Here is a 114970-nt window from a genome sequence, read left to right as displayed (position 1 = left end):
GACTGTCAAGGAGGAGCTTGAGGTGTTAAAGTGTATAAAAGGTCGCAAAATCCTTGTTTCAGTGGGGTGTTTATGCAGGAGCTATCCCGACACTACCCCGACGGCATGGCTTAACAGCATCATGCTAAATTTGATTTCTTTGAATCACCGGCCTCGATCTCCCCCATCCCGGTGCCCCCCCGGTCCCTTGGACCCCTCAATCCCGCCCGGGTGTCCCGGTCCCCCCTCACCGGCCCCGAGCGTTCCCCGGCCCCGATGCTCCCTCGGCCCGCTCCCCCCGGCCCCTCGGTCCCCCCGCTCCCCCTCACGGGCCGCAGCGATCCCGCCCAGCGCGGGAGCAGCCGCCGCGCCGCCGCCATGTCCGACCGCGATCACGTGACCGCGCCCGCCCCCCGCACGTGACACGGGCGGTCACGTGGCCGAGCCGCCCACGTGGAGCCCGAACCGGAGCCGGGGCTCGGCCCCTCCGTGTCGTTCGTCCCTCATCCCCTCCATCCTCTCATCCCCTCCGTCCCCAGCCCCTACCTGTGCCCAGGCGCCGTCCCTGGGCGCTCCCGTCGTGTCGTACTGCGGCATGTTTCGCTCTGGCCCCGGCACTGCCCGGCCCCGCGCCCGCCGCGCACTTATAGGATGGGTTTATCCGGTGGCCCGGGCGCTGAGTAAACACGGCGCTGTTTGTTTTGGACGGGCCCCCGCGCTGCGACAGAGGTTACCGGCGTGATGGGGTTGAGAGGCAAAGCGGCCGTGGCTCTCTTGTCCCTTTTCGGTGTCTAACGGCGTCATCGCGGGGCCGGGTGATGCTCCTGTGAGGGACTCCTGGCAGGCGGTCAGGATGTTTGTCCATTGAGAAACAGCCCAGGGGCTCTGTTCTGGCAGCTTTTGCTTGTGCTGGGTGGGACAGTAACAAAACAAAGCCTGTTTGCAGCGTTGTGGGTCCTCCACATCCACCCGGGCTGCTCTGGTGAGGAGTTTCATCACTCGGAAAGTTCAGCCCTCTGTGGAGAGGTTCAACATCCACGCTGGAAATCTGCTCTCAATCAAACAGCAGAAGTTCAGCTCAGAACAGTGGCTTTTCTTCAATTCACTAAGAACAAAACCTCTTCTCCTTGTAGCTGTCCCCACAGGATATAAATAAAAGTTTGTGGATGGATTTGTATTAGATTGTGTTTTTTGTGTAGATCTCTTCCAACAAGCTTCTGTTGCATTTATTTGTGATGAAAGAGGTGATCACAACTGTTCCAATCAACACCAAGGGAATACAAGGCAGAAGGGATTAGAGGAGACCTTCTCTTAAGTGAAACATTATTTATTCAACAATAAATGAAAAATCCTCCTGGATTCAGTCAAAAAGAAAGGCACTGGGAGATGCTGTGCCCATCCCACAGCTGTCACAACACACCCTCGAGCTTCACGGCCCAGCCAGACTGAGGGGGGAGAGGAGATGGGAGCATGTAGGGCAGGGTGATGAGCAGCCCTTTCCCTGGGGTTTTTTCCTGCCACTTCAGAGTCCCTGCATATCCCAGCATGGTCACCTGCAGAGGAGGGCAGGGGACAATCAGCTGGAGCTCACACAGGCCCCCTTTGCACACCCCAGAGCATCTCCCATTCATCCCCACCCGCCATTCACAGGGCACAGGAGGTGACACTCGGGATGTTCTGAGGCCAAACATTTGATGTTTGTTGGTTGTTTGTGGGTTTGTTTGTTACTGAGGCTTCGCCTCTGTTTGTTTAGAGCAAAGGGCACTGGAGCATTTGCGTCAGGGTGACACTTGCCATGAGCAGGTCAGTGCCCCTGAGCACGGGCTGAGGTGCAGGAACAGCCATCCCTGCCCTGGTGAGGCTGGATATGTATTTACTTCCCCTCCCTGCATCAGCAGGACCGGAAGATTCCAGGGGAGAAGAATCTGCCTATTCCATGGCAGCTATGAGCCTGTCCTGGCAACTCCTGTCCAATGTTCCATGTTCAGTGAACCAAGGAATAGCCCGGGATGCTGCAAGGATCTGGAGGGAGGCCAGAGCACACAACTCCCCTGCTCTCCCCAGTTCCCAGATGAAGCCAGATTGGCCCTTCCCAGCCTATAAACACCCAAAATATGCTCTCAGTGTGTGTTATCTGTTTTTCAGGTTCCTTACTTGTGTGGCTGGGCATGGAATGGGCGAGCAGAGCTTCAAAACGCTGTCCCGAGGCCAGAGCAGGAAGATGGCATAGACGACCTGTCCCTTGGAGGTGTACCTGTGGGACAGTGAGTCCAGCAGGGTCAGGAGCCCCATGGCAGCACCAGGCACGAGAACACCAGCTCACCTGTCACCACACAGGGGTCACCTACTTTCCCCTCTTCCAAACCCTGTCACTTTGGACCCACCATCAGCGCTGGCTGATGAAACCCAAACAAAGTCCATGTGTGCAAATGTCATCTGTGTCCTGGGCTCAGCGTCATCCCCACCACTGCTCTGCATTTCCACACTGAACACACTTGAGGAAACAAAAACAACTCCAGTTTGTGGAGATTTCTGGCCAGAACCACTACCTAAAGCAGTCCTGACATTTTTTTTAAAGGAAGGGTTGTTTTTTAACAATTCAAGCAAGATGGGTGACGTCCTAATTTGTATTCTCTTCTTTCAAGCAAGATATTCCTTAGGTAACAGCCTGGGGCAATAACTGAATGTTCCAACTGTAGGATATTACCTAAACACCATCTGCACCTGATGGCAACGGTTCAGTGTGCCAAATTTAAGAACAAATAAGAAATAAATGTCAGCTGTGGAAGTCCCAGCCCAGATGGTGCTGAGCAGCAGAATCCTTACCAGACTGTGTCTGTGCTGTTCTCCATCTGCACCCTCCAAGGCCGGGATTCATAAATTGCCTCCCCATTGATGTCCAGCCACCTCCCAAGGGCCAGGAGTCTTTCTTGGAAGATGGGGACAATCACCCCTTCTTTGGTAGGTCCCACGTTGAGAAGGTAGTTGCCTCCCAAGCTCACAGTCTGCACCAGCTCCTGTGGCAGATAAACCAAGGTAACAAGCTGCATCATCTTCACGTCTGAGGACACAGAAACACCTTTTGTTTTGGTGTTTCTTTTCTCCTGCCCCATGCTGCTTCTTTCTCACAGCAATTAAATCATCTATGACACTTGAGCTAATGGCTCACTAGATTAAATGAAGGGCAGTATTTACACAGCCCAGTCTGTTCAAGGCATAATCAGCTCTGGAAATTGGTTTGAATAAAGTATGATTGCCTTCAGATCATGAAATAATGTTACAAGTTGGAATAAAAACATCTAGCATATCTGAAAATGTGTCAATATTTCCCATGAAATATATTATTTTCCCACTATAGACCAGGTCTTATTTAGAACATCACTGTATCTAAATATGAATGATGGCACTCATCAACTGCTCCTTAACTCCAGCCTGAGTGTATGGAACACACGACAACTCCTTTGGCAAGTAGGGGGATGAAGGAAACCTCTAGTTCTCAGTTTTTCCCCCATAGCTGTTATGCTTTCAGCTCCCTCACCTCAATGATACTTGCTTCATCCATGACCTCAGCGATGCTCATGTTGCTCCGGTAGCCCCAGGACAGCCTGTCAATGGAGGAGCACATCTCCCACTTGTGATCTGGCAGAGTGCCTGGCTTGTATTTGTCAGCACAGTTGTAGAACCCTCCGTGCCGGCAGGAGCAGCGGTTACACCAGCGGTCGTTAACGACGACGGCGTCCTGAGGGGACACACTCAGCTCAGGGCAGAGAACGTTTTGTCTTGGATTGTTCCACCTGCAATCACCCCCCGAAGCCAGCAAAGGCGTCCAAGTGAGGAGGTAAACACCTAAAATTAAAATTCCCTGTGTGTTGAAAGAGAGAATCCTCCTGAGAAGGCTGAGTCGGTCTCTGAGAGAGCCCCTCCCTGTTCTCTCAGGCAGTGCTGCAAAGGACAGTGGAGCTTCTCACAGGAGCACTGTGGGGCCTTCTTGGTTTTTGTGGAAGAATAAAACACATTTGGCATCTGCCAGGCAGGTTTTTGGTGTTATCACACATTTCTCTGCTGCCAGACCTCCCACACCCACACGAGGAGGGACAGCAGACACTGGTACCTTGACGGGACTGTCGTTATAGAGCCAGGCAAGGAAAGAGGTGGAATTCCAGTACGAATCTGGAGCTTCCCAGTCTCCATCCGACCAAATCAAGTCTGGTTTGTATCTAAGAGAGATAAATGTTATCTCAAAATGGATCATTTTCTCCTGCCACAGTGTTTCCTGTATCTGACATAATTTTACTTCCCCTTCCCACTGCCTGTGTCACCAGGAGGTTTTGCTTCACTTTCTGCTTCACACAAAGCTCTAAGTGAGGTTGTTGCAGCAGGAAAGAACGATGTGTTGATCCACAGCTCAAGAGAGGATGCAGTTCTTCCAAAAAAACAGAATTTGGCATCTCAAAGGCAATTCTGAGGCACATTCTTGAGCTGGGACAACAGCCTTTCTGTCCATGTGCCCAAGCCTGGTATTTTTGTCAGAAAGGGGAAGCAAGGCAAGGATGTAAATCCACAGTGAAATCACTCTTCTACTCTACAAATACCAGGCAGGTTGCCCCACTTCCAGCCACCCTGCACAAAGGCAGGATTAAAGGGAACTGTTTTTCCACGAAAAATTTGTCCCTACCTTATTCTACAGATTAGACTGTTCACAGGACAAATGTGAACCTGTTTTCTAATGGTTAGTAATGGGATTTGCCTTGGCAAAAATTAACACTCTCTTCTCTGGAACCGGGAAGTGCTCACGGTTCTGAACTGGCTGTAGCTCTTACTTTAACACGAGATCATAAAGTTCTGGCATCATCTTCTTTGCGACAAAGTTCTGGGTCTTGAAGCCATTTTTTTTGTCAGCAAGATAGAGTGGGTTAAACCACTCCATGAGGGAGTGATAGAGCCCATAGCGTAGGTTCCTGAAGGACAGAAAGGGAGGGAAGAGTTAGGCTCCAGTGGGGATTAAGAACTGCTGGCATTATTATTTCATTATTTGCAAGCACTAGGTTTTTCACACTAAACTCATCATTTTCTGCTGTTTGTCAGCACAGCCAGGAGGATTCACTGCAATATTATGCAAAAAAAAAAAAACAACCCCAAACAACTGATTCAGCTGACAGAGCAGCAGTTTGGCAGTGCCATACCTCTCCCTGAGGGCTTCTCCCAGCTCTCCTACGAGGTCTCGGTGGGGCCCTACATCCACAGAATTCCAGTTCCAGGACCTGGGCGACCCCCAGTTGGTGAAGCCTTCATGGTGCTTTGTGGTCAGGACCACGTACCTGAGGGGAAAAAGGTTTTGATCGGGATGGCAAGGGGACAGCTGAGATATTCCACAGTCACTAAAACAGCCAGGGACTGGATAACCACACTGCGAGGAGCCCTCTGCCACTACCCTTCAAATTTAGAAGCAACTACAAGAATAACAGAGGTTTTAAGTGGATTTTCATGCCGGAGAAGAATGAACAATCGAGACTTGGGAAGCAGCAAGACCAGTCATCTCCTCAGCACTCTGGGCATTGACCCATCCCCTCAGGGACCCCTGCAGCCTCTTGGGGACCCCAGGCACAGTGCCCCCATCCTCTCTGGGCCTCTCCAGGGACTCAGGGACCCCTAGCCATGGGTCCCCTCTCTGCTCCATCACCACGGACCTCCAACCCTCAGACATTCCCAGAAATGGTTCCTCTATACCCCTAGGGATGCCCAGACCCTCCCATCCCCTCAGGGACTCATGGCCATGGTACTTATTCCCTCAGGGACCCCCTCATCACCTCAGAGACCCCCAGACCCTCCCCGTCCCCTCAGGGACCCTCAGACCCCATCCTTGTTCCCTCAGGGACCCCCTGTTCTCTCAGGGACCTCCAGATCCACCACCCATCCCCTCAGGGACCCCCTTTCCCCTCAGGGACCCTCAGACCCTCCCCAGCCCCTCAGGAACCCATGGCCAGGCACCCATTCCCTCAGGGACTCCTCCATCCCCTCAGGAACTCCTCCATCCCCTCAGGGACCCCCAGATCCAGCCCCTATCCCCTCAGGAACCCCTGGCCACGGCACCCATTCCCTCAGGGACCCCCTGTCCCCTCATGGACCCTCAGACCCTCCCCAGCCCCTCAGGGACCCCACCACAGCCAGCCCCAGGTGCCGACCTGGCCCCTGCCCTCCAGAAGAGCTCTGCCCACTGCCGGGGCTGGAAGTCGTAGGCAGTGAAATGGGGGGCGAACTCGGCGTAAGAGGTGCCGGGCGGGAACCGGGTCCGCACGAAGCGCTCGTAGGCGGCATTGCGCTGGCCCTGCCAGTGCCACCAGAACCACTCGGAGCCCCAGGCGGGCACCGAGAACACCCCCCAGTGCACGAACACGCCGACCTTGGCGCGGTCGAACCAGGCCGGCAGCGGGCGCGCGTCCAGGCTGCCCCAGTCCGGGCGGTACGGCGGGGCCGCCAGGCACGGCCCGAGCGCGGCCGCCACGCACAGCACCGCGCCCGCCGCCATGGCCCCGTGACGTCACGGCCGACGCCGTGGGGACCGGGGCAACGGCGGGACCGCGGGGCCGCGGGTTCGAGGCTGCGGTCCGCGACATTCCCGCGGGGATCGCCGATCCAACCCTTAGCCCCGCGCAGGAACATCCCCGAGGGTCACGCCAAGTGCTCCTTGAGCTCTGGCAGCCTTGGTGCTGCAACCGCGTCCCCCTTGGTTAGCTCCGTGCCCCCTGCTCCTGTCTTGCCAGGCCGCCTCTGAGTTCCCACGTTTCCCCAGTTTTGTCACGGAGCACTTCTCTGGTTTATTCTAACTAGCTAAACCTGCCTGTGTTAAATCTGAGTCAACTGGAGGTGTTTATGCACCAGGGAAGAAACAGAAATAAAACATGAGAAGTGGCTGTAATGTTTAATCACGTAACATCCACCAAACACTGCGTGGTTAGGTCAGCTCTCCTGGAATTTGCTGGAAGAAACGTGGTACCTGCAGGGTCCTGTCTGCCCCAGCTATGGCTGAGTCCATAAACCACAGGGAGAACATTCTAGTTTTTCATGACTGGATGCTAAAATCAACATGGTCCCAAATGCTGTGAGACACAATTGGCCAAGACTGTCTGCGAGTCCAGAGGAACCATCTGCACCTTTCCTAGGAAGAGCCAAGGTACCTCCTGCTGCTGCCATCCTGCTCCTGTGGGATCCAGCCAGGCATTCCCTGCCAGTGGGAGCTCATCATGACTTTGTGTTGTTCTCTGTCACCTTTGCCAGGACATGAGGACTTTTTTTGTCACTGTGCTGCACATACACAACCCCCAGAGTCTGGTATAAATAGATGCACCTCTGCCTCATGTGCTCTCAGCACTCTGCTGATGGTGCTGGCACAGCTCTGCCTGTACCCAGTGAAGGGGTTTAGAGAGATTATGTGATCCCTGGAGATTTCTGGAGAACTTGAAGGTCTGTGGAGGGTTTTACTTGATGTTACCTCTGTGTTAAGGAGTGTAAGGAAGACACCACTGAATGTGATAAAAACACATTGGGGGTTATTGGTGGACAGGCAGGGGGAATTGTCATAAAATATTAGGATCTGCTGTTCTGGGATATGGTTTTATCCACTGTCCCGTGGCTGGCACTGGTAACTCTGCAGCCTGGGGACTGGCTGCCTGTGTAAGCTATAGAATCACAGAATCATTTAGATGGGAAAAGACTTCCAAGATCACTGAGTCCAATCTTTGACCAATCCCCACCTTGTCATCCAGCCCAGAGCACTGAGTGCCACGTCCAGGGATGGGCAGCCCCTTCCATTGTTTAACCCTTCCAGTGAAGAAATTCCTCCTGATGTCCAACCTGAATCTCCCCTGGCAGGAGGTGGTAGAATCACAGAATCATAGAATATTCTGGGTTGGAAGGGACCAACAAGGATCATCAAGTCCAGCTCCTGCACAGGACACCCCAACAATCCCACCATGTGCCTGAGGGCAAAGTCCGTGCACTTCATGTCCCAGCACTGAAGGACAATATCAGCAGGAGCTGTCTCCATGGCAGGCAGCTGATCCTCATCTCCCAGGTCCTCCATCAGAAGAGAGAAGAAACAGGAAAGTGATCCAGACTGTTTCTGCCAGCCTGAGTTCACGGGTCTCCCATGGATGCCTCCTTACGTCACGTGCGCGTCCTCGCAGACGGTCTCTACCACGGAGGACCTGTGGGTGCTCTCGGCCTCCGGGCTCTCCTCAGGGCCCTTCAGCTGCCTCCTGAAGTGAGAAAACACCCTCCTCAGGGAGGAATTCAGCTCCTTGCTCCGCAGGGCGTAAATGATGGGGTTCACCATGGAGTTGAGCAGGCAGAGGGTGCTGCAGAAGGCGAACACCTTGCGCAGGCGGTCGCTCAGCCTGGAGAAGACGCTGTAGATCATGAGCACGAGGACGGGGGACCAGCAGAGCACGAGGACAGCCAGCACCATGACCAGGGTCTTGGCCAGCCTCACGTCCATCCTCATGCGGGTGTTCTGCTTCCCGGCCTGTGCCTGGTGCTGCTCCATGTAGGCCACGTGCTGGCGGGCCCTCCACAGCACGTGGGCGTAGGCGTAGACGATGCAGCCCAGCAGGAGCAGGGTGAGGCACACCCAGCCCGACAGGTAGTTGTCGTCCACGAAGGGGAACAGCTCGGAGCAGGAGGAGTCCAGCGTGCAGCAGTTCCAGCCCAGGAGGGGCAGGGAAGCCTCGGCGGCGCAGGTGGCCCAGAGCACTCCCAGGGCTATCCAGGCTCTTCTCCTCGTCATCAGGAGCTTGTACTCGGAGGGCCGGCTGATGGAGACGTAGCGGTCCAGGGCTGTGAGCAGCAGGCTGCTGAGGGAGGCGGAGAAGGAGGTGTTCACCCCTCCCAGCTGCAGCAGGAACGCCTCCTTGGAGAAACCAGTTCCGTTGAACACGTGGAAGTTCACAAAGCTGCAGACAAAGATGATGCTGGCCAGGATGTCAGCGAGGGCCAGGCTGCTGATGAAGATGTAGGAAGGCTTTTTTCTGGTCCTGGGGGAAGAGAAGATCAAGTAGAGCACCAAGGAGTTCTCGAAAACACACAGTGTCCCAAAGAGGCAGCACAGGGTGGCAATGCTTATCTTCTGTGCCTGTGTGCTGAGCACCATGAAGCACTCCATGGTGCTCCCACTGCACTTGGAGGCGTTTTCAGGTATCTTACAAATATCCATGGTTGTTAACTGGAGCTAGGAGCTCACAGACAGCCTTCCTGCTTCCTCCTGCTCTTCCTCAGATGCTCTGAAAAAGATAGAGGGGAAGAGGACTTACACAACAGGCAGTAAATTCAACCCAGACACATTCCCCCCTTTAGAGGGAAGCAAGCAAAAGGAAAATAGCCCATGGGGACCTATTTTCAGGTCCCAGCAGAGATCCAGGCTTTGTCTGGTGATGTAGCTGAGCCCCATCTGTCACAGCCCACGGGTACCACGTCTGCACCACGTCCATTCCCGGGCCGGTTCCTCACCACAAGAGGGAAGCAGCAACACTGGGAATTGCACAGATCCTGGGCCAGTTCTCACCAGTCCTCCAGGATTCACTGCTCAGGGCACCCTGTGGCAGCAGAGTTGGGTTTTTCTCTCCACTTCTGCAGCTCAATGCATTTAACCCCTTTCATCTTTGTCACACTGAGGGGCTTGTCCTTCAGGTTGTTTTCTCCCATCCTTGCTGTGCATTACACTGGTGTTTAAACCAAGTGCACTTCCACTGAGGGCTCAGTTGTGCTGCCCCAGGTTACAGGGAACAAAGGCTACAGAGAGCAGGTGAAGAGGCAGCTCTGGGATACACTAAACCTGCCTGATTTACAGCAAGATACTATGTTCCAAGTGCCAAGCATCTGCTGGAAAATCCCACAGAACAGGACCCCATTCTAGAAAGCATCTGCCTGGCTTTGAGTGTCCAGGATCCTTTATCCAGGCAACGGGACCATGAGTTCCCACTGCTGGAGGAGAGCACTGACCTGACAGCATTACCTTTTCCCCAGAACAAACAAATCACTATCTCTCCTTCCCCTCAGCTCTTTTTTGAAAGGGGAAATGTGCCAAACACGTGAGGCACAGCCAGGACTGTGACAGCCACAGCTCCCTGGGGAGCAGGGCAGGGGCTGGGCTGCTGGGCTGGGGGCTCCAGCCACCTATAATCCACCACCTGTGGTTTCTCTGCCTGTTTTGGGAAATCCAGCAAAGGCAGCAGCTGTTTGTAGAGGTGGGAACAGCCAGCACTGACCAACAAACCTCCATCTACAACATCTGACACGTGTTTTATACCTGACCCCGTGACTTCCTTCCCCACTGATTTCCCTGACACTCATCCCCGGTTCTGTTGTTTGCAGCAGTTGCAAAATACCCTCGAGCTTCTCAGTACTTGACATGCTGCCCAGGAGGTCTTGGAGAAGAGCCTGAGCCCCACACTTCACTCCTGCTGCCTGTGGGGCTGGAATATTGGCGGCTCCAGGACGTTTGGTGCGTGTTACAGGCAGAGCAGGTCTATCCTGAACTGGATTTCTTGGCATGTCAGGCTGGAGGAGTCCTGGACTTCGGCTGACATGTGGGCTCAGCGTTGCAGCAAGTCTCTCTCCTCTTACATCAGGCCCTGGCTTGGGGTAACAGGACTGGGGATGTTGCACTCACATCTCAGAGCTCTCGTTTCCTGCAGCTCTTCACAGGAACACGACACGGGCAGAGGGAATTACCAACTGCTGTTATTAAACCTGACAACATCCCTCCCTCCAGAGAGAGGTGGATTTTAGCAGACAGATGGACTTTTCATATCACAGGGCTCACCAGGGACCACCAGGGTAACAACTGCCTCGAGTATCCAAACCTCCCCAGCCAAACTCCAGCTTCCAGACCAAGACATCCCTTAATTGAGCAGACTCCAGCATCACCTTGGCATCCCTTACCTGCAGCCAGCATTCCCAGAGCCATCATAAATCCTCTAATCTGAGTTGTGCAATATCCAGCTAACTTTCTTAGGAGTTTGGAAACTGCTGAACGCTGGGCAAGAGACTGAAGGCAGCAAAATGCCATCCCTGACATTACATTGCTTGGGGAGAGAATTTGGTTGTAATGGTAAATAACTCCTGCACTGCCTGTCCCCCTTTTTTGTTTGTTTGTTTTTTTTTTTGGACATAAAGCTGCTTTTTCATGCCCAGGGGACATTTCCCTCTCACCAGATGAGCTCCTGGATTGGTTTGTTCGTGCCCCCTGCCCCCTGCACAGCTCAGCTCCTGGGAAACACGCCAGCCCCTCTCTGGGGGAGAGCTGATCTGCAGCATCCTCCACAGGGAAAATCCCACATCCAGGGTGGAAAACCCCTTTCCAGGAGCAGCATCTCCACCTCCCTGGGAACTCTAGCCCTGCAACCAGCCCAAGGAGCCCAGGGAGTCCCAGCTGACAGCTCAGCTCAGCAATAAAGAGCAAAGTGGCTTCTCGCCCTCCTTTCGCTCCAGGAGCTGTGGCACAGAGGGACTGGTGCCCTGGAAGGAGCCAAGCGTGGATTCCCTGGGCTTCTGCACAGGAATAACTCTGTCTGGCACAGTGTCTCCTGCCAGCAGGATCTCCCGGGGGGGAATATTTTGCCAAAACAAAGCACCCTTGCAACGGAGAACCCCCCCAGACAGTGCCAGCACCAACAGCAGAGCCCCAGAATAAACAGCCCGAATAAATGAGGAGCCCAGTTATTAGAAACAGAATCCAGGAATGACATTTGGGAATGCAACATATTCCTGATACAGCCCCAGTGACTGCAAACTCTGCCCAGAGCAGCAAAGGAACCTCCCCATCCATTAGATCTGCTGTGAGCCCACTCACTCCAGCCTAATAACTCCACTGGCTTTGGGGGAAATTAAATTTACAAATGAAAAAGTCCTTTTCCTTCTAAGTGCATTGCTGGGATTGATTCCAGCTGTCAGACCTGCAACACTTCTCATGCAGCAGCACGATTCCTGCTTCCACTCCTGCATTTACAGAGCCATCACAGCATCCTGGTGATTAATAAGTTACATACCAGTTGCTTAGATAATGTAAAATGAAGTTTTCCTGCTGCAATCAGCCAGTGCATTGTGCCTGCAGCACTCTGAAAGTCTTGAATATTTCATGTTCAGAATTTCTGAGAGATGTATCGTTATGATAAAATAAAATGTCTTAAATGATCACCTGATATGATCTATGCAAAAATTGTCATTAATGCTTGGATATTTCACTTGCTGAAAAAGCAAAATACCTTCTGCTTTACAAATATCTTGGTTTATCTGTGAGTTCTTGTTCTAGTCGCAGAAGTTTTTCCATTATTTTGGAAATTCATCCCAGCCTGTCCCTCTGACCACATCAAATACTGGGGAGTGGAATTCCCTCCCTGCTGTAGGACCTGTCTGGCACAAATGTCACACTGAAGATTATTTGCTTATTTCTTTCCAGAGTCCAGCTCTGCCCACGTGTGACTGCCTGGGGGGGACAGTGTTTGAAGCCCAGGAGTGGGTGCAGAGCAGCTGTGAGGGCCAGTTTGGGTACAAAACAGGGCAAAACAGAGCTGCCCTCACTCCACCAAAACCACCACCCACAGAGTCAGAGTAAACACTGAGCTCAGCATCACACTCCTCCCTGTGAGGCTTTTGGAAATATCTGTGACACACAGAATCATGGAATGGCTGGGTTGGAAGGGACCTTGAAGCTCATCCAGTCCCACCCCCTGCCATGGGCAGGGACACCTTCCACTAGCCCAGGTTGCTCCAAGCCTCATCCAACCTGGCCTTGGACACTTCCAGGGATGGGGCAGCCACAGCTTCTCTGGGTAACCTGTGCCAGGGCCTCCCCATCCTCCCAGGGAAGGATTTCTTCCCAATATCCTGTCTAATCCTGTCAGCGTGAAGCCATTCCCCATTGTCCCGTCCCCATAGTTCCTGATGAACTGATCCAGTGTTAATATTTCCAAAAATCAGCTGTAAAGACTTACCCCACAGCCTGCTATTAAGCACTTACCTTTCATCCTCTCCTTAAGAAAGAATTCGTCCTAAAACCCAATTTCCCCCCCTTCGCCACACGCCGCAGCTCATCCCGAGCAGCACCAGGAATCTCTCTGTGCAGCGGAGCCTCCCCAGCCCGCCCCGTGCGTGGGCTCTGGGGGATGATGTGAGAAAAAGGACCCTGCCGGATGCTGTGGGGCAGCAAAGGCAAACCACTCACCTCCCTGCGGCTGCTCGGGGGCTTCCCATCCCTCCGGCTCCCAGGGCAGCCCGTGCAGCTGCGAGCGGCGGCTGCTTCCCTCTCCTCTCACGCACTTCTGCTTTCATCTGGCTTTCTTGTACCACTCTGGTTTATTCCCCTGGGCTGGAAAACCATCAGTGCGAGTCCTCCCTCCGCTTTCTTGCTCTTTCTGTGAATGTGTGTTGGGTTTTCTTTCCTTCCCCACTTCCCCTCTCGGGTGTTGTGTTCTTCTGCCTGCTACAGCCACATCTCACAACCGCTCGAGCGCTCCTGGCTTGCTGAAATAATTCTCTCACTCCATCTGATTCTTCCATGTACCTGCAGCGTTTGAGGCAAGGGACAGTCAAGGGGCTCTTCTGATTTCTCTGGGGAAGTGGAAGAGGAGGGAGAGGAAAAGGCCTAGGAGGCAGACACGGAAAAGTCTGCATATACCCGGCTGTTTCAGGGCAGGTTTAAGGGCAAGCTCAGAAATGTAGTGTCTTTCAGCAGAATTAACAGCACAAACCTCACCCCTCTGTGCCCCCCAAGGTGGGGAAGGCCCTGCTTTGTGCACACGCTCAGCTAATGCCAGAGGAATGAGGTGATTTTCTCTCTTGCAAGAGGAAGGGAAGGTCTTCAGTGACACAATCCTGTGGTGAGGACGGACCCAGGGCTGCAGAGCCTGCAGTCACTGCTCTACCTGCTCTCAGCCATCCTTCCTCCCATAACCACTTCCCCCCCTTGGCTGGGCAGCAGCTGCCTGGAGCTGGGTGTGGGCAGGTTGTGCTGGTGCTGCTGGAAAGCAGGGACAGCTGCTGGGTGACAGCAGGGACAGTGTCGCTGTGTTGGTGGGTAAAGGCAAGTTTGCCCCAAATCCCAGAGGAACTGGCCACATATGGTTGTGTACAGACCATCCAAGCTGCAGTGGGGAGCACACACAGTGCTGGATGTGAAGCAAAGACGTGATCCTTGGCCCCTGGATGCACCTTACCCTGCTCTGCCACCCCACAGAGCCATCCCACAGCCCCATCCCAGCACCAGCAACCTGCCTTCTCCAGGCGGGAGCTCAACCTTCCCTCCTGCTTGGATCCCAGTTCCCCCATTCTGGGATGGTTTTGAACAGCAGTTACATCTCGTGCTCTCCGAATCCTGCTTTGCCTCTTTCCCCTCTGCCGTTATTTGTGGCCCAGGGGGGTTCCCGGCAGCCGGAGCTCGGGCGATCAGCGATGCTCGGCTGCCCTCTCCAGGGAAACCTGCAGCACTCGCGGGGCATCGGCTTGTGAAGGCTTGAGAAGAGGCAGAATTGGGAACCCAGCGCTTCCCCTCGGCCCCTGGCCGGGAAAAGGGGATTCCCAGCTCACCAGGGCGCTTGGACACTGCAGGGACCTGCCTGACCCTTTAGATGCTGCTCAGAGCTGGGCGGGTTTGGAAGCCCCTCTCTGGATCTCGTGTGTGGAAACCACAATAACAGTGAAAGGCCTCTCGTGCTGTTGTGTAAGCGGAGCAGAAGAGGTGGGTTATCAGCTCGGTCTCAAAAAATAAGGGCTTCCATTTCAGTTCCCACGAACTGACAAATTTCCTTTGCAGGAAAAGCTACGAGACTGTAAAGAATAGGTGAGAAACAGGAAGATGCTTTATACTGTTTCTGAGTACAAAAAGCAGCTCTCAGCCCCAAACAGTTCCCTGCTCTGACACAGCTTCACATCCAGCAGGATTCTGTGAAATATGGACCCAAGTTTCCTCTGTCTGCAGGCAGAACTGTTGTGACACAGGAGGCTGCGTTACAGGAAAGAAACATTATTATGGCAGCATAGTTAAAAGTTTGTATTTTGACTCTCATTTATGGCAAAAATTGTCCTCCCAGGGTAAAGGAAAATCCTTAAAGATGACTTGTAATGTAAGGGCTTTTTGTTTAGCTTGGATTTTTCCCCTTGGCATCGGCTGCAGCTAAATCCAGCTGGGAATAGCCCTGCTTTGGGAACACTCAGGGTCAACATCTGGGGTCAGGGATCAGCTTTACCCTCCCATTAAGGTCACATTCTGTTTTTGCCTTTTTCGTCTGCTGGCCCCAAGCAGAAGCACAGCCAAACCATAACTGCTGGGAACTGAAGGAACACCAGAATTTAGTGGGGGGTGGCTTTCAGTGGCCTCTGGCTCAGCTGGGTGACGTTACCTGAATTCAGTGTACCTGATTTTATGGCATTTAAGCCAGAAGTACATTCAGGTGTGACTGAGCCGTCACACAGACAGTGGTGCAGGGGTTTGCTGAGCTCTTTGGGGCAGCCTTGGCAGCACTTTGCACTCCTGGCCTTGCTGCCAGAAGCTGAACTGGATCCTCCCAAGGCTGAGCAGAACTGGCAAGTGGGCAGACGGCCCTGGGAAGGGATGCTTTCCTTGTGGCCCTCACACAAGTAGTAGCCCTGGCTGCAGAGGTGTCTGGCTGTTGGGTGCCCATCTTACTGGGGTGCAGGAGGGGCTGGGGCTGTGTCTGGTGAGCTGCCAGCTCTGGTCCTGCAGCGTGTTGGGGGAAAGGGTCAAGGAAATGCTGTGCAGGCCCTGGGGAAAAGGGACTGTGAGCTTGGTGTTGCTCAGTAGTGGTGTGTCTGTCTGCAGAGCAGAGGGAACACCCCGGGGCTGTGTTGGGACACAGCTCATGTGATGGGACACTCAGACACCAGCCCTGGCAGGAAGGGTGTCTGTGCCTTGTGGGAGGACTTGCTTGTATTTCTCTGACTGTTGTGTTTGCTGAAGCTGAATTTGAAAACTGGGTGGCCCAGACAGGGCAGGGAGTGGAGGCACTGCTCACCTTGATAAGGTGAGTGACTTTATATTGCACTCTTAGAGGAAATACTCAGAAAAAATAACCCCAGATTTATTCTCTTGTCTAGCACAGCTCCTGAGAGCAAACAGGGCCTGTCCAAGGGGTCTTCCTGTGCCCCAGGAGAGCTGTTCCTGCTGCAGAAATTCCTCTGCTGTCCTGTAGGAGGAGGTTGAGGGTGGCAATGTTTTCCCTGCTGATAGGACGTGAACCAGGCGTATTGATTTGAACGGGCTGAAGGGTCCTGCAGGGTTCTGTGACTCAGGGTTGGTGGAGTTTGAATGAGGAGCTGTTGAGACAGAAAACATGCAGGGTGTGACTTGGGAGTTGTGCCTGGAGGTGCTTTTATTTATGGAGTTCAGAAGTCCTGTTCTGGAGCTGATGTACCTCAGGTACTGGTGGACACTGACTTAATTCATATCTACAGCTTACATAGAAAATATCATTAAGTCTCCTGCTTTTGTTTTATTTAATGTTCTTATGAGGAGCTTTAATCAATTAAAGTATGTATGTTTATTGCATTGTTGGGGTTCTTGTTCCTCTTCTCTATTTACTCTGCAGAGATTCAAATATCCACCCAGTTCCTGTAGATCATTGCTGTGGATTTCCTGAGCTTTATTTGACAGAGGAAAAGGAGTCCTCTGCCAGACAGAATAAAGGATATTCTAAACATGACTGTATACTCAATACTCTAGTGCAGATTTTTAAGAAAATACAAACTCAACACATTTCTAACATGAGGAGACTTGGATAGATTGATACTCTGTTTAGTGTTTGACTCAGATGGAAATGTCTGTCTAGTTTCAAGTGTGTCATGGGGCTCTGAGAGCTGTAAAAAGTAAACATCTTGGGCTTACTAAAAGTCACGTAATACCGGAAACTTGTCACTGTAAAACAGAACTGGGGCAACGGTTCACTGTTAACTTAACAAATGATTCATCCCTGCTGCTGACTTCCTGCAGGATCCACCACGGGTAATTCCACTGAAACCCTCCAGCGGGAGTTTTGGCATTCCATAAACACATGAACGTGTAGATACTCCAGCGTGGTGAGACCCATCCCAGCCACAGCTGGAAGCAGCTCAGTTTGGGGCTAATGAAGCTCCAGGGACTTTGTCTTCACTGGAACTTCGGTTCAAAGTACTGGCTGTGGCAGTGCCAGCACAGATGGAGCTGCTTCCCTGGGCTGGATTAACATTTGCTGTGAGAGGGAACAGAGGTGCTGAGTGAAAAATAGCAGTGTCCAGGGAAAACTCTGAATTGTTGTCGCTGCAGCAGCAAAAATACGGTGGGGAGATGAGGAGGATTTGGGTAATGCAGAAACTGGCTCCCTGGGAACATGAAGAAAGTCTGTATTCGTTGCAGCAAGCCTTGGATTACATGAGGAAGCAGAATAATCCTGACAGAGCAGACACTTGCACAATAGAAAAACCATGTACATGTTGTGAGAGGATGTAGTGGAGCTGAGGTCACTGAGTGCATGGCAGTGAGGTCACTGTGTGTGGCACAGCACAGTCGGGTTTGGAAGCACTGCCCTGGCTCTGGAGCTTGGTCTGTGGCAGCTGGAGGGCTGTGTGGGTATGAAGGGTGGGCACAACATGGTCCTGGAGGCAGCTAAAATACCTCAGACTACCTGTGAGTACCTGAGGGGAATGTAGTGCCACAAGCTTTGGAGCAAGAAGTCTTATGTTGAGGCCTTTGAAAAAAATAGAGGGGTTGAAAATAGTTGTTTGAAGGAGCGAAGTAGCTTCTCTTGAAGGAATCTCAGATTTTGATGATAAGGGGGACTGAACCCTGGATTCAGTCTGTGCTGTGTCTTCAGGACACGGCAGGAATTTGAAAGTTTCTGTCCCTGCCAAGGTTACCATGGCTTTGGGAATATCTCCTTTTCTTCCATTGCAAGATTGAAAACCAGCCCAAGTTTTCAACAGCTGAAGTGTAAAAAATGGGTAACTTTGCAATTTGGGCATTGTGGTGTTTGGGGTATTCTGGACTGCCCGTCCTTTTGATTTAAAAAATACCCCTTTGTGTATTTTTGAACTCTGAACAACACAATTTACTGCAGTCACCGGGTTCCCAGTGTGCTTCAGCAGAACAGTCCCTGCACAAGTACAGCATTGGTTTATCCCTGACATTTCCTGCTCCTGTCAGGCTAAATGTGTCAGCCTGACCCCGAAACCAGTTCTGAAAGACAAGATGTTTTTTGAATTCTCAAAGATAGTGAGGAAAAACTGCCAGACCTTGTGTCATCCTTGATCTGAATTGAAAAGCACACGGATGTTCTGCTCCCCGGACAAGGGAGCACGTTTGCAGCCTGTAAAATACTGTTTCTTAATCCCAGTGACATGTCCTGACTTGAAAACTGAGATGAGATTGTTTCAGCAGAAATAAACTAAAGATAGAACCAAAGCAAAAAATCTGCTGATGTGCATTATAGGAGAGTTGCTTGAGATAATCAGTGGAATTTCAAGGCTTAAGGGTTTGGTTACAACAGATATTGTTGTCTTCTATCTAAAATGAAAGCTGCTACAAGGATCTCAGCCATAACATTATGCCAAAAAATCCAAAGCAAAGGGAGGAAAACAAAGTAATTTCAGCTTGGTTTGTGCAAATGTACGATAAAGAATAGGAACAAAGGTCAGGGCTTGGGTATGTCAACACATCTCACGTATTTAAACATCTGATGGGGTTTTTTAATAACTGCGTAACAAATACAAACAACTTTATGTTATCCTGGTAGTGCCTGAAGCCCCTGGGGTGGGTCACAGCCCCGTAACACCAGGTGCTGGTCAGTAAGGAAACACTTTTGGTTTAGATGTTTTAGGGATAAAAGAGGAAAGAGTAGTTTTTTCCATTCTGTAGCTAAAAATGCAGGGTAACTCAAGGAACCCAAGGGGTCTGTCTGTACCTCAAAATAAAAAAATCTGAATGTTCATGTGTTGGTTTTAAGTACTGCTTTGATCTGGTGGTGTTGGAACTGAGTTAGTTCTTTTCCATTTTCTTTGCAAATTCCTTTTTTTTGGCCCTTAATGTGGTGTACAGTGCTCAACTGGCTCCTCAGCAGCGGGCAGGGAGCACTCTTAAACCTGCAAATTTTTAACATATATTTAATTTTCATTCACCCTATAATTGTAAAGGTCAGATCTTGTGGGTTTTGGTGTAAAATTATACTTTGAGGTTAAGTAAGAGGATGTGAATATAAACACGAACTGCAGCCACTGCCAGGGCTTTGCGTTCCCACAGCAGCAGTTTAAACCCGCAGAAGCTTTTCCCTGTATTTTGACACGAAATAAAAAATCCCTCTACGCTATTTTTAATATTTTAAATTTAAACATTAAATAGTTTAACTAAGCGCAGGTGTGTGGAATTGGCTCAGTGAACCCTCTGACACCAGAGCGCTGCGGGATCTCTGAGGGGCCGCATTTTACTCTTTGTTCGCTGAATCCCCTCGCACAGCCGCGGGTTGTGTGTTTTTGTGCGTTTTTCCTTTTTTTTTTTTTTTTTTTGTGTGCGTGAATTATTTTACATCATTGAAGCCCCAAGCGGCAGCTGGCGCGGGCGTCCCACAACCTTTTGTTGTGCTAATTCCCGAGCGGGGCTGAGCGGAGGGGGTTGCGGGCAGCGTGTCCCGGGGCCGTGGAGTGAAACCCGGGGGCTGTGGAGGGGAGCCTGGGGACCCTCGGGCGGTACCCGGCGGAGGGGCTGAGCCGGGCGGGACAAAGCCCCACAGCCGCTCCCGCGCTGCCCTTCGTGAGGGGATTCAAATGGCGGCCCCGCCCGCCCGCGCGCCGCGGCCGCTCTGCCCCGGCCCCGCCTAGCAACAGGCGGAGCTTGGCGCCCATTGGCGGAGCGAGAGAGCGGCGCGCTCCTATTGGCTGAAGGCGCGGGGAGCAGCGAGGGGGGAGGAGGGTGAAGGTGTTAAACCGCGCAGGACGCGGCCGCCATTTTGTGAAGGAGCGAGAGGGGCAGCGCAGGGTGGAGGGAGCTTTGAGGGTGGGGGGGTTGGAGATTGACGGCGGAGCAGCAAGGGGTCGGTTCCGAGTGGCCCGTGTGTGTTGTCTCTGCTTGCGGGCGAACGGAGCGGACTGAAGTCGGTAAGGGCGGAGCGGTGCGGGAAGGGCCGGGCGCGGCCGCCGCCATGTTGTGCTCCGTTGTGGGGCGGTGGGGACGGGGGGTCCCGGCTCCCCGCGGGGCTCGGGGAGAGGAGAAAGTTCCGAGGCGAAGAAGCGCCGGTTCGTGGGAGCAGCAGCAGCTGGGCTGAGACTGGTTCTATTCCCTTGGTTTGAGTCCAAACAAGGCGAAAGAAATGGAGATGGGCGGCTCCTCTAGAGTTGAGAGAGGGATGGGCTGGGGGGTGATGAGTTCGGAGATTTACAGGAGGTGAACAGATTGGAGTGACTCGAGATTAAAATCTTAGAGATTACAGGAAAGTACAAGCCATGGGCTAAACAGGAAGTGAGTGTAAGAGTTAATAAGGAATTACTTGGCTAACGAAGGTGAAAAAAAAACCAGCTGACAGATGAGAAATGGAGCTCTGTGATGCTTGGGGAGTGCAGGGGGTGTCACGGGAAGTGTTGGGACAATTGGGGGCAGTTCCTATACTGGTCCCAGTTAGGTGGGTGCGTTCTCCAGGGGCAGTTTACAGGGAGGGGTTTCTTTGTGCTCAAGTGATCCGTTGAGCTTTCCCTAAAGTTAATCCCAAAGTATTTTACTTTTTCCATATTAAAAAAAAAAAAAAAAAAAAGATGAGGTTCTTCATTGCCTGTTGAAATGCTTTTTAAGACACAGAGAGTGAGAGAGCGTAATAAAAAGGCTGTTACTGGTGAAATGCGAAGTATGATGCTGAAGTTTGTATAAGGAGAGTAAGACAAATACTGCCTTGTGTTTTTGGGTGGGGGGTTGTTTGTAGCATGTTGTCATTTTTAGCAAGAGACTGTGAATTTGCTGCTTCCCCCTCCCAAATCGAAACAATTGTTTCCTTACTCTGACGTCAAATGTCCTTCTCTTTTCTGCAGCGGGACTTCTCCCTTGGAGCTTCTGTGCCGAGAATCCGATGTTGGGCTCGGCTCCCTGGCTGAAGACAGCACATCAGCCCATGAAAACTTCTATTCCCAGCCAAAGGAAGGAGTCCAGCACAAGGCAGCACCTGTTCTTTCAGGCTTGGAAGCAAGAAAGGGGGCAAGAGTTGGAGGGTGTGGAATCTGAGAAGACAACTGAGAGGTAAATGGGGGTGGGAGAGGGGAAATTACTGCAGGAATGTCAGCAGAAAGGTGCCAAGCACCATGTGATGGTGTCTGGCAGTTCAATTACAGTCTGTTTGGAGGTGGTTTTCAGTTCACTTTGGGTTTATCAGAGTAATTCTTGCACTTATCAGGAAGCCTGGAGGGAGTGGCTTTATCAGTGCAAACTTTGCTCTATCTTTAGGTGTAACAAGCTTGGTTTAAATCTCTCCAGCACTCAGTAGTAACACCTTTTATTACTCAAGTGGTATCCAGTAAAGAAGTAAAAACCACTACTCAGAATTGATACAAGTTTTGGTTAGACTGATTTGTGTCCCCTTGCTTAGAATTTAAACATTCTCTGAAATATCTTCTGCTTAAAAAAAAATGAGTGATGAAAACTCACCCGACTTTTCTCCCTGTTTTTACAGGTGACATTTAAGTTGAAGATGGGTGGTGGAGAAAGATACAACATTCCAGTTCCCCAGTCTAGAAATACCACCAAGAACCATCAACAACTTAAAACCAGGCAGAAGAACAAAGAGCAGAACTCGCAGATGAAGACCTACATGAAGAAGGAAAGAGGACGTGGAGGCAGCTCATCCCCTGGGGCATGGCAGGCCATGCAGAAAGGGGGCAAGAGCAACGTTCCCTTCCCCAGCAATCCCAACAATCACAACCTGTTGTTCACCCCCCAGAGCAACCAGAACTATGCTGGAGCCAAGTTCAGCGAGCCACCCTCCCCAAGTGTTCTTCCTAAGCCTCCGAGCCACTGGGTACCTGTTTCTTTTAAACCTTCTGACAAAGAAATTATGACATTTCAGCTGAAAACATTACTAAAAGTCCAGGCTTGAGATGTAACTTTTCCTTATTTTTCAGAAGTGATTTAAATTGACAGGGTTTCAAATCTGAGCATTGTTATTCCTAACTCCAGCTGCACAGGTGTGCGGAGCCAGGTGTTCTTGCTGCATGTAGTTAGTCACTTGGAAGAGGGGTGGAAGTTTACATTCCCCTCATGTTTTACCTCAAAAGTTCAGTGCTGTGTTCACGTCACTGTGAAATAGGTATTTTTCTCTAAAATCAGTCAAATCAAATCCTGAACAGTCACCGTTTATTGTATTTATTGTAAGAGTAAATGGGACTGTCTCCCAGAATTGGAAAATTGTGATTTGAATCGTTAGAAAACCAGCTCTTACCTAACTTAATGCAGCATGAACTGGAAAAAAAAAAAAACTGCACTGAAAGCTTTAGTCAGGTTATTTGCTGCTTTTCAGACTGGTGTAAAATTGTGCTAAACAAACATTCTGTGGATTTGCTGAGCAGAAACCTCCCCCTGGGCACAAGGTGAAGCACAGACCATTCTCTTACCTGTACCTGTGAGCTTTGGTGGCACTCCTGGAGTGGGGGATGAGCATTTCAAGCCCGTGACTCTGATCTAGAACGTCCTGAAGGGATGGAAGAAGTCCAGGCAGATCCGTAATGCCTCTCTCCAGCTCCAGCAGTGCTTCCCGAGAATCTCCACGAGTCAGAGTGCCAACTAAAGACTTTGCATTGCCAGGTGACTGCCAAAAAACTCCCCAAAAATCCCTTGGATGCCCACTGCACTGAGGAGTTCTAAACCACATTTTTCTATCAGTTTTTATAATGATAAAAGGTGAGGTAGTTCCTTAAGACTGGTCTTAAATTGGTTCCCTTCTAATAATTAACAGTAGTTTGGGGCAGGTATTCAGTGTTTTCACAGGGAAGACAGAGCCATGTAAATACATGTAAAACATTGTAGCATATGTAAATTTATGCTGGGCTTTCCTGCACAGAAGTATTTTTAGTACAAAACTGCTGAATGTAAGATGACCATGTTGAGTACGTGGCCTAGTTTAAAAAAAATGTTATTTTGTTTAAAAAAAAAAAAAAAAAGACATTTGTGGCTGTGCCCTTGCACTTCACATGCAGTGAATATGCACGTTGTACTTCGTTGTGAGCTCATTTTTTAAGGTTAAATCAGTGCAAAAGAGGCTTATTTAGATTTTTTAAATAAAATAAAAAAAACTTCAAAAAAAAAAAAATAGAGCTGATGAAGTTTCAGCTCCTCCTGTTGAGAATGTGGAGGAGAGGTGTGTGTTCAGTGATGAAAAAATACTGATATGTTCCAAATCAAGCATTCAGTAAGAAATGCAAATGCCTGGGTTTGGGTGCTTGATAAAACCGAAGGATTGTAACCATTCTGTGTTTTGGAAATGCATCAATGCTCTGCAAGACATCAATTTCTCCCAGTATTTGCTCAAATCCTTCAGCAACAGCTGCTGTGCTGTCACATTCCAGCTGATCCTGCAGCAGGAACAGCTGAACTGTGAGAACAGGATCATCCAGGGTTCTTTCAAAATACAGGAATTACCAAAAAAAGTGCTTTAATTTGAAAGGGACTTTTGCAGATTGTGAAATGTTCTGAGGTGTCTTTCTGTACATTCCAAACACAGTGGCAGCTGAATGTTTACAAATTATTGCTCCCAATCAGATGGAATTGGCAGTCTCTAAACCTGTGTTGTGACCTGGACCATCACCAGAGTCTGAGCTGTATCCCAGTTAATTATCTGTTCTTCATTTCAAATTGTCAATTACCGATGGTGTTTGTACAAATTGGAAACAAAAAAATTTAAATAAACTTTTTTTTTTACCCCCTAAAAGCATCTATTTGTTTTCAGATGGAAATGGGAAAGTGGGATGACATCATTTTGGCAGCTCCCTTCACAAAGAAGGTTTAACTGCAGCCTTTTCCTTCATGCCCTTCCAGAGGTTTGGGAACACAGGGCTTGAAAATTAACACTAATTAACATTCCTCACAGAACCAGAACCTGGCGACACTGGGGCTCCGTCTCCCACAGACTAATTAATTAAGTCAGAAGGTGCTCTCAAGTTATAGTCAAAACTTGTACATTTTATTCCCAATTCACAGGGTTATTTGCACAGATGGAACACAAAACTCAAGAAGAAAGGATGTGGATGAATAAAACATCAGCATCTTTGATCAAACACACTACAGGGTACAGAGTCTTCCCTTCCTACAATAGTCTCATCAGCAAGAGCATCTTTAGACAAATATTATAGCAATGGACTACAGACTTTTTAAGCAAGTTACAAGATAAATGGAGAAAACCAGCAATTCTCAATGGGTGATTATGTCCTAAAAATGTGTCAATTTATCCCTCTGTATTTCAGAATGTTCGTCTGCACCATCCCTGGCAAACCCGGCAGCAGCTCCGACTGCCCTTCTCCGAGCACGCTCCGGGCTGTGCCCCCAGACTGAACAGTCAGGAAAAAAGCTCTGTCCGAGCAGAGAGCTCAAAATAACATTGAAACGGAAAAATTCCACTTCCAATAAAACCATGATACTGTACATTAAACATCTTGAAAAGACATAGAAAGGATAACATTGAGCTTTCAGAGACCAGTCTATCAGAGTCCCTAATTAAACACCCAGCTACTTAAACCACTAAATTGAAGAGTTTTAATTACCAGTTGGGTGCATGGACTTTAGGTGAAAAAGAAGTTCCAATAGAGCCTTCTATGACTGCTGCCACCCATCGATTTGCTGCAGATACTTTAGAGCACAGCCATTATTTCAGCAGAATATTAATTTTTTTTTTACACACTACTTCAATTCTACAAATTTCGCAGGAATGACAAAAATCTAGTTTACCACAGGAAAAAAAAACGCAATTCCCACCGTTCTTGAGACTCCAAAAGAAAGATGCCTAGACATGATCTTTTGTAGCCTGCAATGTTCTTGCATTCCAGCTGTGCATAACCTGCAGGAAGCTTGCACAAGACAGGCTCCTGCTTTTTTTAGGGCAGGACTGGGATACCTGCATCAAGGAAGGGAGATGTTATCTAGATGGGCTGTGGCTTGACTTGCATGAATGCATAAACATTCCCTGCCCTTTTGGCCACATCCTGCTAACTCGTCCCCAACTGAAAGGCCCACAGAACAGCTTCTTCACAATTTTTCCATGGGAGCAAGAACTAGGACAACATCTTTATTCATGCACTCTTGAAACATCGTGGGTTTGTGTTCGGCTTTTCTGGCTTGTTCATATACACAAGTCAAGTCAAAGTTTAGTCCTACCTCTGGGAGAGAAAGAAAGAACCATCAGAACTGGCAGACACTACATTATACTTGCAATGAACTGGATTTTCAAAACAAAAAAAAAAATTAAACTGTGCTATACATAAATGTTGAGGCACACAATATAAGGACATGCTGACACAATAGTAAAGGAATAGTTACTGTTACTCTGCAGTCTCAAATCACTCAGCCTGGGCTCGGAGATGTTCTCCGCCCTCCTCCCACTGATCCAGCTCTAATCCCAGCTGGACTAAGGTGACCATTAACGACCTTGCAGGTCCCTGACAGAAACAAACCCTGCCTTCCCCACCAGTCATGAAGACCCCTTTTAAGCAGGATTTAGTCATGAAGACCACACAGATGAAGCTGAAAAGGGTGGGGGGTTCTGCTGTTAGAAGCAGAAAGCTGCAGGATAATTCACAGCTCAGCTTACACAGTGTAAGAGTGTATCAAACTAATTAAGTGCTTTACAGAGCGTTTTTTTCTTTGAGTGTAGAACCTCCTCCAGTGCCAGGAGGCAGCTCCATCTCTGAATGTCACCAGCAAAGCTTTGTCACCTCCCACAGAACCACTGCTGGCGCCAGTTTTGATATGGCACCTATAAATTGATAAGGTGACACTATAAATTTGATTCTATTAGCACCTTCAGTTGTTGCTTTTATGTAGTTCATAACCCCGCTAATAAAATCTGAATTATAACCATAGGACAAGTTCATCCAGCAATAATGAAAGTTAATGGTAAATAAAATTCAATATATTAGACTAAAACTTATGCTTATCATTCTCATTTTGTCTTGTACCCCTTTAAAACTGTGAAAAGACATTTATTCAGATATTAAATGAAAAATTCCTGCCTTTACTGAAATACCATAGGAAGGATTTTACTCCATAAGGGGTGCATAGCTCTATTCCTAACCATGCTTTGGAGTCAAATTCTAAAGCTACAATAATTCCAGTGGATCAGTATTTCCTTCATTTTTTTATTACAGCATGTTTGCTAAATTTACAGCAAGCAGAAAATAAGCTGGGTCTGTAGTTATTTTGATCAAAACATCGATGTTTTAAAGGTAGTACACAATATTTGTTAAAAAGAACATATAAAAATACCTTTTTAGAAGCCTCTATAAGAAAGGAAATACAAAGTTTAATCCCACAACTTTCCTCTGCTAGAGCTGCACGCTACTGCTACAGTTTTAAATAGACTTTTTGCTGTTTTTTTAAACTATACATCCAGGAAAGTCTACAAAATTAAAGGAACGTGCATATAAATGATTGCATAGCAGAACATGAACATTAACTGCAAACAGTAAAGAAAAAGTTAGAAATACTATCAAACGTACAAAGATTCTACGATCAAAGCCCTAAAGCACGTTCCAACACTCCAAAGCCATCTGCACTTCTTTAAAGGCCCTGCTGAAACACTAAAGCCAAACCCTAAAACATTTCTCTAAAAAGGAACTTTTGGAAATCAATGTCTTTATATGCTAGGACATCAGACAGCGAGGAACACTAAATGTTTGATGCTGGCTTTTGAAAGTAAATAGAAAAAAAAAAAAAAACCAACACCAAAAGCCATTTCCATAACAAAGGATGTTGCCTTCTAGAGAAATACTGGTGAGATTACACACTGGGTTTGTTATTTTTCACATTCATTTTTCTAAAGATACTGTATTAGTGATAAACTACATAGCTAGAGATGCAGCTCTTGTTCATATCCAACTCCAAAGGTTTGTTCTGAAGTAAACCAAAATCTTGTAACCAAACCACTATCAATTCTGAGGAAGGAGTGATTCAGACTTGCTTGACCAACTGCTTTTTGCTGTGTAAAAGCAAGCCTGGTTACCCAGGAAGAGAGATGGCTACGGTTTGATACCTATGAATACACCAACTAACCACAGGAGTCATTGGCATAAAAGTTTAGTTCTTATATACTGTACACACACAACTCGAAACAATCTACTTGTATCTAACAGCAGGAAAACTAAGCAATTTTATGGTTAACTGCTCACTAAAATTTAAAATAGATACAAAAACTGCATAAAATGTACATACAACCTAATAATTCAGTTGCTCTGCCGTTTGCTGAAATCTGAATTTGATTTTCCATTTCAAGGTGGGTTTTTTCCCCCCCCTCACACCTTTAGTAGCAGCCGGGCCAAAGGCAGTGAAGCCTCTGTCCCGACACGTCACGACACTGCACAGCCCAACTCTCTGCCCGTGTTGTACATGCAGTGTCAGTACCATCTCTCCAGGGTTAAAGAGAAATCTCCAAAATAGCTCTCCAAAGGGCTCCAATTACCACCCTACTGGTGCTGCTGGTGGGCACGGAGAACACCGAAACCTGCCCCGGAGCCATGGGAACAAACTGCCAGGCTGATTTCCCAGCAGCCAGTGTTGCACTACAACTGTCCAGTTTTCTGTTCTCTCACAAAGTTTAGCGTCAAAAGAACCAGTTAAACAGTTGGTTTAACTGCTCAGCACAAACTGGTACCAATTTCTCTATGGGTGTGACATTTGTAAAAGGACAATGTTGCAAGTTACGATCAATCGACTCATCACCAATATCTAAGCATTAAAAATGCAAATCTTTACAAAAATATACATAGAGACACCACAACCAAATCAGTAGCTGCCCATGACATGTAACCAAGTGGACATTCTCTCTCCCTCTCTCTCTGTCTCTCTCTCTCATTCTGTGGCTTCTCAACACTGTTTTAATTTTAACCATTGTGGGCTACAGGGAAAACTGACAAAGAAAATATTTTTTAGCACTGTTGCAACATCATATTCCTGATAATTTAAGTAAACTGAACTGTGTGTAAATGAATCTTACATGCCTAAACCAACATGGAAACACTGTTAGTGGCCACTGGACTTGGGACTAGTCCAAGACCTCGATCTGGATTTTGACCTAGATCTAGAATGTGATCTTGACTGTGATTTGGATCTAGCTGGTTCTTTTTTTCTCGACTCCTTCTCATATCTTGAGCTGGACTTATAGTGTGTTTTAGAATCTGTTTTAGAGGTGCCTCTAGATTTGGTGTGAGATGCAGACCTAGACCGTGATTTAGCCTTCATTTCTTTCTTGGGCTGTGACTTGGATCGTGATCTTGAATTGGACTTAGATCTTGAAAAAGATCGATTGCGGTGTTTGAACCTATCAGAATAAAGGGGAGAGAGGAGATTTGAATGTAAAAACACTATTCTTACACATCTAGTACATCAAAAATTGTTTACCGTTTTTGCAGGAGAAACTTTTTTTTTTTTTTTAAACCTATAGTTAAAGGAATACAGTGATCTAGCTTTCAATTCAAAGGGTGTAAAAAGTGTTTTACCTATCATTGTCCGAATGGCTTCTGCTACGACGAGGTCTTCCCGTAGGTCTACTGCTAAAAAGGTACATCAGAAAAAGTAAACGGTGACAAATACCTATGCAGATACACAAATGCTTCAAAAATTAATTTTCAAGCTGCGCACTTTTAAATTATTCTCCAATGAAGCACAGAGCCATTTTCATTCACTGTCTCTGATCTGATGCAGCATGCAAGATATGCAACTCCCACAGGTTACTCCCACGACAGAAAAGGATTATTCACAATTTTATAACAATTAAACAGTCAATGTGGTGTTTCTCCTCCAGCAGGCTGCTGTGCAGCTGAGGCCAAACACACACTACACACTTACTTTCTGGGACTATAGGATCTTCTATAGCTGTAATCAAAGGAACGACTCCTAGACCGTCTCCTCTCGTAACTCCGACTCCGGGATCGCCTGTATCTGTCGTAGTCATCGTAACGAGAGGAACTGTACAGGTTTCTCCCTTCCTTGGCTTTCATTTGATTTGGTGCTGTAAAAAATAGCAATACATAAGTTGAAAAAGCTGCCCTACTTTCCCCCTTAGTGACTAATCCATATATCTGGTGTTTAGCAAACGCTCGTTTGTGATTCTATCAGAGATGCTTACGAAAGGACACGAGAGGCCACTTTATGCTGCTTTAACCACTGGACAAAAATTAATGCAGCCTCGTGGGCATTATAAATCTAGAAGAAAAACCAAACAAAAAACCCCTCAAAAACAGTAAGAAAGGACTAATGCTCCATAAAACCAGAACACAGAACTGGCAGAGGTGATTTCAGGCCAGCTGGAAACTGGTATGTCAGGTCAAACCCATGACTGAGACATTCTAACATTCCTGAATTTACCCAATGAGTGAAAGCTAACAGGGAATTAATTAAACACTCATTTTCCTGATTACACAGCACCAGGCATCACACCTGATCCACAGCTTTCTTTAATGACTAAAAGCCAGCTTATATGGAGGCATCAGTGGATGCCCAAGAGAAGTTTGATTCCAAAAGGACCCCTCAGTAAAACAATGCACATTCAATCTGTAGCTTAGTTATTAATTAAGAATGAATGAACTTATTAGTGTTCCATTGTATTTCCTCTAAACAGCACAGCTCTCTTTTCTTTGTATCAAATCCCACTCTCATTCAAACCCAAAGACCATGCTCTAAGTATTTTAAACATCCCACACTGTAACAACCACTGTACTAAATGCCTTTAACTTTTATGCTTAAGTGCTGCTGCTTACAACACTAAGGGAGATTTAGTTAATGTTGTTCAGAAGCTTATTAGAAATCCCAGTGTTTATACACAGGACAGAAACTTGTCCTTTAGAGTGTAAAATTTCCATTGACTTCAATAAAAGTTAATTGTGTGTATTTGAGGGAAAACTGGACAGTCAGGTTGTTTCTCTGAGAGCTGTAACTAAAGATCTTTAAGGTACTTTTATTCCCAAGCAGCACACAAGTATTACAGTCCTGGTTTAGATCAGCAGGTTTGTGCCAGGTTTACCAAGAGCATGTTCTGGTTTTATATAATATCTGTACCTCCCTGAAAATTAAGACTATGTACAGAAAAAACCAGATTTAGAAGACCTCAGTTTCCTTTACAGTTATCTGTTCAGAAAAGCAGGATTCTGTTCCCTGTTGAACTGAGATACCTTGAAATTTACTTTTATCCTGAAACCAAATGGAAATGAACACGTTACCTGAATCCTGGGAATATCAGAGAACTGCACAGAATGCTCCTAAGAATGACTGTGCCAAGTGACTGTTGCACTTAGTTATCTGTTTATAACTAAAACGAGTCATTAATAGTTACTGGATAAAAAGCAAAACATCCACATGCTATTTATATACAAGTCAGAACACATCAGAACAACCAGTAACACGTGTAATGCTGTCTGGTGCTGAAATGAAGGGTAAAATCACAGTGTGGTGAAACACACACAAGGCACTTACTCTTGCGATCCCCCTGTGCAAACTGGATTTCTATTTGCCTTCCACAAATCCACTTTCGATCCAAATTGTGGAGAGCATCCTCTGCATCACGGACATCTTCGAATGTGGGGAGTGTTAAGGTACTTGGGAATTTGAGCAGTTTACACATTTGGTATTTAAAATAAAAATAAAAGTCAGTTATTTTCTAATTTTACAGGCGGCTTTTTTTTCACGTTCTTTTGTCATGCTACACTACGCACTAGTGAATTATTTTTTTTAATTAACCACCAGCTGAGAACTCCTGTAATAAAATTAAACTCTCATAATATGACCATGAACTTATCCATCAGCAAGCAGTTGCTATGTGATACTCTAACTTTTCTCTTCTCCCACTTGTACTTATGCAAAGAAAATAAAGGTATCCTTTTCCAAGTACACTTATTAATGGTCATTTAGTTCTCTCCACTGCACTGAGTTTATTAAAATTAAACCCTATTCCTAAATTACGTTGGACGTACCAACAGTAAATATCAACGTTAGAACTGGGATAAAGCTTTACCAAAGTGGTTTTAAATTTCTGTGTGTACAGACCTTGCCCAGGCTGAGGTAAGAGCAGACCCTGCCAGCCCTGCACTGTCAGGCAGGGCCATCGTGCAGGGTCACACATTCATTCTCATGCTGCAATTCGCACACCTGCTCCAGCTACGGGACCCAAACCAACGAGTTCCCTTCTCCTCGAGGCAACTCAGTTCTCAGCAGCATCAGCTCTGCAGAAGATCAACTGCCCTGCTGTAGCATCTCCCTCGATAAACCCGATTTCATTCAGACCACAGTTACAGGAGCACTCACAAGAGAAATATTACAGGTTTTGTCAATGGACTAAACCAGAATAATTCATCAAATTACTGCTTACATGACAGACAGAAGAAAAACTGTTATTCTGTAGGATACATCAGGTATGACTCCTTTAATCTTGGCCACCATTCAACTTCATCTTGACCTTTAACTCTTTAAGTGCTTGTCAGAAGGACTTGTCATGAGATGCTTGGCCAAAAATGACAGATGGCTTTATCTTTTACTTTGAAAAACAACCTTTTCCCCCTTTTGTAGATAAAGCGAAGCTTTGTCTCCCATTATGGCTTGTCCTTCTTCCAGCTTTTCTTTATTTTTTCTTTTCCCAAACTCTCCCTTCTCTTCAAGCCTGATCCTTAAGAGGTCTTTGGCTTGTCTACTTGCCTTAATTGTTGAACTCTACTCTAAAGGTTCTTTCATGCTTTCTCTTTGGGGTCGCCATTACTGTACAGCTTTACATTCTGAGGCAACAACAGAGGACAGCAAATTAGGGGACAATATTAAAGAGAGAAGTTCACCTAATTTTTTATACAATCTGATTTTGATCAAGTGATTCCAGTTTCCATTTGTTAAATTAACAATATATTATATTGGAATACCAGCCACATTTTGCTAAGCACAACTTTACTTACACACCAGTGATAATTAAAACGTGGCAGACAATTTTGAGTCAGTGATAAATTTGCATTTAAATCATATAATATTAATTTCAGTGACATAAGCAAGCTTTTATATTACTGGACTTGATTTAAGTTTTGCAAAAAAGGCAAAGAACAATTGAGAGAAGTTAATCTTCAAAAAATAACGAAACACCACGACATAAGTAAGACACTTATTAGATACAACACAAAAGTAAACTGCTTTTTCATTTAGATTGGTTACCTCTTACACAAACTTGAATTTCAAACTTCAACACCCCTCACTAATGAGCCATCTGAAGAAAGGATATTGAACATAAGCAAATCCTCTGGGACGGCGAGTGTAGAAGTCAAGTGGAACGTAAACATCAACTATAGGCCCATAACGACCAAATTCACGGCGCAAATCTTCAGACCTGGAACATCACAAACAGCTTATATGTTTTTTTCCACTGTTTAAAGTGTTACAAAACATCCACCAAATTTTTAAAAAAATAAAAATAAAAATCTACAATCAGTAAGACCAACTCTGGTTTTTGGAAGCAGTTGGGAGAGGAGAAAAGTAGCAAAACATTTTGGGAGGGGAAAAAAAGTGTTTGAGCAATTCAGCGTTGGGAGAACACTGGGATTCTCTGAATCACTCAAGACTCTATACCCTGGCAGTTGGAAACCAGCCTTCAGCATAACTCAAAGAAGTATCAACTGAGGAGTGATGCACATCAGTTAATTCAAAGCAGGAGGTACCAGCAAAGGTGGGCAGAAAGCGGGGAAAAAAAGGACTGTTAATTATTATTATTATTATTCAAGTACCTCAAGTAGCTCAACAGTCATTTTGCAACACCCAAACATCAATTATAAGATCCAAATAAACATTACAAGAATAAACCAGTCACCCAAACTCATTTGCATAGAATAATCAATACTTACAACCACATCAAATAGAACAGATCTCGAGTGAGCAACTACTCATGCCCTCAGGACAGTTTTCCCAAGGAATTGGCTTTAGAGACCTTGGACAAAACCGTCCAAGTGCAACTATCCCTGGAACAACCACTCTGTCCTCAACAGAGAGGTTTCTTAATCACATCAGCTTCTTTACATGTATTTTTGTGACATTTGAGGACAAAAACCTGTATGAGAAAGACTAATATAATACCATATTTAGAGGGTATAGTGAGTTACTACTGGTTTTTTAGTATTTTTACACTTCTTTTTCTCATCAGTTGTGAAACAAATCTCCACACAGTCAGTGCTGGCAGAAGGGAACTACAACAACCAGCACTGAGACCTCACAATGAAACCATCTCCAGGAACACTGAGCTACCTAATCACGAGCTTATGGTGAAGCCTCAACAGGATCCACATAATCTTAAAGAATTTGGAAGTAATCGTCCTCCTCATCTGTTCTTACAGTAAATTAAACGACTGGAAAGAGAAAATTCATGCAAAAAAAAAAAAAAAAGGAAAAAGTTTATTTTGAAGCTATTTACACTTTTGATCACAAGGTTCCTAATTCATTCCATTCCACCGTGCCCACGCTGCTGTTATTTGCTGAGCAACTTTGATACAAGTCGTCCAGGCAGAGAGTTGGAAAAGTTGCATTTTGTAGAATTATATCTCGGAAGGGACTTCTATAAAAATTCTACAAAAAAATCAACAACACACGAGTGCTCTGACACGGGCACTCCGCACCAAAATGCTCTATAAATGTCCCACAACTGACGAGACTAAAGGAACACGATAAACTGCAAAAGAGGAATGGAGAAAACTAGCAGCTTACTGAAAACACCTAAATAAGAACCCGTGTGATGCGCACTTCGAGATTATTTTAATTCCCTGTGAGGAGTTCTCTCACTGCACGTTCTTAGTCCTCACGGGGTCTCGCTACAACGCGGTTATAACGGAGAACAAGCGCCGCTTCCCCCGCTCCGTCCTGAGCATTTAACGCAGGAACATTCCACCTGAACCGGCTGCGGTTCCCGCACTAACGGAACCGGCCACGCCAGGCATTTTGGGGCATAAACGCGCTATTTTCTCACAATCTAACTACAACGCTGCTTTTTCAAGAAGAGCATTCCCAGCTTCAGCGGGCCAACATCCCGCTTGGAACCTCCCGCTCAGCGGCGGGTGCGGGAGTCTCCACTTTCTCGCGGCCCAGCTTTGTTCTGGAAGGCGCTGTTTGGGAAAACGGGATCCTCGTGGAGAAGGCGGGGAACGGGCAGCACCGCGAGGAGCGCAGCGAAATGGACGGCAGGGAGAGAGGAGGGAGGGGGACAGGAATGCGGGGGGAGAGAGAGAGCGGGCCGGGCTCGCCGCGGGGGGACCCCTGCGCGCGCGGCCTAGCGAGCCCGCCAAAGCCTGCGCGAGCCCCCGCTCCGCCCCCACTCACCGGGTGTCGTCGGCCACGTTCCGCACGAAGAGCGAGGTGTTGGGGGGCCGCAGGTAGCGGGACATGTCGGCGTCGGCGGTGAGGGGGAGGAAGGAAGGAAGGAAGGAAGGAGGGAAGGAGGGAGGGCGGCGCGGCCCGGGCGCGGCGGGAGCGGCTGAGGCGACCTGAGGGGAGCTGCACCGCCCGCCCGCCCGCGCGCCGCCTCTCGCGAGACTTCCCGCGCGCGCGGGGGCTTCCGGCGAGAGCGGAGCGCGGCGCCAAAACCTGCCCCCTCTCCCTCGGTGGGAGCCGCTCCGCGCATGCGCCGAACCCCAAACCACGCCCCTCCTATTTAAACCACGCCCCTCCCCTAACGGCGGTCACGCCTCCTCCGCTCCGCGCATGCGCCGAACTCGATCTCCCCCTTCGCCACGAGCGGGAGCGCGCGGTCCCGCGCCTCGGCGCGCACCGCGCGTGCGCGGTACGCTCCCCGCGCGCCGGGCCACGAGCGCTCGCTTTTCCCGCCGAAAAGGAGGAGAGGTGCGGGTGAGGGCAAGATGGCGGCGGAGCCCACCCGTGAGGGGAGAGGGGGCTCCCGCCTCACACAGCTGCCTCAGGGCGCCATGGCCCCCTCCTGTGCGCTCGTGTGTACTCCTGTGTGCTTCTGTGTACTGCTGTGCACTCATGTGTACTCCTGTGTGCTCCCTGGTGCTCCTGTAATATATGTATTTCTCTGTATACTCCTGTGCACCCCTGCACCGCAAACTGAGACTGTGTGCTCCAGTGGACTCCTGTGCACTCATGTGTGCTCCTGTAATATGTCCTCCTGTGTACTCCTGCACCACAAACCACAGGCCCTCTTCCCTCACTCTTGAGCCACTTGAGCTCCCCTTGAGCCACTTCCCGAGGCGCAAAGGATTGCAGTTCTCTGGCCCCCGTTACCCACAGTGAGCCCCGGGAGCTTTTATTGTACTGTTGCAAAATGTAGAAGAAATTCTTTGCGGGGAGAGTCATCAGATATTGCAATGGGCTGCCCCTCGACTTGTTCAAGAAGAGGCTGGATGTGGCACTCAGTGCCATGGTCTAGTAGGTAAGGTGGTCAAAGGTTGGACTCCATGACCTCAGAGGTCTTTTCCAACCTAGTTAATTCTGTGATTCTGTAATATGTAAAAATTTTCTTAGGAGGGGATGTTCTTTGGTGTTCGGTCTTTGTATACTTTTCATGCCTGATCAGCAAAAAGGGAGATTTAATCTGAAACAGAGCAGCCAACAAGCTCCATGTGTCAAAAACCCCCAAATTAATTGTTGGCAGAATTGCCTTGTTAAGGTTTAGGGCTGGACATACTTCAATGATCTCAGACCTAGGGGGAGGTTAACAGAGCTTGGCGAGAAGGATGTTCCACTGATAGTGGACACAAGGAATGCTGAATTTATGGGCCACAAGGACATCTGGCAGAACTCCCAAGATAAGGAAGAAACTAATAAAGACAGCAACTGTGCTGAAATCAGATATTATTTCTTACCACCCTCGTGTGACTCACCACATGCAGGAGGAGAAATGGCAGATCTGTGACCAAACTGTCCCAGGATTTGATGAAGGGTTCAATAAAGTCTGTTTGCATTTCATGTGAGGGATTTTCAGCAAACTGCTGCTGGGACTGAAAGACTTGGAGTTGTTGCAGCCCTGATGTCTGCCACTAGTGGATTTTCACTTTTTCCTTTAATATTCATGAATGAAAACTGGTGGGTGGACATTGCTGTTCATATCCTGGCAATCTCACGCTCAGAATTGCACGGGTTTTACAGTTTTTGAATGACAGATGAAGTTCAATCACACACACAGGAGATGTGTGTCAGCTATATACACAACTCTTCCAAAAAAAAAAAAAAGAGGAGTTCATGGTGGTTATACACTCAGTGGTCTGTTCAGGACTGCAGAAAAGAGATGGGGGTCTCTGAATTTTTAGTAGATTAAAATTAAAATGGCTTAATATCAGTTAAAGTTCTAAACAGGATTAGTGTGTTTTTAGTGTGTAGTATCTACAATCTATAACTTGATAAATCACTTTTGTGTTCCAGTTGTCATTGATTGAGGTTGAATAGATGTGAGTTTGCCAGGCAGATTGTGTCAAGTGTGCTGGGAATATTTAGGTAGGTACTGAACCAAAATAACACCTTCATGTTTCTTTTCAAAGCAAACACACATATACACATTTTGCTTTAATGTCATCAAAGCAAATCCCTGTTGTACTGTAACAAGCTTTAAATGAGTAATGAATGATCTCTGCATTGGTTTAGAAATCAACCCGAAATGTCTTGTATTTTCCATCCTACATTTACAGATACAGCATTTGATCAGTGTTCTGTGAAGTTACTGTTGGAAAACCACACTGTGTGTTTGGTTTCAGGGTGTAGTTTGCAGCAGTTACCCAGCAACTCCCAAACAATGGTGGCGAGCTCTTGGATGGCTTTTTGCAGCTCTGGTGCTTTAAAGCAGCCTCCTCCTCCTCCCTGAGTTCTACCAGCCTTGATTTCTCTGCTGTTGATCTTATTTCTGTACAACTCTCCCATGGAATTTAATTCTGGCTGCAAAAGTCTACTTAGCATTAGAACTGCCTGGGAAGCAAAATGAACACAATGATCCTTTATGCCAGTAACACTCCCCATGAGAACAGCCTTATCCCAGAATAAGAATACACTTCCCAAGTTGCTTGTACCCCATTGTAAGTGTTACTAACTAAAACACAGCCTCCCCCTCACAAACTGCTCTTCTAGCACGGGAACATGTACACTCAGCACTCTTAATTGGAATGGAACCTCTCCATGAGGCTTTTAAATGGCATAATCAGTCCAGGAGCTTTGTTTTCATGGAGATCTTACACCCGGGACCAACTGTAAGAAATCTGCAGTGGCTTGTATAAGTATGAAATGGGGCTGCTGACATAACAGTAGGAGCTGATGAGCAGGGAACAGAGAAATGGTTCTAGGCACAGGTCCTGTGCATTTTATACTTCAGTAGAGACACAGAGTCTGAACAAAACAATCTGGTTTACTTGAGCTTCCCAAACTGGGACCGTGACAAGATCCTGGGAGTTCGTTGCAAACAGAAAGAATTTTTAATTCTCTTTGCTCTTGTAGTGCCTCATTTTTTTGTTAATTGTACTCATACGCAGTTCAGAATAGGAACAGCCACCCTATTATTACTTTGTAATTGTTAATGACTGTTAAATACATCAGAGCTTTTAGAATACCACTGTTTCCATTCCTGTGACATGTGGTGCAGATCAGCTCCACAAATGTCTGCTTGTTCTTTGCTGGCCAGGTTATAGAGAAAGTGGTTTAGTAGAAGACTGAACTTTATTTGACACAGGAACTAAAGCTGAATATGTTTGGTGAGTATGTAAGAAATCAAGAAGCATTTATATAGCTTTTGTCTGTTCCCAGCTATTATTGTGATTAACTGGAACATCATGATTTTTTTGTCCAGGTTTGGTTGTCTGGGAGGCAAACTTCTGTCACTCTGAGTACAGAAGGGATCTGTGAGAGCACTCAGGGAAAACAGTCCTATAATAATGGGAAGTGATGCAGGTGTGAAAGGAGAGCAGAAATCATAATTATTTCCTTTGTTTTTTTCAGATAACAAAGATCACACCTTGTGGAAAGTGCACTTTATTTTAGGTATGTAGAGATATCACAAAAGATATGGTCTGTCTTTAAACTTTCTTGCTTCTTCTGACCAGTGTTACTCCACCAGATGTTATAGTCTGTAGAAGACAAATATACATAATTTGTTTTCCACTTAGACTTTAGGAAATCTATTTGTAGCTAAGTGACATTTCTGTAATTCATGTATAAATCCATCTTAGTCCACAGGAAAATACAGTCACAACACCTGCCTATAAATATAACATTCATACCAGGGAAAAATGTTTACAGTACCAGACCTGAAGACAGAAAATCTAAATATAAATGTCATCATCAACTCCATTCTGTTGCTATCTTGCTTACTTAATGTTAGAAAAGTAGTTTTCTTACTCAGATGTTATTATATTCCTTTGGACCTTGTACCCTCTAAGACCTGAGGAAATTGTGTGTCCAAACCATATAACTTTTATGGAATTAGTTGTGCTCCTTGGATCCATCTTTACCCAAGGGGACACTTCATAGAAGCCCAATGAACTTCACTGTGGAGCAAAGCTCTTTGTCAGCACTAAATAATTTAGAGCTGAAGAACTTTGAAGAATTGAGGTGGAACGAGGGCACTGTGAATGTTCAGGTTTGACTCAGCCCTTACTGTCCTTTCAGAGGTGCTGCTGGAGCCAAAGCTGGGGGGGACACACTGCTGTGGTAATCCAGGGAATTTATAAGGAGCCTTCCTGCAGCTCAGCAGCTAAAACCCTTCACACTTCAGTGGAGTTGGCCCCAGGGTAGTAATTAATAAAGGGATTTGTTGAGCAGGATGTGTTAAATATATGAGCAATATCTAAAGGAGAATCATCTGCATTAGTCTTAATAAGAAAAATGAATAATAAAGAATGGTAATAGTGTTTTCCACTGTCTGGTTGGTTTGATATATTTAAATTCTGTACTTGCATGTGTAGGAATTCTGCAAGCAATGTGATTTTGGGACCAGGATTTTGAGCCTACACTAAGAGCTAATCAACCTGTTTTCCATCAGCATTTTCCTCAATGTTCTTAATTGTGTTATTTTCTAACACTTACCTCCACCATTTCATTTCCTTTAACTTCCTGCTCGTGAGAGAATTTATCTGATTTGCACACAAGCTTCCCGTTGACCAAGTTCACAGTGCACTGTTGGAACACAGATTTTGGGACTCAGTTAGAATCAGTACAGGACTAGCAAATAGAAAATAAACCATACTGCTGTTTCCTATTCACATCTGCTGATTTAAACGGGAGACCAGGGCATTGGAATGGGAGTTTTAGAAGACACATTTCTGCTGGTCGAAGGGATAGAAATGTTTGCTAACAGAAATGGCACAAACAAGTTTCACTCGTGCAGCAACTGAAGCACAGGGGGGAAGAAAGAGGTGCCCCATTCCTGAAATCCATTACCTTCAGCTTCTTGCCATCCATCGTGGTGATGTCGGCCTCTTTGCCCAGTGTGAAGGAGTTAGTTACAGATTGCTTGGGTGTTTTTGATGTCACAACAAAGTCGTTTCCTTTTTGCTGTATTTCAACGACAGGCTTGATGTCTTTGGCCACTTTGATGATGTCATCTGGCAACCCTGTAAAAACAGGCAAAATGGGACTTTTTCCCTTATGGAGCAGTTGTGTTGGTAGGAAACAGCAAATTCTGTTCTCCAGTGAAGGCACAAAAGATACAAACCAATCATAGGAAGTGATGTCCAAGTTAAAAAACAAATCCTGTTGTGGATTCTTCACTCCCCTGTGGGCATTTGGCTCCATTCCTTCTAGTCTGGGTAGATTTTGACATTGTGTTTGTTGATGGTGTGTCAGAATATGCGTTGTTTCTGTCAGTAACATGAGGACATTTCTCAATGACAAAACCTGTGTGTATTGTTGTTTTCCCAGGGAGATTGGAGGTGGATCTGCCTAGACAGAGCTGCAACAGTGTGAGTACCTCAGACTCCCTTATTGGGGTGTCCCTGGCATGATTTGAGGGTGTCATAGTTAACAGGAGAGGGGCTGGTTCAGGCACCATACTGTCAGCCTGGGCTCTTCTACTGGAACTGAATTTTACTCTCCTGAATATCCCTTACATCCTCTTAAAAACACCAATGGGAAGGTTTTTTCAGGATTGTCAAGAAGGTAAGTGCATTTTTGTTGAAGTAGCACCTTTCAATCATAACCATGAGTGGATTCCTCACAGATTACTGACATGTTAATCACTCACAGATCACTAACCAGCTTCACACATGGTAATCACACACAATTCCTGACCAGCTATCACACAAGTTAATCACTGGTGATTAACTGCAGAAAGGGCCTGAGTACCAGTAGCACTTTGGGAAGCTGAACACGTCATCAACAGCTTATTTCTAGTTAAATGTATTTATAAAATTATATGTTAATAAACACAAGTTCATTTCTAGCATAGCTCTTCTTTCTTGAGGAACTCACCTAACATCAAAATAGGAATTTGATGGTTATCTGTAGCCCTTCCACATCAATTTTTATGATTCTCAGCTTCTTTTCATGTCCAAATAAGACATAACAGTCTTAACCAGGCAGTGGGGGAGTTTATCTTAGGAAAAAAAAAAGTCAAAAAACCCCAAAAGCTGTGATGCAAAGTGTGTGGTGCAAATGATCTCAGGAGGAACCAGGCACTTACCCAGAGCTTTGAGAAAGGGCTCGAGGTTCTCCTGAGCGTAGACCTGCCAGGTCCCAGCGAAGGCCATCGTGTGCCACGGGGCGAGGGCTCTCCCTGCTCATTTGGGTGCTATTTATGGAAGGGGACAGGCCAGCCCAAATTGTCAGATGGCTAATTATTAACTGGGAAATAACAATTATTAATCATTTATTTGTTCTTAATGATCATAACCCCCAGTTCGTTCTGCTCTGTGGAAAGCCTTACCTTGACGTTGGGGGTGTTGTGGGTCACTGACCCCACTTCTAATTATCCATGATTGTTGTAAAGTGTTGCATAGCTTCATTTGTATTTTTTTAGTTCACAGCTTCTCTCTTTTATACATTTTACTGTGTTTTGAATGGAATTCTTCAGATAAAATGCCATAATTTATGATAGGCTGAGGTAATTACTGTTGCACTGCAGGAACTTCCTAATTATCACAATATTCTCTTGAACCATAAATGGTGAATAGTGAATTAATAAAATCCACAGCTATTTCTTCCAAAATTGTGGGTCTCCAATTGCTTGAGATGAGGGAAAAATCATGTTAGAGTGGGACATCAGTTATGACTCTATCCAGTAGATGTCAGTAATGTGCATCTAAATCTGAATTAAATTCAGTGTATTATTGCTGGTTTTCAACAAGCACTGCATACATAGAAGACAAAAGGTAAAATAAAACATGGAACGTTGCTTGGAGAGTGAATGCAGGAAGTAAACACGATGTGTTATTTTTTCCTCTCACCAGCTGCACCAGGAATTCTCACTCATTACAGCCCTCAAATGATATTCCTTGCTGTCTGTGCAGGTGTGACTGTTGATTTTGGAAGGCATTCAGTAGATTATGTGTCTTGCAGTTATATTGCTCAATTCAAACAGAGCCTGTATCCCAGGGGTGGGTGACCTCCCTGAGTTCGTACCTGTCAGTAATTCTTCTATTTAAATACAAAACCAACACTGAACTTCTTCTTAGAAATTCTCAACCTCCCTTTTAGTAAGTTTTAAAGAAAATTCACACACAAAGAGCCAGTTTTATAGTTACATTTACAGGACAGAATCCCTGAGTAGCAAGGATGAAGTAGTGCTAGGGAATAAGGCTGTTTTTGTGTGTGGAGTGTGTCCTGACTTCCCCCCACACACACTGACTGATTTCATCATGGATATACTCAACAGCAGTGCTGGGATGTCACCAAGGGTTGAAGTTTAATGACACACACATTAGCATTTGTCAGCTACAAGAAAATCCATAACACAAAGTGATTTAATACAAAAAACCTCCACCAAAAGCCTGGTTCTCACGTGTGAATCCTCTGGTATTTCCCACACAGAGTTCAACTACCAAAATAAAAACACTGAAATATTTCTAAAACAAACACAGAGACACAAGCCTGAATTTTAGGGCAGAGACACTGAAAGGAATCCAGAGGAGTTAAATTCCTTCTAAATTCAAGGGGACATAATAAACTAATTCATTTAGGCTTTTTCATCTTGATCCCAGCTGGGACTTCCTGCTCCGTTCCGATCGGGATCTCTCCGTGTTTATAGACACTGATAGTGACCTGCCCCGTTTCAGACCCGTATTTATTCTTGACATAAATGCTGTATTTTCCTGTGTCTTCATTGCAGACTTTCTCTATGGTGATTGTCACCACTGAACCCTTCACATCCATCTTGTATCGGTCCTTGAACACAATAACCTTCTCATTTTTGAACCAAGTGATTTCCGGGTAAGGATCTCCAGAAACACAGCAAGTTAAACACAGGGTCTGTTGTAAAACAAGAGAGCAGAGACAGATTATGAAGTTATAAACGTGCAAGGAAATTCAGTTCATAGAATCCCAATCATTTAGGTTGGAAATAAGACCATGGAGTCCAACCCTTAACCCAGCACTGCCAAGGCCACCAGTAAACCACACCCCCAAAAGCCACATCCACATGGCTTTTAAATAACAAAAAGAAATTAAGAAAAATAAAAATCTCATTTTCCATAGGTGGCATTCCCAAACTGCCACTCCTTTTTCTGGTATCCTCTGGATTAACCTGCCTGAATCCACTGGGCCTGACTTATATTTGTGCTACTGCCTTTTTATAGCTTCTTATGCTGTAAAGTCACACTTAAGTAGGCACAAGATGAATTTGCAGTTATTTTACAGGGTTTTTGTTCTGCCTGTGTAAAGGGGAATGTGACTCAGAAATGTAAACAGGGAGTTGGTATGATGGGAAAATCAGGTCCAGCACTTAAAGGCCTTAAAAGTCTAATCCTATGAAATGGGGAGACAACAGAAAGGATCTGGCTGTGGAAATGAGCTGGGGGGGTTCCCACTTCCCACCCCTAGCAAATGCAGGAGCTCAGAAAAGCTGCTGGGAATGTACAGGAGGGGAAAACCAGCAGTTTTCCTCCCCATCAGTGATTCTTCTGTGTCTGTGCAAGGGCCAATTAACGAAGTTACTCAATATTACCTTATCCTCCATGATGGTGGCAACATCTGGCAGACCTTGAACAACTCTGGCACGGCCTGGGAGTGAACAAATATGACCTTTTAGTTTTTCTTATCAGCAAACCACTTGGCTTTGTTTAACTGAAGGAAAGAAATTCATTTACTTACGCTTTTCTGCTATTGCTGCTTCCCTGCAAGTGAGAGAAAATGATTGTGGTTTTATTTATTAGCCATTGTATTCTCAGTTTAGAGTATGACACTCAAAATAGATTTAGCTCTGAAAACATTTAGGCAGGAACTTACTTTAGCCTTCTGTGCTCAGCCAGGGCGTCTTCAAAGGCTGCAAGAATGAAAGGTTTTAGGGAAAGTTGCTGTTTGGTTTTTTTTGACTCAGTAAATTTAACATAATGCCTCAGTGTTGGGATCACACAGGTAAATGTAATTATCATCTAGATGGTGTCTATGCCTGCCTTAGGGAAATATGGCTCTATTTCTATACTGTTGAAATAAGTGGGACCTTTCCAAAGAGAAGTTCAGAGGGGGGAAAAAAAAATCTCCAACAGTTTGGAGCTCCAGCTCAGACAAAGGAGAAAGGAATCCCTGCCCTGGCTTTGGAGGACTCTTGGAAAGCAGCTCAGGTATTTCTCATTCCTGGGATGGTTTGATTCAGCTCACCTTGCCCAGACAGGTCTGTTGACAGTTTGTGGGACTTGTTCCCATCAAATAACTCCAGGGTGTATTTTCCCTTATCAGCATCCGTGGGGTTCAGGATGTGGAGCCAGATCCGATTCATGGTGCTCCCAGCTTTCATCCTGTCACGGCTTTCTAGTTGTTTATCCCTAAGTAAACACATCACTTCATTAGTATTTAGGAGAGCAGGATAAATTAGAGCATTAACTTTTTTTTAGACCTGTGCTGGTTGGAAGTGTGGGAGTCAGGATTCACTTCAGGGAGAGTTTTGTACTTAGTCACTTGTGGAAATCCCATGGGCCATGGGATTTTAGGCAGTTTGCCAGAGCTTTACAAACTTAAAAAAGACCTTATTTAGGAGATTAAATAGCATTTACGTGTTGAATATTTGTAAGCATTTAGCCCTTAAACATTATTAAAAATTGGCCTCCTTATATATGTGTGAAGGTGGTGTCTAATAAAACACCATTTCTCTATTTAGAAAGACATTATGAGGCTAAATTAGCCAGTGTTTGGGAAGAATTTTATAGCGTTTGGGAATATTTGTTATTCAGAGTGGGGGAATAGAGTGGTTTAGGAAAAGAGTAGTAGAAATAAAGTGTTTGGAAAAAACCCTGTCTGTAAGCAAGGAGGCTGTAACTGAGCAGTGTTGCAAGGGCATCATTATTATTCTAGTAAAGATAATCACTTATAAATATTTCTGCAGTGCTAAGATAAAAATAACAAGACTGCTCATTCTGGAATTCCAAGACATGTTGCAGGATGAGAGTGAATTGTGGTTTTCAGCCCTTACTCAGACAAATCTGCAGTTGCCTTAAATGGGCCCAGCTGTTTAATTTTGGATAAACAGTTATAAGAAACAGAGTTCCAGAAGCTTTGCAAGTATTTTTTTGGGACTCACTTGTGATACCAGGTTGTTTTCATGTAGTCTGTGAAATACTTCACATCAGTGTAGATTTTGATGCCTTCCTCAGTGGGCTGGATTTTCAGAGGTGTAGCAGAAAGAGCTGAAATTGAGGAGGACTTTCAAGAACGCACAATTTTAAACGTCACACCAACAAAATCCCAGGGAACACGTTAACATTTCACTGTGGAGAACGTGGCTAGCTGAGAGCAGGGTGGAATTCTGCCTCTTGGAGACCCTGGAGCTTTCAGGAGCTGGAGAAAAACGTGTCTCTTGTAGAGAACACGGGTCTGGGCTACACATGTCACAGAAGTAGCACAGCCTGGCCAAATTCCCAGAGCAGTGCTGGGACAAGGAGCAGGTGCCAGCACAGAGTTAATTTGTAAGTGCAGGGGGTTTTAAGTCCCTGGATTTATTTACTGACCATCCTCCTCACACTGGAGGAGAATGGGTGGTGTTTTACTTGATCCAAACCCAGGGGCAGCTCCAGAGCAGTTTGCTGTCACTGGGACATCCCCCCTTTCTCCCCTTCTGTTATTACTGATGACATACCACTGATCCTGCACAGCTCCTTGAGAAGCTCTTCAAAGGCTGGAAGACAAAGATTTAAATGTCTATAAATAGAATATTTATCAAATCACATCTGATCTACCAACTTTATTTCCCTGTGTTTAGGATGTTTTATATCCACTGGTTATTTGTTGTCGTCTTCTGTTTCAGAGCTCACTGGGAATGGAGTTTTTGCCACTGATTCATGTATTTTTAGATGCTGGGCATTTCTTACCAAATTTAGCTGCTCCTATCTTCCTTAACATTCCACATGTGCAACCAACTGCCTCTCAGAAAGGAGATTTATGTGTCAGGTTTAAATGATGGATTCCAGATGTCGGGGTAGGATTTAATCTCGGGAAGCAGAATCTTCTGATTGATGCTGAGTTGAAGTGACTGAAAAATTCCTGAGCTTTTAACTGTGGTGCTTGACAGAATTTATAGTGCAGTCCAAACTTGAGAAATGACTGCAGATGTAAATGACATTATGATGTAGATCAGGAAACCCTTTAAATTCGACCAGTGAATTTTTAAGGCAGGTTTTAATCTCTATAAAAAGCACTGTGGTAATTAACAATGTCGTAGAAAGTGATGAAATTTGGTTTTAAATCCAAAAATTAATCCTAGGCAGGGCTGTCAGTGTGTATTATTGTGTGATACAAGGTTCTCTTACCTCCTTTTGTGAGATCCAGTTGGGTGTAGTCCTCTCCTCGCTCGTCTGAAACAACTGCTTTGTACTGACCTTCATCTGCTTTGGTCACCTACCAAATACATGGGTAATATCTATAAAGAGAAACAAACCCCAAAACCAAACAACACCCCTCCCAAAAGGAATTTCCCATATCATTGAAACAGGGTTGGGAAGAGGGGGGAAAAGCTGATATTTTCTTGTTTTCTGGTGATGATTTGGCTGTTTGAAGTTCAGATATAAAATCAAACCCAAACAAGATTCGAAGGAGCCACACAGAGACTGCCCTGAAGCTCCCCCTGCACCACCAATCTCCCTTTGTTCAGCTGCACCTTCTCTGAGGCAGTTCAGATTACAAGGGAGGTTATGGCAGCTTCTCTGGCCTTCTCCAGAGGTTAAACCATAAAATTGCATTCAGTTCATTCTGTAACGAGCTCAGTGACTCTTTTTTCAATGGCACTAGAGTTCATCCCCAGAATAGGCAGCCAGTGCTGATCAGAAAAGCCCTCGGGTTCTTTTTAGCCTCTCAGGATGTGTTAAACTTTTAACAGCCACTCACTGTTAAAAACATCTTATTTCTTATTAGAATCATAAAGTCAGAGACTGATTTGGGTTGGAAGGGACCTTAAAGACCCTTTAGTTCCAAACCCTTTTAGTTCCAAACACCTTCCACTAAAATTCAGAGTCATTAAACTACAACATTAGAAGTTTTCTCCTCTCCCTAGAACACATGGAATATTAAGATCAACCCATATTTTTTTGCATCACCAAAGCCTCTGAGTTGTTTCATGGTTTTCACCTTTGTAATACGTAGAGTTCCTATCCCAGTCTGTGGGTCAAACACACCACCTGCTCGTGCTTTCTGGTTGAAGAACCACTGGAACTTGGTGTCCTTCCTCAGGTTTGTTGCCTGTTTGAAGTCAACATTTAGAGGTCAGGATCCCAAATGCATTTTAATTCTCAATTCCTGGATGGCCTTCTAATAGGAAGCATCACTTACAGTTAGAGAATTGCTCCAGAATCTTAGAAAACCCCCTTCTTTATTAAAATTCCTACCCATTTCCTTACTTTCATTGGTTGGCAACAAAGCATTTGGATGAACACTTCATATCCTCTTAAAATTCACACCTAAAATTGAATGCTGAAGGGATTCAGCCGGGGCAGTGGCATCCCGGGCCGTGTGTACCTTGCAGGTAAGGAGCACCTCGCAGCTCTCTGTCACCTTCCATCTCAAGTTCTCTATAAAATGTGGACCTAGAAAAGAAAATAAACGTCTTTGGCGATGCGTTTCCTCGGCTCTCTGGTGTTACCCGCAGAAATGCTTCCCCCTAGTGCTGAATTCCCGCAGTGCCGCTGGAGGGAACGCTCTGGAATAGGGAGGGGAAATTGGGAGATGCACTTTCATCCTATACAAAGCAACTCAAGCCGGGAAACTGGACCTGTAGTCTAATGTGTTATCACAGTCGTTATTAAGCGAATATTTTTACCCCTCACGGGAAGGGAATAATCTTTCCAATTTAGTAGTTTTTCCTCTGAATTTGTTTTAGGAACTTCCTTATTCATGAATATAAATTGGGGGATAAAATGAAAGTGGAACACACGGATCTTTATAAACTTATCTAGAGAATCCTGTTTTCTCCAGGGAAAGCAAGTGGATCCTAATTACATTTTTTTCATGGTATTCATTATTACATATAGACTGGACAGTTTTCAGAATTCAAAAATGTTACAGCACTGATCCAGCAGATCCATACTAAGAATTCTGGGTAGTTTGGCTAAAGTTATTTAAATAAATTATTTTGATTTTTAAGGGCAGGGCAAAGTATCTGAAAATAAGGAGTGTTATCCTAGAGTGGTAATCAGCTTAAATAATGTGTTTAAAAAGATGATAAAGAAAAATATTTAGAGCACTCAGTGAAATAACTTTGCTTGGGTTGTGCCATCCTTTTGACACACTTCTGGCAAGTGATGAACCTCTGGTTTATCTTACCCTGCTTTTTCTTCCATTCCCTCCGTTTCGCATCAGCCTCTTCTGCAACTTTAGCAAAACCTACAGAACAGCAATGGACAAAATCATCAAAACCCCCCGTGTTCACAAATTTCTGCTCCCAAAAGGTGTTTTAGCAAATGAAGGAGGTGTTTCGACCTTACAAAAACCTTAAACCCCCCCCGAAATAATAACGTTTAAAAAGCAAGAAGCCACAGAAGGCAGAGAACACAGAATTTTCCTACTCTTGGACAACCACAGCTTCTCTGCCTGGTTCATTGTCAGCAAAGATAAATGGGCACTTTTAGAGCACAACTCCTCGAATTTATTTTGTATCCTGAATGTAGCACGTGCTGAATCACTCTGGGGAACTGCCTGTTTCTCTCCAGGAGTCAACTAGACTTGTCATTTTAGAGACATTTTCCATTCAAAAACTTTGGAAGCTTTAGAAGGTCACTCGAAAGCAAAATGCAAGAACTGAAACTAGAGACAGGAACTCGATGGGGAAGGATTTGAATGGCAATCTCGTTACTTTCTATTTTTAATTCATTTTAAAAGGCTCTCTGTGCTGCATCTCCAAGGACCCTGCGTGTTTCGTGTTGCTTTGCTGCCTGGCCTTGTCCTGGAGTGCAGTTGACACTGGTCTCTATTGCATTCAGTGCAATGCAATCACCCAGCTGTTGAATACACTGAATTTTCAACCTGATCCTGTCCTGAGATAAACATGTACTAAATAACACATCTCACAGTTTGCTGCCAAGGCACAGTTTGCCATAGCAAGGTAATATGTGAAACATCTGAAAGAAATAACTAAGCATTCCACTGTTTTTATTATCAAGGACTCTATTTATAAAGACCAAAAGCTTCAATTTTTGCTAAAGAGAAATTCAGGTAATTTCCTAAATGATTCCTGGACTTTAAATGTGTGCTAAAATAAGTATTTGCTCTCCCCATTCCCAGTGTGCCATTGTAACTGCTGGAAATACTTCGGGGCCTCAAGTGCCTCACAAAGTTTCCACTGGGCATGGCAGTCTATATTTGATCCCAAATTTCCACTTACATTCATCCATGAGAACCAGGGTGAATTGATTCTTGGCTTTCCCATCCTGCAGCTGGGCTGTGTACATCCCTTTGTCATCTGCACAGAAATCCTGGATAATCAGTTCTACGAGACCTTTCTCCTTGACAAAGTTTATCTTATGTGTCTGTGGAACGAAGAAAATACGATAAGTTGAAGAGTTTTCCCACAGTATCATTTCCACTGCTCCAAGGTCAGCTCCTGGCACAGCATCTTCTACAACACCTTTCCAGTCATTTTGTATTTGTATCTTTATAAACTTCCCTCTTCTTACAGGATAATGAAGCCACTGCCCTCTGCTATTCCATCCTGGGAGATTCAGCTATTATTTATATGTGTAGAAATGGTAGAATTGCTTCCAGCAGAGCCTTCCTCAGGGAGAAACTTTTTGTTAAAACCACCTAACAAACACAACACATTCCTCCTTGCTGGATATTATGCACCTTTCAGCTCACTAGAATCTCTGTGATTTTTAGTATCATAGAAGTGTTGCACTAATTAAAATCTGTGACAGGTAATTGCATATTTGGCCGTGATGAGCAACATTTCCACCCTCCTGCAGGTGCTGCTGAACCTCCTCCACATACACCCCGAAACTGCCAGATGCTCCAACATAAATATCATCATTCTGCCTCACTGCCTTGTTTGCTCCGAGCAAATATTGTCCTTACAAAGAGCCCGACAAACACTTTTAATTGTCTGTAAACATGTCAGCCCTCCAGTGGGGAAGCAACAGTTCTTAGAAGAGACAAAGCCTTAGACAAACTTGTTAGGTGTTGTTTTAAACCCCCCCACACGGCACTGACAGCTCTGAACTGCTCTGGGCTGGTCCTTTGTTCCCTGGGCTCTGTTTCTTATCTTGGCATCGCCACTCTGCACTGAACTGACAGGCCGCTGATTTATACTGTGCTTCATTCTCAACTGTTCTCCCCTCTGGTCCTGTCATTCCAAATACTTTTCAAATGTTATAATATTAACTTGATATGGGAAGACAAGGAGGAGGCCTGAGCGTTTTTCTGGGTGTCTCAGGAGGCCGGGGCACGCCGTGACACACCAGGCAGGGCTATTTCCAGTGCCCCACACTGGCAAATAAATCACTTCCATCTGCTTCTAGGATTCAGGAGATTTGTCTGTATTTAGTTCAAATGGACGGGGTGGAAAGCCTCAGCTTGGCTTGGGAAGGCAGAAGAAAAATATCCCATCCCATTCCAAGAGATGGAATTTCTTTAGCATCCACTGAAATGGGGCGAGTGTGGTCCCCCAGGACAGAGCTCTGCATCCTGCACGGGTGCATTTGGAGCATCCCACGAATTACACGTGGCTGAGGTTTACTGTCAGAAAAGTCCTTTATCAAAGGGAAGTGGCAGGTTGTCAGAGGAATATTGCTGAGGAATATTGCCCTGCCTGCAACTGTGTCAGAGCTGCAGCTGGGACTGCACAGCTTGAGAATCAGGCAGTTGCCTTTCTGTTTAGGCACAAAATATCAGATGGGAATTTAGAAAACTGGGAATGTACCCATTTGCTCTATCTCCCTGTACAGCAGAAGTCAGAATTAAATCCAAAAATAAAACCTACTGGGGTGCTTTTGAGCTCCTTGTCATTGAAGATGAGGTGCAGCTCAGCGTTCGGGGACAGCTTCTCCACCTCCAGCCACAGCCTCACTTCTCCTTTCTCCAGAACATCAACGTTCCAGCCAGATATCAGCTTGATCACTGGCAAACAAAGAGAACCACGGAGGGGAATCACAGGCCAACCACAGGATTTGGCTCAGCCAGGGTTCCCCTTTCCCTGTCTGTACATGTGGTTGTGGTGTTTTACTGCTTTGACTTACGTGGGTTCCTGATTTCGTGGCTACGTTTCAGTAGCTTGTCCAGATCTGAAATGCAAAGAATAAAAAGTCATTTGGATACATACAACTAGGCCAAAACAAATTAATTGTATCCATGTAATTTAAGTTGTTAATGAACTGTGCCAAGAAGAAAGAAAATACTTGATAATGGGAAGGACTAGAGAAGGTTCTGAAGATAGTTCTTAGTTGTGTCTGAATAAAATGTTGGTTGTATCAATTCAAGGAGCATGTGAAAGAAGTTTTAAATCACTGTGGTAGTGTAGCTGTGTGTGAAACCTGAACTGTGATGGAAAAATGACTTTCCAGTCGAGTTGGAAGCATGGAATCTTTCCTTAGGGCACTGTAAAAGAAACTGCCCTTGAGCCTTCAAGGAATGGGAAGCATCTTTCTAATGATGCCACTATCATTAAGTGACATCAATCACTTACTATTCCTCTACAAGAAACTTTCCTCTAGCCATCTAATATTAGAAAATTAGGGCACACTAGGTATTTGTTGTTGGTAATTATTAGGGTTTACCTTCTTTTGTTAGAGTGCAGCTGGCAGAGATATCATCATCTACATCCGTGACCTCCACTGAATAGACACCCAGATCCTTTTCTGAGGGCTCTTTCAGTATAAGCTTAGATCTAGAAGTAAAAAGAACAACAATAAAAATTATGTTTTCCTCAAAAAACATGCCTCCTCTAACAGAATGCAATACATTTGATACACCCAGAACATGAAATAGAGAATTAATTGGCATTTATAAATGACACCGAGGAGCAAGGCAGAAACACTGGCAATGTGACAACTGGTGCTTCCCTTTGCTGACCTGCAGGTTGCACTGAACAGTGCATTTCATGGACACCAGAGCTGGGAATCAGGGAAAGGAGAGGGAAACATTTGGCTTCATGTTTTTCTTAGTGTTTCATGTGTTCTTTATTCAACAGTCCACAATTAGTTTTCTCAGTGTGCTTTACATACTCACCTATTGCCTTTCTCTTCAATCTCAACTCTGTCAGGATCTGGTGGTCCTTCGTAGTCCTTTGACCAGACAAATTCAGAGGATTCATTCTTTTCAGGAGCTTCAAAAGCCATATAAATGAAACCCTCTTCGTCGACCCCAAGTTCAATTTCATTTGTGCCTGTATGAGTAAAAAACATTCCTTACCAAAGCAGATCAGGGCTGAGCTTCTGCACATCTAACTGGAAAAAAAAACCAAACAAACCAAAACAAAAACAAACCAAACAAAAAACCAAACCAACAAACAAAAAAACCAAACCACAAAGTGTACAGTTTGAGTAAATCAATTTGGGCAGCTTGATTTGCTAATCTTTGTTTTGACTGGGGGTCTTTCTTGCTCCCAAACAAGTAGCTGGTGCATCATAAGGCAGTTTTTCACTGGAATCATCATTCTACCCACAGGCTCACACGATCTCATCACTTTTAGTTTCATACCAGGTTTGGTTTTGGCCACCACAGGATCCGAGGGGAGCGAAGGGGGTCCAGTGCCAGCCTTGTTCAGTGCTCTTACTCGGAAAATATAGCATTTCCCTGTCTCCAGGTCTGAAACCTGCAGGAAGCATTGTCAGGAATTAATGTGAGACCAGCTGAGAAGCACCACTTGGATACTCAGAGTGTGTACAGACCTTCATGTGGGTTGTGGCTACGGGTTGTTTATTTATCCGTTTCCATTCCTCTGAGCCTTCTTCACACATGTCCACATAATACCCTGTAACTGGACCTGCTCCTGTGTACAGTGGTGCTTCCCAGTGGAGCTGCAGGGACGAGTCTCTCACTTCACTGCACCTCACATCGTAAGGGGGGCCTGTGCAGACAAAGGAAAGCTGTCCAACATTCAAAACTGCAGCTGGGTGCACTTTGGGGTTGGGGTCAGAAAGGGCTTTAAGGTAACAAGTGACTAGGGGATGCCTTCTGTGGTAATTAGGGGTAGGCTCTAGGAAAAAAAAAAAAGCATAAACCAGCTGCTTTAATGTTCTTTGCTGTGGTGTAATAGACAAAGGAATTAGGATTTTAGATCCAGATTCTTCATTCTCTGGAAGCAATATTGTTAAAAATACCTGGGTGCTGTATCTGTGTAGTGCAGAAATAATACTCTGAACTGGGACATCCCTGGAAATGTTTTTGTGCTTTCCTGTGCTGGCAGGAACCTTTACACAGATGTGCAGTGTTCAGAAGCCCCTTGGATTCATGGGTGAGTGAGGAGATAACTAATACACCTAGTGACATTTTCGTAGATGATTTGTAAGGGCCATTCACTTAAGAGTTGGACTCAGTGATCCTTGTGGGTCCCTTCCAACTCAGAATACTCTGCCATTCGTGATGACAGTGATGTACATGAGAGGTACCTGGTTCTGGCATCGTCCACTCCTCACACCTGAACAGGTCGCTGGGCTCAGACACTTCCCCAACTCCAGCCATGTTCATGGCACAGGCACGGAACTCGTACAGGTGACCTTCCTCCAGGCTGCTGACCTTTGGGTGCAGGAGGCAAACATGGTCAGTACAGCCCTGCTGCTCTGGGGAGGGTCAGAGGAGACTCCTAGGCTGGAACTAGAGGAAAGGCAGCTCAGCCTTGGTACAGCTGTGCTTGGAGCAGCACAGGGTCACAGCTGAGAGCAATACCGTGCAAACTCGCCGAGGAATTGGCTGGATGTTCACTCCATGCCAGTCCAGCTCGGAGCTGTCGTGCTGGTCTAGGAAATAACCCAGGATCTTTGTTCCTCCTTTGCGCTTCGGGGCTTTCCAGCCGATGGTCATGTTGGTCTTCCCACAGTGCAGAAGGACAAACCCGTGTGGGGCCGATGGGCAAGCTGAGCAAAGAGAAAACAGGGAATTGTTCAGTGCAGGGTTGGGATACAGGGATTGGGAAAAGGAGTGTAGTCCAAGTGTCAGGAGGAACTGTGCTGAGGAAATCTCAGTGTGCTCACGTGATTCTGTTTGTGTGAAGGCTCCCTAAATACCACTTTTGCAGTGTAAAAGGGTTTGAAGGTGACCAGGTTCTCATTTGGAAGTCACAGCAAAAGGCAGGGCTGTGTCTCAGGATGTTTCTCCTGTGTTGCTTTATGGATTGTGTGACAGAGGAGGTGAAAGCAGGGGATCAATAAAATGAGGAACATGGAGGGGCAGATCCTGGCTGATGTGGTCAGTAGGACTTTGTAATTGCCCTGAGAAATTCCCAATGCTGATTTCAAGACACAGCATAACTGAGCTCTTAAAATGGTCACCTGTAGCAGAGCCAAGTTAATACTGGGAATGTAACACACTGCTAAGTCAAAATGCTACTTAACTAACTCTGCCCACCCGTGGCAAGTGCAGTTGATGGCAGAAGCTGCAGGGCACAAGAAAAATCAATTCTCTGTTGCTTTACTTCTCAAACATTATCATCATTACATGCAGTAATCGATATGTATGATAGATGGGGGGTTGAGGGGTTTAATTTTGGTGTGTTTGTGCAGGGTGTGTCACCACTCACCGATCGCTGGCCTGACAACGATGGGATCTGTTTCTGGGGAGCTCTCACTCAGTCCTGCCTCACTGACAGATTTCACACAAAAGACATATTCTTTTCCAGGCTGCAGCCCAGGAACAGTAAATCTGGGAGAGTAAATTAATATGTTTGTGTTTGACTGTGCAAAGTAAAAGTAAACAGTGCTTAGAACAGACAGCAACACATTATTAATAAGGCTTTGTTCTTACAAAAATCATTATTTGCCATTACATATTAAAGTGTCACACAATAAATCAGACAGTGGGTATGGAACAGGTGGACAGGAATCACTCTGCTGGCTGGAATTGTCAGGGGGAAAAACCAGGACTTTTTAATGGACTTTATGTGACCCCCACAGCGAGAGAGGGACTCTACATCCTACATGTGAGTGATGCCAACTTACTCTACTGGAAAACAAGCAAAAAAATGGAATGTGGTTCTACTGGTGCCCCAAGGTGTGTGTACCTGCACAGCCCCAGTCTGAGAAGAACACACAGACTTTGCTGTCAGCCTGGCTTTGGGTGTAAAAGTGAGGCTTTGAGCAACCCTTATTTCTCAAGGAGGACGTGGGGTTTGTGTGTGGGCGAGACTGTGTGGGGGGGAGTGAAGGAAGGTCTTTTTTTATCTGAAATATGACTCCAGCCAGAAACAGAAGAATCCAGGTTGGGCCCTGTCATCTCTCAGTGGAGGAGAAGAGCTGAACTCACTCATTGCATGTCACAGGCTTGTTATTGACAGTTTGCCACTCCTCTGTCCCAGTCTCCCTGCAGTAGATGTAATACCCAAGGGGCTCCTGACCATCCTTTGGCTTATCCCACTGCAGAACAACAGATGTCTTGGTGTCTCTGAAAGCTAAAACCTGAGATGGTGGAGGCAGAGGAGCTAAAAAGAGAGAAAAAAAATACAGAGAAAAATAGGGAAGTTTAAAATCTATAATTTAAAAAAACCACCAAAACATTCTGAGTTGGCCTGTTTGATTTATTCACCTTTTCCAGAGCACCATTTTCAAATTGTTGCCCAGAGAAGCTGTGGCTGCCCCATCTCTGGAAGTGTCCAAGGCCAGGTTGGACAGGGGTTGGAGCAACCTGGGCTAGTGGAAGGTGTCCCTGCCCATGGCAGGGGGTGGAATGAGATGAGCTTTAAGGTCCCTTCCAACCCAAACCAGTTTGTGACTGTATGAAATTAGAGCAAAATGCCATGGACATTGTCCCAGTCTACAGACTCTGGTTTTATGTCTGGGTTTGCCATGTCTCCTCTTCCTCTGCCTCCTGCCTGAACCCCCCAAAACAGGGGGTCATGCTTCCACACTGGTCTGTGTCACCTCCCTCACACCCTGCTGGAAGCATACTTGGATTAAACACAGGCTTCAACTGTTTCTATTTTATTAAATGTAATTCCCCCCCCTGCTGCTTGGTTAGATTTACACTGCACTGACCAACTGCAAAGTAATTAAACAAGGATTTAAGGCTTTGAGAGATTTCCTTATATCAAAGCAACTGCTGTGTAATCACAGACCGTGAAGTTTAAAAGAAGGGGCAGGCAGGGGAACCCCCACGTTATTTTCAGAGCAGAGTAATGAAATAATTACCCAGTTTTGCTCCAGCAGTCACAGGCTGGCTGGGCAGGGATGGCTCACTGATTCCATACTTGTTAACGGATCGCACACGGAAACGGTAACATTTGCCTTTAACGAGATCAAAGAGTGCAAATCTTGGGGAATTAACTGGCATGTCCAGATTAACCATTTGCCAGGAGTTGCTGCCCACAATCGACTGTAACGAAAAAGGTGATGATTTACAACTTGTGTTGTAACTCAGGCACAATCCCCCCCCGCCAGATAACAAAGCTGATCTTTGTAGGAAAGTAGTGGGAAAAAAACCAACCAACCAAACAAAACCACAAACCAAACCCATAAATTACAGATATCTTGCTGATATACCCAAACTTTTCTCCCATGGCAACAGAGGGCCCCTTTGCAGGAGAAGTGGTGCAGCAGGTGAGAAATGAGTGTGTATGAGAGGAGACTGGGAGAAGATACTAATTAACCAGCAAAATGATTAGTGGGGAACAGGACAGTGAAGGACTGTGCAGTTTTTCACAGCTTTTCCATCCTTTGGTCCTTCCTGTTAAAATTCTGCCACTGTTCTGCAGTGTAAAAGTTTATTCTCTGTTAACTGTTAGTCCTGGAGTGGGTGTCAGAGTCAGGATGAGGTGCCCTGAGGAGCTGGAGGGAGGCTGAACCAGCCACTTTTGAGGCTGTGGTTCTCCAGTGCCACAACCCACCTGAGGAAGGAATGGTTCTGCTCTGCAGTTCCCCTTCTATGTGATGTTATTTTCTTACCTTTTCCACATAATAATTCAGGGGCTCTCTGCCTCTTGGATCTGGTTCATCCCAGGCCAAAGCCACATAATCTTCTCTGACCTCACTTGCATGAACATTGGTGGGTGGCAGTGGAATTTTAATGTGTCCTATGGGAAGGCAGAAAGGCTTTAGTGATAATGTGGCAGGAAAATAAAGTTCTTTTACAATGGGTGCTGTTTTCCCACTATAAATTAAGATTCATCAATATACAGGAGGAGACAAACCCTCTGGGGACACAGAGGCAAACCAAGATTATGATGAAAGGCTGTACTCTTTGGGATAGTTCTGATCCTTGTGCAGCTTATTATGGTTATCTTCCAAAGTGTCTTTTCTCCAGTCATGTTTTCACAGATCTCCTTGTTGCAGAACAATCACTCCTCTCTTAGAAAAAGGCTCAGGGGAAATTGGAACTTACCTTCCAGGTCATCCTTGGATATTTCTATCGTCCTGCCTTCGTCGTACGGAATAACTGTAATGTCAAACAGGGCAATGTTATCCACTCAGAGGAGATGCTGGGAAGAGAGGCAGAACCCAGGACTGTGGCATCTGTTATATGCCTAATTATATACCTTTCATGTCACATACAATGGTATTTTGTTGTTTTTCTGCCCAGAATAGTCCCAAGGTGGGTTCAGTGAAGGCACAGAGTGTTCCAGTGGTGTTTGTGAGAATGGGGAGAACTTGGACAAACTGCCTTCAGTTATAGCTGCAGCCTCCCTCTGTCCTTGAGGAGAAATTTTTCCTGATTTTGTACAAACCTGTCACTCTCCTGTCCCTGTTGGGATCATATGTTGTGACTGGATCACTGGCTTTTGAGGGGTGACTGATGCCCACTTTATTGACAGCCTTTACTCGGAACTGGTACGTCTGTCCCTCAGCAAGGCCCAGGACAGGGCACCTGCAGGTTTTCACAGGCTGGGCATTGCAGGGGACCCAATCCTCTGACCCAGCAACACACCTGGAACAAAACACAGCCCAGGGAGTTCCTTCAGGGTATTCCCACAACAATATAATGAGTTCCTTTAGCTCAAAGGTGATTAACTTACAGACCTTTCAATAAGGTACCCCAGGACTGGACTTCCTCCATCATCACTGGGTGCTACCCAGGAGACAATCAAGCAGTCCTTGTTCACATCAAGACATTTCACGTTGAGTGGGGATCCAGGAGCACCAGGAGTTTCTGCTGCAGCATCTGTGGAAACACCGAGGGATGGTGGTTACTGTCTGTTCCTTTCTGTTCCAAAATTTTCATTCAGTAGCTTAATTTTGACTGTCTCAGGACCTACATCCCAGTAATGCAAGCCTTGTTTTCTAAATCACTACTGAAAATAAGATTTGGTCACTTCAATAACTGCATCCCTGTGCAGAATTGGGAGCTGTTTCCTTGTGTGTGAGGTTGGGAATTCCTTCCTGCCAAGGTATCATGGAAGGAGGTTTTGTTCTCTGCATGTACCTCTAACAAACACATAAGTGGTCTGTTCTTTGTACCCATCCAGGGAGGGGACACGGATGGTGTAGAATCCCTCGTCCTCTTTGTGGGCACACGGCACCGTCAGAGAAGCCTCCTGGTCCTGGTACTTCAGCTCCTGACGTTGGGAATTCTGCAGCAACTCGCCTGTGGAGCATGAGAAGGGGGACAGGAACTTCACCTGGAGTGGCTGGTTAGGAGTGGCATAAAAAAAAGCAGCAAAACCCACAAAAGAGCAAGATGAGAGTCTGTAAGACATTCCTGATGTTATTGTTGTGCCTCCAAGTTACAGTCATGGACTGATCCAACTTTGCTGCTGGAATGGCAGGAGAAGTCTTTACTGCATTGTTCCTGCTTTCCAAAACTTAACAGCAGATAAAGATCACCACTGTGGCCAAGATGGAAATCCCTGATTGCCAGCTGAGTATAACAAAAGTTTTTTCCACTTGGTGCTTTCTCTGGATAGGACTAAGGCTTTTAAGCTATTCCCATGGGCAGGAATGTCCTTACCTCTGAAACATTTTAGTGGTATCAGCCTTTACAAGTGGGGAAAACACAGAAATTAAATAGTGGCATCTGTATCTTGAAGAGAGCTGAGAGCAGCTCGGGAATCCTGAATTTTGATCCTTTTCTGTGAACATTCAATCACAGCTACAAATTCCAGTGGTACATTCTTAGATGTAAATACATATAAACTTAGGTGTTGTCTACAAACCATCTCTGAACCAGGTGATGTCTCGTTGGTGGTCAAGTAAATCAGAAGAGAAGTAACAGGAGAGGGTGAAAGGCTCCTTTTCTCTTGAAAATAAGGGTTTCATTGGAAAAGCAAAATCTGCTTCTCTGGCCATAAGGGATCCTATGGAATAAGAGTAAAAAGTCAGCAAGATAAAGAGGCCTCCAGAGCTTTCCTCCCTGTAGTGTTTTTATTGTCATACATTTAGAGTGGTACCTGAGCTTGCACTTTGCACATGCAGTCAGGCTAATGGGAAGAGCTCTGGCTCAGGGAAAAAAAGAATCAAGTTGCTTCAGGCTATAAAAATAAATAACAATAACATCAACGATTTACTCACTTTTGTATATTTCTGAATCAAATCCTGACTCCTTTCCATAGTATTCTGTAAGACAAGAAGGAAATACTTTTAGCAAATCTCGTGCCAGTGTTTATCTTCTCCTCAAAAATGTCCAGTGATGCTCAGCAAACTGTTTTCCCCTTGAAGCAGCCCTTAGTGTGAGCCTTCAAAGAGGTAAAACTGTAATTCATCTGACAGCTGATGCCCTTCACAAACAACTGGGGATGTGTCTGCAGAGGGGATTGTCCCCATGGCTGTACCAGTGTGAGCAGTACTGCTCTGGATGCTCACGTGCACTCAGTTATTCATAGCTCAGGAGGGTTTTTCAAGTTTGGCTTCTGCCTTTCAAAGCTGCACTAGGCAAGTTAAAAGCAAACAGAATAAAAATTTGAGTGCCAGCAAACCCCTGGGTTGAAACAGCATTCCCAGAGGATGATGTGAGATTCTTGAAAACTACCAGTGACCGGGACTTCAAGATTTAACCAAAAGCAAGGATATTTCTTCTGATGATACACTGAGGTAATCCCTGGAGCTGAGGGAAGTGTGTCCCCACATCACTTGTTTCAAGATTGTGGATTCTTGAGGGGCATCACAGGTGGGTGCTGGCCCACTCCACCTGCTCTGGCCTGTTGGCACCACATCACAAAGTGACATTATTTGGAGCTGAAATCCAAGAACTGATGCACTTAACACATGATGAAACTGAGACACTTTCTTAAGTTGGCAGAAATGCCCATAAAATAACAACTGTTCTTCCAGTGACTGAGGTCTGGCAGTAGCTGAGCTCGCTGACAAGCAAAACACGAGGCTGAGTGTTAACAGCTGAGGAGGAAAGAAATATAAAGCATGGGAGCTAAAGCAGAGCCTCATCCCAGGTTCCTGGGAGACCCTCAGCGATGTCTTCAGGGAAAGTGAAAGCCCAGAGACCCTCCCCTGGCATCGAGGCCGTTGCAGACAGAGCAGGGCTGGGGGCACAGGTGCCATCGGCCTGCCCGGGGCACGGGGAATGTTTCCAGTGCAGGCAGGATTAAGGCCTTGCTGGAGTCTCTATTTTCAGACTGTTAAATGCAAACAGCAAGGGGAAGACTCATGTTACTGGGGTGGCATGAGAAATCCTGGGAGAAGGAGCAGAGTGGGCCCCTCACCCCAGCCACGGGGAGCAGGGGCTGCAAGTGGTTTGGAAAGCCTGATGAGAGACAGGTTAATCAGGCACTTAGAGGTGAGGAGAGCCATCCCATCCAGGGCTAGACCCTTATCCTGCCATCATGCCCTGATCCTAAAGATTCTGACAGGAATTCAGAGGAGGATGTGATTATTAGCATGGAATTTTTCTCTCAGACAGCTGCTGCTCTGTGGCAAAGGCCAGTTCCTGAGGTGTGGACACTGTGGGAATGCAGAAGCACTGCACACCTGGCAACTTTTTCTGTATTTCTGCACTGGGGTAAGGGTGTTTAGAAATCTGGGAAAGCTGCAAATGAAGGTTTTCTGGGTTATTATACAGAACCCTTTAGAACTGGTAAATATCTGCTGCACATTTCCAGGTAGGTTGAATTTTGACACCGTTCAATTAAAGGATCTGAAAGATATCCTGATACACTTCTGTTGCAATTCTGGAGTCACATTCTTCTGTAGGTATACATATCCCAAATGGGATTCAGATGTGATCCAAATATGGCATGTGAAGAATAAGTCTGATATTGGAAGTTTAAAGCCAAAGGAACATATTTTGTACTTACTCCTGACCAGCACCGTGGCAAATGAATAAGCCTCTCCGTGCTGGTTCTTTACTTCCACACTGTATTCAGCAGAATCTTCCATGGAGCATCTGGAAAAAAAAACCAAAACACATTCCCCCTCCTTTTTAGCTTTCAGTTATTGTTCATATTTCACAGGACAGATTCAAAGGGGTTCCCCGTTAATCCCAGAAAATAAAAGGAGATATTTGCTTTTCATCCAGAAGCTGCTTTTCCTTTTGACTACAAGGATTTCTGATACTTTGTGGCCAATTTTTTCTCTTGATACCCAAAAGCAAAACATTTCAAGTACTGAGCAAGCAAAAGACCTGTGGAACACTTGATTTCACTGAGGATATGCATGTGTCTATCACATGTATAATTCTCAGAGTTGAACTGATGTCTTTCTGATTACACTGATCCATCCTAAATCACATTGCTGTGTCTGTTTGTGAAGTGCTTCACGTGCGTGGCCTTACCCTGAAGGAGAAAATGTTGGTGATGCCTAAAAAGAGGAGGAGAAATAAATTAAGGCTCTAAATTTTATTTTTTTTTTAGGATTTTTTAAATGAACTGCTGTTTCATGAACTGCTGATGAGATTGGCACAGGTTTAGCTCAAAGACAGCGCCCTGAAGTCAGGCAAGGTCAGATTCCAGAAGAATTACCTTTTATGGTTTATCATACACAAATGGGGAGTTTTGGCAGAGCAGGTCTTATTCAACTGAAAAAAAACCAGCTCAGCCAAGGGCACACACATTACCTGCTGATGTGCAGGGTCAGCATCCCAAATTTGTTTTTTATCTTGTATTTTCCTGCTGGGGCCAGGCGGGGATCGATGGGGACTCCGTTTTTAAACCTAGTTGAACACAAACACGTGCTATTAGGAAATTACCTGTCTCAAACACAGCAGAAAAGAGGAGTAGATACAATTCCCTCTTTTACAGGTCTCCCACTTCAATCCAAAACAGCCTTGCAGCTGACCTAGATCCCCTCCCTAGTCCTGCTTGCCCCTTCCCTAGGGATGCTGGTGGCTGCCTGAGGCAGCTTGGCCTTGGCTTAACGTTCCCTGCTCTGCAGGACGTGGGAGGGAGTTTGCAGATGTCTCTGCTTTGTGTTCCTCGGGGATCTGTGGGAGGAACATATTATATTCTCTTTGCTCTTTGAATAATTCAAAGAGGCCCCTCTGGAAGGACACAGGACATGGGGAGCTCCCTGCCTGTGAAGTCATTAGTAATGCAAATGTTTGCCTACTTAAACCTTCCAGGGGAGGAAGGGTCGATCACTTTAACAAACTGATCAAATTGTTTTCTGAGGTGATTTTTCATCTATTTCCAGCTCTCTGCTATGGTGTGTGCTGCAGTCAGGCCCAGAACTTAACACTCCTTCCCTGAGGTTGGCAAATATGCCAAGTGAGTAAATGTGAGAGTTGTGTTGTATTTTACAAAGTGTAGAAGCAACAGCAGTTTAATGCTGAAACTCTCATGGTGTCCAGGGCAGCCAGGCCTTGAAGGTGTGTATGTGTGAGGTGGTTTAGTGCTGAAGATAGATCCTGGTTTCTGAGACTTAAATCCCAAGTTTTTCTGCATGACAGAGGACAACACCAAGGGAACAGGGAAATAAATCTACATGAATAACAATCCCAGAAGGAGCCCTGTTGGACTGTCCACTGCTTCCAGGCCCACTGAGTACTCAGTGTCCTTACAGTGGAGCTGGAGAACTGAGGGTGTTTTCTGTGACCTCTGAAGCTCCCTCTTCCTTCTCTCTGGCAGGACACAGATGTTATTCCTCTGGCTGCTCCCTGGAATGCACAGACTGTGCCCACAGGGGTCATTGCTGGGACTGACCTACCAAGTGACCTGCGGTGGTGGGGAGCCCAGGACGGTACAGGCCAACTTCACATCCATCCTCTCCCACACTGCGTGTGCTCTGAGGGGGATCCAGAACATGGGGGGTCTCCCTGAGCGCAGCTCAATGTATTCCTTCTCCACACGTGCCTTTTCCACAGCCTGTGACAAGGAGACACCACACAAAGGCGATGGAAAGGGATTCTGTCATTGCACAAATTCTCTTACAAAAGGGGTGTGTGACAATGCCTCAGTGGCAGGAGCACAAGGCCTTGTCCTTGGTTTGAGCGATTCTGAGGTTGTCCTAACACCTGCTGAGGTTCAGGATCCTCTCCAGGGTGCTACTATTGGCTGTAATTTTAACCCTGTTGGCATTTCTGTTACCAGCAGAGGTGTCTGAGCTGACCTTCCTCCGCAGGGCTTTCCGGTCGGCTCTCACGCGCAGCAGCCTGCAGGTCCGGACCACCTCCTCCTCGAAATGTTCCATGTCATTCCCAAACCGAATCCTCTTTTGCCCCCTCTGTTCCAGCTCTAGGATGTCAGCTTCCCTGCTTATCTTGTGGTCCCTGGAACACAGGATGGTAAAAAGCCATCAGAAGTCAGGATAATGCTTTTTGTTTTGTTTTGGTGGGTTTTTTGCTGTTGTTTATAGCACATATTTTTGGTTAAACCAGAAGTGTTAAGGACAGAAACACTGGCTGCTTGCAGTGTAGGTATGAATGTCAGGCAGTTATCCCTGACAGGAACCAGCAGCACTCCCATGAGAGATCAGACTTCCATGGCACAAGACAGGGACCCACTGTTTGACCACTTTTAATGCCAGGCACGAAGCTGGGAGATGGATTGCAGGGGGAAGGGATGCTGGTTGTTCAGCCATCACAGAAAGATGGACAGCAGGATCAATGCCAGGATTTTCAGAGTCACATCAGCTACCATTAATTTATTAATCTGACTGTTATTTTCCACTTATTCCTTTGAAATCTGGTTTCTCCTAGTCCTTTGCTTGTGAGCAGGGCAATATTCCTCATTATCACAGGTGCCAAGGCACTGTCATTTAATTTCCTGCATTTTAGTTGAGATCTGGTGTTTTTAAAGGAAGAACCTTTCAATTGAACCTGCTCTTTTTGCTTCCAAACAAAATAAATTGGAAACTGTGACCCTTAGAGTGGTTATATTTGAGTTACCATGATTCCTGACTTACTTTGGTGGTTCAGAGGTCAAGGCAAGGGCAGCTGCTATTGACAGCTCTGAAAGGCTGAAAGTCTCTTCTTCCTCACTTCCAGAGGCAGACACATGTAAAAGAACCCAGACAAGATTCCATGAGTTCATAAACTCAAAACTCAGCAAACCTGTGAATGTGTAGGAAGTCCTGTCTGGGCCCAGTTGACTCGACCTGTCCCCAGCTCTGGGGCTCACCTGGTTTTGAACTTTTTCTTCCTGGTTGTGGACGTCATTTGCAAGCTGTGTTTCCTCTCCTCCTTCTGCTCCTCCTCTCTGTGGTGGAAGAAGGTTCGGGTTCCCATGTTGGGAAGTCAGAAATGAACTTTTTAGCTGGAATAGAATAAAACATAAAGTGGTTTTTCAAATAAGGCACCTCAACAGAATATCCCAGAGTTATAATTAAGTCCTTGCTTTGCTTTGATGTTCAGGGGCTGTGAGTGAAGGTTCACATGACACCATTTGCTGACTTTCACACTATGAGAGGGGTTTGTGCTTCTGTGAAAAAATGGAATCAGATGAAGAAATGAAGTCCTTCAAGGCAGCTGAAGCTGTAACAGAACAGTCAGTAGGCAGCACCTTGTGAATGGATTTGTTTCCCCAGGACTGATCTTGTGCTCTAAAGCTGGTGGATATTCTCCCAGGGAGTTCCATTAGATCAGAGCCCCAATATAGCAGGCAGGCAAATGAGGAGCACTGTGAGAGGGAGACCAGAGGGACATGGAAGATTAGGGATAAAATAAGATATGGAACATTAGATAGTGAGATGTGGAAGAAAAGTTGAGGAAATAAGCAGATTTTCAGGCTGGAAACTATATTGCAGGGGTAGCTGTGATGGCAAAGAGCCTGTGACCCCCAGGCTGTGATCACACCTGACCCTGCCTGGATGTGCCAGGGATTAGATAAGGCAATGCTGCTGAGCCAAGCACACAGGCTGCTGTGCAGGAATCATGGAATGGTTTGGGCTGGAAGGGACCTTAAAGCCCATCTCATTCCACCCCCCTGCCATGGGCAGGGACACCTTCCACCAGCCCAGGATGCTCAGCCAGTTCCAACTGCTGAGACAGAGCACTCCTTTGCAGTGTTCCCACCTGCAATTCCCTATTCCCAGGCTGCTGACAGGAACAGTTACAGTCCAGTACTTTGGGAGGATAATGCTTTATCCAGTCCTTTGGTTGCATCCTGAGAGATCAGTCATCACTTCTTAGCCCTTAGAGAAAGGCTGATAAACCACGGAGAAAACAGCATCCTTCGGAATGTGAGCCTGAAAGGACTTGCTCAGCAAGCAGCAGGATTTTCCCAAAGAGTGACCAGAGGAGCTTCCCAGGGAGATCCTGCTCCAACAGGTGAAACAAGGGAGCAAACATTGGAGCAAACACTGGCACTCTTGGCTCCCATCCATCCCCGGCTGTGCCGCAGCCCCTGCTCAGGGAATCCACAGCTCGCTGCTTTCAGGCTCTGACTAATGGGTGGGCATTAAACTAAACTAAATTTTAGAAGTCTATCCCTCCTTATGTCCCTCTCCCCTCATTTAATTCAAACCCACACAGCACAAGCCTTAAACTGTGCACATTTACAAGTTCTGAAAGCTCGGGTTACTTTGTGAAAGCAGCTTTGCAAATGCAATTGTTGCCGAATAAAATTTGTTCAAACATACTTGTAAATCTTTCCCTAGCTCATGTTCCATGACTGAAATTTTCCCTTGGCAAATTTTCCTCCTGGATTTTAGCTTTACTGCTTTCTAATCCGAGCTCTATGAAAAAAAACAGACCCCTCAGCTTTCACCAGGACAATTTTTTCATGCTATTTTGTTCACTTGTACAATTTTCTGTTGATGTAAATAAATTTATAAAGAGCCCATGGAAAAGCCCCTGGTAAATGCAAAATATCCCAACATGAAAATGAAAATAAGGAATTAACATGATAATATTTCCTTAGTAGATGTTAACTTTGGAAGGAACAAAGAAATGTTGGGTAAGAAAAAAAAAATTAAACAGGCTTTTATGGGAAAATATCTTTGTGATTGCATGAAATACTGGTCTCTTCAGGACAGATTCAGCTGCAGAATGACTCCTGTCATCCTGGGCATCAGATCTTTGTGTCCATGTTCACAAATAATTACTGATCCAGATTAATTTTTACTATATAATTTTTATTTATTTATTTTTCCCTGGACAAATTTCAGTGCTTTATAATCTGGTGTTTGTGCAAAGATACAGAGTTCTGATCTGCTACAACCTACACTTTTCAATTCAAACATGTATTATTTTCTAAACAGAACAGAAAAACAGAACAGAAAAACAGCAATTACACTTTAAAGCAGGCACAATGACAAAGCACAGTCTATTTCTGAAGTGCAAGTCAGACAAAGCTGTCATGAAAAGAAAATAACTGATGCTGCTCTGAAGATCTTATAAAATCTCACAACGAACAGTAGCTTATTTACAGATAAACCAAACTCACCCAGTGAAGACTCTGCTGAGAGCTCCTGTCCTCAGGCAAGAGAGAGGACAAAGGAGGCTTCCCTTCTCCCTGGTGATGACACCAAGAATGACTCTCCCCAAAAGAATGTTCCCCATGTTGGAGTGCCCATCCTGGAGTCAAATTTAGCCTCGTGCAGTGCCCTGCCCTCCCCGGGACAATGGGGAGCCCCTGCCTGGTCACTGCAGTGCCAAGGACTCCCAAACTCCCTCTAAATCAGGCCAATTATTGCCTTTGCCAAAGGATGGAAGGGAAGGCAGGTACCTCCAAAATCCACGGGGTTGGATTATCCTCTGCTCTTTTATGACAGACCTCACAAAGCACCTGAACTGAATGCTGAGTATTTTAACCTCCTCCAGGGATTTCCCTGGGGTTAACCTTGCCACTGCTGTGTAAGAGAGTGAAATTATTGACTTTGGCAGCTCTTTAGTGAATGGCAACTCCAGGCAAATCTTGTCAGTGTATAATTAGACCAGGAGCTACAGCAGCTCTTATGTTTTGGTCAGCTGTGACTCTTTTACTTCCCTTTTTACAGGCAAATGAAGCCTTGGTGGCCCAGTGGAGGGTGAGTTTGGGTATCCAGCTGCCCATGGTGGTGTCTGAGAGTTTGGGGTCACAGAACAGAGTGCTGTTTTTCCATTTATTTGAGATGATCTTGCAATTCCAGCACTCAGGATAAACCCTTCCCAGCAAGGTGAGAGGCAGGAGATATTTTTTTGTGGTGTCAGAGACCTTATGGAAATGAACTCCCCCATCAGATCTGGCCCAGGTTGAGTCACCCTGCCCAGATCAGTAGGATCCATTTCTAAGAACCTTGTTTGCTTCAGCCAAAGAAGAAACCCAGGATCAGCATTAGAACTACAGGGACTTCCAGGTGGGAAGGTTATTTGGTGGCTGTGTTTCAGACATTCCTAAGAAAGCAATAAATAGGAACAACTGGGCAGGCAGGCCTGAATGTGCTTTGGTGTGAGCTGAGCTGTCAAAGGGAAAGAACATTATTCTTCCATTGGTTTTGGACAGTTCCATGATTATTCTAGTGCTTTCCTGAATTTTATGTTATGAGAAATAATGGGTAGTTATTTGTTTATTCTGCTTAATATTAATAATTTCATTCATCTTTGTCACATCAACACTGTTTTATGCTTTAAGAAGAATCTTATGCTCTCCTCATATGAATGCTGACCACTTTTTTCACCTTTTTCTTGCAAAAACATCTAATAATCATGTCTCACAGCTCTCATTATCTTGGACTGAGGAGAAAGAAGATACACATGGACATTTTAAATGCTCTGCAGTATGAGGCCACTGCTCAGCACTGAGATCCAGCTGCTGCAGTCCTGCAGCACCACTGCCCCATCACTGACAGCAATGCTGGCAGGCCAGAGCTAGGACAAAACATCTATTTTCTATGTATATATTTATAGAGAGGAGCAGGCACTGATCTCTTGTCCCTGGTGACCAGTGACAGGACCCAGGGAACGGCTGGAGCTGTGTCAGGGCAGGCTCAGGGTGGATCTCAGGGAAAGGTTCTTCCCCCAGAGGCTGGTTGGGCACTGACCAGGCTCCCCAGGGCAGTGGGCACAGCCCCAAGGCTGCCAGAGCTCCAGGAGGGTTTGGAAACACTCTCAGGGCCAGGGTGGGATTGTTGGGGTGTCCGTGCAGGGCCAGGGGTAGGACTGGGTGATCCTTGTGGGTCCCTTCCAGCTCAGCATAATCTGTGATTCTACGAACTCTGCTTCATCCTGCCTCCAGAATTTGGAGCTTTCATTTGTCCCTTGAGTTAAGATTTTCCTCAGAGGACTTGTTATAAAACCATCAGTGACTTTTCCATAGTGTTCAAGCAGGGAGGGCACATTCCAACGCTGAAATAAGGAACAGGGAGGGAGGGAGAACGGGAGCCTCAGCCCGCAGCTCGTTCATCCCCGGGGCAAGGATCTCTGCTGAGCTTCCAGCAGGGCTGCTGGCCTGGGAGGGAGGGAGTGACAGCTCCCAGATTTAGCTGGGAAGACAAAGAGCAGTGCCTTGCTCTGGGGTTGCAGCTGCCACCTGCCACTCTGATGTCCCTGGGACAACTGGGACTGCCACGCTCCCCTGTCATCGCCGGGACATCTGCCTGGCCATACCCACGGGCTTCGTGGCAGGGCACTCCCATGTTTGTTATCTGCAGCTATCAGAACTGTTATCTGGAAAAGCCAGGAGAGCTGAGGAACAGCCTGTTGCTGGGCACAGGTGGCTGGCATGGGATGACCTTCGAAACAGTGTTGAAATCCTGCTGTTTAATCTGAATATGTTCCTACGCAGGAGTCAGAGATAACGAGGTCCTGGAGCAGCTGTTTGACACAAACAAGGGCATCAGCTTGGTTATGAACAGCAGGGAAGCTGAAGGCAGTGAGGTCAGCACAGGTTGATGAGGGATGGATGACACATTCCTTGTGCAGCTCCAGTAAAGTTCAGTAACGTCAACATCTCTTTCCAAGATTTTCTGGAGAGAAACAGTTTTAGAAGGGTTGATCTTCCTGTAAAACTGAAGAGGTGACTCATGAGACAAGAACCAATGTCCTTCTGCTTAGAAGATCAAGGCCTAAAAGATAAACATTGACTAAGCCATGGTGAGAGCAGGAAATCGGGAATATTGGAGTCAGTCACCTCCTTGGGACACAGCTCAGAGCCTCCCTCCTGCCTGGGATCCCTGACCATCCCAGCTGCTGCTGGGAAGGGTGGAACAGGCAGGATGGGATGGGGCTGGAATCGTTCCTGCCATACACAGCCTTTCTGTGCAGTCAGAGGCAATGTAGCCTTGAAGGTGTTTAAGGTTCCTGAGGGAGAGATGGATGTCCCAGCTCTGGGACACTTTGCATCTTTAGGAACCTACAGACATTCTAAAAACCCATTCCTAGACTCTCTGCACCTCAGTTTCCATCTCCCCTCCACCAAGATGATACATTTATTACAGTCTGGACATGGCCAGACCCTGTGGCAGGGGGTCTGCAGATGGAATTGAAAAGGCTTTTAAAACAGAAAATAGTGGATTCTTTAACAGCATCTTCAAATGCTCTCCCAAGGCACCTCTTCCTTCCACACGAGGCTGCCCATACTGATCCTGTGCTGGGGGTTATGTTTCACAACACAAGCCAAAATGGTGACATTGTGGCATTTGATTATTCCCTGAGCAGAGTGGCTGGGAATGTTGTTGACACAAGATATGCAGCCCACAGGCAACTCTGAATAAGGTAATTGGCATCACTGGCTTTAAAAGCCTCTCCAGGGGTCTTTAGTAGGGAAAAATATTACCCCTGGGGTCTCACACCTTGGAATCAGCACAGCTGGGCTGCTGTACCTCCTGTAGCTGCAGAGTTTCTCTGTGTGTTGGTGTTTTGGGGCACAAAGCACATGACAGAGATCAAAGGACATTCCACAAACCCTTTGGGACTGAACGGTATGAAGAGGAGTGAGGAATGGAAATGTCCCTCTGGTCTCCACCCAAACATATTTAAACCTTTCAAACCCTGTGCCATGACAGCTCCTCACCACACCTGCACCTTTTGGCCTCACACGACATGGCCACGGTGCTTTGTCAGTTGTTGCTGCTGCAGTTCAGAGCTGAATCTTTGCCTGGAAAGTTTCTAAGACCAGTCCTTTAATCCTGGCTTGAATCATGAAAAATCTTTACTTCACAAGGCCTTGGTTGATTTGCAAAATCACCCCAAAGCAAGAGGAGTTCAGCCTTTAGCTTCAGTTTCCCTGGAGTGAGAAAACACCCAAGTGCACTTAGAGTGAGAACAGCTGAGTTTTGCCTCTGGTCAGCCTTTGGCTCTTTGAGCAAATACTTCCCCATACCATTCAAGCCTTGCTTATTCCTATAAATGGTTTCAGTTCTCCCCTAAAACTGATGTCATCACGCACATTTTTTTCACCACAGCAGTGGAAATCAACAGGCTGAACTCTGCCTTCCTCTGAATGAAAAATAATTTCCTCCCCTGTCCCCCGAACAAGTAGAATTTAGATTGCCTTTTGTGACTGTGCAAGTGCTAAAGGCTTTAAAGAGCACAGCAGGACAAGGATGTGTTTCACAGAACTGCTGCATCAGGAGCTGTTACCCAGTTCAGTGACTAAGTCCATTCCAGGGAAGTAGCCTACTGTTTTCCAGGAATCATATATCCACCAATCTCTATTTAATTCTTTTACTGTACCATGGTACATTTCATTCTTTTAGGTTTGCATCCCTGAATTTCTTCAAAGGGTGGATATGTCTTGGACCTGGATCTTTGGTGTTGGTAAAGGGCAAAGGCAGTTTCTGTTGTAAATTTTGCTAAATTTTCAGTAAACTGAATCTGGAATTTGAACCTGAATCTTAACTCAGCTTTTAAAGTAGTCCAACTCATAATAAGTTTGAAGAATGCGCAAGAAATAAGTGAAAAGACACAAGAAGTAATTATGTCAGTAAAGGTACCAATCTCCACGGTGGGACAGTCTGACAACCCTGTGCTGTGTTAATCCATCCAGGATTAGCTGTTTTTATTGCATTGCTTCCGTTTCATGCAAGAAAACATAATCTGGATTTTAATCGTTGTCATCCTAACAAAATTCTGTGTTCCCATCCTCATCCCCCTGTAGTTTTAACTCCAAATCCTTGAAGAACATAGTGAGAGCAGTGCCACTGCCCCGGCCTGGGACAGTGTCTGTGCAGCTCAGCCCCTTTGCTGCCGGGAACATTTCCATGTCTGGAGTCTCTGGGAGCTGCATTTGCTTTGCAGGATGTGGGAATGGATCTGGCAACATCCACTGCTCCGCGTTGTCCTCTCCAGGGGAGTGGTTACCAGTCCGGACGGAGGAGAGGAGAGGTGCTGACAGTTCCTCCCCTGGAGCACAGTCTGTGCCAGCGTTCCCTGCAGGCAGGAGCAGTGGCAGTCCTGCTGCCTGTTGTCTGTAGCATCCTCCTTGTTTCAGCAAAGACAGGGACAACTGGGGCACACGCTCCGGGTTTTCCACCCTGTCACTCTGCAGCAGCAGCTGCGTTTGCCCAGGGCTCCCCTGGAAGGGCACTGGCTCTGCTCTGCCCCTGCTCCCCCACAACGCCACGTTTGGCTGCTGTTCTTTGTAATTCCAGCGGCTGCAGCTCTTTCCCAGCACCTGGGTCGTGAGCTTTCCATCAGCAAAACGACCCGGAGAGATTTCCTTCAGCGTTTGGTCTGGCCGCAAATTCTCGTACCCGTGGTCTGCGCCTTCCACACACAGCCCGTAGGTCAGGGGCAGGGTTTGGCTGGATGTGGCAGCGGGAATGCTTTCCTGGGCCTTTTGAGGAGCGTAACCAGTTGGAGCCGCAATTTCCTTGCAGGAGGGCTGAGGGGGCAGCTGGAATGTTGGCACCTCTGCCTGTTGCTGATAGCCACTTTCTGGGGGGCAGGAAGGCTGTGCTGGCTCCAGTGCTCGGTCCAATTGTTGGCTGATCTGAGGCAGCGGCACTTCAGAGGTGAAGAGGGAAGGTTTGGATAAACTAATGGGCTTTATGATGTGCTCCACTGTCAGTGTGAGAGGCTGGAACGATGAAATCCCTCTGAAGTCCTGTTGGAGTAGACAAACAAGCAGGAGTTATTAACAAGAAGCTGTAACCTTGAAGGTTTGCTTTTGGTTCTTTAAAATTTTCCTTGGAGAAGTGTCAGTAAGAGCCAGTAACAACCACCAGGGACCTGCTCTGCTGACAGAAGAACTCCTTTTTTCCTGGGGAATGACCCCTCACAGGAGTACAGACAGCTCTCACTGTGTATCAACTGTGCAATCCTAAAACACGAGGAAGGAAAACTCCTCCTTTAACTTATGCACAGTGTGGAAATAACCTTTTATTTTATTATTATACTTTATTATCCCTTAAGCTCATCTCACGTGAAGACCCAGCACTCAGTGTGGAAGGTGAAGGATAGGTGAGAATCCCTGATCTTCCAGGTCCCTCCCAGCCCAAGCTATTCTGGGATTTTATGACCTTAAAGCTCTGCTGCAGGGGCTGATGGACACTCACCAGAGCCATGGGCTGGGCACTGTGTTGTTTGACGTATTTGTAGATCACGTAACCAGTGGCAGCAAACACCAGCCCAGCACAGAATCCCAGTGCCACCAGACTGTAGAGAACCCACGTCTTGTCTGGTTAGTGGGGAAGAGAACAAGTGGAAAGAGGGTTGGATTAGAAAAGCTGCACCAGATTAGCTAAATGATGTTATAGGTTTCGTCTCATAGCACTTAATTTTTAAATCATTTAAGTTGGTGTTCCTTGATGAAAATCAGTGTATTTTGTGTATCCAGTATCCTGGCTGGACTTTTCAATCAGCAGAGTTAACAGCCTCACCTTCTAGTGTTTTAACCCAAAACACTTGAGATTTGCTGCTTTTCTGGAGGAGGTACATATAAACTGTTCCATTATATTCTGTGTCTGGGTCCAAGTCGGAAACTTCAAATTCTTTGTTGTGCTCATTCTTTGTCCGCTGGTTGAAAACAAAGGTAAAATCTGTATTTTAGAAAGATTAAATGCCACATTTTCTTCAAATCAGATTGCAAAATTCAGCATAAAATATTATTTTACTTGATAAGGTGTTTTAGTGCTATAATTATTCTGTACGTATGGAATTCTAAATATTTACATCACTTTGCTTTCTGTTGTTGCTCTTTTTAATTTTGCATTTCAGTTTCTCGAGACTTGAACTAATTAAGTCATCTTTTTAGTCACAGTACCCTCAGAAACTCCAGGTTCTTTTCCAGAATTTAAGAGGAATGCTTAAAGTTCCCGTTGTCTGCTGAGAGTCAAAGACTCCGAGACTTTCCCTGTCCCATCAGAAATCTCCTCCATCGTGTGTAAGCTCTGAGATCCTTCTCCATCTTACCCAAAATGTGATTTACAGAATCACAGGCCGGTGCCTGAGGTTGTGCTTTACCTGCTGGTGCGTCCTTTGGTTGAATATTGTCAGGTGATAACCAACAGCCCCAAATTTGCTGTAAATGTCCTCCACGGTGAGCTGATGGTTGTCCTCCCCCCTCAGGGGAGTGTAGGGGGGCCGGATGAGAAACTTTATGGACCGTACATGGGGAATGTACTCCACTTGTGGTGCTCCTATAACAGCTGGGAAAGACACAACAGGCACTGTCAGCTGGGAAGGGTAAAGCTGATAATTATCAGATCACCTTAAACATATACCCCCCAGACTCACTGGAATTATTCCTTCTGCTCATGCACAACAAGGGTTTGAGCTGTATGAGCACGGGAAAAGTCAGGCAACTGGAGACACAGGTGCTGTGGGGTTCTGCCACACTCAGCCAGTGTTTGTTCCTAGGAGTTCCTGCCCCAGGCTTTTCCTTAGGACCCTGTTCTCAGTGATTCCACGTTGCTTCCCCGTCCCTCCCAGGGACATCCTCCCCCGTGTGTGTGATGGTGTGAAATCCCACCACAGGGCACTCAGGTAAAGCTCCTATTCCCAACCTATGCCAGATTTTAGAGTAGTTCAGGTCTTTTGTGTCTACACTTATCCCTAGTGACAGGCACACATTACACCCAGCACTAAACAGAAGTTTAACCCCAGCTCTAGCAGCAGCTCTAAGAGCAGCAGTGGGATTCCTTCATGGACCTGTAGTTTGGAAACATGAAGCTGCAAAGAGCAGCTCTGGGAGGCAGGACCACCTCATGTCTGATGCCCACACTGCAATGACAGTGAGTGCTTAATGACCAAAGCAGCCTGTGGCTCTTTTGGTGCAAAGATCTGAAGGCTCTTCACAATCATTGACTGGCACCTTGAATTATTCTGGGTGAATATGCAGTGGGAAGAGTTTAGTTACAGAACCAATAATGCTTCCAAAGGCTGTGCTGTGTGTCTGTAGGAGGGCTCACTTAAGGGTTGGGAACATGAAGTATCCATGGGGCTGGATGCTTATCCCAATTTTCAGGAGCTCACATTTCAAAGCTCCTGGGACTTTATTACTGGCTGTCCTTGGGTTGTGTCTTACTAATTTCCTTCTGCCTCTCATCAGCCTTAACAGCAGCTCTTCCTTCAAGGGCACAGAGTCATGGGGTCAGAGACTCACAGAATCAGAGACACCTGGCTTCTCCTTTTCCCCTGTAGTCCCACTTTGATGTTGGATCAAATGAGCCCATTTGCTCATTTGCCTCCTTGCCCCGACACCAAACCTTCAGGCCTTCTCTCCCTCCCTTAGCAAGCACAGGAGCCCTCCAACACTGAAATCAGGGGAGGTGCTGCCCTAAACAGCGGTGAGAGCGGGGCTGGCTCCCCAGCAAGCGGGATTTGGGGGCTTTGGGCTGGGTACTTACTCTCTTTCCTGGGCTCGAACCTCTCGGAGCGCACCCAGCCGGAGGAGCAGCCGCTCCGGCCCGTCGCCCTCACCCGGGCGTAGTAATGCTCTGCGAAGTTCTCTGTCTCACCAGTGAGGTTGCAGAAGTGCTGGGTGATACTCTGGCACTCGGCCTTGGGGAGCCAGGATTTTTCTCCATACCTGAGTTTTAAAAAAAAACCAAAAAACAAACCAACAAGAAGCTTTCAGTTTGTTTGGTAGGACACGACCGGAGGAAGACAACTGTTCACACCTGCGTGGGAATGACGGAATAGAGGAGGAAGTTGCTGAAGGCAAAGAGTACCTCAGTAAGGGAGTAAAGCTGGCAACCTAAGATGTAAAATATTTGCCCAACTGAGCATCATGTACCACTTTGAATAATCTTGTCCTTCACTGAGCTCTTCTCCAAGCAGAGCCATTTCCGTAACAGTAAAACAGCAAAACCAGCTTTTGCTTCTTGGCCCTTCTCTCTCTCCCTAAGAACAGCACAACTCCCAAAAAGAAGCAAACTTCACATACTGTTTGTACTGGACCTCAAATACAGTGCCAGGGGGGATATCTGCTTCTGTTTCCCAGGTCAGGATGTTCTCAAAATTCGTGGAAGAAAACACTGCACGTTTCAGACATGGTGATCTCCCTGTACTCACAATACCTGGAGGAGCAAAGAAACTGGTATTAAAAAGCATATTCTGGCATCTCAGCCCTCAGATGAACGTGGGTCTGGTGCTGTTTAGTGAACAGAAATATCAGGGATGCCACTTCCTGATATTTTGCTAGAGCTGGGCTGCAAAGCAGAAGCTTGAGCAGAACAAGACTTCAAACCCTGCACACATCACCATATATACACCTTGCAGGTTGTTGACTCATCCCAAAGAAATGTAAGGCAGGAAGTTACACAGAAAGGCCTCAAAAACTCAAGCCAGAGAGAGAATCCTTGAATTTCTTGTCAAGTTTTTTCTAAAGCAGTTAAAACAAAACCGGTAAAATAAGAATAATGTTAAAATAAGAATAATAACCTGTTTTCAAGACCAGAATCATGTCTATGAATGCCTCTGCTTTCTGCCCCTACTCAGGGAAGTGGCCTGCAGAGCTCAGTTTCACATCCCTGAAGATGTGGCTGCCGTTGACCTCTCCTACTCCGTGTTTTATTGGGTCGATCTGTGGAGTGACACGCAGGGACCCGACGTCTGGACTCTGATCTGGGTGTGCCAGGCTGAAAGCAAACAACTCACCCAGCTCCCTGCTTCCCAAGCCCTGCTCCTCTGCCCCACAGAACGTGGGCTCTGGCTTTGGTGAGCAGGGATGTCACCTGTCCCTGACAAACGTGGCCCTGTAGAGCAGGACACAACCATAGTCCCCCTGCAGCAAACTGGCTCTGAGCAGGTGCTGCAGAAATGTCCTACAGACTTTTGTCTCCTGCCGTGAGAATAAACACTGCAAAATTTCCCAAGGCTGAGTCACAAGGTTCTAAATTGCAGGGCGACCTTCAGGACTTGTAAGCTCCGTAAATTCAATTTATAGACAGATCCTCAAAGGTAGATCATTTATACATTACTCAGTGCAGTTTGTGGTGCTGATGAACACCTGGAACACGGGTGGGCTTCAGCCTGTGCTTGCTGAGAGTGATCAGTCCCACCATGGTGCTCAAAATCAATGAGATCCCTCGTTAGAAAAGGGGGTGAGCAAGTGAAAGTAGGGAGGGAAAACTGAGGACAGGATGGGGGTGACTTGGACAAGATCCCATTGAGCAGTTGTGGAGGGGCAGAGGCTAAGTCACATCCAGATCCTGCTCCAAGCTTTCCTTCCTGCTGCCTCCCCGGAGCAGAGCTGAGTGCCAGCAGCTAAACCAGCCGGCTGCAGGGGAGGACAGCCAGGCAGAAAGGCACAGATCCATCCTCAGGGCTGTGTGGGGCATTTGGGCAGGGAAATGACACAGGAATGGACTGAAATCTAGTCCAGTTTTCACCCTGATTTCAACACCTGCCTCTGCTCGTTCAAGGCTCAGCACCCCCGTCCTGCTGTAGGGGGTGGGTGGGTTTCCCTGTCTGAGCACATTGAAAACTGAGTCACCAATACCCTGATGGTATCAGGAGTAGGAAATCTCTGTCTTCCCACATTTATCCACACTAAAACAGTTATGCAAAGCAGTGTAACACAAGCACAGTCAAGTGTGGGCAGGGGAAAACCAGGATATTTCACAGTGACAGACCTTCTGTTCTAGGAGTTTCTGAAGGCGCCTTCCCTGCGATGTAGGAGCACAGACAGGAGCAGAAAATGACAAGCTGGAGTTTGGAAACAGCAAGTTTATCCTTCATTATCCCAGGAGTGAGTTTGCCATATCTGGAGTAGGATTAAATGGCTTTTAGAGGGTAGATTTAGATTAGATATAAGGGAGAAATCCTTCCCTGTGAGGGTGGGGAGGCCCTGGCAAAGGTTGCCCAGAGAAGCTGTGGCTGCCCCATCCCTGGAAGTGTCCAAGGCCAGGTTGGATGGAGCTCTGAGCAACCTGGGCTAGTGGAAGGTGTCCCTGTCCATGACAGGGGGTGGAATTGGATGTTCTTCAACATCCCTTCCTACCCAAACCACTGTGTTATGATTCTATGATTTTCAGATTACATTATTTGTTTGCACCTCTTTTAAAACCAGGGTTATTTGTTCATTTGTGTCTCTGCTTGAGACACAAGGAGACTGATCGAAAGCCCACTGAAATCAAGGAATATCCTTTACTCCTGTAGGATTTGGGTTGTAACACACCAGTGGCAAATGCTTTGAAGTGAAAGAATCTTTTTGCCTCCCTACTAACCCTTCAAGCACTGAGCACCCCAACCCACACGGGAATTATAAAAAGGAGAGAACAACATGGAAAACAAGTTTTATGCAACCTCAGACAACAGCTCACTCTCTAGGTGTTAATTCAGTAAACATGATAGAAGTATGTCCCATACTACAGGATCAAGCAGAAACCCCCCAATTAGTGACAGGAAAGGAGAAGTCAGGACTTACCGACCACTGAAAATCCAGCCAGGACGAGCAGGAATCGCTTCATGAATCCCTGTGCAGGCTGGGCTGGGAGGGCAGGCGGTTGATCCTGCGTGCAGGTGAATCACCTTTCATGAGAGGTAAATTCTCTCTTGTGAGGCCAGGCTGGATTTGTTGCTCAGTAACAGGCTGCAGAGCTCCTATCCCGCCTTCCCTGGGATCTGAGCTCACCAGCCCTGCGCATGTGTGAGGGAGCGCGGGAGCCACGACGGGAGCACCTCTCCCCACCTGACTGTACAAAGGTGCATGAGCCAGAGGCTCAGAAAGTCCCTCAAATCTTGAAAAAGAGCCAAACACCTTTTTGCTGAGAGCTTCCTGCCCGAAAGCCCTCCCTGAGGTTTCTGGGGTTTGAGCCTGGCTTTTCTGGTCGGGCGACTCGGGCTTGTTGAAACTCTAGAAATTAAAACTTAGTGCTGGTGCACCTGGTTGGCTTTAATGCCTGCTGCAAGCAATACACCTATTTCCTCAAGGAAAACCCTTGAATACTTTCTCAAAGTGAAAGTCAGCCAGATCACTTTGATTTTACACTCTTCACACTGACCTTGGATGGGAACCAAATGACCAGCACGTGCCCTGCTGCAGCCTTGGCAGCTCCTCAGCTCTGCCCTGCTCTGCCCTGCCAGGTGGGTGCAGAAGTTCTCTCACCTGACATAGGAAGGAGGGAGAAAGGAGGTGGCCTTTCCACGGGAGGAGCACGTGCTTCGTGCAGGGGCCACTGTAGACCTACAGTTTATTTTTGTGTCTGTTTACAATTTAAGGCTCTGTTCGGGATATCCTGAATGCCTGGTGGTAAGAACTGGGAGTTTGTGAGATATAGTTCCTTTTCTATAGCCTGTTCAGTTATTTAAGGTGTTATTAAATTACATGTTCAGGTTTTTCTCAGAAGAGGGAGAGACATTTCCTTCTTCCATCAAAACTGAAATCTCCAGGAGATGCAGGTTTAGAACCACCAGGAGCATAGAACACTTGAGAACTGGTACCTCTGCATGCTGCTTATTTTACCCAAGATATCCCAAGAGGAGAAGGCTTCACACATGCAGCCTGTATTTGAGGCTTAGGACACTCCCTGAGCCACTGCTTTTGACTGTTTATAGCATGGCTATTCCTTTTTCAAAAGCTGGATTACCTCTGTGGCTCATTCCTCTGCTTTATCTTATCCCCTCTTCACAGCTGGGGTCCTGTCCTCAGCCCTCAGCTTTGCCCAGGGCTAACTGGACCACTGAATAAAGGTCAAGTTCCACCAAAAGTTCCACAAATCCCAACTACCCCTTCTGCTTCCCTCTTCACCTCGTGGATTGTCTGTTCCTGAAGCTCTTTCTGTTCCCTGCTCTGCTGGGGTGTTAACAGGGCTCCAGCCATGCCATGATGCACCACTGGGCATTTTGTCTTTCTCACCTCACCTGGACAAAGGCAGAAGCCTCACGGGTGTGTTAAACAAGACACACCTATCCACCAGTGTGGCCCACATCTAACTAAGTATAACTCTTCGTTAGGGTGTTCCCTGAATGACCTGCTAAAGTATTTCCACTTTTTTTTTTCCTTCACTCACGTCACTACTTTGTGCCTCTGCTGTGTGACAGGGCACGGATCAGGGACCTTGGATTGCACCTGAGACTTTAGTTTTGAGAATATAACTTCCAGCTTCATTCCTGCCCTTATTTCTAGCGAGATGCCACCTTTTGAACAGCCCAGGAAGCACCTCCCTGAATCTTTAGGTGCCTGAAGGTTTCCAAATCTCTACTTTCAAGTTTGAAATTAAGCACTTGGCTTCGAACTTCCAAACCTCCTCAAACTTTCAGCTCCCTCACAGTCGGGGGGGGGCCTGCAGCAAACCTGGTGACTGCTACATGTGCTCTGGCTGTGACTGACCCTTCTGCAGTGGAAAACAGGTCTCAGGCCCTGCTGAAAGAAAACGTGGAGGAGTGGGATGCTGCCTCCCCCAGAGCAGCTCACCTGGCCCTGCAGCCTGTCCCTCAGCTCCCTGGAAAGACAAAGGACTGATCCCAGGCCCTGTTTGCAGAGCTGTGACATGTCAAAATTGTTTTGTAGAGGTTACACAACTCCAGAGCTTCCTGTAACTCAAAGCCTGGGGGTTTTTCCTTGATTGCACAAGAAATTGGGTGGTGATTACGTTTGTATCATCTGTATCCTTCTAAATGAACTGGAGGGATTACAATGCAGGATGTACCAAAGGACACTTTGCAGAGGATAGGCAAGAAAAAAAAGGATAATTCTAGTTGATGGGTCCTTTCTCCAACCTCCCACTTTAATTCAGACCCTTAATTAGCACATCTTGCTTCAAAGCCCTTCCCAACCCCTCCTATCACCCCTTCCCCCTTTCAAATATTGTTCTCCTGATTCTCTAAAGATTTCAGCTTTAATACCCTCCATCAGCACCCTTCCCTCATCTGAGACAACTCTCCCTGAATGCAGAGAATGGCTGGGGGGTGTTTCCCTCTTTCTTTTAAGGCTTTGCTTTTCGGTGTGTCCTCCACACAAAGGCTCTCTTTATACTTCAGTATAAAAAGACTTTTTACAAGGGCACATAGTGATAGGACAAGGGATAATGGCTTTAAACTGACAGAGGGGAGATCTAGATTAGATATAAGGAAGAAATTGTTCCCTGGGAGGGTGGGGAGGCCCTGGCACAGGTTGCCCAGAGAAGCTGTGGCTGCCCCATCCCTAGGAGTGTCCAAGGCCAGGTTGGAGCAACCTGGGCTAGTGGAAGGTGTCCCTGCCCATGGCAGGGGACTGGAATGAAATGAGCTTTCAGGTCACTTCCAATCCAAACCACTCCGTGATTCTTTGTTCAGAGAGAGGGTCACAGTCCTGGTTTTTCAGTGACCAGGATGGCCTGTCTGGGAAGTCTCATAGGATTCTACTCCAACTAAAGCATTAGGAAGGCCCAGGTGGGGTCCTGTTTTAAAATGTAATATTTTTCAGGATGAGCTGCAGTCACCCTTTGTAGCTCTGGGACACAAAAACACACACATATGGAGTTATATATAAAAATATCAAAATATTATTGCTCTCAGACACTCTGCACAGCAGGAGTTTCAGCTTCTGTAAGTATATTCATATAAAACAAAAAATAAATAAACAAACATGCTGCATATTTCTCCCTCTGTTGGAACACAGAAGGTGATCTTTTTAGGCTGAGGTAGAGAACTTTCCATCCCACAAAGAACAGATGTTGCTGACTGTCTCTGTAAGGTGCTCCCAGCCCAGCAGAGGTGCAGTTCTGCAGTTGGGGAGGAGCAAATGTGACATAAACAGTTTAAAATCTCCTCCAAATCAACATGCAGGCACAACACTGTGTTTTCAGGGCCCAGCTGATGCTTTCACACGAGTCTGGGTTGTGGTTTTGCCTTTCACAACTCACATGTAGCAGCTCCCTTGCTCTGAAGTTCTGGGTGAACAGGAGGCAGTGCCTGTTTGCTGTGTGAAACCTCTGCCTGACTCACCCCTGGCTCTAATCAGAGCCTGAGCACCTTATCACAGTACATTGGGACAGTGTACAGAGGTTACTGGGAAATTAATTACACCTTCTGTGTCCCTAAAGTCATATGCCTTGATAGGCCACACATCAGCAGAGAAAACTTGAAGTGAATAAATAAAAAACCAGCGTCACTCTCAAGATATTTGTCCTTGTTCAGGTATCCTTGCCTGGATATCTGGAGCTCTCCAGCATTTTCCAGGCACTCTGGGTACTCTAGGTCCTTCCCAAGTAATGTGCATGGCTGTAGCCTTTGAATTGAAACTTTGAATCATATTTGTCCCCCGTGTTTGAAGGTCCAAAGGTGTCACTCAGCACCGTGGATGTGGGAGGTGTCCCTTCGGTAGAACTGTCACTGTCACAGTCACTCGAGATCCCTTCATCTGCTGCCACCTGCAGAGTGTGTAAGGGGATGAGCAGCTGGATGTTGGGATCCTTCCCGAGCTGGGATATCCCGTGGATCTGGCCCTGCAGATCAGGGATTGATTTCTGGTGATAGCTGGTGAAGTGATGACCCTCCTGCTGCGGGTGGTGCTCACCGGGAGGGCCTTGGGCACAAACCCCCTCCATCAGTGGATGAAGGAGGGTCATTTCCAGGCTCTCACCCCTGTCTGCCTCGTGCTGTTCACTGAAACCTGGGAATCTCACATCAGTGAGGGATATTGTCCCTAAAGAGGAACTGTGAGAAAGGGATGCCTCCTCATTTGCTTGGGATCCCGAGGTGTCCACCTCATCCTTTCTCCCTGGGAAGGAGGAGAAACCCGAGGTACTGAGGTCAAGCAGAGATTCACTGTCCACAGAGAGACCTCCAGTTCCTGAATCCAAGCTTGTTTTCCCCTGAACTGTTTGGGGTAGTTGGCAGTTGAGATGTCTCTTTGGAAAGCGAGTCACTTGGTTGTATGGGATGAAGGTACCGCTGTCTTCTTCCTCCTCCTCCTCCTCCTCATCATCATCTGATGATGATGATGGTGATAGCAAAGAAGCCACCTGTGGTATGTTGTTCCTTGCTAAGGCTCTGCCTGTCTTCCTTTGTGCCCTTGGCTTCTCTGTGCAGGTCAGATCGTCACTGCAGAATTCCTTCTCGCTGAGCTCCGAGGGAAAGGCTGCTCCAGCAGCTTGGAAGCGACGAAAATCCTGCCAGGGAAAAGGAGGGAGACAGTCAGTTAGTGATGCTTTTAAAATAAAAGTTTGGATACAGGAAAGCCTACTTAAAATGGGACTTATAAACATAAAACTGAGACGTGCAGAACCCCCCTCCCCACTCCTCCCCAGTTCCCCTCTGAAAACCAGCAAGACTTTGAGTCAGGAGGGGACCCCAGAATCTGGGCCATACCAGAGCCTGAGGCATCTTCCTTTGCTTGGCATCTTGTTTCAAAAAGCAGAGGATGAAGGCACCAATCAGGAAGATGGGGAGGACAAACACAGGGATCGTGGCAGGAAGTGGGAACTTCACTGGTGAAGAAGAAAAAATAATCTCCTGTCGGTGCTGGTTTTCTAGCAATTGTGGGCTTTATATTCAGCTGTTCTTTCAGAAATCTCAAAAAATGGTGGGCTCAAGATCTGTATTTTGCAAATGCAGAGGAAGGAGAACAGACCTGCCTAAGATCAGACTCTGTCATGGCCACAAAGGAATGTTCATACCAGCCAATGCTTTACTTGGATCGGGGAAAACATGAAGCTTTATTCACATATTTTTCCCCAAATTTCCCTCAAGAGCACAACAATATTGAGGACATTCAGCAAACATTTCAGGGTTGGCTTTTTTAAGTGAAAATGTTTCTCCAGAAAGCAGGAACAGTTCACTAGAAAATCCAACCCTTTAACAGGAAGCCCATTGTCGTTTTTGTTCTTTTTGAAGAGCTAGTTTTGGTGGAAATCTTTGACTTGGCCTAATCCCACTCGATGTCCCACCACATCCTTTTCTGGGAAGGACCAGAAAAAGGTCCACATACCTTTGTGGTTTAATGGCACACACACTGGTGGGGAGAATTCGCTGTATTTTGTGGGGTAGCTTTCGTAGATAGATCTGGCACTAAAGCAGTAGTTGCCTCTGAGTGCAGTGGTGTTAATAGTCACTGAGTCCCTCCTGAATTTATCTTCGTATTTCTTCTGTTTGGAAACAAAACAGAGGATTGGAGAGATGGTTCTTTCAGTATTTGGGTGGTGTTTCTCTACCATTTCAGCCCGTGATTCCCTTTGTTACGTTGTGTGGCTTAAGGGTTGGGAGGTGCATGGAGAGACACTCCAAGCAAGAATCTCTCCCAGGGTGATGGATCCCAGGGTGGGATTTCCAGCTGTGCTGTGCTGTGCTCTGTTCTGCCAGGGAATGCTGCTAGTGGTACCTGACCAGGTTGTTTTAAACCTCAGATATTGACTGTAGTGTAGCATCCCCTTCCTGATAAAAATAGGGAACTGACAATAAGATAAGGAGGCACACACACACAACACACACACAACACACACAACACACACGTGCACTCGCATCTACTTTTTTTCTCTGGCTTTGGTTTAACTCTGGTTTGGCCAGTTCCTTTTCCCTAGGCCCTGGATGCAGAAATTTGAAGCTGTTTCAGTTCAAGCCGGCCATCGTTCCTCCTTTCCCCCCAAGAAGAGCCACTTTTACTGACCTTGTCTTCAGATCCAGCTTTCCAGTAGTTCAGTTCGTACTTCCAAGTGAGCTTCTCCACACAGGTGGGCAAAGGGAAGGAGGCACTCACATGGATTGAATTCTCCTTGACCTTCAGGATGAGCACGGGGGGAGCCAGTTCCACTGCAACGGAGCAACCAGACATGAGAATGGTGCTTGCTTGGGTCTTACCTTTCTGTGACTGATCCACACCAGGAGGGAGGCAAAGGAACACCTTTTTTACCCCACATCCCCCTGCTGGTATATGGAAAGCTTGAAGCCAGTTTGTTCACCTGGAGCTCCGATGAACAAATTCTGACAACTCTTGCCACAAATTTAATTTTCAGCCGATCAGGGCTCGTTGCAGTTTGTGCTCCACAAAGCTCCTGATTTCTGTTTCTGTGGTGTGGGAGCTGCTCATTTGCTCAGGCAACACTGTTGCTGGGATGTCCCTCCATCCGGGCTGGAACCTGACAGACTCACCTGCTGAATAGTAATCCTTGAACCGGGATTTTACCCAGCGTGACTGGAGTCGTCCTGAAACAGCTCTCACTCGAGCCCGGACCTCAGCGTAGATGTTTGAAGGCTCACAAGTCAGAATGCAAGAGGTTGTGGGAATGTTGCTGCAATGAGGAACCTCCAGCCATTTGCCCTCGTGATCCTTGCTGAAAGAAGAAACGACCACACCATAATTACCATAGTATTAAACGTGTTGTTTTGCTATAACTCGTGCAGCAAGAGAAGGGAGTGTTTTGGAGGATGGGTCCCAAATCTTGCTCGGAGTTTGGAGCACTTTCAGTGTGGATAACGTTTGGTTTTTGGTGAAAGGTCACTGATCATTATGACATTGATTAATAGAGTTGCACAGTTGTTTGCCCTGTGCCACACCTTCAATCAGACTTACCTTTCATAACTCACAGTATATGTCACATCTTGGGGAGAACCTTCTCCTGGAGCCCATGTCACAATCATTTCAAAATCCTTTGACAGTAGTGTGACATTCTGAGGAGGGAGAAGTCGAACATGACCTGATCAAAAGGGAAAATCATGTGGATTATTTAAAAATATCTTTGGGGATAGGAAATATCACCTGGTTTTGATTGAGGTGGTGTCAAAGTTCGAGGCAGAGCAGCTCAGTTCATTTAAAACTGGAAATTGGCTATGGAAGCAGGTATGATATAGTAATTTTTTTTTCCTCATTTCTTATAAAACATCCTCCCAGGCAGATCCTGCCAGGAATGCAGCGAGGTGCAGCATCCAGCTCTGCCACATGGACTTTCCTGGCACCTATTTTTCCTGGCAGACCAGTACGTCCATCACTAGCCCTCAACAAGACCCCTTCTATAGACAGATTTTAAATTGCCTTTGCCGTGGAATAACTCACTTTGTGTGAATCATTCCCATTCAAACTGCTTAAAATTTGCCCATATCTGTCTCTCCTCCTTACAAGCAAAGCCACGTTGTGAAAGGAAAAGTAACAAACAGGTACCTCCAGCCCGGTGCAGGAAGCACAGAGCCATCAGGACTCTGACCCTCCAGGAGAACATCCCGCTGGTCACATCTTCCTTCCCTTGACACCTTTTCATGGCGCCGTTTTTGTTGGCTGAAGCTGTATGAATCCAGGGGATGCTGGAGTTAATGCCCCGCACACACGCGCACACCCTCCCTTCCTGGTACAGCCAAGCACAGCCCTGCACGTTGGACCGGGCAAGGAGCCCGTGGGAGAGGAATTTTGGGGAAAGGAGGCGTGAAAGGTTGCAGTACTACGCCCTCCAGTGCACCTCGGCACAGGCTGTGGAACGCAGAGGAAGCCCAGCCCATCCTCGTTAAAAATCAGACCTTTGGAATGTACCTGCGGGGCTGTGAAATATTAATAGAAATCAACTGAGGTTTCACTGCTGGAGGAATCTATTTATAACCACCACCAATAAAAACCGGAAGGGTGGGGTGCTCTGATAGCCCGGTGTTTACAAGACATCGAGGATTTTCTCTTTATTTCTGTCACCATCACGTTTTTCAGGAGTCAGGGAATCACTCCACTTTCCAGATGCAGGGGTGAGGTGCAGAGGTGGGACAGGGATCTGCCCCTTCCCACTGTGGGCAAGTGAAAGGACGTGGATCCATCTGCTAAATCCTGTGTTTCCTGAATGCCAGTGCTGCAACTTCCCTATACCTTGGTTACCAGTTATTTGTCAGGAGACCAAAAATCTCCCTGAGGATCAGGACCAGCTGCCAGGGCTGAGCCAGCACATGGGTCATGCTTGGCCCCTGTGCTCCCAGATCCATGAGCACACTGGCTGTTGGCCTTGGAATTTGCATCCATAAGACTCTCAAGGTGTTTGTGTCCTTACAACACGGCTCCTTTCAACTCCAGAGCTCTCCTGGGGCACAGCCTGGTTCCTAAGTTGCTGCTGTGTCCCACACCCTCACAGTTCTTCCTGAAGCAAAGCCAAGGAGCAGCAGTTTTGTTCTGTGTGTCTCAGAAAATCAAGAAATATCCTGGCTCAGCCACGTTACAAGTACAATGCCCAGGGGGATGTGCTTGGAATGGCTGTGCCACTGCATCCTGTGCACAGGGAGAGAAGGGGGAAATCCCTGGATTGATTGTGCTGTTGTTTGGCACATCTGCTCTCCTGCTTTCCCATCACAGTCACCTCCAGGCCTGTGCCATGAGGAAAGGGAATGAGTCAATGAAGTTACAGCTTAGGGAAAAGGGGTTTTCCTGGCTCTTCCCCAGTTGGAAAACTCACCCAGCACAACAGACAGCCTGTTGCTGCTCCTGTGAGTGTCAGGGTCTGGGTACTAAGTGGGAGAAAAGCTGATGGAGCTGGGTTTGTACTGGTCAAAGCCTGTGTTTTTACCAGGAATGCATCAAGTGTCTCATTTCCATGAACATGGTATGATTCGAGCCATAGGAGGAGGCAAAGTTACGAGTTTCTTCAGTCACAATTTACTCCAAAAATCTCCATTTCTTCTCACCATGGGCTTCTGTTACTGGAACTTGTCCTTGGCTGTTTTGCTACCTCTGTTTAATTTCATTTAGTTTTTATGAAGTTTCTCTTTCTTCTGCAAAAAAGAACTATAATCCTTTATAAGGAAAAACCCAAAGCAAAGTATCTGGAGGGTCTATTCCCCTTCAGCATCCAAACATCAGAGCCAAGACCAACACGTGGATCTTGTGCTTCCTGCACCAGCCTGGGCAGAATCAGAAGCAGTTCCAGGACCAGTCATTAAGGTCTTGCTAAGAGCCCTCAGGCAGCTTCTCTCAAAGATGAGGTGCCATTTTTAGTCAGCATTTGCAAGAGGTGAATCTTATCATCACCATCATCATCACCATCATCATCACCGTCATCATCGTCATCATTTCCTGTGAAACTTCTGCCCTGAAATCTGGGCTCCACTGGCCTCTGTGGCAAAACTCCCCCTGATTTTAGCACACCTGTCCCAGGAAATCCCGGAGCGCTGCTGGCACAGGGGGTGGCCAATGCCACGAGGTGTCGCTGCCCATCAAACAAAACACGCTTTTCCTCCGAGCGACATCGATTTGAAACTTCGGCAAAGCACTCAGAACTCCCTCCGCCCTCCGCACTGCTCAGCACCCCCGGCCCGGGCCGTGCCCTGCTGAGCGTTCCCACAGCATCCTCTCACGGAGGGCACACAGGGCACCGACCACCCAAAGTTTTGCTCTCCTGCCCCACTCCCCTTTGTCCCTGGCTGTGGGTGCCCAGGCAGGGAAGGGATCAGGACTGTCACCTGTGTGAAGGGCAGGATGATCAGCTGCACGGTGCTGGGGGGCTGCTGGGGGGTCCTGTGGCCTCTGATGACTTTATGATGCAGGCAGGGAAGCTGCTGCTGCAGAGGAAGGAGAACACTCTTTGTCCTTGGGCAAATAAGTAGCTGTGCCCAAGTCCTCCTGCTGTTTTACACATATGGAGCATAAATACCCAAATATCCTTATTCAAGAGCCATCTGGATGCAATCCTGTGCAATGTGCTTTAGGATGACCCTGCTTGGCCCCACTGTGGTCCTCTTCCATCCTTAATATCAGGAAAGGTCCTTCCCCCAGAGAGTGGTTGGGCACTGACCAGGCTCCCCAGGGCAGTGGGCACGGCCCCAAGGCTGCCAGAGCTCCAGGAGGGTTTGGACAACGCTCTCAGGGACAGGGTGGGATTGTTGGGGTGTCTGGGCAGAGTCAGGAATTGGACTGGATGATCCTTGTGGGTCCCTTCCAGCTCAGGACATTCAGTGATTCTGTGAATCATTCTGTGATTCTGTGAAATGCTTTGGGATGGGGTTGTCATTCCACAGTACATTCCACAGCCTCATCCTCCACCTTTGCATGCTCTGTGATACCTGGGGGACTCTCCATGTGCCACCTCTTCCCTCTCCACGAGCAACAACTGATTCAGCCCACGGGGGCAAACCCTGTGACCTTTCCTGAGTCACACTGACGGGTATCTGCCCATCTTGAGGAAGGGCACTGCAGGAAATACAGTGTCACCCTTGGGAGGAGGCACAGTTGGGGCTGTGGTTTGATTTTGTGAAGCCTTTGGAGGCAACAGGCAGCATCAAGTCACCCCAGCTCCTTCCTTTTGCTCTTACCCCACCCAGAACTGTGTGTGGTGCGTTCTGGGAGCCTGGGAGGGTGACTGAGCCTGGGGAATAAAGAACATCCACAGATTAAAAATTGTAACAGGGCATTTCTGGTACAAATGGCACCACGAGGAACCACTGATCCATAAGAGCAGCGTGATTAACACTTCCAGTGTGCTCTTACATTTCCATCACCACCACGTTGTGGGGGGGGTTGGATGAATCACGGAATCACAGAGTGGTTTGGGTTGGGAAGGACCTTAAAGCTCATCTCATTCCACCCCCTGCCACAGGCGGGGAACCTGCTACTAGCCCAGGTTGCTCCAAACCCCGTCCAACCTGGCCTTGGACATTCCCAGGGCTGGGGAATGTTTTCAGTATTTCTTAAAATGTGAAATACCTTTTCTGAAATAGCCTCCACATGGACTTTCCCAGTTGATTTTTTTGTTTCTTTCTGAGTGTTAAGAGCTTTTCTTTCCCCGAATGAAACCAGAAGGTGTATTTGGAGAACGTTTCTATTGGAACACTGGAAAGTGTCGACTCGACATATTTGGGGAAGGAAATTTTCAGTTTCTTCAGGTCAGAAATTGTTCTTCTCTAGCAGCTCTGGCAGTTCTGTGCTGTGGGATTGCTCAGCTGCAGGTGGGGAGAGGAGGTGGCAGTTGTCACAAACCTTCTGGACACTGAAAGTGTCAGGGAACAAGAGTGACATTTCCCAGCAGCCCTCACTGGATGATTTGAGACATTTCTTAAAGGAACATGATCTGGATAAATACTGTTTTAAAAGCAGTTTTTGCCTAAGATCTTCATCACTGAGTGACTAAGGCCTTTAGTTGCTCAGACTCAGCTTTTTAATGGTCTTTTCCTTCTCTGCTGTTTAATTAACTTCCCGCTGAGGGTGTGATGATGCCTCAGACAGTCCTGGCAGCCCCTGACACCCGTCCCTGGGCTGTCCCTGTGCTCCCACAGCCCCCAGACCTGGAGCATTCCTCAGCATTTCCCTGGAACATCACCCAGATCCCTCTCACCACGGGTGTGTGCTCAGGTATTGTGCACACGGGGACTGAGACAGGAAAATTGTGTGAGCCCAAGGCTTGGCAGTGAGAAAATCTTTGACTTGGGAAGTGACCTGCAGAGCTTCCAGGTGGAGCTGGAGTCCTCACCAGTGTGAGACTGCTTTTCTTGGCTTAATCTCTTTATTTCTGGAGGTGGTGGAGCTGATATAACTGTGAATCATAAAATCCTAGAATGGTTTGGGTTGGGAGGGACCTTAAAGCCCACCTCATTCCACCCCCTGCCATGGGCAGGGACACCTTCCACCAGCCCAGGTTGCTCCAAGCCCCATCCAACCTGGCCTTGGACACTCCCAGGGATCCAGGGGCAGCCACAGCTTCTCTGGGTAACCTGTGCCGGGGCCTCCCCACCCTCACAGGGGGGAATTTCTAATATCCAGTCTAAACCCACCCTCTGCCAACTGTGGTGGTAAAAGTGTGCCAAGTGGGCCTGTCTTCAGAGCTGGGCAAAGCAAAATCTGAGGGCAGGGGAATAATTTTTCCTTCAACATTTCTTCACCATCCACTTGGACAAGTGAATGAGCATGGCAGTGTCTGAAGAGAAAATATCCCTCAGCCCCAAACCAAACATAAAAACATAATTTGAAACTGAAAGTGAGACTTTATGCACTTCCAAAGTTTTCTGTGGAAACCACTTGCAATTTTTGGGGGGAGAACATCCTGTTTTACAAGGAGACCAATGCTTAGGGGAGGGGCAGAAAATGTCCAAACAAGTCACTAGTTTTGGAAACTCCCTCCCCTGTCCTGAGTTCCTCACAAGGAAAGGACGACTTTGGCCCTGAGGTACAGGGATCACTGTACCCCACACTGTCTTCACCTCCTTGGCAGCTCTTCTGCCCAGCTCTCCCTTGCTCTCCCTGGCTTATGTAGGTCTGTAGGACGAGTTGTGTGGCAAAGGCACCCGTGTCATCCAGGAACAGGAGTGTGGAAACAGCCCCCGCCCCGTGCAGGGACACCCCGAGGGGAGGAGAGAGATCCCAGGGACAGCCTGGCACTGCCAACACGCTGCCAGCACCATCCTGGCTGTGGGGACCTGGAACCTTCTTGTCTCTCCCTGGAAAGCTTTTTGTTGGAGGCTTAGCTCTGACGTGGAGCTGGGGGGCACTTGATCTTCTGTGGCTCCGAAGGGGAAATCTCCTGCTCTTTGTGCCTGGAAACAGCCCTGACACTGTCATGGTTTACACACACAGGCTGCTGAGTGGTGCAGTTGATGGGAATTACTTTGGAAGGTTCAGGAGAGCAAACACGGGGTTAGCACAGAGCGAAATGCTACTGAGAATTAAGAGGTTAAAAAAAATCTGCAGAGCTGGGCGATGCCAGATGGTAAAACAAAATGCAGCAGTGTCCCCTTGACCCAGACAGGCATCTGGGCAACCTGTCACCAGGAGGAAGGGAAGAGAATGGGCTTGATTTGTTTTTTAAACTGAGCCTGAAAAGACTTAAAATGAAAAGCAAAAGCAAAAACAAGCCCATAAAGTTTTCCCCATGCAAGTGCTATGAATCATTTAATCTCCTTTAGTTTTTTCTTCTGTGGGAGGGTTCTTAAAGGAACTCAGGGCTTTGCCTGTGCACAGCAACTGGGGCTGACACAGCTCCTGATACAAGGGGCATGATTTAGAGGGTGTACACATTTAATAGTCTGTTCTGCAGGGGGAGAATACAGGCATCTCTGTCCCTTCCAGGTTTAGATCCTCCTCTGGTACAGGGAGAGAGAACCTTCCCCTCATCTCCTCCCTGTGTCAGTGATCCAGCCCATCCTTCCTGCCCCGTCCCTTGCTGCTTGATCATTTAGCAAGTGCAAATCTGCAGAGATGTTTTTATTTCCTCAGCAAACCCTGCACTCACAGAGTGAAATCAGCCCCTCTAAGAGGTTTAATGAACAAATGAACAAGGAGAAGAATCTTTCATGCCCATGCTGGGCCTTGATCCTCTTTCTGCAGCTCCAAACTGACTTCAGGCTACCTTCCCCATGACCTGGGTTTTGGGTGCAGTCTGTGGGGTGCAAACATGGGGCTGCTGCACTGAGGTCCTGGAGCCACCAGCTGCCTGTGGAACACTGAAGGCACAACTTGCCTCTTGAGCAAAGGCAGCACTTCTGTCGGCTGGAAATCCAGCTGATCCCCAGATCCCACAGGGACGGGCACAGGAAGGGGGCAAAGCCTTGCTCCTGGTTTTACCTGGTGGTGTTGGACCTGGCAGCAAGCAAAACCCTTTTCTACCCTTAATAAATTAAACACGGCGGTTAAACGGATCTCACTTGAAATCCAAACTCCAACAAAGCAGGCAGAGTTTGGATCCCAGCCTGACCACAGACAGACCTTTCCCTCTGTGCCTCCCTGAGCGGTGGGGCAGTGGGATGTGTGGCTTAGTGGGTTCCAGCTTGGTGGCCCGTTTTTTACGCTGCTTCTCTTGCTTTCCCTGAAACCTGCCCCTTCCCTCCCCTTCCCGGTGCCTTTTCATTGAGGCTGAGAGCAGGCAGGGAGCTGCCTGGACATGCAGCAACGGCGAAACTCCAGTGCACAGGGAGGAAAACACGTGCTTGCCCACAAGGTGCAGATACAACAACACGGGAACGTCCCGGGGGCACCGAGCCTCCCGAAACCCCCAGCTCCCAGCGTGGGAAAAGTGCTGGGGACCCTGCATGTTCCAACAGAGAGACTGAATTCCAGCAACCTGCCTGTTGTACTCCCCGAGCCAAACCCTGCTCTTGGGGGTCATCCCACAGGATTCTGAGCTTACCCCCCTTGGGGAGCAGTTCCTTACACTGTGATATGACGTCACCCCGCCTGATGAGAGAGGTTTCACTCTTGGCTCAGGACTGTGGGATGGCCCTGACTGAAACTCAGGGAAGCAGGGATCTCTGCACACCCCTTGCAAGCAGGAGATAAACTTGATCTTGAGTGTATTTTACCAGTGGTGAAGTGAGTGCACACGCTGGGAAGGAGAAGGGTGACGTGGAGCTGGAGCGAGGCTGGAGAAGGGAACGGAGCTGGGGAAGGGGCTGGAGCACCAGGAGTGGCTGAGGGAGCTGGGGAGGCTCAGCCTGGAGAAAAGGATGCTCGGGGGAGACCTCCTCACTCTCTACAACTCCCTGACAGGAGGGTGGAGCCGGGGGGGTCATGCTCTGCTCCCAGGGAACAAGGGATAGGATGAGAGGAAATGGCCTCAAGCTGTGCCAGAGGAGTTTTAGGTTACATATTAGGGAATTGTTCGTTGAAAGGGTTGTTAAGCATCGGAAGAAGCTGCCCAGGGCAGTGGTGGAGTCACCATCCCTGGAAGTGTCCAGGAAACATGTGGATGGTTTAGTGGTAAACATGGTGGTGGTGCTGGGTCGATGATGACCTTAAAGATCTTTTCCACCCTTAATGATTCCATGATTCTATAAGGTGGGGATGCCATATATGTTCTGTATCCTTAGTTTGAACATCACCATGAGAAGGTGAGTTATCTGCAGGGGTGGGTGTGCAGGGAGCCCAGGGAGAGGCGGATTTCCAGGCACTTTGGCCAAGGCTGGGAGATGCTTTTCCCCTGCAACCACTGGTGGCAGCAGCTTCCTGGTGGGGTGGGAAGTCTTTGAATGTTTGCAATGTTTTGCATTGCAGTATTTGGATGCCAAAGCTATACAGTGCTGTAGAAGTTAATTAGCCAGATAACTAATTAAAGACTTCTCCCTTTTATTGTTGCCAACTTGCAATTCAGAAAGGGGCTTGTGTCAAAGTAAATCCAGCCACACACCCCAGTGAAAGAAGTGATAAACCATTCACAATCCAATTAACTATTCAGGGATTGGTGTGGGGGAAATCCCATCTCTGTCTGGGGGGAAGAAAGGTCCTGATCACAAAGAACACCATCACACCTGATGCCTGTCCAGAGGGGCTCCTGCTGTGGAGGGGAGGGTTCCAGCCTGGAGCTGAGCATGGAGGACAGGATTCAGAGGTACCAAGAGAGGTTATGGCGTTGGAGAGACCCCATGAGGGTGACGTGTCCCTGGGGACCTGGTTTGAACTTCCTGGTAAAGGTCCAAGGTGTGGGTTTATGGGACTCTGAGCTGAGAGGACGCACAGGAGGCTGTGAGGACACCGGTGTGGAACTGGCTGGTGACAGGAGGGCGGTGGCTCTGCAGTTCTCCTGCTCCCAGGGAGGGACTGTTGAGGGGTCTCACTGGAATGGAGGAAGATCTCAGTGGATAATCTCTGAGGAGGTCACTCTTACATGGATCACTGTGTAGGAGATTTGTAACATTTAAAAAAAAAATCATCCAGAGCATCGCGTTCCCGCCCCTACGGGCCAACCTCCCAGGGGTGTAGGAGTGCTCATCCAGTGTCCTGACCTGGCAGTGCTGGGGTCATTTTGGCCCCGGGGAACACGCAATTAGAGGGTGGAGGGCAGGAGAGCTGGGATGAGGTTGAGGCTCCTCTGCTCTGGCCACCAGCCAGGAGACGTGCTGTAACCAAGTGGCACCGGGCCCAGAGTTTCCAGGAGGGGTGAGCTCCCATCCCAGAGCCGCGGAGGGGCCCCCATTTCCACCGGCACTTTGCACGTGCTGGGTCTTGGGCTCTTGTGAAATCCCAGCCCGGCTGAGGGTGGCTGAGTGTTTGAAATTCCACCGGGCTGCCCGGCCCTCCTTCCCCACCGAAAAAAGAGGGGAATTGAGCAATTCCAGAGAGTGCTCTGAGTCCCTGGAGCTCACGTACCCCGCGGGGCAGCCACGCAGGGGATGGTGCTGCTTCACCCAACAGCCTCCTGCCTGGCACTGGGGGGTGTGGAGACTCCAGGGCTGAGATCAGTCCACATTTACACCAGATCAGGATCAGGCCAGAGTTATCCCAGAGATACTGGGAGAATACACTTCCCACCCCCGCTACTATCAGGCCCAGCCCTCAGATGACAAGAATTTAATTTAAAGGCTCAATCTCTTGTCTGAACAGCTCCCTCCCTCCCCCACTCTGATGAGAGGAAAATCTTCGGAGAGGCATCCAGGCGAGTGGGAAAGCTTTGGAGGGAGCTGTCTCTTGCCCTTTAGCCATCCAGAGAGGAAGAGCTCATCTGAATGAAATGAGGATCAATCAGAGGGAGGCATGGGAAAAGTTGGGAAAAGGTGCCTCCAGTGATGTATATTCATGGGGGGGAAAACCTCCCCCAGACATGCAGAAGCTTTGATGAAAACCCTCCCAGCTGTGCAGTGCCTTTGAAGTGACACAGCAGAAGTGTATTCACGATTAGCCAAGAGATAGAAGCAGATGATGAGCTCTCAATCAGCTGAATCCTTATATTTAGGACAGACTTTAAAGCTTACTTTTTATAACTCCTTCCAAAATTAATGAGAATCAGCTGCACGGCACCCCCTCGTCCTTCTGCCCTGCTTCCTCCCCCACCCCAGATAACCTACAGAGCCAGAATCACATTCCCAGAGGGCAGGGGATGAGGTGCCCCTGGTGTTTCAGGCTGCAGAGGATAACTGGGAAAAGTCCTGAACCATTAACAGGAAATAAAAGAGGCTGGTGCAAATGGATTACTATTTTTTCTTTTTTCTTTTTTTTTTTTTTCCCCAAAAGGATGTTTCTGAGACACACAGATTGAGTGGAAGTATCAACATTTCATCAGCAGTGTCTCCCCTACTCCAGCATTTATCTCTATCTGCTCCTCTAATCCGAGTCTTTAAAATCCGAGTCTAAAATCCGTGCCCTGGCAATGTCAGAGCTGGTTTCAGCTGGGAGGGCCTTTGCATGCAGAGAGGCTCATGAATCCCAACACTGCAGTGTCCTGGCATTCTGGATCACCCACCTGGACCTGCCATCCAAGGAGCTGAACCCCTAAACTCAAATCTGTTGAGTTTACATGAGCACCCCATCCCAAAGAGGATTTTTCCTGCTGGAAGGTTTCTCTGCCCACAACCACAGTGGAAAGGTCAGTTCCTTCTAAAAGCTTGTGCAGAAATGCACTTTCACCTGACCTCTGCCTGGGTGACCTGCTAAACACAAAGTCCTAAAGTTCCTCCCAGGGAAAACCTCAGAGGGTATCCAGGAACCCAAACCTGGGTCATTTCTCCCTTGTGCTGCCCCTTCTCCTCAGGTGGCTCCTGGCAGGGACACTTAATGGGAACAGGCAGGTTCCATCAGCCAAGTCAGATGTGTTTAACACCCTTCAAGGTGTGTTGGCAGTTCCAGATGATCAAAGCCTCTCCTGTGATGCAGTGGCATTGCCAGGGTGTTTTCTTTTAACTCTATCAGATAAGTCGAAAGAAAATCAGGTTTGATGTTGTAAGAAAACCTATTTGGGAATGGTCAGAGACAAAACAACAGTTCAGTTAACTGAGAGCACCAGGCTGTGAGGGAAATTGCACATACTTTGGGTCCTTTTGGTACTAATGTGACCTGATCTTCACTTTCTTCAGTGATTTTACAACTTCACAGCTGATCTGGAAGTGTAAAACGCCAGTGATTTGAAATGGGAGGTCTAAATCCCTGAGAATCACCCTAAAATCTCCTGTGATGATGATAAGCCTCCACCCAAGAGGATGGGTCTTCTCAGGCTCTTGTTCTTTCCCTTTAGTGCTGATGGCAGTGGGGCACAGGCACCCAGCAATGAGGAAACGTCTTCACTGGGTGCCTTTGTGCTCCTGGGAATGTGTTTGCATTAAAAATATACGTTCCTTATACAGATTTTTCTGTGCAGGATGGTGCAGGCCGTGCCTAGTGTTTAACTTCCAGGTGAGACAGCTGTGGGAACGTGGAATCTTTATAACCAGGCTTGAGGACAACCAGTACAGGCATCAAATTCCATCTCCCTCACTGGGGATGTTCCACAACCAGCTGGACACAACCCTGTGCTGTGTGCTCTGGGATGCCCCTGCCTGGGCAGGGAGGATGGACCAGTTGACCCACTGTGGTCCCTTCCAACCTGAACCATTCTGGGATTCTGGGGCTTTGCAGGACTTTTCCGTGTCCCCCTGTTGAAGAGCATTTTGTCCCATTGTGTTTTCAAGCTTTGTTTTGTCAGTGTCTTTAAAAGTGTGAATATGAATTGAGCTACCTAACTCCCCTTAGATTCAACTGGAATTGGAGTGGTCTATAGAGGCTCAGTTAGAATTAAATAATTCTGTTAGAATTCTTTGTATTTGCTGTAATTTAATTGAAAGTGATTTCAGATTAAAAATGCTTGATTAAGACTACCCGATTCTGAACTGGAGCATCTGCCTGGACTTCACTGCCATTTTACTGACCTATTTTAAGTTATTACCATTCAGGCACTCAAATTATTTCCCTAAATTTTTGCCACGTAGCCAAGCTCAAGGAGTTTCAGCATCATCTGAGATGACTCCACTGGACCTCCAGAGCTTTTCATAGCCCTCAGCTACTTGGCAGAGGAGGGAGGAAGCGAGGAGTGGGGGAGGACATTGGCATGACCATTAGGAAATACCTCAAAACAGCAAGTCTTCCTTCACCAGGAAAGGAAAGGGACAGTTCCTCTGGCCCCTGTGGCCAACAGAGTGGAGCAACAGCTCAGCAGAGCCTTGCCCAGCCTGTCTGAAGGCACGCCGGAGCTGTTGCTGCATCCCTCATGAGTGGAAGTCACTCTTCCTGGTTCCATAGGCCAGGCAGGGATTTCCTGGAGCAGTCCTTTAGGAACAGCCCGTGTCCCAGGTGACTCAGGTGCTGTGGGAAGAGGAATGTCAGCACGCTGGGACTGCTGCCACCAGCTGTGTCTGGTCCCCAAAGCCGTGGCAGGTTGTTTTAAACCTGCATGTATTCCCTGGAACAACCCAGGTGTGGGGTAAAGGGAGGAAAACTGAGGAAAGTCAGTCTTCTCCTGGACATTCCCACCCGAAATCCTGGCACTCCAGCCTGCAGAGGCTGTTCCTGCAGGACAGGACACAGCTACTCACACCCTGCTCTTCATTTTTGACAGAGGATCCGTGGAATCTCACAGCAAATGGGCCAGACCCTCTGCCCTCTCCACGGGGATTGCTCTCCTCATGGTGGACCCTGCTTAGGAAGCCTTGTTCCCCCCCCTCACAGCACATCCCTCTCCGAAATCTCTCTCCTGGGAAGGGCAAAGGCTTTGCCTGCTCTCTGGTGTGTTCATGCATGTGAAGATCTTCAGAAAGGCATGAGATACCTGCCCCTTGCAGGAGCCAACAAAAATGTCACGTCCTGAGAAAACGAAATGAAATCAGACGTGTCATCTGTCCTGCTGAGGAGGCAAATATAATCCCGGGGGGGGGGGAGTTTTTAAAGGGGCCTCAAGTTTTCAGTGCCTGGGTGAAGCTCCAGCCTTTCTTGAAAGGAACCAAGGGGAAAAGTCAAGTCTTGGCGCTTTAATTATTTTTTTTGTGGTGGGTTTGTACAGGCAAAGACAACATTGGATCTCTGCCCTGAGCTCTGCTGAGCCCAAATGCAGAAATGTGGCAGTTAAAACCTGCTAATGTTTGTTCACACTCTCCAGACTGAGTTACATGACAGGAGAGTGACTGTTAACATCCAGGTGGGCTGGCCAGGGAGATAAGAGTTATTTCAGCCCCAGGAGAGTAACTTTGTCCTTTGCCAAGTGGTTCTGCTGGGAAAACTTTGAAAGACCCTTTTCAGGATTAGTTTACAGCCCAGCCCAGAGGAGGATTGTACCAAAACCATGGGAACAGCAGGGGCTTGGGAATGCCTTGCTCTGAGGCATTGCCACGAAAGGCAGTGTGGATGCTGACTATTAAAGGCTAATGCCACTAAACACTGTATTTTTATGGGTACAAGAGCTTGGATGAGGCAAAGACAAGGAAAACTCAGGCTCTAGGGTGTCCTGTGTTCTGCATGGATCAATGACAAAAGGAAAAACATTGGGTTTTCCCCCTCAACCTGTTTTTTGGGGCAAGTCACCACTGCCTGAGCAGTATATCCCCCCATTATATAAACGGTGTGCCAATAAGAACATTTTAAGGGAAAATAATTTTTTTTGTTCATTTAAAAGAAAAAAATGTCAAATTCCCTTTAATTTTTTCCCCCTCCTTTTTGAACAAAGATGGAAAACTGATTTTTTTTGTTGTTTCCCATACTGTATGCTCTGTATATGTTCCCATACTATATTTTCTTCTAGGGATGAATGGGGAACACTGATTGTATGTTTGCTGTTGCTCAGTTTTATACAGCATCAGCCATCATTTCCACAGGGTCTTCACAGGTGCCTTGGCTTTGATAAATCCGGTAAAACTCTCTTTTTCCCTTGGTAAAGCTCAGTGGGTTGTTTTGGGTTTTTTTTACCTGCAGCCGCTGCAAAACAGGGCGAGGGATTACAAAATGCCTCACTGGATCAACAAACAGTCCTGCAGAAGCCCATTGCCTCCCCTAATTAATCCCCAGTTCATTAGGCAGAAGGAAGGGCAGCCGTGGGCGCGTGGGCGTGATGAGGACACGGCCGAGGTTCCTCCTTCCCGCTGCTGTTTGTTGGTTTCTGTGGCCCTGAAGGACAAACAGACCCGCCCTGGGTGCCTGCGTGGGCTCGCCGGGCTGAGCAGAGGCCTCCTGCCACTGCAGTCACCGACAGGCACCCAGATCCATCCCCCCGTGGCTCCCCGTGGGCACGGAGAGGGATCCTGTGCCCCTCTGGGGCAGGGGGTGGTGGGGAACCTCGGCCAGAGTGGACACGGCCACGGCCCGGGAGCTCCGGCCTGGGCCGTGCCCCGACCACCAGGCTCTTGCATCAGGAGAGATCCCGTTCCCTATCTCCAGTCCACGCCCTCCTCATCCCATTTCATTCTGCCCTTACCCAGCAACAACCCTGCAGGCAGAGGACACCCTTCCTCCCCTCCCTGGGGAGCTGAGCGGTGCCTGAAGTCAGGTGGTGTTTCAGCGCAGCAAAAGTAGAGGCTCAGGGGCTTTCCACTGTCCCTTTCCCCGGGTGATGTGACAGCCCACGTTTCTGGCATTAAATCTCCCCGTGCAAAGCCCTCAATAATCACATTAGAGAAGAGGAACCCAGCACTGATTGCTGCAGCTTTCCTCTAGCCCGAGCCCAGAGGAGCTGGAAGAGCAGAGTGACAGGACACATGGAAGCCATGGGCTTGCAATGGGCTGTCTGTTGTGAAAGAGGATTTTCAGCAGCCAAACCTGTAGTTATGAAACGAAGCCTGCCTCAAATATAACAGAGGAGGATCATAGAGGCAGTTACTATAATTACTCCTAATGATACTTACACTTACCCATACGTTAGTTCCATATAAACCTTTTTTTATTCCCTGTGCAAACAATGCATAATTAGCAGCCTCTATCATTGCCTTTTTCAGGGTTACATCATGTTCTTTGGGACAAAGACCATCTCTTTGAACAGCACCTTTCCAGGGCGTTGAGTGCCACTGTAATAAAAGCTTGTCAAAATTGCAAGCGAATTCATTAAGATCGGGAGGGACAAGTTATCTGTAGGGCAAAACTGCACCTTTTCATTAGCTTTTTATTGTAGTGTAATTTTCTAGGGCGTTATTTCACTTTGTGGAGGAAATCTGTTCATTTAGGCTCATTCCTGCAGCCACTGAAATCGTAAGGCCCCTTGTTTAGGGGCTCTGGTGGGAGAGAGTTTTGCTGTTTCAGGGGGCTAAAGGGGTTTTGTCGTTCACCTGCAGTTGTTTCCCTGTCAAATACCTTTCTCCTCCCTCTGTTTTGGCCCTTGCTCAGCTCTGTGTGAGTGAAATGCCTCTCTCAGCCTTGATTAGGCATCAGTCATGCGCTCGTGAAAACAACACCAACAGGCCGTTTTTCCTTCCAACATCGTTTTTCCCCGAGACAAAATAGGATTTATTGCCCAAACAATATGTTCTCTTATAGCTAAGGTGAGCTGGTGGTTAAAAGCAACTGTGGTTTACATCCCTTTTCAGCCCACCAAAGCCCAGCCCTCTGGTTTGGGCTGATGCATTACCACTGACAGCAGTAATTTTTAGTGACAGATACAGAAACGTCCTTAGGGAAAATACAACAGTGATGGAAGTTTCCTGTGGGAAAAAAAGGATTTTTTTTCTTTTAAGTGCTTTCACCTTCTCTGTTTGTTTTTTTTTTTAATTTAGGGGCAGTTTCATGACAGGTGTTGGGAAGCTCTTGATCCCATTAATTTCCCCATGATTTAAGGTCAGCCCACAGTTTATGAGGAATGATGAGCTCCCTTTAGGATCAAACCTGAAGTATTGGCTGTGCTTTCCGTTTGTATGGGATCTAAATGACAAGCCAGCTGTGGTCTGTATTTGTTGCAATCGCTGGAAAGGCCACACCTCTGCATGAAACACTGTCTTTTGCATAGCAAGTGATACTGTGAGTTAAGCTGGATTGCACAATTTAGACTCTAATCTTGACAGGAACGATAGCATCAATTCTGAGTCAGAACCGTGTCTTCCCGTATCTCAGAGACAGGATATTTTTGCACAGCAAATGGCAAAAATTTACATGTATGTAAATACATTTCACCTTCATCCCACCACTCTGGGTGAGTCCTGGGGTCAGGAAAGTCTCCCACTGGATGCAAATGGGTGTTTATGTATCCCAGGCAGCACAAAGGCAGGACATGGTCCAGCTCTCCAGATCCCAAAAATCTAAGGGCAAAGGAAGGATTGCAGTAAACAAAGGGGAGGAGACTCGGAGGGGAGGAGGGAGGTTACAACAGCCAGAGATCCTGAGATTCACCTGTTGTTCTAAACCATTTGGTTGGGTCATAGTCCAGAACCAAAAAAATTTCATTAAAAAAAACATGGGGAGGTGATAACATTGTACCTACTTACAGGGCCTGTAAATTACAACCGTGTCAGAGCACGGAAATGAGTAAGGAAATAACTGCCCACAGCTCAAACCGGTCACTGGCTGCCCAGCTCAGGCCATGGGCAGGCACAGGGGATCCTGGACCTCACCTGCACAGGCACAGGGGATCCTGGACCTCACCTGCACAGGCACAGGAGATCCTGAACCTCACCTGCACAGGCACAGGGGATCCTGGACCTCACCTGCACAGGCACAGGAGATCCTGAACCTCACCTGCACAGGCACAGGGAATCGTGAACCTCCCCTGTCCATATCCTGAGCCAACAAAAACTGCAGTTCTTTCAGCCTGGAAGTCCATTGGCCTCATTAACATCCCAGGAGCTTGTGCTGACAAGTGAAAACTTGGCACAAATATCCACCCCTTTTTCTCTCTGGTTTGTCCAAGATGTTCACCACAATTTCATTCAACTCAAGAACAATTTTCTTGGCTGGAATGCAGATGGAAATTAGGTGCTTCCAGTCAGACCTGGATGCGTGTTTGAGTGCCCAAAAGCATCTCTGCTTTTTCAGCTCTAGCAGCTGGTTTATAAAAGATAACACTCCTCACCACAAATCTTTGCCTTCCTCAAATGCACTGTGAAATCCTGGAGAGGGATAATGCCCCCTCTCTGCAAATCCTGCCTTGACTTAACACTGGGAAATCTTGATATAGGCAGGACTGTGGCTCCACAGAGTCAGGATTTGTGCTGTGTGCTTCAACATCACATCATGTCCTTAACCCTGACCTAAAAATTATTGATCCTTTTAATACTGAATATTGAAAATATCGATCTATTTTGGCTCTTGCAGCCTTGATGCCATTCTCAGAATGTTTTCTTTGAAGGAATATGGAGACATGGAAGAAAACAATTAATTGATAGATTTGCCAATTTTGCTACAATAATTGTAACTATTACCTCTGATAATAAGGTACGTGTGTCTTAATGGGAAACTTAATTGCTGTTGTAGTAGTGGCCCAGGACCCCTGTGCTAGAGCTGGGCCAGCTCAGAACAAAAGTCCCTGTCCCAAAAAACAGCACAGCTGTGATGGGATATGTCAGCAGTATGTTCCTGTAGCTTTCCTGCTTCTCATTTTGAGTATTGAATGATAAAATTCCTGAGTTTTGTTTTGATCAGGATGGGTGACTAAGACACTGGTGCTGTAATTACTGCTTGTTTCTCTGTATTTGATTACAGTGTGTGTGGGGTGAGAGGGAGAAGGTTAATGGCACGTGGAGCAATCCGTTGTTTTGGTTCTGGTCGGTGAAGTTGTGCAGAGGAAGTGACAAACTCTCATGTTGCTGTCACTTTGGGAGTCTGGAACAAGCTCTCAGCAGTGTAATTGTCTCCTGACGTCTCCACAGCTCCCTGACAAGAGGGAGGAGCTGGGGGGGTCAGGCTCTGCTCCCAGGGAACAAGGGACAGGAGGAGAGGGAACAGCCTCAGGCTGTGCCAGGGCACGTTTGAGCTGGACATCAGGAGGAATTTCTCCATGGAAAGGGTGGTCAGGCATTGGAAGGGGCTGCCCAGGGAGGTTTGGAGTCCCCAGCCCTGGAGGTGTCCAAGGAAGGACTGGCTGTGGCACTCAGTGCTCTGGGCTGGGGGACAAGGTGGGGATGGGGCACAGGGGGGATCCATGGCCTGGGAGGGCTTTTCCAACCTCAGGGATTCTGGGATTCTAAGTTGGGTTAAACCACCTCAGCACCTCAAAAAGACTTGGATCTTTCATTCAGAGATGTTTTTAGCAGGATTCCCCAGGCTGTTTTCCCCTCAGCAGACGGTCCCTCGAGGATCCTGTTTGATTTATACCTGAATCATCCCTGCCTTTCTCACAACTTCCCTCCAAACAAACGAGTGCAGCACAGGACTGATGGTAACCACGGCACGAAATGGAGGGAAAGAGAGTTTTCCTCAAAGCCCTGTACAAAACCTGCAGCAGAGACCCTGGATTCTGGGATAATGCTGCAATCCCCTGGCTTTCCTCCTGCCCGTGGGGTGCTTTGAGCTCTGATCCGAGCGGGAGGAGGTGGAAGAACAGAGCCCGTTGCTCAGGGAATGCTACAGTTACTTTAATTGTGACAACTGTGCTCCAGGATTTTGATGAGGCCCAGCGTGTTCATTAGAAATTGATGGTTATTACAATTAATAACACACTGAAATTAATTACTGGCAAGAAAAGTCATGACCGTGTCGATCCATCCATGCGAACGAGAGCGGAGATTCCTCCCGTGTCTCTTCTCTTCTCTTGCCATTTGTGCCGTTTTCCTGGAGGGACCAGGGGGGTTCCCAGTTAATTCCAAGAGTGACAGTTCAGTGTGTTTGTCTGATGTAATTCATTCCCCTCTGCAGCCCCGACTCCAAGCAACAAAGCAGGAGAAAAGAACTGCTCAGCCACCCCTTAATCCACTGGGAGCAAAGGCAGGGACGCTCTGAACCCGCCTGACAGGAATGATGAGCGACAGAGCAAAGGGCTGTGGGGGCCCTGGGGGGAAATCTGCCAGCTTTGGTCCCATAAACCACCTAATCCCTCTGGGCCTGAGTGCCTTTGGAGCTGCTGACAGTGTTACAGGGCAGGAGAGGCTGTTGTGCCCATTTGCTGGGCTCTTGAGTCCCAACATCTGGGGTTTAAAGGTACTTATTTGGGGGGGTGTAGCTGTAACTGAGACCTTGTGAAAATGAGGGTCGATCTGGACATGATAATTCACTCCAAGCAGACAGGAAAACTGAGGCAGAAGGACTTACCCCAGAGGGAAATACTGACAGCAGGAAGGAGGTTGGTTACTAGAGGAGTTTTTCCAGAATAATTTTTGGGCTCGAATTTATCCGTTTTCTTCAATGTGGAGTCATGAAATCTGCTGGCTCTCATCTGGACTTTATCATCAAGAGCAGAGGAGGGTCAGGGTGTTCTACAGAAAGAGCTGTGTCACTTTTAGGATCACAGCAGTAGAAGAAAGATGACATTCAAAGTGTAGAACGCAAGACATTCAAAGTACAAAATGCAAATCGATGTATTCAGGGATTAAAAACTAACAGCTACAAACAGGGAATGTTTAATTTGGAGGTGACAAAAGAAGGGAAGGGCCTGAGTGTGCATTACAGCAGATCTGTGAGCTGTGGGCACTGGGCAGAAGGAAAAGAAATTTTCAGAGGAAGGACAATACTGACATAACAATCAGTGAATTTAAAGTGAATTTAGACTGACAGTGAGAGACACTTTTGCCCACAGAGAAAACACATTTGGAGATATCCAGCAAACTCCCTGTGTCAGCAGATAGGGAGTGTGTGGGAGGAAGAGCCCAGACAGAGCCACAGATCCAACTGCCCAGTCTTCAGCCACCAAAGGTGGGAATTTGAAATCAGTTCCACAGACATACTCTTTGGCTGGCCAGCAGAGCAGTACTGGGAATTCTGCTCCAGCTCAGAGTCCAAACACCGTGTTTGGCCTGCATTTCCCTTTGTGCCTGGTGTGTTTATCTCCAGTCCCTGGAGAGCATCCCTGCTGACCCCTCAGGACCCCACGGCTGGCTTCTCATCCAATGTCCCTTTTATTTCATGGCAGTGCTGCTGCCTGCCTCCTCTGTTAGATGTCCTCACCAAATCCAGCCAGTGGCTCGTCCAGTGCAGTATCTTTGTCTTTTTTTACCTGGTATTTCCATGGATGGTGAAACTCCTGCAGAATGCACCCAGCTACCTGAGCAATGCTGTGAATGGGAGGAAAAATTCCTCCCTTGTCCCAGAGGCCACCAGCTCATACCCTGGAGCAGGAGGCTTCATTACCCCTGTTTTTTTCCCTTGGGTTATGTGACTGCCAGTGCTATTTGCAGCTGTAAAATTTTCCAGCTCAAGTTTGAAGCCCGTCGTTTGTCTCGGCCGCCTTCCCGCGGCTGCGAATTCCTGTGCCCTGGACACAGCTCCTTCCCTCTGGGAGCCCTTTCATTGCACTCAGAGCCTGCTTTTCCCCTCAGGCTCTGGCTGAGGGTGCTCAGCACCCCGCAGGATGGAGCTGCAGGATGGGCCTGGGAGTTACTTCAAAGAGAGATGCACAGGGATGGAGGGTTTGGGGAAAATAACCTGAGGGAGCTGTGCTTGGCTCACACCACGGTCCTGACAGCAAACAAGGATTTTTGCTGTGCCCCCAGAAGCACTGAGGTCTCTCTGAATCATCTTTTCAGAGCACAGGCCAAGGCTATTCGATGGTCTCCCCACCCAGCTCAGTTGTTCTTTAAATGGGCCTTCTGTGTTCCAAAGGCAGGAAATACTGTAGGGACTGTGGAGCTCAGTTGGTTTTACTTGTTCTTTGGTTCTAGACTTCATGTTTTTTTCCAATAAATAAGGATGAGAACCTTTCCCTTTTCCCTTCCCTTCCCTTCCCTTCTCTTCTCTTCTCTGGGGCTGCATAGAAGCACATGAAATCTTCTTGTTTCAAAGCAAAAATACTATAGAAAGCAGGATCATCTACAAAGATGCCCAGGAGTGGCTGCTCTAGTAAAAACGAGAAGCACAAGCTGCTTCCTCACCACATGGAATGTCCTGCAAACCTACTACTTTTCCAAACAAACCCTGCCAGGGGTGCAGATGTAGAAGACATGGAAGCATGGGAACGATGATGAATTCAGCAGCCCTGGGCTACCACCATCCTGCAGCAAGAGAAGGTACTAAAGCTTTTCAGGGTAAGCAGAGCCCAACAGTTGCTGCGCCTGAGGGCTGTGGGTGCTTTTCCCCTGCTTGGATGTCCCACCATCCCAGGGCAGGGACATCCCTCTCTGGGAAGCTGCTGCAGCTTTGTAGGGCAGTTGGGATCATGAGCCACGCTGGGCTGGCACCTGGGGACGATCTAAAGCCAAGCTGAAGCAGATCAGACTAAATCTGGCCCTGGTTCTTCCCTTGGAAACACAAATTCATCGTCAGGGACGTGGCTTTAGGAGCAGAGCAGCCCAGTGCTGGTGCTGAAGGAGGTGTGAAGCAGGCAGAGGATCCGACCTTTCCATCCTCAGCGCCACGAGCACAAACAGAAGTCCCTGGGCACAGTGTTTTTACTTTCATCAGGACTCTACAGAAGTGAAGGGGCCCCTGTTAGATCGTTTGCAGAGATAACCCAGAACATGTAAATAAATCCATCGCCGTCTCCCCGGAGATCCCAGCTCAGATGTTGCTGTAAACTCCCGCATTTGTAGCTCTCATTTACATGATCAGATGGGGAAGGGAGGCAGGTCGGTAACAAAGGGTGCAGCTGCCCGCCCCACATACTGTCTCCAAGATCAACAGATTCCCTCACCCCCCGAGGTGCTGGAGTCTTTAATCTAAAGCTCCGTGGAGATGCTCCATGCAATTAGCACCTATGCTTATTACTCCCTCTTGCTCCATTCTTACCCCAAAGCCCTCCAGATAAAAGGGAAGGCTTTGAAAGCTCAGAGTTCTCTGTGGCAGTTTCCTACTCGACGGCAGTTTTACCCCGCCTCTCCTCTCCCTACTCCTTTCTCCCTGGCCCTGAGAATCTCCCAGGTCTGTTTGTGGTTTTAATTTTTCACAGGAAGTTCAAACTCTCCTCTCTCTTATTAGGAGTGTCTGTAATTCTGTGTCTGTAATTCCATCTCCTACACATCCCTCTTGCCATCCTTAACGCTTTTCTCTCTGTTTTACACACCTTTCCACATCCCAGACCCAGCTGGTTATGATCTTGTTCCCCCACTGGGTGGCTGCTTATCTGTTTATTTGCAAAACTGGATGGAGGCCTTTTTAAGAGGAGATATTTTCATTTCATTTCCAGCCGTCCAAAGACGGGCAGAAACTTTTCAGAAGGCAGATCTGAGGATGGGGATTTTTTTTTCCCCTGGTCTCAGCCAGAATCTGGAAGCAGAGTGGCAGCAATCAGGAGTGGTGCTGTTATCTTGGCTCTGCTGCTCTCCCACGAGGACACTTCAGCTTTGAGTCTGTTATCAATAGACAGAATCCAGTGGGTTGATAATTCTCCCAGGGGTGCTGCAATCTCTAATCAGATGTCCCTGCAGAGTGCTTCCAATATGCAGCTCCCTGTGGCAGAACTGTTATTGCCCAGAGAAAAAAATATTCTGGAGTAAGTCCTGGCTTTTCCCAGGAGGGAGAACGAAGGGTGGGATGTGCTGGAGAAGCAATTAAGGGATGGGGATCAACTCTTTTGAACCACAGACCCCTGGGGGATTTGCACAACGTCTGCAGATGGTAACTGAGGAAAAGAAGGTTGTTGTCAGTTGGTTTAAACTGGTTTTATAGAGAAGGATGGAAAATGTAGAGAGATCCTCATCCAAAAGATGTTGAAAACTACTGATGGCTCAAAATGGGTCAACACTGGGGTGGAAGAAGTCAACAAAGACTGGCTGAAACTTTCATGTCAGTCCCTTTGTGACTGTACACCTGTGGGGTGTTCTAGGGATGGGTCAGCTCCCAAGAATAATCCTGGAACTAGTGAATTTTAAGGAGCTCTGATTTTAATTCATATAGTTTAGTTTCTGTGGTTTACATCAAAAGACACCAAAATGCTGGGAAAACCTCTGGAGCAGCCACACCTCAGTTTTGAGAAGGGCAGTTCATTCACACCTCCTTCAGTGCTCTTCCTTTTAAGCAGTAGTAATTGTTTAAATAAACAAAACAGTTTTCTTTCTAGAGCAGTCTGCTCATTTAGCTGCCAGTCACTTCAACCGTGTGTCTCCATATGCTGTGAATTGTTTTCTTTTTCCTTTGTCTGACTCCATTTATAGGTTTTTATGGAGTTTGGGATGGGCCAGAAAGAACAGATTTCTTGCAGTCCAGATAATTCAGTCATTTCTCAGAGACATTCACTGCTCTCAGCTCTCCAAATCCTACAGTTGAACACCCAAATCCTACAGCTGGACACCCAAATCCTACAGCTGGACATCCAAGTCAGATGGGTAGCCATGAAAATAGGGAATTAGCTGGCTAGATACCTGATTTGCATGCACAAATTGATATTTTTATGTGCAAATGCATGTTAGATATCTAAGTGCTTAGCTGTATTTATTTAATTTCTCTTTAAAATATTCCATCAGTTCTGCTGCTTTCACTTGCTGCAAATTAAGAGTCGATGTAATTAAAGTGCTGCAGAATCTTCAATGAAAGCTGAGCAAGGAGAGAATTGGGTTTATTGTCTGTGTGGTGTTGTCACTAGAGAAAAAATCGGCGTGTTCTGTGCTGGGACAGTTGACTTTGCTGCATATTTGAGATGTTTCCCATTCTAAGTGTAGGAAATACTTGAACAAAGTCAACACCAGCCCAGTCAGCACCAAGATTCCACCACTAGAGCCGCGCGTTGTGCTGACGGAGTGAATTCCAGATGGAGCTTGGAGAAGTGATGATTAATTTCCAGCACTTCCAAAGAGGAAATTATACTCGTTAAATCAATCTAGGAGAATTTCAGCTCTTGCACAAAAGACACCCTAATTGCCTTGGTGAATTCAGGATGAACTGCAGGACAGTGACAGGAAGTTCACACACGCCTCGTCCCATTATTAACGATTGCACAAGAGCCTGAAATGTTTACTCACTCGGCCAATAACATGTTTGTGTTCCCTCTTTATTTTTCTTTTTTGACCTTCTTTAATTGCAACGGGAAGGGGCCAAATCCATGGCCCTGATGCAGTGGAGTGATGCTCTGAATAAGCCCTTCCTGGGGTTTCTGGGTCTCTCACTGAGTTGGTGTCGGATGTTCAGCTCCGCTCCTGACACCAAGTCCACGTAGCCAAAGGTCTGTGTCTGGCTCTGTGCTTGGCAGCATCAGTCATGGTTTGTTGTTCTTTCCAGCCTGCCCTATTTGTGCTCTCACTAATCCTGGACAGGCAGATGGGATGGGGATGAGACTGGATTCCTTTGGCAGCCTCCGTGCTGCCTCCTCTCCGCCAAACCTTTCCTTTCCCAGGAGCGGGGGCAACGAGACATTTAATTTATTGGCTGTGCAGGGTGATTTACTGGCATCAAATTAATAAGAGTTAAACTCACAAGGAGCCTGTGGAGCAGAAAAGCAGCTGAGGAATGAGGCAGGCGAGTGTTTTGTGGGTCTGTGACTCAGCAGGTTGCAATTGGGCCACGTAGGGGAGCGGAAGGGATGGCCACTGTCACCTCCCTTTGCAGCCTCCTTGGGGACACAGTGGAGCAGCCTCAGGTTGTCTGCTGGGTGTTAATGCAGCCTGTCGTGCTTGGAGCACAGGCTGGGTGAAGATTTTCCGACAGCCTCTCTTATTTTTCATCCCTCTCTCAAGAAACGGGCCGGGGTGGAGATTTGTCTGTGTCCTGAGAGCAGGAGGTTGTGTGTGGTCCCTGTCACTTCACGGGACTTGGGTAAACACCCATCGCTTTGTTATGTGCTGAATAGGAAAGTTAGCCCCAAATTAGCACTAATGTGAGGTCATTTAACCCTTATGGGAGGTCTTTTGAAAAATCATAATAGAACCATGCAGGAGTCAGCCAAACCAGTCACAGAGCCCTCCAAGAGTGACAAAGTGCACTATTATCATGCTGAGATGAGGTCAAAAATGTAAATACTCCGAGACCAGCCGAGTGAAATTTTCCTCCTGCTGGGCTGATTATTCCTAAAACAGGTGCTGCTCCCAAATCCCCGTGCCATGGCTACAAACTCCCCAGATTACTCCTGCAGGGTTTCAGGCCCGGGAGAATGAAAAGTGAATTGGAGCCGAGAGGAGCGTTGGCGTCTCCCAGTGCAGCGATTTCATGGACACAATGGTGCTGGGTCAGGGCAGCTCTTCCTGCAATTCCATTGTCCAGCCCTGGAAACAGGAGCTGGGCTGTAACTGCCATTGAAAATAACTGTGTGTGGCTGGGCTGGGACGTGTAGCAGCCTGTGAGGGAATGGAGGTCTGACAGCATGGTACAGACACTGGTGTCCTCCTTTCCTGGGCAGGGATGGGCAGAGAAATCCCACCAATTCCACTGGTGGGAACAATGATCTCTGTTGGTCCAGATGTCTGGTGTGGGGTCTGTTTGTGGCCCCTGGTATGACCCTGTGATGGGCATTTTGGGTGTACTGACCCTGTGGGAGAAGAGGCTTAGGTTGAAAGGAGGAGAAGTTTGTTCCTGTGACCCCCTGTGGGTGGCTTTAGGCAGGCCCAGGTGTGGTTGGCACCCTGCAGATGTGAACAGTTTGTGCCTCTCTCTCCATGGGGACCTTTGCACTGTGCTGTGTCCTCAGGTGAAGGCACCTCAGAGCCCGAGGAGAGGAGAGGTTTTCCCAGCCTCATGAGGGTGCTGGGATGATGACCCATAGAAGTTTGGGGCACTTGGTGGAGTCAGAGGAGACGAGGATCATTCCAGACCCTTGGAGCTGCCAGAGCCTCTTCATCAGTGCACTGGCCAAAGGGAAGAACTGAGGCCTTACCCAGTTGCCTTCTTAAAATACGAAGCACATTCCACATGGTTTATATCCCCTTTTAAATCCAAAAGTCAGGAGAGAAAACCAAGGTTTCTTTCTTCTGGTGAAAACCTGGCTGCACTTTCCTGAGTGCCAGCGAGCGCTGGCTCCCTAATTCCAGCCTTCCCAGGATGATTCTCCAGGTTGTTGTTGAGAAATACTTTTCTGCCAAAGCAGTCGGCAGGACCGGAAGCTCCGGATACCTTCCCATCTGGAAAGGCAATCAGACAAAATGCCAAGCCCAGGGGGCAAAATTTCAGTCTTGGTGCCAGTCTTGCTTATTACATATCTGGGTTCTGCAGCCTGGTAGACTTTCATCATATAATTTATTTGCTTCTCAACATCCCTGCAGTTATTAAAAGCACCAGGCTCGGAACTGCCACCCATGGTTTCTCTAATTAGTACATCTGCCTTTCGGGGCAACCCTGGGTTGTTCATTTTACAGCCTGACCCCAGGCAGCGAATGGCCAGAATTGATCTGGGTTCCTGGTAGCCAGGGGGGCTGCCTGGGGTCTTTAGGACACGGGAGATCACAGGGAGAAAGGATCAGATACTGCAGGGATGGGCCCTGCAGCAATGTCAGCCAAATGTCACACTCAGGTCAAGGGGGAGAGTCCCCCAGTGCCTCCCCTGCCCTCTGCCTCAGTGCCAGCTCACTCTGCCAGGGGCACTTTTTCACTGTGTGGAAGAAAAGAACAACCCCCCACCCAAAATCTCCCTTGGGAAGGCTCACACTGCCCTGTTTGGCAGATTGGCACTTGCCTGCACTGAGGGTTCAGTGCTGGCTCCAGGCAGCTGGTTGGGCTCCCCAAATGTCAGTTCTGGTGGGATGACATTTGTAGGATTAAGTAGCTGGGAGCAAGGAAAAGTCCTCAGGTCATGTTGTGTTCCCCATCTATGGTCCTTCTGCTCCTTCCAGAGCCTGGTCAAGGTGAAGAACTACTCTAATGCACTTATTCCCATCAGCTGGAATGCAAAGGCAGGGCAGACCTAAGACAGGGAGTAGCCTAATCCCTGCCTACCTGCTGAGCACCTTCAAGTGCAGGAACCCAAACGGAGAGCCAGGTAGGCCAGGTGGGAGCCTTGTGTCTCATTTCTCTGACCTTTTATTCAAGAGTGAATAAAACACATTCAAATTCTTACAGCAAGGCTTTCTGCAACCATCTGCCATCCTTCACCTGAACCCAGGCTTCAGCTTTGCCTCTCCACCGAGCTCTGGAACTGGTTGTCCCAGGTCTGACTCAGATTAGATTTTTCTAATTTATCCTAAAATTATTTAATTCTATCATGAAATTTAGAGCAGCAGGCACCGCTTTCACTGGCAGTGATTAATCCTAAAGCTGCTCTGGGAGCTCTCTGGAAAAGGTCTCACTGTCAAGGCTATAAATCCTCCAGGTTCAGATGAAATCGGAGCTTCCTTTTTGTGCCTTTTTAGGACTCACTTGTACTTGGGTTTTGGCCACAAGCACCAGTTCCGGCTCCAGCAGAGACACAGTTTATGCTGGTGCAGCCTAATTTGTTTGATCTTCTTTCAAACTGGGGTAAAAATGCATTGCTATAAGTCACATCTCCACCAGTGGTTTGCGTGGGTGAGCAGACACTCGGGGTAGGCAAATTTTTCTAAGACTCGCATAAAATTACTCGCAGCACGGTCCTGGCTGCAGATCCCATGAGAGCCCCGGGGGTGGCTCCTCTCCAAGGGCTCCATGTGGGACTGCCCAAACAGGCCTGGGACTGGAACAGGCTCAAAGGTGGGGAGAGGCAGAGCTCGGGCTCACGGACGTGCAGCAGGCAGAGCTTTGGGCTCCTGCTTCCCATGGAAACGGGTCCAGGGCGATCCACAGCTTCCTCAGGAGGGGCAGGGACTGGTCCTTGCTCTCTGTGAGCAATGGCAGGATCCAGGGAACGGCTGGAGCTGTGTCAGGGCAGGGTCAGTTTGGATCTCAGGAAAAGGTTCTTCCCCCAGAGGGTGGTCGGGCACTGAACAGGCTCCCCAGGGCAGTGGGCACGGCCCCAGAGCTCCAGGAGTGTTTGGACAACACTCTGAGGGCCAGGGTGGGATTGCTGGGGTGTCTGTGCAGGGCCAGGAGTTGGACTGGATGATCCTTGTGGGTCCCTCCCAAATCAGGATATTCTGTGATTCCCTCCTCCCTGAATATCAGTGATGAGGCCGTTGCTGCTGGACCCAGCACCAGGTAAATGATAAATCAGGTCTGCCATTCTCACAGATCCTACCTGGCCATCAGAGCCTGGGGTTTGGGTGCCATACAGTATTTGTGGGGAGCATACGATGTCAGCTTAGGAGAGAGGTTGATCCTCAGACCTTGAAGTAAAAGGAGGTTGATTTCTGTATTCAACAAAGCCAAAGCAACAGCTGGTTTTGTAAGAGCTGTGTGCTTTTTGCAGAAGGCATTTTCTCTGAGGAAGGAAAATCCCCAGACCCCGAGGGCCAGCAGCCCTCATGTGCCACCCAGGACATTCTTGGTGCATCTCTTTAAACGTTGCAAAACCACCTGATATTTTTCCACTCCATGGGATAGCTGGCTGTGAACTTTCTCTTAATCCCCCAACAACAACCTGCCCCAAGGAGCAAGTTCCTTGCAAGTTCCAGCCCTACAGAGGCTGACAAAAACTAAACTTATCAGCTGGATTTGTTTGTGGATTTGTGTGTTTGACCTGCGATCTAGAAACAGTCCAATAAGCTCTTACAAGCTTTGGTCAGATTTGTTGTCTGAGGGGGTGATGAACTGATATGATTTGAATTTCAGTTTCAATTCAGATGGTAAGATTTTTCACTGCAGATGTTGCATTATGGCCTGGCCAGGAAGACTAAGCAACGTGAGCAGGTGGAGTGAGTCAGAACTGTGGGCCTTTATTTGGTATCAAATATGACAGACAAGTGCCAGCGAGGAAGCAGAGCTTGCCCACTACCAGAGGGTGGGGTAGATGGGTATCTTGCTCTTTCCCTCCTAGACTTCAGAGCCATGGGGAGGATGTCTGGGGGAGATGATCCTGGTGGAGTTTCAGGGCTCTCCAAGCTGTCCTATTCCCTCAGGAGGGAATGATGGGAGCAGATCCCAGGTTCCATCCAGCTTTTGGGCTCTGTGGGAGAGGTGTCAGCAGGGGATGGGCTGTGGTGTGTGGGCTCTGATACCTGGCTGTGATACCTGTCTCACAGCCTCATCCAGGGCTGGATGCAGCTGTGGATGGAGGAGGACTGTGCAGCTGAGGGGGTGCTGGAATGATTCCAGAGGTCCCACCACCCTGATAAAGCTTCCCCTGTGCTGGCAGAGGGCTGGTCCCAGCAGGGCTGTGCAGGACCAGAGGGGAGCCACTGACTGCTCATGCTGTCAGACGAAGGTGACATTTTGCAGCAACTCCCTTGAACCAAAAGATAACCCCCGAAAGTTCAAGTTTCCCCTTTCTCCAGCCCAGAACCGTCAGTTTTTACAGGAGGCTCCAGCACTGTCACTTTGCTTGGGCTTTGCTGCAGCATCCAACCCACTGTGAGCTCTGTGTATTTTTGGAGGGGGCTGTTGGCTGCGTGTTGACAGGACAAATCTGGAGCCCTTGGGGAGGGAGCAGGACCAGCACTGGGCCTGTTCACGGGAGATTTTCAAAGGGAAATCCCTCCCTGCCTGCAAAGAGAACTGGAGCTCCAAGCACCCGTAGGCTTGCTCAGGAGCTGGGGCTGTGTTCCCTGAGCGGTATCAGCGACAGCTCTGACTCACACAGGGCCTTTGGGCTTCCCAGTTTTCTCACTGGGAATGAGATTCAGTTCCCACAGTCGCTGTCCTGAGCCCCTGCCCAGCTTTGCTGCCTCTCCCCTCCCTCTGCCTTCGCCTTTTCATTTGAATGCTTCGAGAGCAGGAGGTGTCTCCAAGCTGGGCCTGGGATCTGAGCATGGAATCCCAATTCCGGGGACAATTTTAGAGTCAAATCAAGATTGTGGAGCCGA

General features: G+C 47.3%; 9 protein-coding genes across 15 annotated transcripts in view; 1 reads left to right on the top strand and 8 right to left on the bottom strand.

Moving 5' to 3' along the window:
- The window catches only part of HMGCL (3-hydroxymethyl-3-methylglutaryl-CoA lyase), a 6090-nt gene extending 5497 nt beyond the window's left edge, over window positions 1-593 (bottom strand). Inside the window, exon 1 of the mRNA XM_017836540.1 lies at window positions 526-593. Coding sequence (XP_017692029.1) covers window positions 526-576 — 51 coding nt within the window. The 5' untranslated portion in view covers window positions 577-593. The remainder of the gene's footprint in view (window positions 1-525) is intronic.
- A 697-nt stretch (window positions 594-1290) lies between these two features.
- On the bottom strand, window positions 1291-6505 carry FUCA1 (fucosidase, alpha-L- 1, tissue). Its single transcript, XM_017836535.1, has 8 exons — window positions 6162-6505; window positions 5163-5297; window positions 4800-4937; window positions 4091-4196; window positions 3518-3718; window positions 2806-2996; window positions 2134-2233; window positions 1291-1532 (listed from the first exon to the last, which is right to left on the bottom strand). Exons 1-8 carry the CDS (start codon window positions 6503-6505, stop codon window positions 1389-1391), a joined length of 1359 nt encoding a protein of 452 aa, XP_017692024.1. The 3' UTR covers window positions 1291-1388.
- A 1368-nt stretch (window positions 6506-7873) lies between these two features.
- CNR2 (cannabinoid receptor 2) lies at window positions 7874-19761 on the bottom strand. Of its 2 annotated transcripts, none has more exons than XM_017836536.1 (2): window positions 13196-19761; window positions 7874-9254 (listed from the first exon to the last, which is right to left on the bottom strand). In XM_017836536.1, exon 2 carries the CDS (start codon window positions 9185-9187, stop codon window positions 8138-8140), a length of 1050 nt encoding a protein of 349 aa, XP_017692025.1. In that variant the 5' UTR covers window positions 9188-9254; window positions 13196-19761; the 3' UTR covers window positions 7874-8137. The 2 variants fall into 2 exon arrangements, with proteins under 2 accessions (XP_017692025.1, XP_017692026.1); XM_017836537.1 differs by lacking the exon at window positions 13196-19761 and adding an exon at window positions 9536-10200.
- Window positions 19762-19941: 180 nt separating this feature from the next.
- On the top strand, window positions 19942-23280 carry PNRC2 (proline rich nuclear receptor coactivator 2). Its single transcript, XM_017836549.1, has 3 exons — window positions 19942-20106; window positions 21028-21232; window positions 21663-23280. Exon 3 carries the CDS (start codon window positions 21681-21683, stop codon window positions 22083-22085), a length of 405 nt encoding a protein of 134 aa, XP_017692038.1. The 5' UTR covers window positions 19942-20106; window positions 21028-21232; window positions 21663-21680; the 3' UTR covers window positions 22086-23280.
- Window positions 23281-24137: 857 nt separating this feature from the next.
- Window positions 24138-34703, bottom strand: SRSF10 (serine and arginine rich splicing factor 10). 5 transcript variants are annotated; one of them, XM_017836545.1, is made up of 7 exons: window positions 34517-34703; window positions 32439-32543; window positions 30659-30762; window positions 29036-29198; window positions 28687-28740; window positions 28407-28508; window positions 24138-25353 (listed from the first exon to the last, which is right to left on the bottom strand). In XM_017836545.1, exons 1-7 carry the CDS (start codon window positions 34579-34581, stop codon window positions 25335-25337), a joined length of 612 nt encoding a protein of 203 aa, XP_017692034.1. In that variant the 5' UTR covers window positions 34582-34703; the 3' UTR covers window positions 24138-25334. The 5 variants fall into 5 exon arrangements, with proteins under 5 accessions (XP_017692034.1, XP_017692036.1, XP_017692037.1 ...); XM_017836547.1 differs by lacking the exon at window positions 28407-28508 and having other exon boundaries at window positions 34517-34697; XM_017836548.1 differs by lacking the exon at window positions 28407-28508 and having other exon boundaries at window positions 28687-28737; window positions 34517-34697.
- Window positions 34704-38148: 3445 nt separating this feature from the next.
- LOC108508054 (fatty acid-binding protein, liver) lies at window positions 38149-40944 on the bottom strand. Its single transcript, XM_017836586.1, has 4 exons — window positions 40812-40944; window positions 39572-39744; window positions 39218-39307; window positions 38149-38259 (listed from the first exon to the last, which is right to left on the bottom strand). Exons 1-4 carry the CDS (start codon window positions 40876-40878, stop codon window positions 38209-38211), a joined length of 381 nt encoding a protein of 126 aa, XP_017692075.1. The 5' UTR covers window positions 40879-40944; the 3' UTR covers window positions 38149-38208.
- Window positions 40945-42011: 1067 nt separating this feature from the next.
- On the bottom strand, window positions 42012-64507 carry MYOM3 (myomesin 3). Its single transcript, XM_017836519.1, has 36 exons — window positions 64401-64507; window positions 64186-64260; window positions 63391-63550; window positions 62989-63146; window positions 61901-61996; window positions 61143-61231; window positions 59407-59451; window positions 59052-59192; window positions 58322-58483; window positions 57919-58060; window positions 57627-57826; window positions 57284-57337; window positions 56848-56975; window positions 56095-56278; window positions 55214-55388; window positions 54492-54613; window positions 53642-53829; window positions 53365-53491; window positions 52645-52823; window positions 52454-52568; window positions 51983-52139; window positions 51532-51641; window positions 50995-51039; window positions 50739-50875; window positions 49146-49290; window positions 48089-48148; window positions 47285-47352; window positions 46898-47008; window positions 46084-46171; window positions 45414-45452; window positions 44859-44964; window positions 43943-44106; window positions 43571-43607; window positions 43436-43458; window positions 43290-43345; window positions 42012-42595 (listed from the first exon to the last, which is right to left on the bottom strand). Exons 1-36 carry the CDS (start codon window positions 64505-64507, stop codon window positions 42299-42301), a joined length of 4290 nt encoding a protein of 1429 aa, XP_017692008.1. The 3' UTR covers window positions 42012-42298.
- A 6600-nt stretch (window positions 64508-71107) lies between these two features.
- On the bottom strand, window positions 71108-78189 carry IL22RA1 (interleukin 22 receptor subunit alpha 1). Of its 2 annotated transcripts, XM_017836583.1 has the most exons (8): window positions 78012-78189; window positions 77218-77348; window positions 75528-75660; window positions 74989-75170; window positions 73604-73788; window positions 73021-73156; window positions 72697-72818; window positions 71108-72245 (listed from the first exon to the last, which is right to left on the bottom strand). In XM_017836583.1, exons 2-8 carry the CDS (start codon window positions 77321-77323, stop codon window positions 71259-71261), a joined length of 1851 nt encoding a protein of 616 aa, XP_017692072.1. In that variant the 5' UTR covers window positions 77324-77348; window positions 78012-78189; the 3' UTR covers window positions 71108-71258. The 2 variants fall into 2 exon arrangements, with proteins under 2 accessions (XP_017692072.1, XP_017692073.1); XM_017836584.1 differs by lacking the exon at window positions 77218-77348.
- A 3240-nt stretch (window positions 78190-81429) lies between these two features.
- Window positions 81430-85716, bottom strand: IFNLR1 (interferon lambda receptor 1). Its single transcript, XM_017836585.1, has 7 exons — window positions 85659-85716; window positions 85074-85197; window positions 84653-84834; window positions 84171-84313; window positions 83496-83652; window positions 82877-82995; window positions 81430-82677 (listed from the first exon to the last, which is right to left on the bottom strand). The coding sequence occupies exons 1-7, from the start codon at window positions 85714-85716 to the stop codon at window positions 81760-81762; spliced, it is 1701 nt and encodes a 566-aa protein (XP_017692074.1). The 3' UTR covers window positions 81430-81759.
- Window positions 85717-114970: the final 29254 nt, after the last annotated feature.

Source organism: Lepidothrix coronata, unplaced genomic scaffold, assembly GCF_001604755.1.
Source record: "Lepidothrix coronata isolate B3197 unplaced genomic scaffold, Lepidothrix_coronata-1.0 Scaffold279, whole genome shotgun sequence".
In the NCBI taxonomy this organism is placed as follows: domain Eukaryota; kingdom Metazoa; phylum Chordata; class Aves; order Passeriformes; family Pipridae; genus Lepidothrix; species Lepidothrix coronata.
This window is presented reverse-complemented; position numbering and strand designations above follow the sequence as displayed.

Bases quoted from the DNA above. Each gene is read 5' to 3' on its own strand.
- FUCA1 (XM_017836535.1), bottom strand. From the start codon at position 6,505: ATGGCGGCGGGCGCGGTGCTGTGCGTGGCGGCCGCGCTCGGGCCGTGC. The intron at 5,298-6,161 runs GTCGGCACCTGG...TTTTCCCCTCAG, and splicing joins TTCTGGAGGGCAGGGGCCAG to GTACGTGGTCCTGACCACAA. The intron at 3,719-4,090 runs GTACCAGTGTCT...GTGTCCCCTCAG, and splicing joins ATAACGACAGTCCCGTCAAG to GACGCCGTCGTCGTTAACGA.
- CNR2 (XM_017836536.1), bottom strand. From the start codon at position 9,187: ATGGATATTTGTAAGATACCTGAAAACGCCTCCAAGTGCAGTGGGAGC.
- PNRC2 (XM_017836549.1), top strand. From the start codon at position 21,681: ATGGGTGGTGGAGAAAGATACAACATTCCAGTTCCCCAGTCTAGAAAT.
- SRSF10 (XM_017836543.1), bottom strand. From the start codon at position 34,581: ATGTCCCGCTACCTGCGGCCCCCCAACACCTCGCTCTTCGTGCGGAAC. The intron at 28,741-29,035 runs GTAAGTGTGTAG...GTACCTTTTTAG, and splicing joins AGATCCTATAGTCCCAGAAA to CAGTAGACCTACGGGAAGAC. The intron at 28,509-28,686 runs GTAAAACACTTT...TTATTCTGATAG, and splicing joins AGCCATTCGGACAATGATAG to GTTCAAACACCGCAATCGAT.
- LOC108508054 (XM_017836586.1), bottom strand. From the start codon at position 40,878: ATGGCCTTCGCTGGGACCTGGCAGGTCTACGCTCAGGAGAACCTCGAG. The intron at 39,308-39,571 runs GTAATGGATTTC...GTGTTCCAACAG, and splicing joins TGGATGGCAAGAAGCTGAAG to TGCACTGTGAACTTGGTCAA. The intron at 38,260-39,217 runs GTAAGTGTTAGA...TGTCTTCTACAG, and splicing joins AAGGAAATGAAATGGTGGAG to ACTATAACATCTGGTGGAGT.
- MYOM3 (XM_017836519.1), bottom strand. From the start codon at position 64,507: ATGGGAACCCGAACCTTCTTCCACCACAGAGAGGAGGAGCAGAAGGAG. The intron at 64,261-64,400 runs GTGAGCCCCAGA...TGCCTCTGGAAG, and splicing joins AAGAAAAAGTTCAAAACCAG to TGAGGAAGAAGAGACTTTCA. The intron at 58,061-58,321 runs GTACATGCAGAG...GTGTTTCCACAG, and splicing joins CACTTATGTGTTTGTTAGAG to ATGCTGCAGCAGAAACTCCT.
- IL22RA1 (XM_017836583.1), bottom strand. From the start codon at position 77,323: ATGAAGGATAAACTTGCTGTTTCCAAACTCCAGCTTGTCATTTTCTGC. The intron at 75,661-77,217 runs GTCTGTCACTGT...TTGCTCCTCCAG, and splicing joins AGAAACTCCTAGAACAGAAG to GTATTGTGAGTACAGGGAGA. The intron at 72,246-72,696 runs GTGAGTGTCCAT...CTACTCCAACAG, and splicing joins GTGCCCAGCCCATGGCTCTG to GACTTCAGAGGGATTTCATC.
- IFNLR1 (XM_017836585.1), bottom strand. From the start codon at position 85,716: ATGTTCTCCTGGAGGGTCAGAGTCCTGATGGCTCTGTGCTTCCTGCAC. The intron at 85,198-85,658 runs GTACCTGTTTGT...CCTTTTGATCAG, and splicing joins CTTCCTGCACCGGGCTGGAG to GTCATGTTCGACTTCTCCCT. The intron at 82,678-82,876 runs GTATGGCCCAGA...TTTCCCTGGCAG, and splicing joins GGAAGATGCCTCAGGCTCTG to GATTTTCGTCGCTTCCAAGC.